Source organism: Diuraphis noxia, unplaced genomic scaffold (assembly GCF_037042655.1).
Source record: "Diuraphis noxia isolate RWA-SAM2 unplaced genomic scaffold, SU_Dnox_SAM2 contig0003, whole genome shotgun sequence".
Classification (NCBI taxonomy): Eukaryota; Metazoa; Arthropoda; class Insecta; order Hemiptera; family Aphididae; genus Diuraphis; species Diuraphis noxia.
The window spans coordinates 48,233,610-48,377,788 of NW_028301713.1; the positions used below are offsets into that span (position 1 = coordinate 48,233,610).

The 144,179-nt window shown below is 28.1% G+C and overlaps 5 protein-coding genes and 1 long non-coding RNA gene across 15 annotated transcripts; 3 read left to right on the plus strand and 3 right to left on the minus strand.

The window, feature by feature from the left end:
- Positions 1–58,879: 58,879 nt before the first annotated feature.
- Positions 58,880–65,659, minus strand: GAPcenA (GTPase activating protein and centrosome-associated). 4 transcript variants are annotated; one of them, XM_015520673.2, is made up of 19 exons: positions 65,521–65,659; positions 64,984–65,126; positions 64,723–64,915; positions 64,398–64,578; positions 64,101–64,284; positions 63,048–63,224; positions 62,780–62,974; positions 62,436–62,711; positions 62,209–62,377; positions 61,748–61,992; positions 61,475–61,663; positions 61,264–61,389; positions 61,021–61,206; positions 60,775–60,949; positions 60,607–60,713; positions 60,462–60,545; positions 60,125–60,184; positions 59,861–60,055; positions 58,880–59,796 (listed from the first exon to the last, which is right to left on the minus strand). In XM_015520673.2, exons 2-19 carry the CDS (start codon positions 65,065–65,067, stop codon positions 59,611–59,613), a joined length of 3,012 nt encoding a protein of 1,003 aa, XP_015376159.1. In that variant the 5' UTR covers positions 65,068–65,126; positions 65,521–65,659; the 3' UTR covers positions 58,880–59,610. The 4 variants fall into 4 exon arrangements, with proteins under 4 accessions (XP_015376159.1, XP_015376160.1, XP_015376161.1 ...); XM_015520674.2 differs by lacking the exon at positions 65,521–65,659 and adding an exon at positions 65,296–65,431 and having other exon boundaries at positions 64,398–64,563; XM_015520675.2 differs by lacking the exon at positions 65,521–65,659 and adding an exon at positions 65,296–65,431 and having other exon boundaries at positions 58,880–59,782.
- An 89-nt stretch (positions 65,660–65,748) lies between these two features.
- Rrp1 (Recombination repair protein 1) lies at positions 65,749–70,198 on the plus strand. Its single transcript, XM_015520677.2, has 7 exons — positions 65,749–65,888; positions 67,972–68,233; positions 68,331–68,457; positions 68,657–68,803; positions 68,868–69,011; positions 69,098–69,278; positions 69,610–70,198. The coding sequence occupies exons 2-7, from the start codon at positions 67,997–67,999 to the stop codon at positions 69,725–69,727; spliced, it is 954 nt and encodes a 317-aa protein (XP_015376163.2). The 5' UTR covers positions 65,749–65,888; positions 67,972–67,996; the 3' UTR covers positions 69,728–70,198.
- A 5,637-nt stretch (positions 70,199–75,835) lies between these two features.
- LOC107170532 (opsin, ultraviolet-sensitive-like) lies at positions 75,836–113,517 on the minus strand. 7 transcript variants are annotated; one of them, XM_089222860.1, is made up of 6 exons: positions 112,982–113,517; positions 112,731–112,923; positions 81,560–81,671; positions 78,629–79,359; positions 77,879–78,009; positions 75,836–77,801 (listed from the first exon to the last, which is right to left on the minus strand). In XM_089222860.1, the coding sequence occupies exons 4-6, from the start codon at positions 78,832–78,834 to the stop codon at positions 76,876–76,878; spliced, it is 1,263 nt and encodes a 420-aa protein (XP_089078986.1). In that variant the 5' UTR covers positions 78,835–79,359; positions 81,560–81,671; positions 112,731–112,923; positions 112,982–113,517; the 3' UTR covers positions 75,836–76,875. The 7 variants fall into 7 exon arrangements, with proteins under 7 accessions (XP_089078986.1, XP_089078990.1, XP_089078987.1 ...); XM_089222864.1 differs by lacking the exons at positions 112,731–112,923; positions 112,982–113,517 and adding exons at positions 81,862–81,963; positions 82,546–82,739 and having other exon boundaries at positions 81,603–81,671; XM_089222861.1 differs by lacking the exons at positions 112,731–112,923; positions 112,982–113,517 and adding exons at positions 81,862–81,963; positions 82,546–82,739.
- Positions 105,683–112,503, plus strand: LOC149057470 (uncharacterized). The gene is made up of 7 exons (XM_089222866.1): positions 105,683–105,780; positions 107,140–107,902; positions 108,504–108,576; positions 109,697–109,796; positions 111,662–111,781; positions 111,850–112,008; positions 112,105–112,503. Exons 2-7 carry the CDS (start codon positions 107,167–107,169, stop codon positions 112,165–112,167), a joined length of 1,251 nt encoding a protein of 416 aa, XP_089078992.1. The 5' UTR covers positions 105,683–105,780; positions 107,140–107,166; the 3' UTR covers positions 112,168–112,503.
- Positions 113,518–121,005: 7,488 nt separating the features above from the next.
- LOC107168653 (testis-expressed protein 10) lies at positions 121,006–124,757 on the minus strand. Its single transcript, XM_089222867.1, has 9 exons — positions 124,363–124,757; positions 123,939–124,301; positions 123,689–123,869; positions 122,533–122,681; positions 122,143–122,325; positions 121,804–122,083; positions 121,481–121,736; positions 121,246–121,400; positions 121,006–121,166 (listed from the first exon to the last, which is right to left on the minus strand). Exons 1-9 carry the CDS (start codon positions 124,558–124,560, stop codon positions 121,051–121,053), a joined length of 1,881 nt encoding a protein of 626 aa, XP_089078993.1. The 5' UTR covers positions 124,561–124,757; the 3' UTR covers positions 121,006–121,050.
- Positions 124,758–140,064: 15,307 nt separating this feature from the next.
- Positions 140,065–142,234, plus strand: LOC107168654 (uncharacterized). Its single transcript, XR_001506218.2, has 3 exons — positions 140,065–140,202; positions 141,617–141,762; positions 141,853–142,234. It is a non-coding gene; the product is annotated as an uncharacterized LOC107168654 (long non-coding RNA).
- Positions 142,235–144,179: the final 1,945 nt, after the last annotated feature.

The following is a 144,179-nucleotide window of genomic DNA, read 5'->3' on the forward strand; positions in this document are numbered from 1 at the left end:
ACGTTTATTTAAATTCGGTTGCCTTATATTTATTTATTATTTCTTTTCCTTCTATCTTTGCCGATATATACGCTTTGACAAGTCATGCGGTTTTTCGCATCACTCGGCGGTGGCAAATATCATCATCGCAATACGACCGTACACAACACATACACACACGTGTGTGTATATATATGTAAAGAATATATAATTCTTTAAACTGTATTTTACCGCGCTCTGCACGGTTAGTGTGATTATAAAGTGATAAGTGATAACAATAATAATAATAAGTATTAAGTAAGTTATGATAAACAAAATTAATTGTAATAAGAAAGAGGTAATATTATAATGAAATATGTAATACCTAGTTAGTAGCTTAGGAATTGACATTTTATTGAATAGCAAACATTTATTGTCGTTTCTTTATGTTTAGGTAAGTACTGTATATAATATAAATATTATGTAATAATAATAAATAAAATCTTTATGTTTAGAGCAACACACTATTGGTATGATTTGTTTGTGGTCAATTCCTGAAAAAAATAAAATAAAAGTCTTATATATAATATATATATATATATGTACTATATACAGATTTACGACGTGTATAAATAATATTGTTTATGCTGCGCCTTACCTGCAGTTACCGTAGTATTATGCTCACACTAATATATAATATATATATATATATACGTTGTGACGTTCCAACACTTTACGGGAGTTAATTTTCTGGGAAAAAGGAAAATAATTTGAAAATATTGTACGCCATACAAAAACGGCGCGGCGGCCGTAACCCTTTGGGGAATCTCCGGCGAGCGCCGCGCGTAAATACCGCACTTTTGTAATTTGCCGGTGCCCTGGTGGCGTAAAATAGCATGTATATATATGATGTGTACTGCAACGTGCGAGAGTCGTTTTCGCATATATATTATATTTACCTCACGCGGGGGGGGGGGTCGGTGCCATAAATACGCGCCGCCCGTGTCTACGGCCCGGTCCAAGACAAGGAAAACGCACCAATACATATATATATATATATATATAATTATTATTAGATATATGTACCGCGGTGGCGGTCCTCGTGGGACATGGAGACGGGGATGATGCGATAGGGGTGGCGGTCCCAATTATTGGATTAATTGCCGCCGCGGACCGGAATATGGCGGCGAGGTGCGAATAATATATACGCGTTGTATATAGGTAAGAATAAGGGACCGTTGCGGCGGTAGATGTGCAGTGGCGGAATGGCGCGGGTGGGTGATCGTAGTGGAATTGATGAGTCGACACTGCGGTGGTGCGGAGGTCGGTCTCCAGCCCCGCGGATCCGCTGTCCGGTCCCGTTAACCACAACATTTGTCTTCGGCCGGCCGAATTAAACTCCCGGGCGCTGGGCCAACTGTGGTGGCGTCGGCGGCCGCGTAGAGTATTTTTACCTTTTCGCCCGTAGATAAATCCACGGATGCCGCCGACCGTTGGTTTTTACCGGACAAATAGATGACCATCGGTGGCCCGCCCGACCACCTGTCCGTCGCATCTTCGCGTCTCTCGCGCCCGCAGATCGATCGCCGCAATTTATCGGCCGTGTACGTTGCCATACATCCATCACCATGGCCACCCATCCCATTTGCTGAGGTGTATATAGTATAATATAGGTATACTATATACATATTATACATTAACTAAACTTCTTAATAATTGATAACGATTTACCAAGTCTAGGGGACATCCGGAATAATTCGCATATCTGTTTTGCGCAATCGTAACGCAGCTGTGTACATTTAGAGATTTTTCCATCGAGAGATACTTCCATTCAAAATTTGTATAGTTCGTTTATTAACTACTATAAACATCTAACAATAAATATCTATTAATTAAAAATGAATTTACATTACTGAAAAAGGAAGTAAGAACTATATGATATATTTTATTTCTATTAACAATCCACGTCCGAATTTTTATGGTCACCGAAGAGTAGAAAATAAAACTTTTTTAATAAAAGTATACATAACTACCTCTTATATAGTATAACATAATTATATTTTGATTACGAGCGGGGGTTGGTACTTGGTGCATTTACATTGAAATACAATTTGGATGTACATAATTTCATCACCACCATAATGCTTTTAAAAAAAACTTATGTACCTAGCGATTGTATTATTAAAATTATAATTTGTTTGTATATTTCATTAATATTACCTACTGATTTTTGAAAATTAGAAGAGTAAATTGTAGAGATGTTTTTTTAATAGAAATCGCATCAGAGTTAAATCATTGACTTCTATTTACATTTCTGTGTCGTATATTAAAATAGATAAAATTATAAAATTATCATGATTAGGTGCCCTGATATACAGAATAATATAATACCTACAATGTTATTGTTTAAACGGTTTATTTGTTAAACACGCGTTGTCTCACAAATGTGTTAAGTTTTGGGCTTGTAGCCGGAAGTGGTAACAGAATGATGAACCGGTCAATCGCGTATGTAAATAATTGCTATTAAATGTTTATTGGTGAGTGTAGTAAAATTACTGGCTTCCCTTCTATTTGATTATAAAATTATGTATAATATTATGCTTGTATACAGTGACTGATGCCGACCTGGGTAATACATTATATTATTGTCGGTTGCACGAAGACAAAGTAAAATAATATATATTTTTCTCGAAATGACGAAAATTGGAGTTCGAAAACGAAATCATACATCTAATTTTCATATTTTATATAATTTCATACTGATCAACATCGATATTTTCAAAAATCATTTTTTCTATGGTCGAATTTTCAATTAGATACATAATAATAATAATAATAATAATAATAATAATATTCAACTGAACTCTGCACAATTTGTACACACGGCGCTTCGTATAGGCAATCCTAAACTAATTTTTACGTTTATCTTATCAGGTTAGATGGACTAATAAAACAGTATGACGGTCAAATTAATATAATTTATCCACATAAACGTTTGATTGAACATTTCATTTTCTTTATTAAATGCAAATAAATTATTTTATTTTAAAAGTAGGTATTAGTTTTAATTCTCATATTATCATTGTCATTAGTAATGACTCATTAAATCAGACAAATACATATTTTTATTTTTTATTTAGGTTACTTAGACACAATTTTGAATAATGTTTTGATAAATTTGACTTAAATACAAATATTATTCAATGGAAAACTTTTTATTTTATTAACTATGAATAATTTTAAGGTGAATGAAGAATCATGAGTATCATATAATGTCAAACCCTAATGATAAAGTTAAATGATAAAAAACAATATAAATATATACGTAAAAAAATGTACTTCTTAAAGTAGCATATTTTACTGTTATCATTGTTTCTTTTATCAACCTCACTGTGAGTCTGTGACCAATGATTGTGGTTAGAACAGGTAGTAACAGTAACAGAAAAATAGTGAATAAGTACAATTGTACAGAATAAATATTTAATTATAATACATTAAATTAAGAGTTAAAGAATATACCTTAAATATTGTCGTTTATTATTAACAGGTAATGTTGTACATTGTAAAATAATTATGCATGTTAATAAAATAAATAATTTACAGATCAACATAATTTAATGTCTATTCTTTAACTCTTAAATTAATGTATTTTAATTAAATATTTACATTGTACAATTGTAATTTTTACGTTTCTATTATCTACCTGCTCTAACCACAATCATTGGTTACAGTGAGGTTAATAGCAGCAACAATGATAACAGCAAAATATGCTACTTTAAAAGGTACATTTTTTTGCATATATATATATTATATTATGTATTCCAAGAAGTAAAATTATGATTAAGTATAATTAATGATTTACTATTATTTAATAAGTATCTGTTCAAACAAGAACATTTATATTTTGCTTCATAGAATTTTGTCAAAACTTATATGTATGCTTAATAGTAGATACTATTATAATTATAATATAATGTATGTTGTTTAGTTAAGTTATTTATTATAGTTTTTAAAGCTAAAAAAAATTATTTTTAAAAATTAAATTTATTCAAATTTTAATAACTTACGTGAATATTAAAAGGGAACGTTAAGAACACTTTTACTCGTTTACTTATATCTGATGTTATTATTTAAATGTACACGATTGAATTACCCTACTAACATAATTATACAAGTTTTTCAAATGTAAACGAGCAAAGAGATGAATTAAGGTCCACCTTAAACTAAATATAGTCCATAATATTATGCACCCATCAAATTATAAAAATTCTTTACTATATTTGTTTCAAAGTGCAGCTAAACTTTAATTATGAAACAAGAATTTCAATAAGATCAGTATTTATAATGTTAATTAAAATGCATATTCTATTAATATAATATTTAAAAATGCTAGGTTGACATTTTTAACGTCAAAATGCATAAAAAATTGTATTATCGTAAATAACGAATCATTTAATAGGTATCTATAATGGGTAGTTAAATTTAAAATTTATATTAAATATTCTTTCCAAAAGTATTTGAATAATAATGTAGTTTAGTTTTACAAAAAGTTTTTTTTGCTTTATTTTAAAAAAACTCATCATGAACAAGAACAGAAATAACTTGAATACTTGGAAAAATTATTGTTTTAACCATTTTGTTTAACTATTAAATACGATGTTTTAAATATATATATAATGTTTCCTATATTCGGCACCAACGTTAAACTTTGTTGTTGTTATTTAGTATTTATCTAAACTAATGTTATCCAAATCCAATTAATTAAAATATATCACAATCACAGTACTATTTTTAAATGTGAGTGTAAAATATTTATTTTCTTCAGTATCTTGCATACACATCTTACAAATAGCGTACCAAAATTCAGGAAAATTTTTTTTATAAAGAAAAGTGGGCGAATATTTCATCAGCCTCATCCACCCTTGGTTTCGCAAATTCACGATTAATCCATGTAATCTGTATCGCTCCTAAATTATATCTCTTTGATCTTTATTATGGTCTTATATTTTACAGGTTTTCATCTTATTATTATTTTAATTATCTATATTATTTGAAAGTATACTCGAACATAGGTGGTTCTACGGGTACAACCTTTGCACCTGTGCTGCACCTGGCATTTCAAAAGCCAAGTTTTTTTTTTGTTTTTATTGGTTCTTATTACAGTATTATATGACTTATAATTATAACAATTTTCGTATATAAACTATTTACATAAAATTAAATTAAAATTTCTATTAGTAAAATTGAATTCAGTTTTTTATATATTAATATACATAATATTATGTGTGTAGTTCAGAAAATGTAAGTATATATTATGTAAGCATGTGTATATATGATTATAATGTATAAGTATTAAGTAAATTGGGACCGTCTTTTTATACTCGATGTAGCAGGATGACAGAGTAGCGTAAGTTTCCACACCACCTTTGCTTGTTAAACGACATAATATATCACTTTGCCCATGTTGTTTAAAAACGTGAGGTATTAGACGAGGCGCGTTTTTTTTATTGTGATGTCCGCTGTAGGCCTAATCCACATCGTAAGCGAGAACATGTAATCATGTAAACTCCGGTTGGCTACAATAATAATGTAATTTATTTAGATTGGTACAGCGAAAACTGCACTCCTCGCGTATATATAACATGACATTACATGCGTTTTATATATCAATAAAATAGATTAAAACGTTTTGTTGGTTTTAATTTTGTCACAGCGTTCACACATTTTCAGCTTACTAGCATTGAATTTTAAATTTTTTCAACCTCTAGAAAGACGAGCTATATTGGGTGGGGAATTTGTATTTATCATATGGTATTATAAATCCAAGAGGAGTAAAAAAGGTTAAAACATTGTAGGTTTGTAATATAAACCGAGTGAAAAATATGTTTTACTCCTTGAATTTATAATATCCATTTGACGGGGCTGGTATAATAAATTATTTTAACTTATATACCACTAGGTACATAAATTAAAATAATTCATGTACGTATAATTGTTGGGTATAATGATAACAGTAGTTTTAAATAATTTAAAGGATGATATCTCCTGGATACTTATTTAAAATTCAACACTGTCCTAATATTATAAATATAACTGTATTGTTATTAATATTATTATACTTACTATATTTTATTTATTATTATTTGGAGATCACCAAAATCCTATTTCTAAGTCTCTAACGACTCACTATTACTATTATTCCTTTCCTACCTATTCTACCTGTTTTAAATTTCGCAAAATTCATTCATTAACATTTATTTTTGGTTATGGAACAAAGTATTATTTTTGTGTATGACGCCGACCGACGATAGTGGGTAATGTATTTGGTGTGTAGTTGAAATGGTGGGGGATAGCAATTTAAATGAAATAATAACTATACTACGGGATACGAATAATAGGAAAATATTTCTTTTACATCTACCAGATCGACGAAATTCTCTATAAACATTGAATTATATCATTATCAGTGCCTGTATTTCACATGTGGTCCTTTTCTAAGCATAAGTCTATCAAATAATTTTAAAGGTGTAGTACTTATATTTTAATATTATATACTAATAAAGTAATAAAGTAATGAATAAACTATAACCTAACACTTAATTGGTATCCTTATATAATACCTAACTAGTAATGCATTTAAATACATATATTTACAAAAGAAATAAAATCATCTTACTTGGTATAGGCAATAGGCATATATAGCTGCACCGACTAATCAAAATAATTTCTTACCATAATTTGGAATCAATACATTTTCTAAAATGCTTAATGGTATTGAAACTTTGAGGTGCATATCCAACTACTTTAGATCTGTGCTCTGAGATATATTATAATCATTCATTAATATTTGTATTCATTATTGATGTGTGCGTCTATGAATCTATAAAAGTACAATTGTTTTATGTTAAAAGAGCCTTTTCTGCTGTCGGTTATACAAGAAAAAAGTTATATATTACGCATATATGTAATATCACTAATATATATTAATAGGTGTGAGTAACGATTGCAGTCGAGTTTTCTTCATCGTCAAAACTAATTCTTTGTATTTTTATTCATCTCTATGATCTCAAACATTTTTGGAATTCCGATCGTGTTTCCGGAAACGTTTACGAATCATCTAAAACAATAATAATATTCGTGCTGTAATATATATGTGTAAATACTAAATACTAAATATATGCTAAAAAAATTGTAAATGTATATAATTAAATTCATCGATTTACTTATATAATGTGATGATTTTTATAGTCAAAAAAGTAAAAAAATATTGACTATAAAGTACAAATGAAACATTTTTATATTTTGATTACTAACTCTTACTAACTCCTACTAACTATTTTTATAATATTTATATAAAATCGGGGTGGGCCAACTGTGACGAGAGAACGGGGCCCACGCAGGGCGAAGGCTTCACTCACCCTATCTTGGGGACAGACCTGCTTATTATATCTAGTTTTATGCCACAGTTTTAAACAGATCTCAACTACCAATAGTGAACTTAATATTATGTCTTATTTAATAATATTATGTAAAAAAATATGGAATTTAATCAAAATACATTAATAACGCTATATCAATAGTAAGATCTTGCACTATATAATATATGTATATTGGACACGACAATTATATTAATAATGATAACAACAACAATAATAATAATATCCTATTAAAAAAAAAAAATAATAATGAACGAGGGGTTTCTAGCCCTCTACCAAACAAACCCCTCGAAGTTAAAACTGAAGGTCGTTTGAAATCGATTTTACGAGTTCACTGTGTTTTCAGAACACTTCTGTACACCCTCTTATTGCAAATGCGAGTGATAAGGACATATGGAATTCGTGTTTGACAATAACAATGACTGCATAACTAGCATACCTACTTCACGACTTAACGTTTCAGCATTTTGTCATCTGTACACAGTTTACTAACTCCATAAGACAGATACATGTATAACAATATAAACTGTACTGACACTTTTGACTAATGTTTTTCAATTCTTGACACATTGATTTAATAGAGTATATTATCTACGCATCCATTGTTTCAACGCATACCTATACCGCACGTATTTTGAGTGCGACAAATGCAATGTTTTCCGCGCTTGTCGGATAACGATAAAATACTATATCGTTACTAATATTACAATAATGTAAATGGTTTGTTAAAAAAAAAAAAATGTATAATTATTTCAACTGTCTGAATTATTATATGTAAATAATATCTACTATATGTATACGATAGATACCGCAATTGATCAAATATGGAAATTTGTCTCTTTAGTCATTGAATATAGGTATAAAGCAATTGCCAAACTATCAGTGGTTTGTAGCTCATACTATATACATATAAATTTGAATACCTATTTCATAGCTTTGAAATATAATATATTATGAGCCCAATCATGCTGAGCATAAATATTACCAAGATGTTGAAATATTATGCTAATTTAAACAAATGTAATCACGAAATAATTGCAACTGTCCATTTTCATAAAACATATCCGTTGTTGTAACAAATCTATAGGTTAATATTAAGCTTAGATAAATTAAAACGGCAATGCGCATTTAGTGCATGAATAAAATAACGTACCTAAAAAACGTGCGATGCATTATATATAGTTACATTTTGCAGTTTTACAATTTATTATATTTATCTTCACAATCCAAAAAAATATTTGGCAATTCGTAATTTTTAAGTTTATTTTATTTTATTTGACTATTTAATCCTAATAACTTATTTTTTTATTTACGGACTTAAAACCCAACATAATTTGCAAAGATTAATAGATGTGTTAATAGTTCGTTATTGTTTTTTTTACAAGATTATAAGATTAATTGAAAGAACTTCATCAATGAGATACAACTATTGATCTATTGAGGTATTCTTTTATAAGCACCTGTAGAAATACGAGCTGGGGCACGAGTATAAATTAAAACCATTACAAGGATGAGGTTAAAGTACAGAGTACTCAATAAAATTATAATATCCGTATAAATGTCATAGATAAAAACGATATTTTATATATTGTCTAGATTTTGTACACACTAAAATACTTTGATAAAATAACAAAAACTAAATTACAGCTTTTTTAAATTGATTACTTAATTTGTCCCATATATATATATATATATATACGTATTAAATATTACACAGGACAAATAGCTTTGCCAAACTATTTAAATAAAAAATAATAATGTCTACGATAAAGGGAAAAAGTTGTTGGGATATATTTTAATTCATTACATTTAAAGCTATGTGAATATGCAACAATTATCTGCATAAAGACGTAAATATTAAGAGCATACAACATAGTGATGCATTTTGTAAGATCTTTGTATTTCCACATCACACAACCTCACTTGACCTTATAATAATTTGATACGAAGTACTAAACTTCCGTATATTATGACGGGCGCTGCAACAGTCTGCACAGACACAAAACGTCAAAAGTGTCATTTCACCCCAGTATATAGAGACGACGACGCGTACAGTTGTAATTTATAATACAAACACTGAACTGCCGCCGCCGCCGCCGCCGCCGCAGGACACGACTATAATAATATAATATTACAAGCCAAACGTTCGATCAAAACGTCGCTGTCACTCGGGGCAGCAGCACACGCGCCGCCCAAAGGGTTCGCTCCTGCACGTCGTCGCGATTTCACTGTACGCCTAACAAAACGTTTACGTATACTTTGTTAGTGCAATGATATTATATGCATTTATATAATATATATATTACTATAGCACGTGCATAGTTAAATGCAGTTAGCCCCTAGGAGTTCGCGACAACGAGCAAGTCGGTTGAGACAAAGTAAAATTCACAGCCGTATTAAAACACGCGTGTGCATATGCTATATAATACCATGATAATAATATACTATTATCATTTTAATATAATGTAATAATGACGCGTAATCGACAACTCGCGCTAAGTCTTCGAAACTGTCAACATCCGGTTGAGTATTCAACATCAAGCGCGAGCGGAGTCAAAGAAACATAAACGTAGTATAGCTATAATTTAATATAAGTATTGTCTATTATTCTATTACAGGTGTTCACTTTAATATTTGCCTACGGGGCGAAAAAATAATGTATTATTATTATTTTTTTTATTTTTATTTTTATTTTATAACACGTTTGAAATTCAACAGTCACGATTGCGAATTCTTTCTCAAGTTATCCATCGAACCACCCGCCATTTGTACCAAGTTTTCATCCTCAATCTACTTGTATTTTCAATATTAATATATAACACTATACAGGATGATACGTTACATTCTCAGTTTTTTTGAGTTATTTATTGAACTTTATATAAGTTAAAAACGAAACGTGGTTTCTCAACTTGCGTTTATGATGACATTCCCGGTTTTTTTATCTACTGACATCGTATCATCTTAAATTGCAGTTTTTATATTCATACCTATAATATGACACCACGTACGTCAGTTCTTGTATGAAAGCTTCATTCAGCAAATGATTCACTATCGGACTTTTTGAAAATTTAGATTGGAACTTGCGAGTATTTTTCAAAGGACATGAACGGTCCGTTTCGTGCTTATACAATATAATATGTCCGCAAGCCGACGCAACGGTGGCGTATATAGGAATAATTTAAAGGTCAGGCTATTATATATAGCAGCTGAGAAATGATTTAACACCTAGAGACTACTATATATTCAACAGATACGACTGTAATTTCACGGGGAGGGGCTGCAGCCTACTAGGCCCCCCTTATATAAGGCCACTTCGGAGCAAGGTCAAATATGGTCAATGTTTACAATTATTAGCAACGGCGCTATGGATTCCATATAGTCAAACCGACAGCTGAAAAACATGACCCATTACATTCGCTATTTACCCATCGTACGATGGCCGTATGGGTGACCACCCGTTGGCGGTGCATGGGTCTTACACTCGTTCGTTTCTATCTGTGTACGACCATCATATTATTATACTGACGAGGGGAATTTAATATTCTATCTACGATATCTGAGGGTTCGAGCAAAAGTCCTGGTAAAAAAAATATACACAGCACTTACACACGCCGACTGATAATATCATATCTAATTCAACAAGTCATTTCAGATGTATACCCATCGTAAGCGTATACGCGTGCGTAATACGGTGTGTGCTGTGCCGGTGTGTTCGAGTAAAGTGAAAACCATATCCCCGTGGCCTGAAGTGTCGTCTTTACGTTTTATTTTTCACCGATCCTCCGGCCCGCCCGTAATTAGCGGACAGGGACCACTTTGATGTGTCTTTGGGCTGTTTAATGACGGTTTTTTAGTGCTGCCATTTGCCGGTAACGACGTTCGTTTTTCTTTTTAAATTATTTACGAGGGAGCGCCGAACAGCGACGCGTGTAAATGGGAGCATCGGCACCGGGGAAAACGATTCTTAAGCGGTCGCAGCATGCCGCGAATGGCGTCGTTATTGTCCTCCTTAAGGACCCCGGTAACGGCCGTTTTAAACACATTGTCCGAAATGCCGGTTTGTCAAGAGTGTAGCATAATACACCACCACTACCACTTCCATCGACGGTGGTAAGCCTTTACTATATAAGTCGTTTGTATGGCCGTCCAATACAATATATTGGGAGGCATAATAGGTATATTATAATATTATATGTAGGTACCGCAATCACCGCAATAATACGACGAGTAGTCGTAGTAAGTATACTAAGTATTATGGCGAAATACCGTTGTACATATATACATAAATATCTGAAAACAAACAAATGTTTATCCATCGTTAAAATATTACAGGTTCAGCGTATAATATTTTTGTGATAGTTTGAATTTCGATTAAATTCACGGTCGTAAATTACAATTCAATCATCAAATAACACTTTGAACAAAACCTATATATTATGCGTATATTATACATAAGGTGTGTTGTTATTGATTTAAGCAACCAGTCACAGCGAGCACTATTCAAATAATGGTATACATTCATCATATATGATTTTTTAGTAGACTATTATGTTCGTTATTTTCATTAAAAATATAATATACGATTTCATATTAGTCATTAATAATATTGAGATATAATATCATACACAGACAGTAGGCGCGGAGAAAAATATTTTCAGGTGATTTATCATTTTAAAGCAAAACGTCATTATAATTTTATAATTTTTGGATAACATATCAGTATACTAGATAGTCTAACCTTTGGACTGTTGAATCAATCTTCTGCTGTATAGTCTTTATCTCAATCATGACATATTTGCCCTGGACCTGACTATAATATAACCCCGGAGGTCTCACTCTGCAGCACATGTGTTGTATTTGTTTATACAATTATGGTCACATTTAGTTTTTTTAATGAACCTATTACGATATTTCGGGTCATCACTTCCTATATATTACACTGAGTTAATTTATTGTTGTTTACTGTGTAAATGAGATTACCCAATACTTATAGTGTTATTATTTAGTTGCGTTTTTTATTTCATAATTATATTAATATAATATAATTAATTCTTAACGATTTTTATACTTATATTTTATAAAAAGCGAACAGTATGTCTTAAGAACAGATAAATAGTTTTTGACGTAATGTATATTAAACGTATTTTCAATTTATAACTTACTACATATTATAAGTCATAAATACCTAAAAACGGTATATCATGACAATAAAGTGTAAGAGAAGAATATAAATCACAAAGTTGATGTTTTATGACCCATGTTTAATAAAAATATCAATTTTTCCACCAAATGTATTAATCAATTCATTTTAAATAAATATTTGAAAATGTATTATACTTTTTTACTATAAAAATACTTTTTAGATTAATTAGCATTTAAAAAAAAAATGGTTTTAAGATACGTACCCTGGCTCAATAGTCACCACTATATCTACAACCATTAAAATATAGTAAAGTTTTTTTCTCAATTTGATTTTGATCACAACTTTTACGTTGGTAAAAACAACATTTTTTCAATTTCAGTAGGACGCCAATTACAATAAATAGTAGAAAAGCTGCGGTCGGCTGATTTAGAGGTTTTCCAATAGGCACGTGTTCCTGCAGATCTTATAGTGACCGTGAATGTTTAACGATTTCCGTGTTGTGTTCACAAATCACGGATATAGTTTCGTATAGGAGAACCCTTCGAGCATGGTATATGGCCGCGTGGGACACATTTATCGGCCAAGACCATCTACCGGAAGTGTCATCTCGGAAAGTACCGATGCCCGTACTTTTTTATTTATATGCCCCGGCCGGGTTTCCAATAGTTGAGGGGTATAATAACGGAAGGAAAATATCAGTCACATCCTGATCACGTACTAGCGCCATCACCATTATCATACATATACCACCCGAACTCTTGATGCGAATTACATGATATTTTATTGACGGAATGGACCCTATACATAAGCACCACCGCGACCGCAATACCTAATCCGGACGTGAGAGCTCGGATTAAAAGACGCATTTATATCAAATAATTCAGTTCAAAATGGTTTGTCGATAATAATTTATATTATATATGTTGATTTCGTCTAAATTAATTTCACTAAACAGAACGGAAAGGATAAAAAATTATTTGTAAGCAGACATACATGTGTAAATATATAGGTTACTTCACAAAACAACTATAAGTATATAGTGCTACATATATAGGAGAACAATAAATATTAAATAAGAATACAAAAATTAATATATTTTTTTTTTTTTGCACTTATAAGTAATACTAATAAGTATTTAAGTCTTCGATATCTGAAGATACAAAATTAAAATATTAAAAGGCAGTATTAAAAACAAAAAATGTTTAATATTAACCAAAAGTTTATAAACATACTATAACACATATTTTATTTTTTTTTTTTTTTTAAATTATTCAAGCAAATATAACGAAGGAATTTCACATAAATTATATGTTCAAAAGTTCGTTTGTGAAGAAGTAATACCAATAGATTTGATGTATTGTATTACGTAGGTGTACCTACATTATTTATATTTAGTTATTTAACCACAAAGACGATTTAATTACAATCCAAGCTTACAGAGACAATTATTGATGTAATCAATGTCATATTTTAATATGTATAAATGTACCTTTAAATAAAAATAATAATTATCATGCAATGATAAAATAAAAACTTATAATAGGTACTTATATACTCTATTATTTTTACATTTATCCTAACTCTCTCGACATCTTTATTTTAATTTGGATAAAACCGTTAAAAAGTTCAAAACAATTTTATTTGGACGATTGGTCAATGTCGGTGTTAGCAATCAACAATTTTTTAACACTCCTTCGATCATTTTACTTACAGCTTATCTAGGTTTTGGCATATATATACTGTGCATATGGCATTACTGTATAAAAACGATTGAACGGAATTTATGATATTATAGTAAAACAATGCAATGAATAAGACATTATAACGGCGTATATTTATACAACTGCAGCGCGGCACCCTCTTCAACACTCTGCGTTTTGGAAGTGAGCATCGGCACCAGCAATAGTAGTAATATATATTGCAGTACTTCTGCCTATAGTGTGTATATAGATATATACATCATTTTATATATATATATATATATATATATAGGAACTGAAAACCTTTTATGTACACCGACGGGCGGGTGGTTCATTAAAAGTCCGGTCCAAGAGCCTTTTATATGAAGACAGTTAATTACGACCTCTTTGCCCCCGAGATTTTCGGTGGTTCTTTCATTTAGGGCGAGTGCCGGGTTGCTGGTGCAGTTGTCCACTTCTCATATCGAATACGTGATCGCCATACGCGCCAGGACAACGTCCGAGTGTATGCCTACCAACGTTTATATATATGTGTGTAGGTAGTAGGTAGGTTAAATATAAATAGTGCGTGTGTTGGCTATCCGCCGAGGCCACATATGCACTTTGACCGTGTGTTGTTCAGAGCCCTTCATCTGTTTTATTGGACGACGGACAGAGAGGGTAGAAATCTTGTCGCTTATACGTGACGTGGTTTTGCGACTCGGCCGACCAAACTTTGTCATTTCCGGACGTTTTATTTGTACGTTTAATGTGTGCGGACGATCGATGAGGCGGCGATCCGGCGTTGAGATGGGCGCGGTGGTTGTATTGTATATTATATAGGTATAGATACCCGGGAACTAACGCTGCCGTAGTGGTCGTGTTTGGGTGGTATTAGGTGTGTGTGTGGGTGTGTGTGTGTGCAGTCTGAGTTAACGATTTCTAGAGCTGTTCGCTGATTAGCACACCTGCTGTCGTAATAACTTCTGAATAGAAGAATGATTGGACTTTTTTTCTTTATTTTTTGCTTATTGCTCTCAAAAACTCATCTGACTTAAAAAATCAACTTTTTTTCTCCTTCACCCCCTTGTTCCAATAGCAGCGACTTACGACAAATGTTTTGCTATAGATTACCACTAATACCACCAAAATTACGGCAATCACCACGATTCTCACAAACAAAGGGTCCATTTATCTAAGATTCGCAAGACTTTTTCTTGGACAAATATCAATCAAATTTCTATACGCTTTAAAAAATGCAACTATCGTCTATTGTTAGTTTGCACCAAAATATCTTAATCATGAATCATGATTCATGATTTACTGATTAATTTAAATTGAAAAAAAAACCTATTTTATTATTTTAGAATTTTAACATTTTAAAAGAATGACATTTTTTTTACTCTCACTCTCAATGGACACTATAGAGGAGACTAGGAGAGCAGAGCTATTATTTTAATGTAATTTACACTATACAGTACCAATGGAATTAACCAACTATAGTAACTATATTATAACAAAAATAAATAATTATAATTTACGTTTTAATTACTTAGTTCGTTGGTGTAATACTGTATATACGTGGGTACGTTATTAAATTAATGAAATTAAAAACAATAATATATCACATAAAATAGCAATAATATTAAGATTTCTTACCATCTTGTTTTTAAAACCCATTATAGAATAAATTAATAACTACACAATATTATACCATAAAATAAAAAAGTGTAAAATGGCTTATATTTTAACATTTAAATCATGTATTGTAGTATAACTTACTAGTTACTAGTCATTTCAAAACATCTCTTGGATATTTAAAATTGGTACACAAATTAAATTTATTTTAGTAGTCTGAAATAATATTAAATATGTATCTCAAATATAAATAAATAATATCAATATCAATAAAACTGCGTTGGTAATTAACACTCCAAGGATGGGTTATGGTATAGTATACCTAAGTAATATATATATATATATAAATATATAAATAATATAAATATAAGCATTTATTCCTCATTATTGTAATTGATAAATAAGGCGATATTTGGTAGTTCAACATTTTTTTCAGCTAAAAAAAGTTTATCTAAAAATGTAGAGTTTAAAAATTTGAACTGATTTATTGCAATACATTACATTGCCACATATTTTTTTAATTACTATCTATCTTAGATTTTTAATTAATTGCAGTTAAATATTATAGAATAATAAAGAGTCCGATGCACTTTATATTAGTCGTATTTAAAAGGTCTGACTTAATATAGTTTGACATGATGTAAGATGAAGTCTATCTTTTTTCATGATATATTAGATTTGTTGATTTTATGACTTTAAAGAATATGTATAAATAAAAAATATTATAATATAACATTAGGTTTTTATAATTTTTTTTGTTTAACTGATTATTAAATTATCGTTTTAGTTGGTATCTGCAATTTTATTGACTACATATAAATAGCAATATTAATTATTAGTTTTTGTGAATTATATCACATGTTTGTAAAATGTTTACTACAATAAATATTATACTTCATACTAATGCTAGAAAAGTCTAGTTCAAAACATCTGGTCCAAACAAAATACCAAACTCAATAAAATCAAAGGTGACACTACCCAATGGTATAACCCCTCACTCAAAAGAAAAGAAGAAACAGTAATAAATAGACTACGGATAGGACACTAGAATCACACACGGTTTCCTCTTGGCACAACCTGCGGAAGCACTGCCAAGCACATCATATCGGAATGCATAAAGTATAATCAAGAAAGGATCAAACACGGAATATCACACAACCTCAATGCAGCCCTTGGAGCCAATCACCAACTCAACGCAGATTTAATTAACTTCCTCAAGCAAACTAATATTTATATCCAAATCTAAACATGTAAGCAAACGTAATGTAAAAAATAAAATAATTAATGGCCTTTGTTGCCGAAGTTGTAAACGATCAATAATAAAAATAAAAAAAGTCTAGTTCTAATATAGTTATTAGCCGAGAAAAAAAAACTGATACAATTTTTTTTTTTAGTACCTATTAGTTAAAATAAATGTTAATAAAATAAGTTACAAATATTATGTGCTTGTTGTATAAATTGTGCCCACATAATATTATAATAATATAAGTTATCTCGTTAACCCGCTTTTATGTAGTGATTAATCAAAATAATAATATAAAATACAGGTAGGTACTAGACAATAATATTATAATTTTGTAGTTAAAAAAATAATAAAATATTATGTTATAATTAATAATTATTTTGAAACAATCAGTCGATATAATATGCCAATAAACAAGTTTATTAAATTTTTCAAAACCAATTTGAAACTTTAAATTAAAATTATCAACATTTACGATATATTATAATTTGTGAACACCTACATTATAGTAAACATAAATAACAATACCAATTTCCTTATTTTTTTAAATACTCAAATTATAAATTTAGCTATTAGAGTGATTACTTAAGTTCAATCAATACTGATAGATAAGTATTTGTATTTATGACAACAAAGTCAAATACAACTTAAAAAGCTATAAATTGTAAGACTCTTGTTCAACTATTTACAATTATTTAATGTAATCAACAATACAATACATTATTTATACAAATTAATGTAGTATTTTTCATACTATGTAAAATAATGTATTACAGTATGTTATTAAACATTTTAAAATAATATTTGCACTATCTAAAAAGCCACATTTTATAGAGTTATTGAATGTGCGCGTGTGTTATAATTACATTAATTAAATTAGCGATGAATCATTACTCTACAGAACAAATTAAATAGTGAACAACTATTATATTTAAATGTTTTGTGATGGTACGGGATCGGAATTGAATTTACCCTTTTTACAAAATATGTAAAGAGTTGTGTGTTAAATTATAAGTCCCTTAGGCGAGTTGAACAAAAAAAAAAAAAAAAATGTTCCACTCATTAATGAACGAAGTTGCAGTTGTATTTAACAATATTTTTTGTACAATATGCACCGGTGCAGTTTCATGGAAGCAAAACAAACCGTCAGTTTTAATCGAGTTTCAATTAATTTATTATTATTGAATATGTATACGAAACAAACTATATACATGTGTGTATATTACGAACGAAATAAAAGTGCTCTCTGTAATACGTAATAAAGTCACGTTGTTCATATCTGTTTTATTTTATATTTCACGAACAACAATACCAGATAGGTATCCATATTTTATGCAGCTCGTTTCACCGCACGACGTACTGTCGCGTTCGCGTTCCACACGCGCATAATAAATTCATAAGGTCTCTTGCGCCCGCCGCCGCGATGGAATCGCAAACAAATTGCCCTTTACTATTATAACGTGCTCGAGCACACATGTACAGTGAGTATGTGTGTGTTGGCTGTCAAAACCCCCGTTGCACATCTCTGGAACATTATATTATATATACGTCGGGAAAATAAAAAAAACCGGCCGCCGAACGGTGTTCTCACACCGGCTTCAGGTCTCGTTGATTTCACGTGTACCGGTCCCCTGCAGCAACCTATCTGTCTGTATCTGTAACCGGTGGTTATAAACGCTGTTTTTCATTCAATTTTTTTCCATGCTCTCCGCGACAAGATTATCCGAGTATATATTGCGACCATGTTTGAAATACCGCTAATTTCTAACCACGACCATCGATCGTCAGTATAGGTATAGGTACACACATATATTATTATTATTATTATTTTATACTTAATATATACACACATAATATTACACGTACACTTGTATATATATATATATATATATATATATATATATATACATGTATACCTCGCTATAGCTTATATATAGCAAAATATGCTTTCGTGCGAGTATCTATATATGCTCCCGCAGTATACCTACGACATCAAAGTGTTCGCAAACACTTAACCTGTCAAATGGATTGACACATGGGCACTTATAGGGTTTTTGATGTAAGTATAGGTACTAATAGGATATACCCAACTTATATATATATATAATATATACATAAAGTACTAAAAATAATGTTGGTAGTGTTGGTACACGATATTATAATATTATAAATGCTAGCTGAATTGGCACACATATATTTCGTTAAATTTATGTCATCGCGAAAAATTGACAATATTATTTTGTACTAATAAGTATTAATCATTTTAAATTTGATTGCAAACTTTGATAAGCACTAAAAACAGTTTTTTTTATAGACATTTTTTTTATTTACAGGTTTTGTCGTTTAAATTATATATTTATTATCAAAGTGCGCAAATGCATTATGCATAAATTGACGTTGTATTTTTAATTGGTCATCATTTAGTTATCTATAGATATAGGTATATACAGTTATTTTTTTTGTGATTTGTAATTTATTCTAAGAAATTTATATATTATAGGTCAAATGGTTAAAAGACTTTATACTATTTACGCTGTACAACCTATACCTACTTCATTTATTTTCCATAAATATAATTTTAATATTTATTAGCTAAGCCAAACTATAATGATAAACAGTATATACATTCTATTAATATACTAATAAATTACAATCATTATAACTTATAAGCACTGAACATGACAATGACATTACCTTATTATAAACAGAACTATTTGAGTTATTTCATCCACATATATACTTACGGTCAAACTAAAACACAATTCGAGTGAGTTTGCAAATTAACAAAACCAAAAAGTTTTTGTATGTGAATCTAAACATCATCATCTAGCCTAACCATCATTTAACACGTAGTAAGACACTCATTATTTCAACCGCTATATGATTGTTTTTGATGATATATTTTCATATTTGATTTTTACTCAGGTACCAAAAAAAATTGTTTAAAAATGATACATTTTTATTATATTTATCATTACAATTTTTTTTAATTTTATATTTTATATAATTAAAACATGCATTTTTAATTCTGAAGCAGAACATTTTTTAAATACTTTTATATCTAAAAACAGAATTTTGGACAAGCATTATTAGATTTATGTATAAGTGTACCTATACCTATTTAAAATTTGATTTTTATGTAGATTAAAAATTAAAGTTGTCATTCAGAATAGTAAACAACTTGAAAATGGCAACAATAAAAAATTGTAAAAATATTTATTTTTTTCCTAAAAATTTTATATTGTAACGACTTAAAAATTACGTGAAAGAAATATTTTCTAAAACGTTAGTATTTTTAGAAATAATTAATTACTTACGTTAAATGGATCGACTCGTATATAGCTCATAATCACATTTCACAAGAAAAGTGTATAGAGGTACATTTGAAATGAAATATGTATATATCCTGTTTTACTCCCCGTTCGAAACTTATGTCGCAGGGAATAATATTGAGGTTTTTATAGCGGACCTACACCTACTACGTGTTACATTGGACCCCTTTACTGGAAATCGAAGAAAACAGAGTGTGGGGAGGAAAGTGTGTTCCGCGGTTTGTCGGCAAAACGACCGTTAATGCGGCTTTGACGACGGATGACTAGCCGCATTGGATCTTTTGCCCTCTTTTTCATTGTATATACAACCGTGGTTTTTCATTTCCATTTTTGCGCCAGATTCGACAAGGAATTCGAGCAAAGTAATGCGGAAACAATGACACGCCGGAATCGAGGACCACCGCCAATCTTTTACCCTCGAGTTGTTTTTCTTCACCACTCCCTACTCCCCGATCACCATAAAAGCATTCCGGAAATACTATCTTGCCAACTTGTGTTTTTAAAACGTCCTGCGTGTACTTTGAACAAACCGAGAAATCAGAAAAGACATTTTTCTACACGAGGATTCTTACATTCCTTTGATTTATCAAAGAATACAATGTGTACTTACTTCTAAATATTAAGTGGAAATTGTGTAGGTAACTAAAAACTTAAAGGAATTAATATTATGACAAGAACAATCAAAAAGTTTAATTATTTAATTACAAAACTTAAAATTAATTAAGAAATATTTGTTTAATTTATTCTTTCTTTGAATTTCCTAGTAGTTTTGAATATAAAACAACTTAGGTAATAATGTAATAACAGTGAAACTCATATGACTTTAACTGTTATAAATCTTAACTAATTATTTGTAAAGCTCTCTTCGTATGAATAGAATTTTTTACTGTTATTAAATCTATTCTATTTTAATTTTTATGTATCATGAAAATCCTTGATAATTCATATAGTTGTTAATTTATTAGACTTATTGAAATTATGATTTATGTGTGTTATATAGTAATTAGTAATTAGATTCTTGAAATGGTTTTATAACATACAACATATTTTCTTTGCTTTAAGACATCAAAATAATTTTTTGATGAAAACGAAAAAAATTTGGAAGACATAGATTTTACATAGATTACGAAATATAGATTTTAGTAAGTTCGGGCAAGTTTCATGCTTTAATGATAATTTGATAACATTTTACTTAATCTTTTAGAGGTCAAATTGTTGTGTCTTAATTTTTAATATATCTACTATATTACTATGGTATTATAATGGTTTTGAGATATTTAAATTTTAAATTTAAATATTATTTTATAATTATTTTTTAATTGCTGACTTTGATAAACCTACATAACTATATATTTCAGCATAATGCATTTATGTATTCATTATACCTACATAATTTATTATTATTTCTAAGTGATAAATGAGGATTATTTTACTTTACTATTTTATACGCACAAATAACTATTAATATATGTATATAGCCATATAGTTACCTATATGTATAGGTCATCCCTATATTGCAAGCACATGAACTCTATGCTCGCATTTGAAATTTCAAATCAATTTCTAAATTTTGCAATCAATAAACCTTTATAAGAAACTCATTTTATTTTAAGAAAAAAATTACGAACTAAGTTTTTCATGAAACCAATCTAATAATTTATATTTTATAGTACAGACCAATATGTATATATATATATATATATATATATATATATATGCCTTTTAATTTTGATTTTCACATCATTTGTGTATACGGTGGCTGTTAGATATTTTCTTGGCCTAATGCCTTAAGTATAGAAAATACCACATATTTGTTAATTGATACACAAATTATAATTAATGATAATTACATTTCTAATGTGTATAAAGGTTATGAATATTATTATTTTATATTATATAAATTACTGGCCTCACAAGCATTATGTACAGCAATTCTTCGACGGTCCTAAATGAAAATCAATGGTGATTCGATAAACACACACATTTGTTCAAAATCTGATTTTTGTTATTTTTAAATATGTATACTCAAACCATTTTTTCGAATACATAAGTTTTGTTGTTCCATTTTTGGGCACTTATTTGACATGTAATGATACGAACATATGTTTTTCAAATGAGAACATTGTTACTTTAAATTATTCAGTGGATAATTTTTGTTTTAAGTTAATGTATCGAAATCAAAATTCAAACGAGTATAGTTTCTAAGTTATTAAAACATAAATATATAGGTTATATATCTATTATATATCCTACTAAGAATTTGTAATATTAATTTGTTATATAAAATTAATTATATATTATTTTTAGTCCTTAAAAATGTTAATCAAGCAGAATAAAATACATGTAGAATTGAATCTAGTATTTATTAATAAATTTATAAGTACATAAAAATTCTGATAAAATGTCCGCTGAATAATTTATAGTGAAGGGGGGAGAGGGATTCTCATTTTATAAACAGAAATTCGTATCACCCTTATACGCTTCTTAATTGTTGCAAAATATACCGATTATCGAGTAGGATAAAGAATATGGTCTTCAAGAATATTGAAAATTCCGTAAATCACCTTCTATATAATATGCATATATTATGGATATGTAATTAGGTAAATTGATGTGTGATTTTTTAGTTTTTGGTATAAAAACGTGCCACCACAGTATAGGGTATAGTCGATGATGATCGTCGATCCAAAGCGTTGTCGTCCACGTACAACAACACAATAATAATAGTAATAGTATGATATAATGGGACAGCTGCGGTGTATATATACTCTCCACGAAATCATCATCGTTATATGGCTGCTGATGGCGAAACGACTATAGGTATAATGAATATATATACATCACTGCGTGGTGGTCGGCGTGCACATAAACCGTGTTCGACATCACACGTGTTTATTTTCCCAAAAGTCTTGTACGGGTTTTCCGTGGAGGTATATAGAGAGGAAAAAAAACCGTTATGGACGTGGAATTGAAGCACGCACTCGGCGGCGGACACGAGTTTATTTATGGGGCGGCTAAGAATTACGCGCGACAGCCGGCCATTTGGGCAACGACGAAACGACGACAACTTCTGCCCCGTAATTAGGTAGACGCATACGCACACGCACACACACACACACACACACGAACACACGCATACGCTCACACGCAGACTAGTGGCGCACAAGACCCTTCGGAAAAACGTTAACGAGTTTCGCGTCGTGTGCGTGATAAAGACGCAATCGTCAGAAGCACATATATATATATATATATATATATACACACACATCTAAGGCCAATATTGTGATGGGGGTGCAGTGCAAGGGACGCCGCCACGTACTGTTTCCCACGGGAAAACTGCTTGGCACAAAAGAATCACAACTTTCGCCTCGCCGCCGCCCCCGCCGTTCCGATGCATACTCTGACGGCTTTGGCGTTGTCGTAAGCACACAATGCCTCGCGAAAATTGAATGCCCGAAATAAAAATAATAAAATAAAATCCACACACAAGGCCACGCCGATTAAAAGTCGATAATTTATTGGTATTATAGTTCACTGCAGGGCGGGCGATAATCCGTTTAAAGGTATCTATTAGATCTTTTTTGTTCTCTTGTCGAGCACGTGTACTATTTTAACACGCGACATGGTCTAAACCTGTACCTATAGTTTTAAATGTATTATACTATTATGTACCTATCATTATTTTTCTTTTGGTTCGTAATCAGTTTCTTGATATTATTTGTCAAAATATTTATTTATTGAACGGCTACGTTTAATATAATGTAAGAAGACGCATTGTAAAAATACAAATAGTATTACCATAGACACGCTGAATAGGACCTAATAACAATATTGCCTACATCCAGTCGTCTTTCCCGACCACATGATACCATTCTCAGATTCTTGCACATGAAACTAGTAATGGATATTGGTTTTGTAATGTATTGTATATTTTGTTTCAGTGCTATAGACCACAATTATTTTATTGATTTTTTATTCATAACAATATTATCTTCAACCACTAAGGTTATAGGCTTAAAATAAACTATTAATGTTACTAAAATATATATATATATATATATATATATATATATATATATATATATATATATATATATATATATATATATACAATGTAGTATCTAAGTTTAGTTATACATGTATTAATTGTTTTTATAGAAAATAATTATCTCTAGGTTTGTTCTAGTTTCGGGCGTAAATCTGTGCTAGATAAAAAGGAAATACAACATAAAAATTATCATATTTTATTACTAAAAATACGTATTTACCTATATGATATCACACCGATTTCAATATTATATTATACAGTATGCATTTAATCATCTGTTAGTATACCCTGTTGTGGGAAGTACTTAATATATTTTATACCAAGCATTATTGAAAGTTATTGTTGAAATCAAACTTGCACAATAACTTCTCTTCATCTTGTCATGTCTAAAACTTAGAGACTGGTGACGGTCGTTGGTCTAGGAGAAAAATATACAGCATATTATATATATATATATGTATTCATAGAGCGCAATTCACTTAAGAAGCTGGTTAAATACTGAGTATAGAATGTTGGGATTAAATCCACTCATCGGGAAATTATTTGTCTATCAAATTTAAATAATATCATAACGTACCTACACTCGTTGTGATCAATCATCCAGAAGAACACAACTATTTAATTAAACACAAAGAGAGTTTATCACAAAACTGTTTGTTCTCTATTGTGGCAATATTGTAGAAAATTAATATTTAGTACATAGTGAACTACACTGAAGTGCGAAACTAACGTTTAGTTTTGACTGTTAAAATACTTCGCTGCGAAACCGTCGAAACCCCGTAGGTAAGTACTTAACATAAAACAGACATATAAACATATCGATGAATATAATATTGCCGTGATTATCTTTAGTGGTTAAAATAATTAATCCTATATCTTAAGTATGTTTTTATTTACTCAAACTATTTTTTTTATATAGGCACAGAATTGATGGATGTATATTATAGTATTATATTCTAATCAAAGACCAGCAACGTCCAACAGTTCGCTTGAAAGATCAACACCGCTAAACTTAGTTTAAAAGTAAATATTTAATAGATTTCGTATATCGTTTCAACTTATATAAGCTTACATAGACATAATTTTTGAAAGCTACGTACATTTTTTATGGTCAGTAATAATTATACAATTTATACTCAATAGTACAAGAATTATGATTTGATTTTTTTTTTATAAGTCTTTGGACAAACCCGGTAGGGAGGCCATTAGTTAAAAATTTTAATTTTTTACAACTTTTGTAGGTTTTACATTATATGTTACATGATTTACAATTACAATTATATTTTTTCTAAAAGCTTTGTAAGTTTTAAAAAAGTTAAGATTTTCTTATTTAGATCCGGGTTTGGTCCGGAAATTTCTTCAAGCGTTTCGGTCAAATTGAGATTTGTTCGCTTCTGTTGGTACAGATGACATTCTGTAATGATGTGATTCACTGTGATCTGTACCATTTTTTTATTTTAAATATAAGTTAAATTAAATTGATAAATTCTATCTTAAATATTTAAAAAAATGATCAATATGGTAAATAACAACTAAATTTAAAATAAACATTTTTGAAAACAAATATTTTATAGTGTAGTAAGTATTTGTGGGCTATCTATTTATATTTTTCATATTTTTCGTAATTTTCATATTTGATAATATTGTTTAAATATTATATCTAATTATTTTGTATTACATCATTCATGGTTGTGAGAATTCTAAAAACGAAACACATCCACGGTAGTCACAATATATCTTATAATCATAATTCATCGATAAAAAAATATGCACGAAATTCGAATAGAATAGTGACGAAACAGTTGTTTTAACAGGATTAGAGCTATATCAATAACAGTTACGACGAATCATTATTATAGTTAAAATAATAGTTAATACATTAATTGTCGAATTTTCCATTGACATCTGGAAAGTATAAATAGCTAGTGAAAAGTGTTGAGCGATTTCCACGTGTCTACACGTAATACATCGGCCAAGGTTCGCAAATGAATAAGCAATGCGGATATAACTGTGATATAATTATGCGTAGAATATAGGTAGTGTAGTATTAACTATATAAGATTAAAACAGCGTGTTGAGTAAACGAATGATCAGCAAATATTTTTTAGTTGTTACGAGATTCCATGTAAACAACGACCACATGTCGTTCTCGAGTTATTTTAATGTAAATAGTCGTTTATTGCTATCCGTGTTATAATATCAGTTGAGTTGTTATTAAAGTTATTTTTTTGAATAATTGAGACAAAATTTTAACACCATTTCATTTTATAGTGAATTATATAAATTAAGAATCTTCTTTTTTATCATTCATAATATTATAAATCAGTAGGTAATACTCTGTTTATGGGTTGTTTTTTTTTTTTTTTATTGACAACTATAAATTTAAAAAATGTATACTTTGTTAATGTAATTCTTGTATTAATTATTTAATATAAAAATAAATTTTGTTAGTTAATTAAATTAATTAAAACATTGTTAGTTCGACATTTCCATCAGTGATATTATATAGAAGTGATTATTATGTAAAACAAAATACAATTTTGGATATAATCATTTATTTTTGTATAAGTTCCACAAACTCTAAATTTAAAATCGAAAAATTTAAGGGAAAGTATTGTAACGTGGTTGGGGATGACCCGTTAAATATAAGATATTCAAAGAAGAAATTAGTTCTTTTGAATATTTTTTCATCGTAGCTCGGGAGCATGAATGGTATTAGGATCTTAATATTACAAATAAATAACGATCGATCTAAATTATTATTAGGTAGTACAAACAAATTTATTATTACTTACGATTTACGAACAAAGTCACCAAAAATGTGGGATTGTACGGAGTTCAGGTGCGCGTGATGGCAATCACGGAGAACTGTCTTTCTCTTACATATCTATATTTGCCGGAGCCTTACAGTAATAAAAAATATAAGTGGCACCTAAACCAGAGGTGCCTAATATATTATAGTCAGCGCATAATATGCCTATTTCGCATATTATGATGTTTATAAAATACACGTAGGTAATGATGTAACATATTACGTTACAGTGATACAGAATTACAGTAGGTAGGTATCTATACTTATTTAAAATATACTAAAATACGTCTTGTTGTAGATTGATAGTATTGTAAAGTACGTAGGTATTTAATATTTAAAAAAGTATCGAGTCGTCAACTACTGTACTGCACTAAACATCGTATACACACGCGATCGTCACGTGATGTAGTACTTAATGCGGGAAACCCGATCAGAACATTTTTCATCAGCGTGTATCGCATAGACTTGAGTGTTCATACGAATGCCTGTTGGCTATGTTATGCATACGCCGTATTCTACACATATAACAATAATATTATGACATCATTATGTTATTATTTATCTCAATAATAAAATTATCTACTTTTCGTTCACCGATGATCGTTATTGTATTATTATAATTTAATATATCATTGTTATATCTTATATTATGTTACTGCAACGTGTAAGGACGTGTGTATAATGGTATGTTATACTAGTATAGGTACGTATATCTATACAATAATTTGATTTATTACGCTACTCATAGAGCCGTGTTAAGGAATATTGGTGGTGGGTGAGAAGAGGGGAGCCCTAAAGTAGCCGTTTTGAGGGCGGGTTGTATTTTTTTTTTTTTTTTTGAGAAAACTATTGGAAAACATAATAATTTTATTTTCAAGATATAAATATTATAACATAGCCAATATATTATAAGCATTACATTTTTGCAGTCGTATAAGTTTTGTAAAGTTGCAGTTTCCAAATTTATACCTAAGTCCGGTGCACAAAGTGTGTACTTAACTTGTTATGGAAAAAAAAAACTTTTCCCTTATCGATTTATAGACTATAAGGACTATATAAATCGTTAAAAAAATCGACTCAATTGGGAGTGTCATTAATTGGAATTTAGCCTAAAGTATTATTACAGATCTGGCAGGACTGAACCTGGCGATAGGTAGTTAAGAACTAAGAGACAAAGGGTAACATATAGATAGTACTCTTTTACACAAAGTGCCAATATAATATAATATCATTTCCGTGTATCCTTATCTATAGATACGCACTACAACACTGTTGAACGGTCTACAATATTATTGCATTAGGTATAGATATCCTAGTAAATACTATAAACACTGCGTTGTCGAAGAGGTATATAATTAAGGGACACGCACACAAATATTTTATAATAATGCAAAGTCGATTTCGTTACACGTGTATAATGACACGAGTCTGGCGCGTGTAGGCACTCTATATACATAAAATATGTAATAATATATTATGATATTATTGTTATGTCCATACGAGATGGATATAGAACAACCTGCAGTTGTTGTAGTACTGCACGACGACTGCAGTCGTACCATGGTAACGTTTGTCCGTCCGACGTGTTTATGCGGTATACGATATAATATATAGATTTAATAATAATCCACTTTGCATGTGTACACAATGTATATATGTTTTATAAATATAATATATAGGTGTATAGTCGTATACAGATATATCTATACATACATGCATACACGACCGTAAGTATATTATATAGACCCGAAGCGATCGGTTTTGTCTCCTCGTTATAATCGGTACTGCGGATAGAGATTTAGTGACGAGGCGAAAATACGTAAATCAAACAACGGCGGCGAAACGTGATCTTCTTATCTGGGACCAGTGACACGGAGGCTTCGGAGTCGTTTTATTGCCCGTATACAATAATAATATAATATAACAATAATATATATATTATATTATATAGGTATTAGGTACACGCACCAGGAATCGTCCTGTCACCTTGGTCGTCTTTTTCGTCGTCGTCGTTGTCGCCGTCCGAGATGACGATAAATCGCGACCGTTAATCGCGCGCACATATAAAATATATGTGTTATATTTTATAAACGCGACGACAACGTTTGGCCAACGGCCTTATAATAATAATATTATTATTATTATTATTATTATTATTATTATGGTGATCATATTGTACGCCGCGTGTTTTGTTACATATTATATTATTATATACACATTATGCTTATACGAAAAAGATCACATCGTAACACCTCTCGGTTTCTACACGTGTACACTGTATAAGTATATAAACTTAATATTGTATATATATATATATATGTAAATATACAACGGTGCTCGGTAATATGAACGCTGCTCGCTCGTTCTCCGATGATGTTTTCCTCCAACAAATAGTTAACAGTTACCCATCGCGCATCGCGCATCGCGGCCGTGGACCTACGGATGGACGACGCGTAACGACGACAGACTGTCGTCGAGAGAGCTCATCGGTAAGAGGGAGTGACGCTATACATATTATATTATTACATACGGGATGATTCACCAAGCATCATGCTCGCCCTCATTTTTTTTTCATTTAATATTGATTTCATTCGAACCCTGATTTTGGGGATTTTTAAGTATAGTATTACTTTAAATACCTATATCCACTAAAACACCATGAGATTATCAATTATTTAGATTTATACATTATAATGTAAGGAATGTCCTGTAGCAATACAATCTTATTTTTTTCATATGAGAAGCAACTTTTGTAATTTGTTTACTTTAAATTAACTGCAAATGACTTTCATGAAAATGTTTAAGTAGGTAAGTAACAAAATCTAAATTCAAACGAGTGTTCTTCAGAGCTATTAATATATGTATAAATGTATAATATACTAAGAAAGTAAGAACAGTGGTCCTTCTTAAAATTAGTTTTTCAATTAACTAAATATCAAAATTAATGTAATATTGAATCTAGAATATTTATTATACGAGGATAATTTTTTCAAATAATAAAAGTTTGATTACTATTAATTTTTAACATTATCAAATCATCTTAGCCACCATATATTTCAAGATCATAAAGTAATGGGCACATTAAGTATATTATTTAGGACTTTTAAGTAAACAAAAATCAATTATTTGAACAATGAGTAGGTACTCGTTAGTCATTAGAATTTAAAAAGAAAGGATTTCAAATATATAAATTTGTTTCGCCACAGAACTTTTCTCAAACGGTTTATCGTATAAAAACCCATGCATTTGAAATTATGGTTTTTAGGTTTGGTTAACTCAAATATTCCGAAAATCAGAATTTAAATAAATCTATTATTGAAGGATAAATTAGAATTTAGAAGTAAGTACTAAGTATATATTTGGTAAATCTGTTTATAGGTGTATACGGCAATAAGCCGTGACTCGCAGAAACTTTTAAATTCATCGAATAACACCCAATGGTTTCACGATGACTGAGATTTTCCTTCTATTTTGTATATTTTATTTCGACCACATACTTCAATACCACATTCGTTTTTGGTTTTAGGAAAAATAAAGGTAGTTTATCAAAAGTTTTGTGTGTCCGCTGTAAAAACAGATATATGTGCCTATATGAACCGCAAATTGAACACGTCAATACATTAAATAGGTCATAATACAATAATTGTATTATATACTGTATTATATGTTATAGTGGCGAGTTATACTACTGGTATCAATTACAGACTATGGAAACCGTTTTTTTGGGATTTTTCAAAACTATAACTTACAACAATTATTTTGTTTTCCATATTTTTAAAAATGGCATTGTAGAGGAGGAAAATTGCAATAAAAAACTAGTGTTACTATTTTACTAAAGCCAACGTAAATATACATATTATATGATAAATAACAAATATACAAATATCTCAGAAAACTAATTAATGGTGCTGTTTCAAAAAAATATTTTAAAATTAAATTAATAATTAAGTCCATTATTTATTTAGTTTATTCCAATGTTTAAGTAGGTAGGTATATAATAGTGTTCAATATTATCATATAATACAGTAAAATCTGTCATAACGGACACCTGTGTCCTATATGTGTATAACAGACGCCTCTCTTAACGGACAAAATCCCAGCAAAAATTTTAAACCTTTCTATAACGAACACTTTTGGTGATTCCGTGGGTGTCCCTCACATAGCTGGTTTCGTTGTATATAGTTGATGGTCGGGGGATGTATGTATGTATACAAAATATTATAAACGAAATATACCTACGAACTTATATACGAAAACAAAAACTTTGAGACACACTATAAAATGTTTAATGAATAATTGATGTTATATACTATATGCAATGTGTATACATTATATAGATTATATATACATAATATTGTAAGTAGGTATATTATACGATCTCTGTATAGTTGTTGCAATCGGCGTCGACTATACATTTGACTAACGAATATTAGTTACCTGCATATTACTCCGAGATGCCTAACCTAACCCCGGGATGCCAATCTTCTTTTGTATTGCATGCACTTAAATAATATTATTATATTTAGCGCAAGCGACACGCCGGTCCACACGTGATCCAGACAAATCGATCAGATCGTTTTTGGAATTTCACGCCGAATTAAAATCCACTGACCGGCGACCGCTGGACCAACGGTTCTCAGTGTTCGACAACGCGCGATGCCGATCACCATGCCGTCACATTAGATATTTGCTATTATATAGTAATATTATATTATATCAATCGATACCGACGACGAGTATAATACACAGGCGACCGTAAAACATTTATCCGCGGCAACGTTTTACAGTTACATTCACTCAATCGTCCGGGAATAATCGGTAATCGTCCAAACGAGATAACGCACTATAATTAGATAATATATAGGAGGAATATCATTATTTGTATCGTCGGGTTGGTAGATACTGCTTAAACAGCCTAAACTTGGCAATGCATAGAAATATAGAATATTCAAATTTCGATTTAAACAAGGTGAATCACCTATCACGGTTAAACGTGTGTTTTCTTATAATAATGCATTTATTCAAATCCTGGTTATTGTAATTTTTAATTAAATGTGAGTAACGTATTTTCGAATACTTTAAATTGTCTTGCTATTTTAAGAGTGTCCAGTAAATACCTAATGGTACAGTTGAGTTTTTTCGAATTAGAATCATATAATCTTTAACAGAATTTTTTTTAATATTTTGCCTGTAAAACGAAAATTCAAAAGAATAGTTTCTGAGTTTAAAAAAAAAATTGAAAAATAAAAGCCATAATAATTTTAGATTTAAAATAAATGAAGATTATGACTTTTTGAAAACTGTACATAATGTAGGTAGTTAATATTAATATATTAACGTTTCGAAATTTCTGAGAAGTGAGTATAATAATAATAAGAAGCACTAGACTAAATGTTGCATCTATTTTATATTTTATGTAAATGCATAGCCATTATTAAGAATTATTATCCTTATGTATAAGTACATAAAGTTTAGTTACTCAGAAACTACCCTCATTCAAATTGTATACCAACATTCTCAAAAAACCCATATTATATACATAACAATTTACAGTAAAAAGGGATAGGTAGGAAGACTTCTTAATGATAAAACAAAACTAAAATAGTATATACTTAATATATATAATATATATGACATATGTACAGTGTCGGCCTGGCCATGGCTGCCAGGCCGCGAACGCATCCGGGGCCCCCGGCCATATTTGTGTCGAGGGGCCCCGATATAACTAAAAATATAATATTTCACTACTATAATAATCATTTTTTTATAATTTTTATTCAATAACATGTTTGGGGGCCCTTCTGAAGAAATGCATCCGGGGCCCTTTAAGTACCAGGCCGACACTGCATATGTATATACTTAGTAGTATATGTAATATACTTAACTTAAACCATTGTAACGAAAACGACCTATCAGACTACATTTCTTGGATAATATATATTAATATTATTATTACTACCTAATTGAATTTATATTCGAAAAACTAATCTTTAATGTACATAATACAATGTTACATGCTGTAATTAGCTTACATAAGCCAATATCGATAGTATATTATAGAACAGTGGAATATGTTCATGATTAATATAATCAAAATATTTTGAAAATTTCAATATGGGCTTGTGTTTTGTAAATAATAATATACGTAAGAAATTAAAACTTTAAACTCTTAATAATATCTTAAATCATATAATCTCAACCCAATGTAACAAAAATTCTGTAACCCAATGGCCTATGTCGCCGAGGGTATATTTCGTTTAATAATTAAAAAAAATATATCTTAAATCGTTATTTTTTGTTTAGATATTACTTTTGTCAAAAATCGAACTTGAAATTCCTAAAAAAAATGTGTTTTTAGTTTTGAAAATGTTACAAGAATAACTTATGAATGACGTTGTATATCTGTATTAAATGTTAAAGCCTTTATAGTTATTAAAAGTTATAAAGTTAAAATGTTAAAACTGGTTTTCTGTTTTTCATTTTATTTTTTGTCAAACTCATTAAAAAAAACTTTACATACGACTGTATATATCCTATATATATGTATGAAGTCGACAACACATTACACAGTCCTTCATATAGGATGAAAAAAATATAATTCAGTGGTCAATTGTTTCAGAGCAATTGCTAATTAATTATTATTACTATTATTATTTATTGATCAAATTTAACTCGGCATCTATGGCTATTAGTTAAATTTAAGTAATGGTATATACAGTTTTAATTTTAACAAATATATTTTTTTAAGTAAACAATTTAAAAGAATAGTTACATTGTATAACTATATACAGATAGTTTACATATTATTTTTATATTAAATTGTAGAGGTCTGTTGCTGTCAAAAATTCAATTATTATTATGTTATATTATATCATATAACAATAACTATAAAATATAACTTTTATGTTATGTATATTATATATTATTATTATTTTATTTTAAAATATCAGAAATTACTGCATTACTCATCAATCATACAAAATATCCTACATATCTATTAATTATTCAGTTTATCTTTTTATTGTTAAACGTGTCATGCAGGACCACGGGACCCAGCAGTAGGACACATCGCCATACCCTTTTGTAGGCCTCATAGAATTAATTGTCGTTATAAAATATAATATTAAACTTTTGTTGATCTTTGGTTACATTCCAATACTCGTTAATGTCGTCGTCCACGCAAGTCGTAATTTTAATATAATATAGCTATACGTACATCCTCCTCCATTCCATTACTATGTATACTATATATACATATATATTGTATACTTTGCCACGACGATGGAACTTAAGTCGTATCAAAATATTTGTTTACATTTTAAACTCCCTAAAAATAGGACAATGTAGATGGGTGGTCCCTCTTCTACCCAAACAACACGGCAATAATGTTGTGTGCGACTTTGTTTATTTGTGTGTGCGCGTATGGAGGGATTTGTGTCAGTCAGTGCCCGTTCTGGCGATCGTCCTCTGTCTCTAAAATCAGATTTTTTTTTACCATTCCGTCTGTTTTTTATGCTCTAAACAAAATGTCAACCATTTCAGGGTTATGTATATTAAACACGTTCGTCATGCGACTCCCCTCTTCAGCCACCATGGCACCGCTGTGTTTACGCTCCCTTCTAATCGGCTACTGAGTTATAAACAATCCGTCCATTAACGCGCTTCACCGAAATAGATCTATCCCAGAAATTCCGGACACTGAAAATTGTTGCTCGGAAACACTGAGCATTTTCGAATATAAAACACAAATCTTACAATACGTAACATAGTTATCAATTTGTAAGTATACTTTAACTCCAGATTTTTTTTTTGTAATATAATTTCACAAATGTTGTGATGAATAAATAAATATTCTATAACAAGACAATTTTATTGTAATACCGAATTGTAAAAAAAACTAAGTGAGACGTAGATTAAATGATCACAGTTTTTGACGTTTTGGTTATAAGTTATAACTTATAACTTATTTGTCATAAATTATAACTGATATACCAAACTCAATTTAAATTTGATTTAATTTAAATAGGTAATTAATAGGTACTCATTGTTGCTGATGAATATAAAAATATATAGTATATAAGTTGGACTATAAGTATTGTATAAGATTAATTTTGATATATTAGTATAGTAACTTGTAGCTTTATAATCGAAGCATTATTTAACTATTATAAAATATTTTTGTGAATTTAATATAAACTATACGAAGAAACTATCATTTCAATCAAATATGAACAGATTGTTAAACGTCCAATTTATTTTTATGTTTATATAACTATAGAGGAAGTATTTTATTCTCTTATAAATTAACACTATAATGTAATATTTTAATTAATTCCTTAATACACATTTGTGATAAATAAAATTGACAAGCAAAAAATATTTATTATATATTCCAGCTTTATTTTAGTATAATAATAGGTTGAGTAAGTAACGCGGAAGATAATAAGAATATAATAATACAAAATAATTATTGTAATATTAAATCAGGAACATTTATAAGTTATAACTATTAAAAACTTAAATAAGTTAGGTAATTAAATTTTATTGGAAAAACACGAAAATATTTAATCATTATATTAAATTTTAAATTATATTTTACCCTTTATTTCTTGATTTTTTTGGGGATTCTCCATAGGCGATATTTTGTAAAATTATAAGGGTGAGATCATGGTTATTTATGTAGGTATTGTGTTTTTAACTTATTTAATTTACTTTTGGGTTCTTCTCAAAGTATTTTAGGGGCATTTTTAAACAATTGAATTAAATATACACAATATAATGGCTTAAGAAAAATTCACAAGTAAAAATTATTTAGACTGAAGTAGGTACGTGTAAAATAATTGAATTTTTAATATTCACAAAAAATGTATAAACTTACAAAATAAGTAATAACTATATAGTTGTATTGTATAGTTTAGAAGCAAATAGCAATATTCCAATGTTGCAATATTAGTAGGTGTTGGTCTATCGACACGTGTAACATGAAATCTGTATCAAGCCTAATAATAAATATAACTCAGTTTAGAAAATCGGCAGATTTCAAATCAATTATAAGTATTAGTTACTATTATAAAGTTATCTAATATGGAACACCCTGCAGAATTGCAGTATGATAGATATACTATATTTAAAATACAGCATTTAAATTTTAAATTGTAAATTTATCATAATATTTAATTTAAATTTTAACCTTCTATTAATTTATATATTATTAAAAATATGCAACATAAATAGATATTAGTGATAACTAGAGTTAAGATGATATTGTTCTATAAACTTCAAACAAAAATCAATAAGGACTAATAATTATGTTATTATTTATCTATGCATAATTATTGATATTAAAAATAATTCCCTTAATTATTAAGCAATATCACAATACCATATGGAATATTACATATTACTCACTTACAGGATTTTCCTGACAAATAAAATAAACAATAATTCCAAATTATATTATCAAAAATTACACTCGTCACGCGATGGAATACGTAGATGCGTTGACGTAAAAAATAATTGAATGCTATTAGACGTGCTAAAAGTGGCTATTGTACCTACCCAATATAAGATTATGACTTGTAATTTCTTTTCTATATCATATCGGTCAATTTAATATTGCAAGGTAAAATTAATTCTATCTATTCCCGCGTAGGTACACCAATCAGGTAAAATAATAAATATACATTTTACAATTAATATTCCAATTACGCAAAAACACAAGAAACACATTTCATAAAACAAAATATTTATTTAACTGTAACAAAGTCTGAAAATTAATTTAAAATAAAGCAAAAAACAGAAGTATAAAATGTTGTGTATTCATAGTAAAATAAAACAAATTTATAGCTGATACAGCTTCATATTCAAGAAAAAAGAAAATGTTTATACATCAGAACTCTAGTGATTACTGACAAACTAATGGTCTACCAAATGAACTAATTGTATGCTTTTGAAGAAAAAATATATTGATATGAAAACAGTAATGTATAAATAAAACATCTTTAAGGTCATAAATTGTGTACGTACGCAATTTTTAATAGAAAAATAATTATTCACTGCACGCTTAATTTATTATATTTTATAGTATTTATTATTATATCATACAATCTATTGAGTATTAATACGTTTTCTCTTATTTTTGAAATCGCGTACCATGATATCTTACATATATAATATATACACTACCATAATGTTCGTTTTAAATGTGGCAAGTTGTTTTATGACCCCTGAACCTTAACGGCAATAAGGTGTTGGGCGATTTATACCAAAGCATTGTTTTCTCCTTATTTTGTTCTCGTTAACAGTGTGAGGAATGTCTTTTGCCGGAACACACCCTTAACAGAGTCGACGGCGGGCGACGGTAGGCACTTAATAAAAAGTACGTATACACACCAGGCCATTAAGTTTATGGCCAAAGGCGGCCACCATTAGCCCTATGCCCGTATACCGAATTAATTGCAATTTTTCTTATACACATACGACACACAGGATACAGAAATCGGCGTTAAGTTACCTATATAAACCGGTTGGACTTAATTTATACCCCACAATACGGATATTTTATTTACTACAATCACTGTAGTACTGTACAATAACTATTGTTCTCGGGGGATTATAATATTACCAATCAACAAAAGTACAGCAATATTGTGCAGGACAAAACATTATAATATGGATAAAAGTATATAATATCATGTTATTATTGTTTAGAACTAATACCAATATTCATCTGCATAAGTATAGACTGATGTTTATATTAAAATGAAAAATCAAATAAGAGAGATTTGATTTGTTTATTAATAACTTATACCTATACCTACTAAATACTAGTACCTATAAAATGAAGTTAAAATATTACTCAATTTATAATTTTTTTATTTATATGTAGTCATTTAAAAAAAATATCTATAAAAATTTGTTTTCTGCTACCTGCAAGATAATAAGACGAGTCACGTATAGGTGATACACTAATATATCACGAAATTTTGATTTGGCAAACCAAAATTAATATGAGTATATTATAGGTTTTATCAAGTCTTTCTAGGAATATATAATAACTAATTTATAAAACAAAACTTTGAAATGCTTGAACGAGGTAAGTCGGGGAGCTGTCCCGTCTGCCTCCCACGTATGTATTAATATTTGATACTGTCAATAAACGATGGCGGCGCCGCGGAAGCGATGCGAAAGCAGATCCCGCGGCGTCGTCGGTTAAAACGGAAAAAAAAAATTACTAATTTATACAAAAAAATCTATTGTAATTTATATTTTCATTTAAAATTTTCTTATTTTTCTAATTAACTATTTATTGAAAATACAAATAGAAAATAAAACAAAACAAAACAAAAATTATTAAAAATTGGTATTAAAGCAAATCTGTGAATAAACATTCTAAACAAATATTATAAGATAAATTAACTACGTACAAAGTAGTATAGCATATAATATATAGGTTATCACAGTGCAATGAGGTATAACTTCGTTTAACGTTATAAAACTTTATTTTCATAAAAACTGAAAACATTGATTTAATTAAATTTAAATTGTTACTAATTAATAATTATGCGTAATCAATCGAATATAATAGGAACCAATTAGTCTGAATTCTGAACATATATTGAAAAATAAATCATTCTTAAAATGATGTCAGAATTTTCATAAAGTTATTTTTTTCTTTAGGTAGACTTAAGTGGTTAATTGTAATCGGTTTTGAACAAGAATATGAAAAAAAAAACCCGCAAACCTTTATAATAGTCTCCCATTTATATAACAGGGTGTATTAATAACCGGGATTCTCCCTTATCAGGTTGTCGTAGTGCCGTCATCTGTTGTGCTCAAAAACGACCCGACCTAATGACAATCGATCCATCATTGCAACATCTTGAGGATTTTCTTTGAACAAAATGTAATATTTTCCATGCACGCATCTTAATCCATGTACCTACCTATTTTTTTGTGCATGTTACGTTTAAAATACACAATATTATTGTTTTCATGTGAGATCAAATAAAAAAGACTTATAAATGGAGTTAATTAGTAGATATATATTCTATGATAATATATAATACGGTGACTAAGATTTTTTAAATTTATACAAGTATTATACTATAGTTGATGATTATTAATTTTCTCAACATCTTAAACTAATCTAATTAGTTTAAATCTAATTTTATTGATGTTTGAGAAGTTAACTAGAATAATTTGCTTTTTGCATCCAAGTTTGTGTAGAATTTGGGGATTCTATAAACATAATTCGCCTTCACGGTGAATTCCGAATTTTTAATGCCGTTTTTTAATGTGACATAATAACGATATTATTATACAATTTACTATACAATGTTTAAAGGGAGACTATTAGTCATATACATACTACATTAAGACAACTTCGCTAAAATATTGGCAACATCCTGAACTAAGGTTACTTTTTTCTTGCTTTTAATAGTATATATATATAATTTACAACAAATAACATACAGTTTAACAGCTTAATATGAATTCGATGATAATTTGTAGGAAAATATGTAGGTAATCTGTAAAAACATAAAATATATTATGACATATTTTGGAATTATATATAAAAACCTTGTATGATTGATCAAAAAGTAAAATTACAAAAGAAATAAAATTTAAAAAAAAAAACTTAACCTTGCGACTGACAGCAACAATACGAATCCTAATAATTCAGTGATTTGGCTTACAATAACTAATATTATAATGTTGTAGTTTTGTATTTAATTTTAAGTTACTTATAAAAAGTTAAATATTATAAATATAAATATACGAGTACTTATTATAACTTGTTGTGTTTGTTTTAATCTGTATATTTTATTAAAACAAACTTTTCAGATGTAATTTTTTACACTTAAGATTTCACGACACGAGCGACGGACATAGGGTTAATAAAGCTGGTAGTAATTGAATCCGAAAGAAAATTGGTATACCAGTGGCTGATTGCTTGGAAGGACACGGACGATGGGAGATGAATATTACTACTCTGGGGATCGAAATGAAAGCGTGATTAAATTTAAATAATTTATACTTGTCTCAAGGAATAAAAAGGGTTCTACAGGACAGGAGGAAAAAAATCGAGTACACACACACACAAAGGTCTGTTATCGAGGAAACCTGCCCCTTTATGTCGCCAATATACCCACCCTCCCTTTCTAAATACAAATTGTTTCTATAATATCTGACCCTGTCATCTGCAATTTTGTATTTGATCCATTTTATTTAGCTTTGAACACTGCTATATATAAACTCGATAGAGTAAAAAAAGTAAATACTTGCACTAACAAATAAAAATAAGCGTCACGCCCTAAATTGTATGCCAATATTTTTTTTTTACTATCAAGTAAATCGTAAATGTCACAATTTTATCTCATTTACAAAATATAAAAATTAAATTAAACATCTCCTAAAATATATTATACTGTTAATTAAAATATAGTGTTACTGACTTATTTAAGTATAATTTAAACCAATCAATATAATATGCAACTACCACAAAACGTATAGGTAGTTTTATCTCAAACAATATAACCTATTTATGAAGTTGTGTTATTATTTATAAATTTATAATTTACTGAAACAATTTGAATATTAATTTAATTTAATGTAGACAATTTAAATACTTAAATACTAAAAATGTAACCAAAAAAAAAAAAATTTCTTTAATTATGGCCTAGTTGTCGATGTTTTTTGATCAATAAAAAAAAAAAAAAAAATGTATAGACCACATAATAATATCAGCACCTTTATGATTATATTGGCACCCATATAAAGAAAATCAGAAATAAATACCTACTTGAAATGTGAAAATATAATTCTGATTCAAATTCTCATCAATAGATCAATATTGATACATACATTCCTTATTGATTTATTAACGATTTACAATATTTTGAGGTCACAATTATTAGTATTCAAATATTCAAAACTTCATAAAAATAAGCGTAAATATTCTCCAATATTTATACAAATCAATTATTTTTTTAATTTGTAAATAATTACCAGTTAGGTGAATACGTATCTTAAATTTTGTATATTAAGGCCAAAAAATAGACACAAAGTAGTATAGGTATTTAATCGTTTTAATTTATCTTTTGTAGAATAATGTAAGACTTTAAGGCAGTAAAGATTAGACATTTATAAATTTGCTATTATAATATGCATTTATCAAAGTATAATTAGAAATTATGAGATGAAATTGTGAGATTATCTATTATATTATATGAATTTTAAAAAGGCATATAATTGTATCGTATATTTGCATGTATGAATAATCGTATTGTTATAACAAACATAATTTATATTATAGTATTATAGTATTTATATCATAGTTTATTATAATACGTATAAGTTAATAATAGATAGGTGCTATATTATTATGCATTTTATAAAAACAAGTGAATTATATAAAATATCGTACATTATTTCTTGAAACTAAAATATAGTATATAGGTACTAGGTAGATGTTAATAATAACATAAAATAATTAAACTTAAAAATAAGACAAGCGGTTTATTCATTTTTTCTTTCTGATAATTTTTAACATTATTCATCAAATACTCAACTATACTATATAGTAGTTAATAAACTAATAACTTATAGATATATTGTATATATTATATATTATGCATAATGCATAAATAATACGAAATCAATTTATTACCGTATAAGTGAATTACTCAAAATGTAAAACTCGCAAGATATAAATAAAATACTGAATTGAATCTCACAAAGAACTGTTCAATTTATGGAATTAAATATAATATGTCCTTGGACATGTTAAAGGCAAAGTCAGAGGATTCTCATATTTTAACGATCATATTATAATAAAATGAACTGTGAAAATCTAAATTGCACGAAACCGGTATATGTTTACATAATACGTGGATGTAATTTCAATGATTTATCATGATTGGTTCAACATTTATAATATTAAATATAATTAGGATGTCATACTTTCAGGTAAAAAATTATCAAAAGTACTCAAACGGTCACACCCTCTTTGAATTTGATCGAGCAATTATATGCATATTTTACATGAAACATATTATTTCCAGAAGAATATTAATTCTTCACATAATGTGGCGTTTAATCATTAAAACCTTGATGATCTTAAGTACAAATAACATAAATACGAGCATCAATCAAATATTCTGATGGAACTCATAATTCGACTTCTTTTTTTAGTAAAAACAAACTATGACTGTGATTTGACATGTTCATATTTTTGAATGTAAATAAACGTAAATAAGTTATTGGCTTCGTCGCTTCGTGTCGTATAGGTCAACGACTTTCGAAATTTTTTCAGTATAAACAAGACGTATTTATATTATAATACTGCGATCACTCGACGATAAATTGTGTTATATTTTAGATAAATATTTGCTATAGTATTTTAGATTTTAAGCAGAGTGATGAATGAATTGATTTTACAATGATGTTAAATTGTTATATAGTCAACAATTATTTATAAAATATTCAATTTTTATGGCTAAGAATTGAAAATTTTAAAACGAGATTTTGGTTGTTTTGTTATAAATAAAAAATATTATTCCTGGGTATTTGGAATCCTGGAAACTTTTAAGTAAGCTATAAGCATATAAAATATACAAACATCAATACATGATGAACATAACAGTAGTCCTAGGCGCCCGCAGAAGTTTTTCTAGGGGGGGGGGGGGGCAATGTTAGGATTTGAGGATAAATATTATAATTTTACTAGGTGTTTTAAAATAATAACCTTTTTTATTATACCTACTCGTATACAATATATTATATTTTATTATATTACAACTTATTTTATACTTTAAATTTGTTGTTTAGTATATAGTAATTTATCTTAAAACATTCAATTAAAAAAAATATTTTGAAAAAGCCAGGGGAGGCAAATGCCCCAGCTTGCCCCTCCCTGCGGGCGCCTATGAACAGTACCTATCTACATATGTATAAGTGTACGATCAGTACACTTATACACCAATGTTATAAATCCTTTATATTATACTTAAGTTTAATTCTATAAAATACAATATAACAAAAGAAGACAGCCCGACCTGCGAACTCTGTGACAAAGCGCTGACAATTAAACACATCACGCTAGAATGCCCAAAGTTCACCAACTCCAGACAAATCCTCGGGAACCCATTAACTATGCAACAAGCACTTGGCGAAGATAACTCCAAAAACATATAGGTTTTTTTCAAAAACATATAGGCTTAGAAAAATTAATTTAGAAAAATAATTGAATGTACATAATATACTCTACAAAATCCCTCTATTGTCAAACATAATGTGTCCCCATAGCTTTAAGATCATACTCTATAACTACTATTTTGTATTTTGTATTTACTGCAGGCTAATAACTTCAGGAGTTGAAGCCTTATTTAAATAAAAAAAAAAAAAAAAAAAAATACAATATATTTACCATTTTCCATATAGATAAAACTAATTTTTATTTTAAACTTGTAATCCACTTTCTATTTAATATAACTTATAAGTTATATGTGAAAACTAGTAGTAGATATCTAGAAAGTGTATGAAATAACATGTATTATCGAATTATTCTGTTCAGACTTTAAATAAATACACATTAGTTTCAGTAGATGTGAATTATGCAAAATACCGATTTATTAAAAGTGAATCGTCTAACGATTTGAAGTTCAAATTCATTCACTGGCTTGCTAGTTTACCTGGTTTTTACGCCATGAGGCTACTTCTTTTGAAGATATTCAAAATAAGATGCTATGTTCCTCTGTACAAGTGTACCACCGTTATCATCACAGAGAAGCTCCTATTGTTAAGACTGTTTGTGTGTCGTAAAGCCACATAGAACATATTTTAAAAGTATCATTAATTAACAGAATTATTGTAATATTATTATTATTTTATTTTATGTATTATATACATATATTGATCTAACTCTGACAACTAAAAATATATTGGTAAGCATTTTAAATCGAATAGATCATCTTAATTTACCTGTATTTCAGTGTTGTTATAATATAACAAAAATTATATTGACCATCAATTATTGTCTATTTAAATATCAATTTAAATTTTTATTTAAATTTACGATAAAATTTTAATCAGTTACTGGAAAATTACCTAATTAATTAGTAATTACCGGCTACTATATGGTTACAAAAAATATATAGGATTGATCCACGTTTAGGTAATTAATAATTATGATTACTGACCTACCTACAATATGGATATGACATAATATAATATATGATTATTTAATAGTTATACTAAATACGATAAATAGCCATATATATGGATATGCATAATTATTATTGTATTATAATAATACTACAATATATAGGTAACAGAGGCCAAAAATCAATAACAGTCGATCGTAAATTTCACTTATAAGCCATTAGGGTTGTCGTCGCTGCAGTGCAGTTATAACCTTAAATTAGTTTCGCCAAAGGAGGCGTCCACGGGTATATACGTACTATAAAGCGCGGGGATGAAAAAAAAAACTACAACGGCCGCGGTTGTTATTATATAATCCGCGAGCACACGCTGCTCTCCGCCGGTGCCGTCGCGGCAATATTTCAATCGGCTCGCTAGCACGCGACAGGAGCGTCTTTTTAATGCGTTCCTAAAAACGAGGTTTAATTAATGTCGCGGCGGCTGCGCCACCGAAATTAATATCGGCCCCCTACTCTCGTTGGCTTCTTCTCTCTTTTTTTTTCTTTCTGTAGCTTTCCGCGATATTTTTTTCTTCACTCGTTACACCCTCCGTCTTCGCGTTACGCACTAATATATAAAATATATGCGGACCGAGTGGCCCATAATGGGCACTGTTTAACATGATAAATCCATTTGTGTAAAGACCCCCATGCGGTAACCAGAGAAAATGAGAAAAACTCGTGATTAGCAAAATCTTAAAACGAAATCCGCGACAAGTGCCGAGACCTGACGATGGTATAATATGATGTCCGGCGGAAACGCGGTATTTATATAGGATTATGATGGTAGACATAAACAAATTGATTCGAGACTTTAATATTTTGTTGATTGTGTACATGGGATAATTAAAGGGCTTGTTCCAACAACCAGATGACTAATATTATTTTTAAATTATGCATTTTTTCATAATTCATTGTAATAACTGGGTAACGAGTATATAGGTATACCTACATCAAACAAAAATCTGTTACTATTCATTTAATAACGATACATTTTTAATTTTTAAATGTCAATTAAACGTGAGTGGTTTTTAACGGTGTAAAATATGAATAGCAATTGACTAGTGGTGTGTGGTTTTGTATAATGCTCAGTAAATGATGCTGCAGACTTACGTATAGGTAAACAGAGTAAACTGTCTGTAAGAAATCAACCATAAAACGCTATGATAAAATTATGGATCACTCGATTTTTTCCACCTAAATCGTCCCCACAACCCTATAATGCGTTGAAAAATTGTGTGAATATGAATTCGTACGTTATTAGGACTATTCGCATCAAAATATTAGTGGTTGTTACGAATTTACGATATTTTTTATGGACATTTTTGTTTAATAATCGTAGTAAAATATGTTAGTTTGAAAACACATGTAAAACTGTCAACTATGACATGTTATGACTATGTCATTGTACACCCTTGCACAACTCCAGAGAAGTCTTTAGAGCCGCAGAAACGAAAAAAAAACAAAATCGCTGTTACATATATAGGTATATAATATATCTATGTTAACGCAGACCTCGTTACTCTCGTGTGCCTAAATGTACAACCTCCACCGTCGTCGCCGTCGTCGTCATCGTTTCGTTTAACACCGCGATGGCGAGCTCGGTATGTATATATGTAGTTTGAATGCGCTTGTACAATGTATAATGCGATGAGTTTTCAGCGGCCGAGCGTGTGGGTGTTGAGGTGTCGGAATGGAGTCGGTCGTGTGGTGGTGGAGGTGGGGGGCGGTGGTCGTCATGCCGCAAGTCGCTACAACAGTAATCAACCGGACTTTCTAAATGAACCTCATGTGTCACGTCGTTTTCGTCAGCGCGGCCCCATCAATCCCTCTCGATCTCCCTTTTCATTTTCTCCGCCGCCGTCGCCACCAGAGCCGGACAACGACCAATATCCGCGATTTCCCAAACGCGTTTTTAGCACCGGGCGAATTCTACACGCCACCGAAGACCACCACCCGGGTATATACCACTCTCGGTCGGGTCCCGGGTGTTCCCGTGGGATTCAATTTAGGGAACGCTAACACAAAACTTTTAACGTTCCGCAGCCGTGTGTGTGTATTGTGTGTACACTGTACTCGCAATTACGGACATATATCTATAAAGATGTGCGCATATATATGTCTTGGACATGGTATTATATATTATATTGTTTGCTCAACGAAATCAAAATAATATTATTAATATTATATATATATATATATATATTGAATACCGAATTGTTATTATTACCATCATCGAAATTACAACTGACGAAATCACTAAAAAAAACTTCTGCAGACATTATATGGTTATTATTATGAGAGCATTCGTTTAGCGTGTGACCCACTGGCATTGATCTACTGTAATTTTATAAGATAAACTGAGATAAAAATAATATATTAATTACAAATATACAAAGAGAAGTTTTGTTGAAAACTATTATAGTATATGAATGAACGGAAATCAAAGCACAGCCATTAAAAATATTACTTCTATTCATTTAACTGTAAATTATTCAGAAAATGTTGTTGAACTATTGTAAATGGGGCTAATACACAAGCAATTCAATTATTATGTTAAACATTGATATTCAAGATCCTAGAAAAAATGCACAAAACTTAGTAAAATTTACCTAATAAGTAGATACTTGCTGAAATTAATATAACATTAAATTTATATTTCTAAATTTTGGTAAAACATTACTCGATAAAATTAAAAAATAATTGCTAATGAAGGATTCCAAAAATGATCGAAAAATATAAAAAAGTTTATGTACATATTTTATCTTTATGTAAGATTATTTGTGGTAGGTAATATTTTTTGCATCGTATACAAATTTTATCTATACTACCCATGTTAATTATATTATATTTATCTCCCGGTAAGTCATACTATATACCAAAAATGAAAAAATTACAGTAGGTTCACACCTAAGCGAATACCGACTTATAACTTTTGTATTATAATATTCTACGAAAACCTATTTTAATAAAAATAAATGACCAATATTACTTACGTATTCGTATATATTTATTACAAATATTTAGCCCTAACATACAATTTTATTCAAATTTCAAACATTTATTATTTTGAATATTTTTCTACACAAAAGTATATAGGTAATACCTGCTACAGCTTCCTACATCATTTACTACTATTTACAAGCTACACTATAATAATTTTTGTACATATATATTGTATTTTATTCGTCGTATTTTATACCCATCATACTCTATCCACGTAGCTCTCGAGAATCAAACGACGAACTTAAAATGCACCATCGGTAAAAACATGAAACATATATTTTCACACCTTTTTATATAAGAAACTGTCTTTGTTAGAAAAAAAAACCACTTTATGACACATAATATAAATAGTTTGAACGAAGAACTCAAGAATTTACATTGTACACCGTACAGAGTAAACAAGTAAACGCCTACCTGCGTAACTTGTACTCGCATACCTATGTATATGATATGAGAGCAACAATTTCACAGTTTTATTTTTAAAATATTCGAAACGGTTAACGCGCACCGTTGAATTTGAATTACAAGATTAACCGTTAATGGTCACAGACCAGACGAGTCTTAAATGAGTTTTGTACTGCAGCAGTAGGTATATTTCTGGTTCTGGTAAAGAACGCGAAGCAATGATTCCGTGACTTATTAAAATTATTAAGTTTTATTTCCAACGAGTGCCTACTAATTTGATACATTACAGTAGTGTGCAAAAGTTAATTTATTTGGTTTTCAGATAGACATATTCAAATATCGTTGTTACTTGTTTAAATAATACCTACACTAACACACTATAATATGTTTATATTGCGACATATACCGTGAAATAAATGTACCTACGCTTAAGTATAAAAAATAATTTTATGAGCGTTGCAAAGATGTTTAATTATTTGCTTATTTATTCATTATAATAATCATTCATACAGAGACTTATGTCTGAGTCAATATTTAACTATAGGTATCATAAAAACTAGCCGATTTCTTCTATTTGGTCATAGTATAGCTTTTTAACTTAAGTGATCACTATGGACCCGTTATAATCATCTAAATTTCAGTTTTAAACTTCTAAAACAATTTAATAATTTAAAAATATAGTAATATTTATTTAAGATACAAATAGTATTTTGAAATAATTAAAAGCAAAATAATAATATATTTTTATTTTTATTTGTATTCATAAATATTTAAATAAATAAAAAAATAGGTATAAAAAGCTATAGGTATTAATTATACTAATTATTTATTTCCATTCATTTAGTAACCTATATACACCTAAGTATTCTTTTCATGCTATTACACTGGTAATTAAAATGTTGAGAGACATATTTTAGTTACTTGACTCGTACAAAACTATTTTGCTTTTTGATTTATCTAAGGCTGGAGCCACAAAAAAAAAAAATATTTATTTTACATGTTACCAAGCATTATTCTATAAAATTATTTTAGTATCCAATTTGTTAAGTTAAGTTATCTCTGATTATAGTTATAACATTTATTTAAAACCATGTATATATAATATGTGTGTGTGTTGTATTCTAAGAAATTGTGAACATATTACATATATGGCAAAGCTAAAGAGTATTATTTTAATTTTAATTTTTTATACAACTATAATCTATCAAATTATTTATATTATGATACATTTAAATATTATAGAGTATACATGAATAGAATACTACTCTATCTGTCAAATACCACAACCCACCAATAATTATACCAACATATTAAGAATTTAAGATAATATAATATAAGAACCAAGTTCAAAATAGTTATGAAAAAATCAGCCATAATGATTTATCTAAATTTATAATCTTCTCTAAATTTAAAAAGAACAGTCAACATTTTTAATATTTCTAAATTTTTAAAACACATATAATATCTGTACCTACTCTATGATAGAGATTTCAGAGTAATTTTAGAACGCTGATCAGGTTTTTCGATCTAAAAGTCCTAATAAAATACTTTCTGTTTACGAATTCTATATGATATACATCTTGTTTTTATACTAAATATTTATCTTCATTTTACTGTATGGTGGTAGGTAAAAGGATATCATTTATGACGAATAGGAGTCCAAAATGATGTAGTTTTTAAATGCTTGGTATTCCTCGGGTTACACGATCATTTTGTTGACATTTACAGAATTCATAAAATTGTGTTTTTAATACTTAAGAGTTTAATACATTTTGTGATAAACACAACATATTTTAATCACTTTTTTAGCCATAATAGATTATTTTGAGAATTTAAGAAATTTAATTAATTTTACCAATAAAAAAAATATAATATTAACTATATGATATGTATTGTATAGATAAGTTTATATTATACTAATATATTATTTGAAAAATACATACAATCATTTTTGGTCATGAATATTATTATAATGTAAGATTATACATATAAGAAATCTTAAAAAATGTATTTTTCTAAATTCAGAAATTTGACTTGAAAAGTGTGTATAGTTCTCATCGTAAACTACGACATGTCTTTTATATGGGTCATAAAATGAAAAACAACCCCCCTTTTATTTTATAAATAAAGTAACACAGTATATCGCTATCGAACTACACATTATAGCTTATATTTTACTGTCATTAGGTCATATATATTGCTGGTCGTATTTAATTTATACGTTGTATTTATTACGATTTGTTTTCAAAGACAGTGAAAGACCATAATATAATTTTTGAAATTAAATTAAACACGTGTTTGTTTTGTTATTAAAAACTGTAACTGAAAAATGATAATTAAAAATTACATTTTTTATTGTAACGTGTCACAAGGGACAGGGGTCTTTTTCATATTACCAACGCGCTCGTGTATGAGCTTAGCACTCCCCAAAGAGTATTAATACAACCTAGCGAGATTTTCTTTTAAGGCATAAAAACCTATTAAGATATAAACTTTTGAACTGTGAAAATATGGCGTGAATATACTAAACTTTGTGTAACATTACTTGTGAGTTACACCGATTTTATAAGTAGGTAATAAGGTGTAAAAAAAAATTGATCATAATTAAAATTTATACGTGCATGAAATTCTTAAAGACACTAAAAGTACCAACATATTATTTTATATTTCATATTTTTTATGGGTATATGTTGGAAATAAAAAACTAATTTTCTTTGCTGAAAATTAAATAATTTATGTCAGTTATTAATTTATTACCTATATGTATATATATGTAGCTAAGTATATTTGATTTGCATTGGAGTTAATTCATGCGAATGTATCATCTATAGGTACATGATAATAGTTATAATATAAGCTTATGATATTATACTACATTTTTTATACTTAATGTATAATCAATTTTAATTTATTAAACATTTTTTGTTTAACTATATAGGTATACAGGGTGTATCAGATAGAACTGACTAAAAAAAAAAAAAATTATGCTAATTAAACGTACAACAAAAATTGTGAAAATTATATAATTAATAACTAATTTAAGAAATATACTCATTTCAGAAATAATATTGAAAATAATGTTTGAAAGAAGTTATAACGCTCCAAAGTAATTTATGCAAAAAAATCTTGATATTCTAAAAAATTATAAAAAATAAACTAATTGATTTAGATAAATATTTTTACCATCAAAATATTTTTTTTAATTAAATTTAAAAATTGGCTATTTTGAATTTTTCTAACAAAAATTTAATCAAATTTAAATTTTTTTATTTGTACTATTAAAAAAATGAATTTTTTTTAATATTATACGTGTAGCGCAAAGGTCTCTTAATAATTAACAAACAAAAAATTTAAAAAATATTAATTAGAACAAAAGTTATTCTAAAAGTCAGTTCCATCTGTTACACCCTGTATACCAAATAATACCACATATACAAAACAAATTCCATTAAAGAAAAAAAAACATCACCTTAAAAATTTGAAGTGTTTAAAGGGAAACAATCTTTAAATGAGACATTGAGTTAAATTTTAAGGTTTATATGAAATTATTTAATTATAAAAAATATTTAAAATGCTCAACTATAAAATAATAAATTAATATCAAAGAATTCACAACATTTTTTTTTAAGTGTTTAACGATTATTTTGATTCTACACCTTAGATCAGACCAATCAGTAAAACCATTGATTATAGAATAGACTATTCTATAATCAATGGTAAAACCAATTGTCCTTTAATTGTACCCGAAGTTAAATATCGCAGGTAACTCATATCATCCTTTTACATTCGAAAGAACCACTTTTTTTTGGACAAACTAAAACAATATAGCATCAGCCATTTTTGGGACTTTTGTATTCAATAATGGTGTTTATAATATATAAAGTACACTGCATGTAGTTAAGTCCTGCAGTAGACAACCAGTGGACGTAGGTTTTGCTTGCTATATGAGTTAAATAGAATAAATGTTAAATTTTATTGATGATTATTGAATCTTTATCAAAAAGTATTGTTATTTTTAAAATTTATTGGTTTTACTGCAGTGATATAATAGGTTTATCATATTTATTTTAGTGTCATTCGTCACCATTTTGAGTTCTTATAGGAAGTAAAAATGATTCAATCATCAACTTTGTAAACAATTTCTGGTTGCGAATTGGATGAAAATAGTATAAACAATTCCAAGTACATTTTATAATAATCGGTGAAAAAAAAAAAATAGGTTCTAACCACTACACGCTCTGCTGTATAGTTGTAGAAGTCGAGTTTACTACGGCATTAAGTAATTTACGGTAACGTACCTATGCGGTAAATTTAAATTCAACTATATAAATCTTTCCATACAGAAAACGATTCTGAACGTAGACGGTCAGCTTATTATCATGTAAATATATTGCTATAAATTATTATTGTAATTTATTTTACTGCTTATAGAGAGTAATATCGCCAATATTAGGTATATATAAACTATAAATAGAAAATTGTATAAAATTTATCTAAATATTTTGAAAACGTCATTGCATCAAAAATTATATAAAAATTATAAAATACACATTATTGTGGAATCAATAAGTATACCTATTATACATTCTGCACTACTCTGCAGTCCGCTCAGAAACAAAAATTGAGTTGAGTAAATCGGGAATATTTACGCAACAACAGTTTTAACAAAATGTACGTACCTAATGTTTATGCTGTAATTAAAAAATAAATAACCTTTTAAAGACTTGATATTTTTACCCAATACATGTATATTAAAATTTTTGATACGTGGTATAATTTTCAAAATATTTTAAACACGAAATTTCTCAAACAACAACAATTAAAAAGTGTCGAAAAAAACATAGGCACGAATATTTAGGCAACGTTAGTTATTTAAACGAAAAACAAAGACTGATCTCTCGAACAATTATTAATGCCTAGTATGTCTGAAATAATATTCTTAAAAATTTGTCATCAGTCAAAAAATATATTAATACATTTTCAATCCGATCAAATTATTGAAAATATTAATGTAGATAATCAATATTACTGCAAAACAGTAGGTAAGCTTATTGTAAGCACACTCAAATTGAACAAAAAAAAAACATGGAAACGTTGGCGCACTCGTTTATGGGGTGAAAATCACTGGAGCAAATATTTTTCTAGTTTTTGTCTGGTTCACCCACTCATCGTTCAATCAGTATACAAACTCTACGTCTGTACTGCCTCTATGACCCTCGACACACGTTCGGTAATACTGATATGATATTTAATATTGTCGTTGAACAATACTACAATAGATACTTTCAAGTAGATTGAATAATTATTATTTCAACAGAGTATTTTCTATTATGCAATAGTAACAAAACAATATAGGGAAAATAAATCATTTTAATAAATTAGGTATGTGGCTTGGTGAGGTGCGATCTTACGCTCAATCTGCAGAAACACACTAAGCGAACTTACTGGCCACAGTTGCTAGCTCCCGGATGGGTGAAGACCCGGGATTTCTAGCAAAATATCCTTGCCATACACAAACACGTGCTACAACCCTATCAACTCAAATACCTACAAACAAAAATCACCCCCACCGTACCCCCTCTCACCCAATGGCCTAGTTACTGCGGATTCCTCCCTAGAAAAAAAAAATACATTAGGTATTATATTATATTTAATTTGTTGTCTTTTTTTTTTAATTTATACTATTATAATCTTATATAGAAAAAGTTTAAAAGTATAATAATAACATTTTTATTTTTTAGTTTTCGCTGTGTAGATGTTGGTGCTGGGAGGAAATGAAAATTTATGATTTTCATGACTTATGATTATCGCGAAACCCACTTCATTAGAATTGTTTGATGCATCAGTGTATATGTATGTACTGCTGGATAATAATATTGTAGCGGGTATTTTTGTTTATCAGTGGCGTAGCGAGGAGGGGGGGTATCTTTTTGCAAGTAATTAATATCGTTTAACCGTTTTTGATTCGTATTTCGTTTTCTTCATAGAACGTTATTATGTTTTTGTGGAACCAGTGCCTAATGTGTATTAACGTGTTGTCACTACGACACTGCATTATGCAATCAAAACTAATGAGTTATCACTGTATCTTTTTTTTAGGCCAGGGGGGAGTTGAACCCCTAACCACCCCCACCATAGCTACGCCACTGATGTTCATATTTATAAAAATGTTGGTAGTTTTTTCATAAATATATACTATAGTATAATTATATAATATACATTATACACAATATACAAACAAAATATTATCTAAACGCTAATCTCACCATCATTATTAAGTTTGGCCCATACGATGATGGTAAAACACAATAGCTGTAATTTTAACTGCTAAAGTGCTAATATCATAGTACCTAGCTTATTAATTATATACTGTCGCTATGATAATATGATAGTTATTACTGACTTACTGCCACAAAATGATGTTGCACTTATGCAGTTATGCTATAAACATGCAATACTATTTGAAATTAGGTATAGGGACCAGCAAACTCATATGGTAGGTATAGTTTAATTCCTAGCCCAGTAATAGAAGGTATAGATGATTAATTGAAACATAATATAACTTTGCAGCGAATCAACTAAACATTTTGTATGAGCGCCCATAGTTTAAATTTTTAAAGTTTGATTTCAAACCAAAATATTTAAAATATGTTATTAATATAGCTACACCCATGTACCACTATACTCTATATATGCATACCAAACTATGTTAGTACAAGTATTTCACTCGAGTGCACTCAACCGACAACCATGTATATAATATACAGTTACATATTATAATAAGAACATCAGTAATGAAATAAGAATTTTTCGAAATTATGAATGTATGCTTTAGCGCATAGTATATAACGGCATGAACACAGATAGAAGGAAATAAGTCAACACGGTCAATTTTTGATAATAAATTGGATTATATCTCGTAGAAAAATTGTTATGTTTGATTGTTCTTATGATTAAAAAAAGATTTTTTTAAATCTATAAAATTTTAAGAACCCGCTACAAAAGTACAGAAATGAAATGTCTTTTTGTTTCCTGAAAAGTATAGTTAATTATTTTAACTTATATACATAAGAGTATACGGTAGCTATACTCTTATACCTACCTATACTCATTTACCCGTGGACCATCTATATAAAAGTCAGCCATTATTATATTGCCTAAGTACTTCATATTTTATACCTATACATGTATATAGGGGCACCTATAAAATAATTTTGAAGAGCTTTTTGTCCCTTCAACAAGATTTAGTGATCTAGGATTTGTCTGTATTAAATATAGTATTTAATAATATTTAATATTAATAATATTAAGTGAACTATTAAATTAATCATTATTTTATGCAACTCAAGAATAGTAAATATATAGACGTATACCTAGTGGGTAGTTATCATACAATGTAATTACTATAATAAATAATAATCATTTGTAATAGTATAAGACGTGCTAGTGTACTTGTACTAAGTACTGTAGGTACTAGCCATTATAGGCGTAGGTAATTAATTACAATAAAAGGGCTTCTTCTTACATGTGCTCTTATTAAAATCCATTTTTTTTCATAATTTATTATAATTGAAATGTTTAATTCATCATTAAAAATAACCGGCTACTTTGTTTTTCGGTGAAAAATTAACATATTGTGTTTGTGTAGTGCGTTTAGAAACAAACAACATTTATAGCATTAGAAGCCATCTAGATATGCATACCTACGTACATGTACGTGGCTAATAACTGTATTATAGGTACCTAATTAGGTTTAATAAATAAAACGAAATTTTGTATAGGTATAAACACTAGAAACAAATACAAATAATGAAATTTCAAAACTGTAAGTTCTCAAAACGATTGCCCAATCATTAATAATTGACCTAATGAATCTTATCGATAATTCATATAAGAAAAAAAAACTTCTATAAATACTTTAATACGAATATAATTTTTAATCGCTTAATATTATACCAGTCGCATTAATAATATTATTTTAATATATTATATAGTAGGTATCGATTAACACAGACACATATTATTAGGTATATTACATTATCTAACTTTTTTTTTATCTAAAACAACTTATCCTAAATCACCGGAAGCTTGAACAATAAGGTCACAGTGGGATCTATTTATCGACACTCTCTTATCCTAATAAGACGCTCTACATTCAGTGGCAGTGAAATTATAAACGGTAGCGAGGCCGGGAGTATACGTGGAACATTATAATAATATATTGTATTAAATGACACCGACAACACGCCTTTTAGTCTTATCCTATGCGGTGTGTGTATTTTGTACAATAAAGGACGTCGGGTTACATTTATAAAACATTATCGATTTTAAAATTGTGAAATTAAGAGCAACGCCATATGGTTGCCGAACGGTTGTACATAATATTACACGCATAACGCCATAACATACACATATATACACTACTGATCTCTCAGTAATCGGTATAACGAGCAGGAGCCAGTTGACACTGTACATAATATATATATATCATACGATTATAGTGTATACACTATACAGCGTGTATTATCCCCGGTTAGTGGCAGCATCGGCGTACACTAAAAAATACAACGATGCACCCAACCTTAAATATATAATAATAATAATATACGATATGTACATTATACTGCACAGTATTTCTCTGTAAACAACACATGTCGTGTGACGTAAACTTAAAAAAAAATGTCGCACCCACTACGATTTGGCCGTAAATGTTATTATACCTACACTAAATATCTAGTTTTATTACAATAAAAATAAAATGATTTCCATACATGCCAGTTCATCATTTAACGATCCACATTACAATATAAAACCGTATCAACAATTTTTTAGTTTTCAAATCACACTGATCCGAAATTATACATTTAAATACTCAATAATTTGTCGTGTGGATTATGGAATTTCAGATCGTCAAATAAAACAAAATACAAAAGTAATAACATTATATAAGTTCGCATTAAAGTTTTAATTAAAATGAGAGCAAATTAATAATAGATAACAATTATAAGTTATAACAAAATTAACAACCAGCCACTATAGGTAGGGCCTACACATTTTTAATACGTTTTAAATTAAGAAAAATTATATCATTATCTAGGCAAATTTGTATTTTTTGTTTTTAAATAAGGCATCCCTGACAAATATTTAGCAAATTTCCACGTGTTAAATATATCACAATATAATATATAGGCACAACACACCTAATGATGATTATTGATTATCTATATTGGACATAGACTATATATCCATTCAACATTTTTACATGCAGTAATTATCCAATAATTATCATCATAGGCGTGCACAGACTCCTGTCACAGGTATGGCTTTTATTTTGTTTTTTGGCCACCCACCCCCTTACCCCACTATAAAAAAAATAAAAATAAATTGACATCATACAAAACATGACAGGTATTACACCAGTCACGACAATTCCTATGATAAATGTTAAAGAAATCTTTCTAATTTTCCAAAAAAATGAGTTATTGACTTATTTTACTTAAGTAAACTACCTGGTGGCTACCTAAAATTTTCACCTCAAGTGTGGCTATAAACCTATATAAATATAAGCCGCACTAGTGTTCACGCCTAAGAATTTATCGCAACAATGTATGCGATTTACCAATTATCAATATCAACCATTCGACCTGAGGACTAATAAAAGGCAAAAGTACCTATGGGACTAAGGAACTCTATAATGAGTTAGATGATATTAGTTTTTCAAAATTTTGATATCATAAACGAAGATTATTATTTAGCATTATACCGTTCACCATGGGATGGGTAAAATTTTACTAAAATAAATAAAGACTTATATACTGAAACGCCTGAAGCAATCTCAGATGATGATATGCAATTTTTATTAAAATATCATTAATAAAATTTCTACTATACATATAACGATACATATTTTGAACAATTAAGTAGGTAGGTACCTAATAGGAAAAATTGATTTGAAATTTTAATTTTCAATAAGCACGCTGATATAATATTGAAATGATTATCTAAACAATAGTAGGTATGTCGTATGCGTCGTGTGGAAACAGTTTTAGAAACTCCTAGAGACATGTACACAATAGAATATAACCATTAAGCATAGGAATAAGTTAGTATAATATTATATCGAATAATTTACGACGCGGATAATATTATAATCAGTAGACCGTATATTATAATAGTCACAGCTACTCACAGAGTCAGTAGCGTCTGGGAATATAAGATCGAAAAAGGGTGGTGGAGGCGTCGGCGACGGCTCATCGTCGTACCTAATTAATTTTCTTCGGAAAAAGAGCCACGGTGTAGCGAGGCCATCTCTGCAGAAAACCGTGTAGAAAACTGGCCCCAGGAGGCCGATGAAAAAACCTCCCACGCCACGACCCGGCTAAAAAATTAAGAACCGTATAAAATACATACATACCTATATATGTATACATATAATATTATTTACGCCATGTTGGGCAAGCAGCGACGACGACGGTTTTATGATTAACAAGAGACACGAAGCGGCGGAAAATCCTCCTCGGCGTGTGATACCGTGCTCGGTGTATCGTAATGAAAACACGGTGCATACATTTGTAGTAGGCGAATATGTATACATATATATTAACACTCTCGGATCGTAACACTTTTTTTCCTCCGCTCAACCCCTTGCGAGCAATTCCCGATTTTTACAGCGTATTTTCTTTTCTCTTCACCCGAATTGGTTCCTATTTGAACCACCCGTCAACCCATTATATCACCCCTGCGCCAAACTTCTACACAGGGCGATCCGTTATTCTGGTTAAATAGCAACACCATTCCAAGACAAAATGATAATATTTTTAAAACAATTTATTAAATAAATAAGTATCGCTAGGTACGTTTTCAAGTATTTTTTTACATCGTGTTGCAGTAATTCTTTGAACGTGTTAGTTGAGAATAACTTTATTCATTATTGAATAATAATTTATAGGTTTATTAAATAACGCCAAATGCTGTTAAATGTTCTCATAATATCACATTATTATTTTTTACTAGTTGTATACGTTTCTGTGCTTAGTTATCTGACAACGACTTCATCAGCACCTAATCTAGTAAAAAAACAAAGTTCTATAATAATATGTTATATTGTCATACCTACATAACAATATAAGATAACACTTAATATATTTCGCTGCATTTGTAATAAGTAGGTAATAACTAATTACTAATTAGTAATCTTATGATTCTTTAAATCTGAAAACGTAACATTTTTGCTGTTTTTTTTTTCGGGAAAAAAATTTAAACATTATTTTTATCAATGAAAAACAGTTTACTAAATCTATATAAATATGAAAAAAAAACATACAAAACAACTAATATTTTAAGAAATTTGATGTTGGAACATAAAAATTGTTCTTCAATTAGAAAATGATCACCACAAGAGAATAATACTTATCTTAAGATAACTGATAACAAAATACTAACAAGAAGTCGGGTGGAATGGTTACAATAATACATAAATAAAAATAAATATTAGAAATTAATCAATTATCTAGTATGCTATAACAAAATGTATAGTTAAATTAAACATTTTTATAACATTGACTTATTTTAGTATAAAAGCTCATTTCTAATTATTGATTATTTAATGTAAAATTAATTTTAGTATACTACAGTACATACTTAACTGTATAATAATAATAATTATTAAGTATTTGTTCAAGTAAGAGATATTGATTATGTAGTTATTAATTACAGATCAAAAGACTGAGTATTAGGTGCAGAATCTCTTCTGCCAACAATCATACGTAGCTGATCATTTGTCTTGTTGGTGGTTACCTCTTTGATTGATGTCAGTGTTTTCTGCAACCATGGAGGTAATGTGTTTTTGGATGCTTGCAGTTCCGAAAACTTTACACCCAACCTATGTCCCAAATCCTGTTAACATGGCAGCTTATCATATGTGATTTTTATTTATACATTGGAAGAGACTATTGCATACCTGATTTCTACACTCTGATTCTACTAAGGCTAATTTGGTTTGAGCAAGTTCAATTTCAAGCTCGGTAATTCGTTTTGAAAGTTTATTTTCTTCCATTACAGAATTTGAGGTGTCGCCACTTTGAGATAACAAATCATTACTTAATAATGGGGTTTCGATAAATGATCTGCACCTAGTACATTCACCTAAAGTATTCTATAACATAATATTATTAGCTTTGGATTAGAGAAATAATTTGATAAGAAATGGTTGGCATTTACTTACTTTAAGTAATTGTATAACAGCCCTCATAGAAGCTTGTTCAGCATCTAACCTTTGACATATCTAGAAATTTTTTTAAATATGTTCATCATTTATATATAAAAAAAAAAAATAGAGGCCAAGAGAACAATTTATATACTTAAACTGACAGAAATTACAATAATAATGTGATATTGCAATGCATTTATTTTTGCCAGACCAACATCAAAATAGCGCCTAGATATTTAAGTAAAAAAATTAAGGTATAGAAAATAACATAGTTTTTGTCAATTATATTAGTGGATCTACTAATCTTATCTAACCTTTAATTTGTTTATATTACTAGTTTATGGCTACATACTTGTTTGTATTCTTTAATAATTGTTTGATCTCTGTTAATTTCTGTATCAGCTTTTGAAATTTCTTTTTTTAATATATTTTTCACCTTAAACCAATAATATTATAATCAACTTTGATGTATAACAATATTATTCAACAATATTTACCCTAGTAAGTTCTTCTTCAAGGCGATTTTTTTCTTCTTCAGTTTGTTTCAATGTCATTTTTACTTGATCTAATTCAGTAGTAAAATTTTCAGCACTCTCTTGAGCTTCTAAATACCAATTAGCTTTTATAACAGTTAATAAATTTTAATTGTAAGTAACATTTTTTACCTTTTAGAGCCAAAAACTGTTGTTCATATTTTTTTATTTTTTTCAATTTTACAACGCATGCATTTTTTATTAAATGCCTGGCAACTTCTTCATTACGCACTTTTTTTGGCATTGTCACTCTAAAATATTTGAGAATATTTTCAAAATCTAATTGTAGTAAGTCTTTTTTGCAAAACTGTAAATTATTAATATTTTTATCATATATTTGTGAGAATATATTTAAGTATTCTACTGTTCATCACATACCTGTAATAAGGCAATGGCAACTTGGAATAATGTATCCAGTCCTTGAAGAAGTACTACATCCATTATGCGAAATACAAAAAACAATGGGAATCTTGCTGTAAAAAGTGTAAGAAACCATTGAGAAGCATACATATGTGCTTCAATTCCATTAGCATTGAAGTGGTTATGAAGCTGAGGAATTTGTTCCTAGAAAGAAAAAAAATGTGTGAGATGAAAAATAAACTAAACTAATAAACAACTAACTTCCATGAGCTTATTCAGTTGATAAAGTTTTAAGTAAACTGTTTCAAAACCATCTTTGTAAAATTCTCGTAGGCCATAATCATACATTAATTTTAATAGGACACAGAATGCTTGTTCTTCAGGCATCTAAGTTAAATTAATAATTAAATATTAACCAATAAAAATAACTAACATTTGTAATATATAATAAAAATATATGAACATCTCTTACATGTAATAGTAAAGTAGCAGCTAAGAATGTTAGGCCTTGACAATACCCAACTTCAGTATCATATACAGCATATGCTTTGGTTAGATGAAATAAATTATCTTGACCAATACCGCCAGCTTCTTTAAAGAAATTATGAGCTGGAAATGTTCTATGGATATCACGTTGAATGGTTCCTCCACATTCACAGTCCTATATTATATATAGTGGCAACAACAACAGTAATGTTTAACAAGTTAATAACTATGTGGTTTGAAACTGTATTTATATTATTACCTTAGTAATAAGGACTCTGTATGTATCCATAAGTTTTGGGTCTAAATCAGCTTTGGCTAAACGTAACCATACTTCTCCACGTAGAGCTTCAGGTATACCTTCTTTAACAAGTACAGCTAATTGTCGTGCAGGAGGAGATTTACATGTAGCCCATTTTAATAAAACATCTTTCCATGATTCTAATTCCACTTCATTACATTCTTTGGAAACATCTCCAGTACCACTTACCAAAGGCTCATCATTATCTTTTGAATAGATAAAAAATATAATATATATATATATATATATACATTAATATAAATAGATTAAAATATGTTTTTATTAATTATAAATGAATAGTTAAAAATAAAATTATACAAAAAATCAGTAAATAATAATATTTAAGATTAATACAATTTTTAGTTTTTATAAATTAATTACCTAATTGAATAAAATACTAAAACAAACTATTGTAAAATTACCAGACAAATCTTCATCTTTAGGAGAAGACAGTTCAATTGGGTTTATACTCTGAGTTTTAATGAAATTAGTCAAATTATTTAATGTCATATTAAAACGACTTTTATCCATTTCTCCATAAGATTCAATGTTTAAAAGTTTATAATCAATATCAGAATTTCCAGAATTAATCTAAAAATTAAGATTATAGTTTAAAACTAACCATCTCAATAAATTTAAATTTACATACTTGTTGCAAATTCAAGTAAAACTGATGAGTAACTTGTCTTCGTCCAAACACCCAAAATCTTTCATTAGCAGCGTATACTTTGATAGGAGTTTCTATGGATAATCGAACAGGTTCTTTAATCTTTCGCATAACTAAATCTACTGCTACAGTAATATAGGAACATTGAGTTTCACTGTTTAAGGGTTCAAACACTTTATCTGAAGGATCCCAGTGACCAGTAATCAAATATATAGTATTACATCCGTCAGTATCTGATAGATCAGTTCCCATGGATACCTAATGTTTGGTCAATTATAATTTATAAACAATAATATTCTAGATAAACATGAAATATAACAACTTACCATATCTAAAAGCTGCATATCACTTTGCTTTACATTACGACCAGGGCATACAAGAACTCCAAAACATCGTTCCAAATGTAATATTCTTTGCTGAGTTCCAGAAACTACTTGATTAATAGTTAAACACACTTGTTTTTCAACATTTGCCCGAAGTTTAAGAAAATTTTTATCTCTTGGCACTGATATAAATCCTCCCTATGTATTTATATTTATATCAGCTATTACTCACAAAATTTATCTTTTTCATCAATTATCGTAAGCATTTTACCTTTCCATCATCTTCTTTAATCTCCAAACTCACTTCAAAAATGAAAACCTCGGTTGATCCGTTTTTACTTTGCATATCTAAAGATATATTGGAACTTAACTCTGGTGATGTAGAACTTGAAGTTAATTTTGATTCTTTTTGAAAGGCCTTCACAAAACAATTGGATACACGGTTCACCTGTCACATATAAATATATAAGCTTTATGATAACAAAACAAATTGTTTGAACAACTGTTATACCAGATAAATGAATATTGTATTTATGGCACCTAAACTTCATATAAAATAAAAATATATTGAATGTTATTGTGTAATACGAGTTGTTTTAAAATGAAAAAAATTTGGTTTATAACTATAAAATGTATTAATATGTTGTTCTATAATTTTGAAAGTGGAAGTATTTATCAATTATTATTTTAATCAATTAAAAATAAATATACATTAAAGACTTAGAAACAAGCATTGTCAAATATATACCATCCAAGCCTTCCAGTTTATTTCTTTCAATAAATAAAATCTACACCATGGTATGTTTGAAACCTCTCACTACACAGTGCCGTATTTAGGCATTGGCAAGGTGGGCGGTGGCCAAGGGAGCAGTTTAAAATGATCGAATTAGGGGCGCAATTTTTATACCATTTAAATATTAAAAATTCATTATAAATTTATAACATTGGTTGGTTGCCAAGGGCGCACATAAAGCTAGTTACAGCACTGTCACTACACAAAGATTTGAAAATCAAAAGTCTATAAATTAGCTAAAAACTATTACAAAAAATTACTCATCAAATCAGCTAACCAGACAAGCTTATAAGTATCTAACTAAGTCAGTGAATTAATCCCAAATAACACACCCAAATTGACTAAAAACACACTGGTGTCAAGCTCTCTTGAATCCCAACTTGTATTAAGAAATTAAAAAACTTCTCTGATACAAATTTAGAGAGCTCACACACCGGTGAGTCTCTCTCCAAACTTCATATCATGTTGTAATATATCAGTTTAGTTAAACATATTTACTTTTGTTTTAAATAAAAATAAATAAAGGCTTACAGCTTCTTGAATTGAGCAACGAAAAACGTGACATTGAAATAGTGCATTTTCTTTAGTGTCACCATGTGCCCAACTGAATGCAAAACATGATGCTTCTTTTGTTCCAATAACACCATTAGCATAAAACATTATTCTTTCGATCTCATATCGGGCAATTATTGTATTGCTTGTTCCATCAAATAAACTACACAACAAAATATTTCTATTACTTTAAATAAATATAAAAGTATATGAATTATAAATAAATTTGTATTTTTTTTCAGATTATTAATAATTTTATTTTTAAAAACTACGTACATAACAGCTCCATCTGATGAAATTGGGATGGACACTGATATTTTCATATCTTGATCAGCCACATGTTCTGCATTTAATATAGCCATAATTCTTAATATTTCAGTTTTTTCTTTAGGACATGTAATACTAGCTGAGCCCAGATACGAAATACCATCAAACATTGTACCTTTTTCAATTTGACCTAAATTATTATTTACATAATACAGGCCTTATTTATAAGCTGAGATCAAAAAGTAGTTTTCAAATAAAATAAATAAATCTAGATTCAAAAATCTCTTATACAATATAAAACATAAATTCCTTATATGATTTCAAATGTATTTACCTAAATCATCAGATACAGACTCTGATATTTTTGTCAATGGTGTTGGTATATCACTTTTAATTTCTTTGTCAGTCATGATTGTTTTTATAGATTGATGTTCATTCTCTTCATCCAATAACTCACCAAGACATTTTTGCATGTGTTCCAAATTACCGTCACCACCAATGTTTAACTCAGGTTTACCGTCACATTTCTAAAAAAAAAACATATACTTACTTGTATTACTGCATCAATTTTCAATAGATAAATCATGAATTTTACATTTAATGTATTTGATGGAATAATTTCATAATCATCACTGGTGCTAACTGACTCACTAGAATCGACACTTGCTCGATCAGCCATCAGTTAACTATCCTATTCATTATTAACTTCAAAATGAGAGCAATCTTTTCAAATAGAATCTACAACATTAAAAGTAGTAAACGTAATGTAAGGAAAAGCTAGTTAGTCATATACAAATATGTATTGTTAAGACGTCAATGGGTACTATAAAATAAACAATACCAAGGAAAGATTAATAAAATTATTGAAATTTAATTACAAAAGATACACATTTTGATTAACATTTACCTATAAGTAGTATAAATATATTTAATTATGTTTCCATTATCAACTATTTATAAATTACAAAAACTATAAGCAAAGTCAATTGAATTTTTCCACAGTACACATTGTAAGCTGATGACGAAGAGAAATAAATAATAAGCGATAACAGTAATATGTCGAGCCAGGTAAGGATAGTTGTATAATATTTATTGTCAGTGATAACGACGGATACTTATCAAAATGAGGTACCTCTAACCCCGTGGCCTGGACTGCCCCTCCGGTCCACCAACGGATATCGACCTGTCAACTGCAACCAGAGTTGAGATTCTGCAACGGATTTTGAATTCATAACATTATCATATTATACTAGAAATTCACGACTTCACGAGGTAATTCAAAACGCGAAGACAAACAAAATCAAATATTGCCACCTGTCAATTAATAAGTTAGGCGTTGGAGTGTTTTTCATTATACTTTGTTGATTATAAATAATTGTAATCAATTATTTTTGAACAACTCTCGAGTAGCCAGAGGCGCCAGACTCGAGTAATCATAAACATTGGTACTTCGGTGGGCCAAACTACACTGAAAACCATAATTTGTTTCTGATCATTTTTGTAAGCATAATTTTCATTATTTATAAAATAGCAACAATATTTAATACGCTATAAATAGTTTATTTATTGTGTATAAATGTATTTTCTGTTAGAAATTAAAATTTCGTGGTTTCATACTTTGGGCCCACTCAATTATAATATGTATGTAATATTATGTAGGGTTTATGTTTTATTTTTATTTTATTTTTTATTTAACTTAAATGGATATTATATTTGAATAACGTAAATTTTAGCTTCGAGAAAATATTAACCAAACCTTTAACAATATTCTTCTCTATGATTTTACTTTAAAACAAGGGTGATTTTGTGTGAACTACTAATGTATTTTATGTCTATATATGCGTATCAATCAGAGAAAAATTAAAAAGTGTGATGACATCCTCATATTATGCACTTAGGAAAGCTTATTTTTAATTGGTCAACAGTTTTACAGTATTATTTATCTACAGGCGGCAATTGATACTTGTCACTGATAAGTTTTGATTTTTGAGTAGTCCTCTAAATTATTTTTATTTATTTACCAACGCTTTTAAACTGTGTATCAAGTAAACGATTAATTATAATATTTCCATTAAATAAATCATAATTCAATAAGAATATTAGATATTTAACCTAATGATAATTATATAATATTTAATGTGCTCATTGTACCTAAGTCATAAAATTCAATTAAAACAATTGATTATTGATTACAATAACATTACCTACCTATAAATTAAAGTAAACTATTAGTGAATAGTGATTCTATTTTAGAATCAATTTGTTGAAAATATTTTAAGTGATATTACTTTTATGCTATTTTTAAGATAATTTAAAATAAACTTAATAGACACGCGCGTGATATATTAACTATAATATTGTCTATATTTTTAATAAATTAAATATGCAATTTAGCTTATTATATAATGATTATAATATTGTACATTAAATGAATGCTGATTGTACATTTTTTTGTTAAACAAAAATTGGTTTCAGTTTTTGTTTGTACAATTTTTATTATTTCAATATTATTATTGTTCTTTTACTTGATACTCATCATCAAACATATTATTGACGGTTACTGTTGCCTTGATTAATAAACATTTATTTTATCATGACTTGCTAATTATTAATTTTTTTTGTAATTTAATTTAATGATCTTTTAAAATTTAGAATTAACTATTTCTGAGAGGTATACTTATATCAATAAGTTCAGCGTTACCTACTATAAATGGCCAAACTTAAGATATTATCTATTACTACTGTGTATCTATTTTTTTGGACTATTTTATAATATGCAATATAATAAAACCCAATAAGGTCCTAAAAATGAAATCTGTACTAAAGTAGGTACCAAATTTCACTTAACATTTCCATGTTGATGTCTCATAAATAATACTGATGATACTGCAACAATAGTTTTTTTTCTTAAATTACAAAATATGTGGTATTTAGGATTAGGAACAATATTTTAAATTATTATTATCACCTTATGATGTTTAAAATATATTTATAGAGTAATACAATACTTCTTAGTTCTCATAAATATTTTCTAAAAAATATGAGTACAAAAATAAAAAAATAATTATTTTGAATTAAGTAATATAATAAAAAAAAGATGTAGATGTGTAGTTACTAGTTAAAGGTTGAAGTGAAAGGTATGATATTTGTACCTTGAAATGATTTTTAACCATCTAGTAACATTTATAAAAAATAATAAACAATTTAAGTTCATAGTATATAAGACACATCAATGATACTTATAAATTTCAATCTCATATAAAAAGAGTAAAGAATAGTACTGACTTAAAATTTAAGCTTATATTATCATTTATTTATTTATTGTTATATTACCTTTTTATTACTATCTAATACCTTTGTATATTATTAAATAGTAAATACCTTTATATTCTCCCAATGGCCGAGGGTTATCTTTAATAAAAAAAAAAAAAAGAGTAAGTTAAAATTGATTTAACAATTGCTTATAAAATACATCAGGTAAATTTGTAATACATTTTATTGGATGTGTATGCATGCTTCAAAAGATTAATTCAACATCATTATCAATGTTATAAAAATAGTAAAATATTGCTTGTATTTTCAGATTCAAAATTATTATATTTAATACCATGAGTGCTAAAACAAAACAAAAAAAAATGGCGGACTATGTCACAACAACTACAGATAACTCAAAGAAAAGAGCACGAAACAATGATGGAGATGATTCAGAGTCTAAAAAACCCAAGTCAGGACAAGTTGATTTGAACAAAATAAATTTTGTTTGTGAGAAAAAAAGTGCTAAAGGTCTTACTTGGAATCTAAAAATTATTTCATGGAATGTTGCTGGTCTTAGAGCATGGCTTAAGGTAATAAAATATAACTAAAATCAAGATTTTTTTTTTTTATTATTATATTCACACAATTTAGGTATATTTGTATTGATATTCATGTATTATATTTCAGAAAGACGTTATAGAATATCTTAAAAAAGAAGATCCCGATATTATTTGTTTACAAGAAATTAAATGTACCGAAAAACAAATGCCAGATGAAGCAAAATTACCGGGATATAAAATTTATATTAATTCAGGTTTGAATTTAAAATATGTGCTGTAAAGTATTTGATAGCTTAGGTTTATATATATAATATATAAAGCACCTTTATTGTATCTACTAAAAAAAATTAATTTTAAATAATTAATACCTTGATAATTTTTTTATCAACTTAAGTTTTAAGATAATCTACAATAAAATCAAACTACTAAAGTATATAATTATCTTATGTGTAGGTGACAAAGCTGGTTACTCGGGAGTTGCTTTGTATTCTAAAAAAGAACCTATTAGTGTGAGAATGGGAAAAGAAATAAAACAATTAGACGATAATGAAGGTCGTGTGATAGAAGCAGAATATGAAAAATTTTTCCTGGTTTCTACTTGTAATACTTCAAACTTACAAACTTATCAATTATTTTAGTAGTTACTAATTTTTTAATGTCTTAGATATTCCAAATGCTGGTGCAGGATTAAAAACATTGCCAAAAAGAATGAAATGGGATGAGGAATTTCGTCAATATTTAAAAGAGTTGGATACCAAAAAACCAGTTGTTTTGACTGGTGATTTAAATGTTGCTCATGAAGAAATTGGTACCTATTATTTTATTAATTGTTGTTTCAATATTTATTTGAACTACTAACTAAGTACTTGATATCATTGAAAAATATAATTTTAGATATTGCAAACCCGAAGACTAATACAAAAAGTGCAGGTTTTACAAAAGAAGAAAGAGACAATATGACATTGCTTCTCGAACAAGGATTTATCGATACATTTAGAACATTAAACCCTGAAAAAACTGGAGCCTATACTTTTTGGACTTATTTCCATAACGCAAGAGCTAAAAATGTTGGATGGTAAGTAATAAAATTGATAAGATTTTTATAAATATGGTCGTTTTAAAAAAAAATTAAACTGTGTTATGATTGGTTTTGACAATTAAGTAGTTAAATATGGCAGTTAACTGGTAACTAAATAAAGTACTTATACTTTTTGATATATAAAAACTTCAAAAATGTATGTTCTATTTCTTTTTTATTATTTTGTATAATAAATTGATATTGAATACCAGTTGGAGATACTGTTTGACTATTTTATTAAAATTAATTTAGCTGTAATAACCTATACTGACCATATTATATGTATTTAAAAAATTTACAAAATGTAATAATTTTTGTTTTTTTTTAGGAGACTGGATTATTTTATATCATCAAAAAGATTCATGGATAATGTATGTGATAGTATTATAAGAAATGAAGTACTAGGTAGTGATCATTGTCCAATTGTGTTTTACATTAATATTTGATTATAATTTTTTTTTTTAAATTATAAGACTTATCAAATATACACTGTGCAAATTACTTCTGTAAACATACTACTTTATTTAAAATCAATCATTGTATGAGTATGTAACTAAAGTAAAACTAATTTAATAAATTAAGAATCTGAATCTCATTGCTGTAGACAAAATTTTAACCTAAAATTACTTTACTTATGTTCATTATTACCTTCTAAAAGTTGTCTCTAAATACACAGTACAACACTTGCTTTAAAAAACATAAGGTGATTCTACTTGTAAATATTCCGGGTACCAATTTTGACAACAGTTCTATGATAGTACTATGAGATCACGGTAAGTAATGGCAGTATGGCACCATACACTCGGAAGCCTGATTTTATTTTTTCTTATTGTATTTAAAACACAAGGTAGACAAAATATTTTTTTTGTAAAATTATGTAATATTGTGAAATTAGAACTTATAAGTGTTTTACCTGACTCATTATTGTTTTATTATTTTTACTTCTATGTGTTTGTTGAATAAGAACTATTTATCAAATACCTACTATTTACTAACATTTATATTTATCATTCAGTCAATCAGGGCACATTTGATTATTAAATATATATTATATATCTTAGAGTCCAGTAAATTAGGTACTTCATAGTATAGTGTTTGATTACATCAATTAATAAACAATTTATTTATTTTTTGCATGTTTCTGGAGTAATTAATTTTTTTTTTATAATAAATGATTTATACAATTAAAAACTAACAGATAATGAGTAGGTACATAATATATTATTGTAAAATTAAAATTAAAAATATTATAATTTTTCTATTTATCAGGCATATAATTATTTTTAAGATGATGTCAGTGGTTATATCTTATATCATTGATCATAAATACTACTAAGTAATAATCATTTATTATAGAATAAAAAAGTTATGGGATTGAAAAATGGCAGAGCTAATTTTTAGATCATATTTCGTATTTTCTATGAATAATAGAAAAAAATCTTATTCAATATGTGAACACAATAATTGTATATATTATTTAACGTTTGAGGCTCAAATTAATGTTCGCTTGAACTTTTTTCTTCTCCATTAAAAATTGACTCAAAACTCTCAAACAGGTTAGGTTAGGACTAGGTTAGGTTAGGCTAATTCTTCTATAAGCTAAAACTATAATATTAGTTAAATCACACAGTATTGAAATCAATAAACGGAAATAATATATCCTTATAGATGGACATAGGCGTGCACATTAAAAAGGGCTGAACCAATAAATTATCAATGATTCTTTTACTATTTTGCTAATGACTACTAGAATAATAAAATATTTTATTGTAACTCTTATTAAGTAGTTAATAATTTAATTCCATATGCAGATGATCTTGTAAAGTAGTATAGATATCAGATATCTATGCGTTTATTTAATAAAAAGCTAAAGGCCACATGATGAGCCCGACCCATCGGGCTGCTTTTAGAATCAGACAAGGCCCCTGCCACAGAGAAAAATTCCCACCCGCCCTAAATGTCGCCACTGTTGAGAGATATTTGGTCCAGTGTATTTACATCAAACTATAGGTAGGTATCATACTATTGATAAAGTAATTCATTATAGAGGTCAAAAGTAAACATTTTCCAACAGTTTTCAAAAAAATCGAGAAAAAACAAAAACGAGAATTTTTACGTAACACCAGTTTTGACTTTTTTTGAGTTATTTATAGACCACTGAAATTTTCAATTTTTTTTTTTGAAGTGTCGGTAAAAAAAATGTTGGATGACCAAAAAAACTTGACAAATTAATACAAGGTTCCTTATGAGTTGTTCTTATTGTAGCTAAAAAAAATTAAAAATCGTTTGTCATAATTTTTTATAAGAGTTTATAGGTATTTCAAATTTTTACGAAATCTGTCGAAAACGCGAATATTTGCAAGTTATTTTGAAGTTAAAAAATCACAAAATTTTTTTTAAATTTGATTAAAAATACAACACTAAGTTTTCCTTCAAGTAGCTATAGAGAAAACTCAAAGCATCATTATAGCCTATAGGAACAATTTTAAGTGCGTTTGAATTTTAAATTTTTACGAAATAGTATAACGATAACGATTTTAAATATTTGTTATTATTTAAAAAGTATGAGTTGTAGATACTTGAACATTTTACCAGTTATTAAGATTGGCATTTTCTTTATATAATTTAATTTTCAAAATATTTTGACTTTTTTTGAGATATTTATAGACAAGTGAAATTTTCAATTTTTCTGAAAATTTTTTTTTGAAATGTCGATAAAATTTTTTTGGCACTATCAAAATACTTGAAAATTTAATACAAAGTTTCTCATAGGTTATCCTTATGGTGATTAAAAAATTATAAGAATACATTGGCACAATTTTTTTTTATTAGCATTTGAAGTTCAAATGTTGACAAAAATTCGTCAAAACCATGCATTTTTTTTTGTGTCTGTCATCACGTTTTGGGGCAGTAAAAGTGCTTCGATTTTTTACTTCAGTACCTTATTCGATCAGAAAGTGAATATAGTTGGTACTTTGGGGGTCAAAAGTTTCTAAATAATCGAGAAAAACAAACTAAAAATTAAGGGGAAAACGGGAAATTTTACGCACACTCATTTTTCGACAAAATCGACTTTGATTTTTGATGTAACTTTAAAACAAATAACCAATGATACATGAAATATTCACCAAATGTTAATATAAGTTAATTCTATCCACCATGCAATTTTCAAAAAATTTCGACTTAAGTTAAACTATTTATAGGCATGTGTAATTTTCGATCATTATTAGTTTTTTTTAAAATTAATATCGATAACAATTTATTTTTTGGGTAGAAAATCTTGAAAATTTAATACAAGGCTTTTAACATATTATTAGAATAGCAGTTGAAAAATAAGAGAAATTAATAGTCACAATTTTTTTTTATAAGCATTCAAATTTTGAATTTTGACAAAATACGTAAAAATCAAAAAATTCGCAAATTGTTTTAAGCTAGAAATTCATAAAAAGTGTTCTTTTTAAATCTAAGATTTGAAAATTTAATACAAGATTCGTTACGAATTTGTCAATCTTTATCACAAAAAAATGTCCACCGGAAATTCAAATTAAATTTTTATTAGCATTTGAATTTCAAATATTGACAAAAATTCGTCAAAACCATGAATATTTGTAAATTATTTAGTACCTAGTTCAAAATTCAATTGAAAAATAAAATATTTGTTTCAAAATAGAATATATGACAATATTTAAATATAATATATCCTAGACTGACAAATCATCTCCGTTCAGAATCGTTTTTCGTACACAATGAAAATGATACCTATCATTGCATTCAAATCTAACCTACCCTAGTCAGAGGTCCACCCCACCACCTAATGTACAGCAGAGGTCACTTACCCGCTTTTTTTTTAAATTCGTTTTTTAGGTAAGTACGAGTGAACTAGAACTATTTAAAATTATAATTTTTTTAAATCTCATTGGAACCTATATTTAATATAGGTACTTATTATAATATTTAATAATAATATTATAATGTTTTATCCATTCAATTTGATTGTGCAGCGGCTGCACTGCAGCAGCGTCTGCAGCCAATAGCCAATAAGCATAGGATTGATGAAACTCTATTTAAATTTTAATTTAAAGTGCTTAAAGAAAAACAATTCAAAATGAAGAATAAAATAAAATTGATCGTCCTATATTTTATTATTTATAATTTATAAATAATTTATTATTTTGTTCAGCCAAGTCTTACCTATATTTTGAAATCTACCAGATATTATTTTTTTAATTGTATTCTCTACTGAATTGTAAAAAATAAATCCCTTGAAATAAGAATAATAATATTATAAATTACATGTCTATGGATACAGCACTGCGCAGCTGCAGTACTTTCATTATTGATATAAAATTAAACTCTGTTAGCGCTGTTGCTCATTAGTCATTGAATATTATACAATTACTTGGCGTTGAACTAAAATATTATCCAAAGATTCAAAAGTGAAATTCACTAATTCAGTAGGTTTTATTCAGTAGGTATGCGAGGCTACGATTTTACCCCTTCCACAAATAACCACGCGAACAACCGAGGGCCACTGCCCAGTGCCCACTACACTCTGTTGAGTTTATGTCATTATTATGTCATTGCTCAATAATTTTTATGTATTTTTTAACCACCACTTAAATGTTACAATTACTGTGGTTTCTGGGCCCGTGCTAGAATGACGTAATATTTATCTGACAACATTACTTATTTCATTTACACGTTGATCACCATTTTGTAATTTATTATTTTGATTTATTGATGTTATATGTTATACATTTGAGAAATGTAAGTACACATAATATTTTTTTTTCAAACCACTGTGATCAATAATAATATTATATTATTAATATAAATACATATATGTATATGCAGTTTTGTTAATGTTTTAAATTTTATCAATACTGCGAGGGACACGGATTATCAAAATTTAAATGTTTAAAACTTTGCTTATTGTCTCGTTTTGAATATTAGAATATTAAATGATAGATTAAATAAAATGTGAATTATGTACTTGTTGTCCTTATTGTGTTATCAAGTTTGTTCGAGTAGAAATTCAGTTCGATAAAAATTCAAAATGTAATAAACACTTCAACAAATATTTATATCACGGTAACACGGTTTATCTAGTTTTTATTGATTGATAGATATTTTGTGTTTTAAGTACCAATTGCAGTTCTCTTCTAAATACATTTAGAACTTCAAAATTCACCTAATGATAAAAAATATGTAGAATATCAGGCTGTATCACTTCTGTTCTCGTGACCAATCTATTTGTCTAAAATTTTGTTTTCCGTACCTATAGCTATAGAATATAAAACTTTAATAATTTAATCATGAATGTTTTATACGAGTTCCGAAAAATAATTGAAACAAGTGGAACAATTATATTATAATGGTAGGTAAACTCAAATTTGTTTTAAAATCATCAGTAACCTGCAGTAAGTATATAATTTAATAGAATAAGGTACATTTTGAAAAAAAAAACTAGTTAACTTATGTTATCAAATTTTAATGCTACCTATCCTAATAAAAGGGTCTACAAAAATGTTGGTGATATTATACTATTTATATTACACAATATAAGAAGGTTGCAATATAAAAAAGATCGAGAACTGGTGTTTTAAGAAACGGTGAGATCTACATGTGGAACAGGGTTGGATGATGATTAAAAATAGTGAAACTCATTAATTATTAGTAACCGCGAAATCCAGAGCATATCTATAGCAGTTACAAAAATTTTAAAGGTGAAATACATATGTGATGATATTATAATGTGAAATAGTTCACTAGGAAGTAGGAATATTTAAGTATATAATATATGAATGATAAATAATTATAGGTAATAAAAGTAATGTGTGAGGTAATCACATACCATAAGCTGTGCCGATAGTCATAATAAAAATTGGAATAAACAAAAAGATAAAAATATTTTGCTGGTGAGCGGACACAGAAAAATTATAAAGATTGCGTGCAAAGATATTTAAAATATTATATGATAGTTATTAGTTAAATAATAATTAACATTTCCTAAAAATGGCATAACTTAGCTTTCAATGTATACACTATACAATAAACATGTGTTACAAAATTATTATATAATATATACCTAATGTAATATCTATTAAAAATTAAAATACACCTATATGCAAGGCTGGGCATTAACGAGTTAAAAAGTTAAAGTTAAGTTATTTAACGAGTTACTTTTATTTTCAAAAGTAACATCCAGCTTAACGAGTTTCTTTTTTTTTTTAAACAACTTCTAACTTAACGAGTTAATTTATTAATTTGTCCTAATATAAATTTCATATATTTAAAATTATATTTTGATTTTTATAACTTATTGGTATTATCATTGATTATAAATACTAGTATTTATAATCAATGGTATTATATATATATATATATATATATATATATGTATATTATATATATAAAAATAATGTGGGAATAACCAAATACTTTACGATATGAATGGGAGTGTTTTGCATTATTTCTATATTTGAAATTTCAATATACTATCTAAATTTGGGAAACGATTTACGAGTAATAATAATAGTATTAGATAATAATATTTTATTTTATTCTGCTTATTCGCAGAAAATATGTGTATTATATATATATATATATATATATATTATAAAACAAAAATGTTATAGGACCATAATAGGGGTAATCATTATTTTGAGAAAAGAAAAACATATTATTTAATTTTCTTGTATACAGAGACAATATATACTCTCACTAATTTAATAGTTGTTATATTTAATTTCACATAAATTACAAGTACATGGATAACTTGGCCTGCAGAGCAAATAATTAAATTCAAACCCAATGGTATAATGTATTTAGGTACTATAAATAAATGAACAAACTAGCCACACAGTAGGTCGATTATTATTAATATTACTTTATATTTATAAATTGGTAATGAATAAATAAAATAAAATTTTTAAGTTAAGCCATCATTTTGGAAAACGTGTAGGTAAAAAAAATACATTGAAATAATTTATTTGTTTTATTAGATTTTATAATTGATTGAAGTATGTAAGTAGTACTTATCAAGTACCTACTGTAATTAATACAATTACATATGTTCATTGAAAATAGTTAGACTTCCATAATATTGTGTTATTTGTTAAGCTTTGATAAAAATGTATGATAATTTATTGTACATGAAAAAAGAAAATTAACTTATTTTTAACTAAGCTAAGTTACTTTTTTTTCAAATTAACTTTTAACGAGTTAAATAAATAAGAAAACTAACTTTTAACTTAACTTACATTTTTCTGTATTAACTTAACTTAACGAGTTAAAATAATTAGTTAACTTGCCCAGCCTTGCCTATATGATATTTAATTTTTTAAAGATAATTAAAATATTAAAATAGATAATATCACAACTCAACTCTTCCGCTAGTAAATGTAAATAATTATATGAGTGTATTTTTATAGGAAACTTTAATTTTTTTGCTTTGGAATTCGCACTTTTTATTCTCGCTATTTTGAATTAGACCAGCTTGAAAAATTTCCAGTATTTAGTTCCTCAATGATTTATTTATGCATCATGACCTCGTGCCTCTTTGGCAGTTTTTATTGTATATTTGTATGTTGTATTAGCTGGGAAGCATGTACTTGACACTCTCTTGGCTGGCACTTGCAGGGAACTTGGTTTCCGGCTGTTTGGTTGATTCAGTCTTGCGACCGGAAGTGGATCCCTGGCATTGCACGCTGTTGATATCGGATTCGATCGTTTTATTTGCTTCCTTATTGTATTCGGTTTTCAGACGGTTCTCGAAGCCAACATTAGAATCTTTGTTCAAATGTGACCCGACCCATCCCTTCTTTATACCATAGTTCCTGACCAGCTTTCTGGTCTTGCTCTTCGTCAGAAGCTTCATCAGTTCCTTTTTGAATCTCGGGTGCGTGATAGCATAAAACCACGGGTCCGTGCAGCTAGAAACTTTACAAAACAACGCCGGGATCATTGAGCTCAACGGTGAGATGTAATCCTTCAGGTCGAATACGCCTAGGAGTGCAACCACGGCGTATGGCGTCCACGATACAAACCACAGCGCCAGAGCTCCGATCACCATGTACCCCAGTCGTATATCTGTTTTCCTCTTCTCCTCTTGTTGACCAACCCTGCTGGTGACTATTTCACTGGTCATCCACACCGTCATCAGTATATTCACGTAACAATACAATATTATTGTGAACGGTATGCACCACGCAGCCGTAAAGAATACTAGGATAAACCTCTTGTCTCGGTCGTCGTCTGACAGGTAGTCGAAGCTGCAGCTAGTCAGATAACCTTCCGACACGTACTGGCTGTACCCCAAATCTAGTACCGGAACGATGGAGAACGAAAATCCATAAATCCATATCAGACCTATCCACATCTTGGCCCTTTGCTTAGTGGTTTTCACGGCTGCTTTCAAAGGGCACACTATAACGTAATACCGATCCAGGGATATGGCTGCCAACGTCATAATGGACACGGTTCCAGTCAAGCCACCAAGAAATCCACATAACTGACATCCTATAAGTTGACGTAAAATATTATTAAAGTACCGCCAAATTGTTGTAAATGTCATATAATAATGTAAAATTTCATACCCAATTTCCCTAGCGCAGGGCCAAGGTAATAACTGTTGTAAATGAATACCGAGGCTTTTGCTAACATGATAAAATCGCTAACAGCTAAGTTTATTATTAATATGTTCGCAGGCGTTTGTAAAGATTTGCATCTGAAAAATTGTTGACACATAAATTCACAATTATTTATACTTGCTTATAAAATTGTTATCACATGTGATAGGTAGTTGTTAAGTCATAATTGGATACATTTTTATTTTTATTTTAAGTGTGAGTAATAGTGCTACATGTATTTTAGTATGATATATACACAATATTGATGAAATAATCAATACTTCTTATTACCTAATTAATCATAAATTGTAATGTATAAATACTACAAAAGTTATAACTATCTAGTCAAACGCCAAAGTATAATTTTTTGAATTATTAAATTATTAGGTAGGTTAGATACCTATAGTTACATCTGTTCTTTTTTAAATTAATGATATCATTTGATTATTGTGTTTTTGTCTGTAATGTATTGGAATAATTGGAATAAATTTCAAAAGTTTAATTACTATGGAAAACGAGCACAAAACAGTATTATCTATATAAAAGTTCACAAGTTTTTTGTGGTAAAAATAAAATGTAGTCCTTACAACTTGAGTAGAATGAAAATTAAAGTATACGTAGGTCATAGATGTGGCATCTGATTGATAATAGGTATTCATACAATCCTACCTCACTTGATAATATGATATTACTGTGATATAAAAAATATATACTTACTTAAAGTACATGAAAATCACCAGAGAGTTTCCGGTGCATCCAAATACCATGATGATGGTGTATAGAAGTCCGAGAACGTAGTGCGAAGTTGGATTGGGAGGCATGAATTTTAACCAATGGCTATTGATTAGTTTAATATAATCATCTGTGTAGAACCCATGATCTTTCCACAAGTTAACGGGATATTTGGTCTTAAAGTCTATCATGACTATGAACTGTGATTATACAATATAAGGATTTGAGCAACGTTGCTTGTTCTCCTTGTTAGCTAAGCCGTCATCGCGTTATGTAGTACCTACTTCAATGTATTTTTCTATAAAAGTTCTAAATTTTTGTGATGTCTTATTTGTAAATTTGTAATACCTAGTGAACTTTTGAACGGCAGCAATACAATAAGGCAAAACTTCAGCCGTATCAAACACGACATGAGTAAAATCTTCTAGACATACAAAATATTTATGGACTAATAAAATTAAGCATGTTTGATTTTTTTTTTAAGTTTTTGGAAGGTTTAGCTATGTTGAAAACCTTGAGGCTAGATAATTGACTTAGTGTAGATGAAAAAATTTCAAAATTCATTTCGAGCTTGTTAATTTTGAAAAAAAACTCAATAGAATGTTGTCGTGGAGAGTGTTGACCATATTAGGTTAAAGTTTGTCACTTTATAATTCACATCTATACATGTATATTGTATAGTGTATAGTGAATACAGTAGGTATACCGTATTGGTTCTGAAAAAAAAATCATATTGCTTAATGTTTAATTTTATTATATTATATACGTTACATATTTGTATTGTGTATACAGGATGATTCTTTTAAATGGGTACACTAATTATCTCGAAAAGTATTTACTTTTTTCAAAATATTTATTACATGGCTTCAAGTTGTTAAAAAACCAACGTTTTTATTATAAAATTTTATTTTTAAATATTTTTTATCCTTATCATTTTTTAATTTTTTAACTTTTTTGAAAGACAACATAGAGTTTTAATTTCATATTCCAAAGTAGAATATTTTTCTAAGTATTTTGATTCATAAAAATCGAATTTAGGGCTAGTAGTTTTTGAGTTATAAGTATTTAAAGTTTTGATTGGCAGAGTGTACTAGTAAGGGATTACACCGCAAAATGTTTGTCCACTACTTCGCTTGTCTAAACTTGAAATACATATAACTCATAAACTACTCGTCCTAAATTCGATTATTATGAATCAAAATACTTAGAAAAATATTATGCTTTGGAATATGAAATTAAAACTCTATGTTGTCTTTCAAAAAAGTTAAAAAGTTAAAAAATGATGAGGATAAAAAATATAATTTTTTAATAAAAACGTTGGTTTTTTTACATGTTGAAACTATGTAAAAAAATATTTTGAAGAAAATAAATACTTTTCGAGATAATTAGTGTACCCACTTAAAAGAATCACCCTGTATAGAAATTTATATAAAATATCAGTAAGCATATTATATATTTTTAATGATCGATCAAATGATATGGTGGTAAACTACTGACTTTAAACCGTTTAATGATAACAAAGAAAATTATATTATTTAAATGCAACAACAGTGGAAAATCATGCATTGTATATTTAATTAATCATTAACACACAATGAATAGGATATCCATTTTAGGATGTTTTGACAACAATATGAGTGGGCCTATTCTGATAAAACTTCAATACCAATTCATCATATTATGCTAAATACTATCAAATATCTATCAATTTCCTATTGGCTATTCCTCTATACAAAATCGATAGATTTTATTTCAATTATGCAATAACGAATCTAAACTCCTATTACAATTTATTAGTGAATCGTTCAATCGATTGAAACAATAATAAACAATTACACAATTTGATGTAAAATATCACATGTTCAGTAGCATGACTGAGTTTGTATATTATGTGCGTGTGGAAGGCGAAAGCATGAAATAAACGCACAGATTACCCCACCTCTCTTGAAGTTGCACACACTAATGATAATTTGTAATAAATAAACTCACACACACCCACACTTGCTGCATGGGATATAGGCTTCTATAATGAACACCTCAAATATGGTCGATATAGCATTATACCACCATCTTCTTCAAAACTAAATTCATCTTTAATAATCGCATGATCATAATATTTATTTTGATAGCTGATACCTTTACAAACACGAGTTTCCAAACTTTCTAGACTGTGCACAGCGAATATATTAAAAAATAGTGGAACTACTTAAACTTTATTGATTTTTCGCCGTATACAAAAATAAAATGCTGTAACACCTAAATATATTTATCACCCCGTTGAGATAAAAAATGTAAAAGACACGTGAGTTAAGATTGAACTAAGCTAAAGCCTAAAACTCCATATCAAGAGTTAAAAATATTTAATGAAAGTAGTTAAGCTTTATACTTACTCTTGCGTTTTTCTGGAACGATACACATGTACGTACTTTCTATTCACAAATCTAACTAGGTTCTAAAGCCGTTGATTTTTTCCTAATACCACCAAGCCTCTAGTAATTCTAATATTAGTTGGTACTGTTTAATCTTTTACACTCCTTGAACTACCTTGCCTTATGTGCCCTTCAAGCACGCATGTCTTGTGGCCAATCCGCCATAACAGGCAAAGTTACAAACCACGAGACCTTGGTGGATTGAGCATAATGGAGTTTTACGTTATACTTAAGTGAAAAGTGAAAGGAATTACTCAAATTAGGGAAAATTTATGATTATAATAGATAGATGCTGGTGGTTGAACAAAAAAAAAATTTTAATGTGGGTAATTAAAAGGGAACGGACTTTAATGTCATAAAAAATAAGAAAAATGTCTAAAAAATGCCTTGAAAACACAACGTTGAACTTAAAACTTATAAAAAACACATTAAGTTAATTCAACAGTATAATACAAAATTAAAATTTATATAAATAGCTTATCTTTACCTAATTGTATGTAATATGTTGTAACTTGTATGTGTGTACATACGTGTGTCATTTCATGTCATTTCATATACGTGTCAACCATAATTTCGTCTGGAGTCAGGGTTAATTTGATCTGTAAAAACATAATAAATATTTATTTAAATTTTTTTAGAATAAATTTACTAAATTTTTATCGAATTTTATCCATTCCTATATAAAATGACTTTAAAAAAAAACATAAAAATGCACTAAAAATGTCTAAAAATGAAATTATGTCTTAAAAATACCAAAAAATGTAAAATAAAAATTACATTATTTAATACCTTGATGTATGAAATGAATTTTGTGCTTTTATTACTTATGCTTCTCGAATTTGAATTATTCTCTAGAATTTGGCAATTTGTACAACTCCAAAAATCCAAACACTTATTTAAAAAAAACTATCGTTATAACACTATAAAAATAAAAAAGGTGGACAGCTGTATCATAAGCGATACCTAAACGTTGGTATGTAAACACTATTTTACTATTATATGTCAAGATTATGATGATCTTAATAATAATAACTTAAGATATACATGATATCTGCTACAAATGTACCGCTGATTAAATAATAAAGGTGGAAATTAAGACTGTTATTACTTATTAGGTTGGTACCGAATAAGCATCTGATAGGCAGTTAATAATACACAATTAATATAAAAATAATAAATCATTGTATAAGACAAGGGTATGAAGTAAAAAGGTATTTAGTGGTTAAAAATGATCATCACACACGATGTTAGGCCTGTAGCTTGTGTAACGAAATTGCTGTGTGGGGAGTGACAGTTTCGCATTAAAAATACGAATCGTACGATACCTATATATACCTATACACTAGTTCTGTAGCAACAATTTCTGTTCACCTCACGTATAAAATATTTCTTCTTTAAAACGAATTTGGAACATACTGGTCATTTGAATTATGTTTTTATATTAATATTATAATGTTTATAATTTTATGTTACCTCACGAAATGACCCGCCAGCGCCACCGCACGCCACGGGAATAGAAAACGGCGTCGTACTACTCCATCTTCGGGAGCAGTAAAACTCAGCAGGGAAAATGTTAAGTGGCGCCTGGAAGAGTGACACTCGTGAACAGCGTAAACGAGATAAAAAAAATAACGGAAACACTTTCCAGAATGCACCCGTTTCTGCAGTGAAACCACAAAATAGAAAACAGAAAGAGAGGGAGTGAGAGAGAGAGTTACTGTAGCTATAGTTGGGCGGAAGGAAAAACATATCATATGGAATACATTAAGAATTACAGTGGAAAGGGAAATTATAGATTGCGACAGGGGCCAGAGAGCAAGTACATACTATTTTAATGTATAATATATGTATGAAATAATAATAGTAATAATAATCTCAAAGCTAATTATTACGGTAGCGGCAATGGTGGTTTCGATATTTTAATGAAACTCGAACCATATAATAATATTGTAATGTGTTGATGATAATATAGTACATGATATACGGCATTGCTATTCGGTGCGGGCATAATACATAATCAGCCGACGTTGTTCATAGCAGGCCAACAAGGCGACGATATTATACGCACCTATACCTCTATGACCATATAGGTATATGTAATAAGTACCTACATTTAAAAGATTTTATGTATTTAAAATATGTTTTAAAAAAATAGCTGTAAATTAAAAAATATTTTAAATGCTTCATTTGTTATTTTATATATTCATAAATACTATAAATACTAAAATAATTTAAAATATCATTTTATGGTAAATTCTACAGATATGAATGTCTTCAGTTCTCCACTGGATAGTAAAATATTTTTACTTATTCATCACATAAAATTATGTATAATGTATATAATACCTATGAATACAACTAAATTCGCACACAATAGAAAAATAATTTCAGTCCTGAAGAGCTCCCTTATAGACAACTAATCTATAGGTAAGTATTTAAAAAATATTTGTACGTTTATATATTTATATTTGTATTTGAATACTTATTAGAAATATTTAAATTATATTTAATTACTATTTAAATAAATTTAAAATAAATTTTTAGCAAGTTAACGAAAACCCCAACTCATCTGCCGTTCAAATATAACGAGGTTAACTTAATGCACAATTTCTATGGAATATTATAATATTATATGCATACCTATTGTCGGCTATTTACATAATCATATTTATTATAAATTTACTATTTTATGTTGAATTTGTCTTTTAGAAAAATCGATTTAAGCAAAAAAAATCGTATTGTAAATTTTTCTTTTAATATTATGATAGTTTATAATAATCAAAAAACTTACAACTGAAATGTTAATTATATTGTATCACTTGTCATGTTTGATGATTAAACACCTATAATATACCTAATACTGTGAAATAATTTAAAAGTTGAAATCACAATTAATGCATTTTTTAATACTTATACCTACGTGTTCACACAATATTTCGTAATCGTGTGTTTCTACAAGTTTATTGACAAATTATTTAAATACTCTTTAAGATTAGAAGGTAGCTTATATTTCAATGAAAAGCTGTAACACATATGAAGGTAGGTACTTATATCTACACGCTGTATATTGCAGTTATAACTATTACTGTAGCATAGTACCATAATAAGCAGGTTGTAATGTACTTTTCGTTATTTATAATAATATAGGAGTCATGTAGTTATCTTAATTGGAATTAATCCAAGAAAATTGGTAAATTTGAAATTTGTTCTACTCTACTTTTAAAAATCTTGAGGAATATATACTTATATATCTAATTCAACTCTCCTATATTTTATATTTTAGTTTTACAAGAAAGAATAAAAAATATATTAAATATATTAATAATAATTTATAATAATTAAATATATTTCACGTGTCTATATATTTTCTTTGTACATTGTATTATAGAAAATATTTTTGAAATTTAAAATAGTGTTTCGTGAAATTTAAGTACATAAATCGTTCAAATGATCGATATATTTGTGCCAGAAATGTAGATTAACACTCACTTAAACTATATAGAGCAGTTTTAAAGACCTTTCTGCGAAAATTCAACCTGAAAATTGAGAAACATTTAGAATTTGTGTGGAAATGACAAACAACAAGTGCGATGTATTATGTCTGCCTGAGATTATAGTACAAAAAAAAAATATTATATATTTTAAATTAATTTTTTTATCGGTACTTTGTACAGTGGAAACAAGAATAGTGCAGTTAGGTTTGATATTTAAATATATTGTTCTTGTACATTATAATGTAGAAAATATTTTTGAAATTTAAAAAACTGTTTCGTGAAATTTAAGTACTTAAATCGTTCATATTAACGAAATATTTGTGCCAGAAATGTAGATTAACACTCACTCAAACTATATACAGCAGATTTGAAGTCCTTTATGCTAAAATTCTACCTGAAAATTGAGAAACATTTAAAATTTGTGTGGAAATGACCATCAACAAGTGTCTATGTATGTCTGCCTGAGATTATAGTACAAAAATAAATAATACTATTTTTAATTAATTTTTTTATCGATACTTTGTGCACTGGAAACAAGAATAGTTGAGATAGGTTTGATATTTAAATATATTGTTCTTGTACATTATAATGTAGAAAATATTTTTGAAATTTAAAAAACTGTTTCGTGAAATTTAAGTACTTAAATCGTTCAAATGATCAATATATTTGTGCCAGAAATGTAGATTAACACTCACTTAAACTATATAGAGCAGTTTTGAAGAACATTCAGCTAAAATTCTACCTGAAAATTCAGAAACATTTAAAATTTATGTGGAAATGACAATCAACAAATGCGATGTATTATGTCTGCCTGAGATTATAGTACAAAAAAAAATATTATATATTTTAAATTAATTATTTATTGGTATGCTGTACATTGATTAACACTCACTTAAACTATATAGAGCAGATTTGAAGACCTTTATGCTAAAATTCTACCTGAAAATTGAGACACATTTAAAAAATGTGTGGAAATAACCATCAACAAGTGCAATGTATTTTGTCTGCCTGAGATTATAGTACAAAAATAAGTATTACTATTTTTAAATTAATTATTTATTGGTATGTTGTACATTGAAAACATGTAAGGTTCAGCGAGCTTTCACGCGTCTATATATATTCTTTGTACATTGTAATGTAGGAAATATTTTTTAAATTTAAAATACTGACTCTCAAAATTTAAGTACTTAAATCGTTCATAATAACGAAATATTTGGGCCAGAAATGTAGGTTTACACTCACTTAAATTATATACAGCAGTTTTGAAGACCTTTCTGCTAAAGTTCTACCAGAAAATTGAGAAACATTTAAAATTTGTGTGAAAATGACCATCAACAAGTGTCGATGTATGTCTGCCTGAGATTATAGTACAAAAAAAAATATTACTATTTTTAATTAATTTTTTTATCGGTACTTTTTACACTTAAACATGAATAGTTTAACTAGGTTTGATATTTACATATATTGTTCTTTGTACATTGTAATGTAGAAAATATTTTTGATATTTAAAATACTGTTTCCCGAAATTTAAGTACTTAAATCGTTCAAATTAGCGAATTATATGTGCCTGAAATGTAGATTAAAACTCACTTAAACTATATAGATCAGATTTGAAGACCTTTATGCTAAAATTCTACCTGAAAATTGAGAAACATTTAAAATTTGTGTGGAAATGACAATCAACAAGTGCGATGTATTATGTTTGCCTGAGGTTAGAAAACAGAAAAAAATATTATATATTTTAAATTAATTATTTATTGGTAAATTGTACATTGAAAACATGTAAGGTTCAGCGAGATTTTACGTGTCTATATATTTTCTTTGTACATTGTAATGTACAAAATATTTTTGATATTTAAAATACTGTTTCCCGAAATTTAAGTACTTAAATCGTTCAAATTAGTGAATTATATGTGCCTGAAATGTAGATTAACACTCACTTAAACTATATAGAGCAGTTTTGAAGACCTTTGTGCTAAATTTCTACCTGAAAGTTGAGAAACATTTAAAATTTGTGTGGAAATGACCATCAACAAGTGTCTATGTATGTCTGCCTGAGATTATAGTACAAAAAACAATATTACTGTTTTTAATTAATTTATATCGGTACTTTTTACACTTAAACATGAATAGTTGAGATAGGTTTGATATTTACATATATTGTTCTTTGTACATTACAATGTAGAAAATATTTTTGAAATTTAAAAAACTGTTTCGTGAAATTTAAGTACTTAAATCATTCCAATGAGTGATATATTTGTGACACAAATGTAGATTAACACTCACTCAAACTGTATAGAGCAGATTTGAAGACCTTTAAGTTAAAATTCTTTTTGAAAATTGAGAAACATTTAAAAAATGTGTGGAAATGACAATCAACAAGTGCGATGTATTATGTTTGCCTGAAATTATAGTACAAAAAAAATATTATAAATTTTAAACTAATTATTTATTGGTAAAATGTACATTGAAAACATGTAAGGTTCAGCGAGATTTTACGTGTCTATATATTTTCTTTGTACATTATAATGTAGAACATATTTTTGAAATTTAAAAAAATTGTTTCGTCAAATTTAAGTACATAAATCGTTTATATTAGCGAAATATTTGTGCCAGAAGTGTAAATTAACACTCACTTAAACTATATAGAGCAGATTTGAAGACCATTGTGCTAAAATTCTACCTGAAAATTGAGAAACATTTAAAATTTGTGTTGAAATGACCATCAACAAGTGTCGATGTATGTCTGCCTGAGATTATAGTACAAAAAAAAAATATTACTATTTTTAATTAATTTTTTTATCGGTACTTTTTACACTTAAAAATGAATAGTTTAACTAGGTTTGATATTTACATATATTGTTCTTTGTACATTGTAATGTAGAAAATATTTTTGATATTTAAAATACTGTTTCCCGAAATTTAAGTACTTAAATCGTTCAAATTAGCGAATTATATGTGCCTGAAATGTAGATTAAAACTCACTTAAACTATATAGATCAGATTTGAAGTCCTTTATGCTAAAATTCTACCTGAAAATTGAGAAACATTTAAAATTTGTGTGGAAATGACAATCAACAAGTGCGATGTATTATGTTTGCCTGAGGTTAGAAAACAGAAAAAAATATTATATATTTTAAATTAATTATTTATTGTTAAATTGTACATTGAAAACATGTAAGGTTCATCGAGATTTTACGTGTCTATATATTTTCTTTGTACATTATAATGTAGAACATATTTTTGAAATTTAAAAGACTGTTTCGTCAAATTTAAGTACATAAATCGTTCATATTAGCGAAATATTTGTGCCAGAAGTGTAAATTAACACTCACTTAAACTATATTGAGCAGATTTGAAGACATTTGTGCTTAAATTCTCTCTGAAAGTTGAGAAACATTTAAAATTTGTGTGGAAATGACCATCAACAAGTGTCTATGTATTTCTGCCTGAGATTATAGTACAAAAAACAATATTACTATTTTTAATTAATTTTTTTATCGGTACTTTTTACACTTAAACATGAATAGTTTAGATAGGTTTGATATTTACATATATTGTTCTTTGTACATTACAATGTAGAAAATATTTTTGAAATTTAAAAAACTGTTTCGTGAAATTTAAGTACTTAAATCGTTCCAATGAGTGATATATTTGTGACACAAATGTAGATTAACACTCACTCAAACTGTATAGAAGAGATTTGAAGACCTTTAAGTTAAAATTCTTTTTGAAAATTTAGAAACATTTAAAAAATGTGTGGAAATGACAATCAACAAGTGCGATGTATTATGTTTGCCTGAGATTATAGTACAAAAAAAATATTATTAATTTTAAACTAATTATTTATTGGTAAATTGTACATTGAAAACATGTAAGGTTCATCAAGATTTTACGTGTCTATATATTTTCTTTGTACATTATAATGTAGAACATATTTTTGAAATTTAAAAAAGTGTTTCGTCAAATTTAAGTACATAAATCGTTCATATTAGCGAAATATTTGTGCCAGAAGTGTAGGTTTACACTCACTTAAATTATATACAGCAGTTTTGAAGATCTTTCTGCTAAAATTCTACCTGAAACTTGCGAAACATATAAAATTTGTGTGGAAATGACCATCAACAAGTGTTGATGTATATCTGCCTGAGATTATAGTGCAAAAAAAATTATTATATATTTTAAATTAATTATTAATTGGTATGTTGTACATTGAAAACATGTAAGGTTCAGCGAGATTTTACGTGTCTATATATTTTCTTTGTACATTATAATGTAGAACATATTTTTGAAATTTAAAAAACTGTTTCGTCAAATTTAAGTACATAAATCGTTCATATTAACGAAATATTTGGGCCAGAAATGTAGGTTTACACTCACTTAAATTATATACAGCAGTTTTGAAGACCTTTCTGCTAAAGTTCTACCAGAAAATTGAGAAACATTTAAAATTTGTGTGAAAATGACAATCAACAAGTGCGATGTATTATGTTTGCCTGAGGTTAGAAAACAGAAAAAAATATTATATATTTTAAATTAATTATTAATTGGTATGTTGTACATTGAAAACATGTAAGGTTCAGCGAGATTTTACGTGTCTATATATTTTCTTTGTACATTATAATGTAGAACATATTTTTGAAATTTAAAAAACTGTTTCGTCAAATTTAAGTACATAAATCGTTCATATTAACGAAATATTTGGGCCAGAAATGTAGGTTTACACTCACTTAAATTATATACAGCAGTTTTGAAGACCTTTCTGCTAAAGTTCTACCAGAAAATTGAGAAACATTTAAAATTTGTGTGAAAATGACCATCAACAAGTGTCGATGTATGTCTGCCTGAGATTATAGTACAAAAAAAAATATTACTATTTTTAATTAATTTTTTTATCGGTACTTTTTACACTTAAACATGAATAGTTTAACTAGGTTTGATATTTACATATATTGTTCTTTGTACATTGTAATGTAGAAAATATTTTTGATATTTAAAATACTGTTTCCCGAAATTTAAGTACTTAAATCGTTCAAATTAGCGAATTATATGTGCCTGAAATGTAGATTAAAACTCACTTAAACTATATAGATCAGATTTGAAGACCTTTATGCTCAAATTCTACCTGAAAATTGAGAAACATTTAAAATTTGTGTGGAAATGACAATCAACAAGTGCGATGTATTATGTTTGCCTGAGGTTAGAAAACAGAAAAAAATATTATATATTTTAAATTAATTATTTATTGGTAAATTGTACATTGAAAACATGTAAGGTTCAGCGAGATTTTACGTGTCTATATATTTTCTTTGTACATTGTAATGTACAAAATATTTTTTATATTTAAAATACTGTTTCCCGAAATTTAAGTACTTAAATCGTTCAAATTAGCGAATTATATGTGCCTGAAATGTAGAATAACACTCACTTAAACTATATAGATCAGATTTGAAAACTTTTATGCTAATATTCTACCTGAAAATTGAGACACACTTAAAAAATGTGTGGAAATGAACATCAGCAATTGTCAATGTATTATGTCTGCCTGAGATTATAGTACAAAAAAAATATTATTAATTTTAAACTAATTATTTATTGGTAAATTGTACATTGAAAACATGTAAGGTTCATCAAGATTTTACGTGTCTATATATTTTCTTTGTACATTATAATGTAGAACATATTTTTGAAATTTAAAAAAGTGTTTCGTCAAATTTAAGTACATAAATCGTTCATATTAGCGAAATATTTGTGCCAGAAGTGTAGGTTTACACTCACTTAAATTATATACAGCAGTTTTGAAGATCTTTCTGCTAAAATTCTACCTGAAACTTGCGAAACATATAAAATTTGTGTGGAAATGACCATCAACAAGTGTTGATGTATATCTGCCTGAGATTATAGTGCAAAAAAAATTATTATATATTTTAAATTAATTATTAATTGGTATGTTGTACATTGAAAACAAGTAAGGTTCAGCGAGATTTTACGTGTCTATATATTTTCTTTGTACATTATAATGTAGAACATATTTTTGAAATTTAAAAAACTGTTTCGTCAAATTTAAGTACATAAATCGTTTATATTAGCGAAATATTTGTGCCAGAAGTGTAAATTAACACTCACTTAAACTATATAGAGCAGATTTGAAGACCATTGTGCTAAAATTCTACCTGAAAATTGAGAAACATTTAAAATTTGTGTTGAAATGACCATCAACAAGTGTCGATGTATGTCTGCCTGAGATTATAGTACAAAAAAAAAATATTACTATTTTTAATTAATTTTTTTATCGGTACTTTTTACACTTAAAAATGAATAGTTTAACTAGGTTTGATATTTACATATATTGTTCTTTGTACATTGTAATGTAGAAAATATTTTTGATATTTAAAATACTGTTTCCCGAAATTTAAGTACTTAAATCGTTCAAATTAGCGAATTATATGTGCCTGAAATGTAGATTAAAACTCACTTAAACTATATAGATCAGATTTGAAGTCCTTTATGCTAAAATTCTACCTGAAAATTGAGAAACATTTAAAATTTGTGTGGAAATGACAATCAACAAGTGCGATGTATTATGTTTGCCTGAGGTTAGAAAACAGAAAAAAATATTATATATTTTAAATTAATTATTTATTGTTAAATTGTACATTGAAAACATGTAAGGTTCATCGAGATTTTACGTGTCTATATATTTTCTTTGTACATTATAATGTAGAACATATTTTTGAAATTTAAAAGACTGTTTCGTCAAATTTAAGTACATAAATCGTTCATATTAGCGAAATATTTGTGCCAGAAGTGTAAATTAACACTCACTTAAACTATATTGAGCAGATTTGAAGACATTTGTGCTTAAATTCTCTCTGAAAGTTGAGAAACATTTAAAATTTGTGTGGAAATGACCATCAACAAGTGTCTATGTATTTCTGCCTGAGATTATAGTACAAAAAACAATATTACTATTTTTAATTAATTTTTTTATCGGTACTTTTTACACTTAAACATGAATAGTTTAGATAGGTTTGATATTTACATATATTGTTCTTTGTACATTACAATGTAGAAAATATTTTTGAAATTTAAAAAACTGTTTCGTGAAATTTAAGTACTTAAATCGTTCCAATGAGTGATATATTTGTGACACAAATGTAGATTAACACTCACTCAAACTGTATAGAAGAGATTTGAAGACCTTTAAGTTAAAATTCTTTTTGAAAATTTAGAAACATTTAAAAAATGTGTGGAAATGACAATCAACAAGTGCGATGTATTATGTTTGCCTGAGATTATAGTACAAAAAAAATATTATTAATTTTAAACTAATTATTTATTGGTAAATTGTACATTGAAAACATGTAAGGTTCATCAAGATTTTACGTGTCTATATATTTTCTTTGTACATTATAATGTAGAACATATTTTTGAAATTTAAAAAAGTGTTTCGTCAAATTTAAGTACATAAATCGTTCATATTAGCGAAATATTTGTGCCAGAAGTGTAGGTTTACACTCACTTAAATTATATACAGCAGTTTTGAAGATCTTTCTGCTAAAATTCTACCTGAAACTTGCGAAACATATAAAATTTGTGTGGAAATGACCATCAACAAGTGTTGATGTATATCTGCCTGAGAATATAGTGCAAAAAAAATTATTATATATTTTAAATTAATTATTAATTGGTATGTTGTACATTGAAAACATGTAAGGTTCAGCGAGATTTTACGTGTCTATATATTTTCTTTGTACATTATAATGTAGAACATATTTTTGAAATTTAAAAAACTGTTTCGTCAAATTTAAGTACATAAATCGTTCATATTAACGAAATATTTGGGCCAGAAATGTAGGTTTACACTCACTTAAATTATATACAGCAGTTTTGAAGACCTTTCTGCTAAAGTTCTACCAGAAAATTGAGAAACATTTAAAATTTGTGTGAAAATGACAATCAACAAGTGCGATGTATTATGTTTGCCTGAGGTTAGAAAACAGAAAAAAATATTATATATTTTAAATTAATTATTAATTGGTATGTTGTACATTGAAAACATGTAAGGTTCAGCGAGATTTTACGTGTCTATATATTTTCTTTGTACATTATAATGTAGAACATATTTTTGAAATTTAAAAAACTGTTTCGTCAAATTTAAGTACATAAATCGTTCATATTAACGAAATATTTGGGCCAGAAATGTAGGTTTACACTCACTTAAATTATATACAGCAGTTTTGAAGACCTTTCTGCTAAAGTTCTACCAGAAAATTGAGAAACATTTAAAATTTGTGTGAAAATGACCATCAACAAGTGTCGATGTATGTCTGCCTGAGATTATAGTACAAAAAAAAATATTACTATTTTTAATTAATTTTTTTATCGGTACTTTTTACACTTAAACATGAATAGTTTAACTAGGTTTGATATTTACATATATTGTTCTTTGTACATTGTAATGTAGAAAATATTTTTGATATTTAAAATACTGTTTCCCGAAATTTAAGTACTTAAATCGTTCAAATTAGCGAATTATATGTGCCTGAAATGTAGATTAAAACTCACTTAAACTATATAGATCAGATTTGAAGACCTTTATGCTCAAATTCTACCTGAAAATTGAGAAACATTTAAAATTTGTGTGGAAATGACAATCAACAAGTGCGATGTATTATGTTTGCCTGAGGTTAGAAAACAGAAAAAAATATTATATATTTTAAATTAATTATTTATTGGTAAATTGTACATTGAAAACATGTAAGGTTCAGCGAGATTTTACGTGTCTATATATTTTCTTTGTACATTGTAATGTACAAAATATTTTTTATATTTAAAATACTGTTTCCCGAAATTTAAGTACTTAAATCGTTCAAATTAGCGAATTATATGTGCCTGAAATGTAGAATAACACTCACTTAAACTATATAGATCAGATTTGAAAACTTTTATGCTAATATTCTACCTGAAAATTGAGACACACTTAAAAAATGTGTGGAAATGAACATCAGCAATTGTCAATGTATTATGTCTGCCTGAGATTATAGTACAAAAAAAATATTATTAATTTTAAACTAATTATTTATTGGTAAATTGTACATTGAAAACATGTAAGGTTCATCAAGATTTTACGTGTCTATATATTTTCTTTGTACATTATAATGTAGAACATATTTTTGAAATTTAAAAAAGTGTTTCGTCAAATTTAAGTACATAAATCGTTCATATTAGCGAAATATTTGTGCCAGAAGTGTAGGTTTACACTCACTTAAATTATATACAGCAGTTTTGAAGATCTTTCTGCTAAAATTCTACCTGAAACTTGCGAAACATATAAAATTTGTGTGGAAATGACCATCAACAAGTGTTGATGTATATCTGCCTGAGATTATAGTGCAAAAAAAATTATTATATATTTTAAATTAATTATTAATTGGTATGTTGTACATTGAAAACATGTAAGGTTCAGCGAGATTTTACGTGTCTATATATTTTCTTTGTACATTATAATGTAGAACATATTTTTGAAATTTAAAAAACTGTTTCGTCAAATTTAAGTACATAAATCGTTCATATTAACGAAATATTTGGGCCAGAAATGTAGGTTTACACTCACTTAAATTATATACAGCAGTTTTGAAGACCTTTCTGCTAAAGTTCTACCAGAAAATTGAGAAACATTTAAAATTTGTGTGAAAATGACAATCAACAAGTGCGATGTATTATGTTTGCCTGAGGTTAGAAAACAGAAAAAAATATTATATATTTTAAATTAATTATTAATTGGTATGTTGTACATTGAAAACATGTAAGGTTCAGCGAGATTTTACGTGTCTATATATTTTCTTTGTACATTATAATGTAGAACATATTTTTGAAATTTAAAAAACTGTTTCGTCAAATTTAAGTACATAAATCGTTCATATTAACGAAATATTTGGGCCAGAAATGTAGGTTTACACTCACTTAAATTATATACAGCAGTTTTGAAGACCTTTCTGCTAAAGTTCTACCAGAAAATTGAGAAACATTTAAAATTTGTGTGAAAATGACCATCAACAAGTGTCGATGTATGTCTGCCTGAGATTATAGTACAAAAAAAAATATTACTATTTTTAATTAATTTTTTTATCGGTACTTTTTACACTTAAACATGAATAGTTTAACTAGGTTTGATATTTACATATATTGTTCTTTGTACATTGTAATGTAGAAAATATTTTTGATATTTAAAATACTGTTTCCCGAAATTTAAGTACTTAAATCGTTCAAATTAGCGAATTATATGTGCCTGAAATGTAGATTAAAACTCACTTAAACTATATAGATCAGATTTGAAGACCTTTATGCTCAAATTCTACCTGAAAATTGAGAAACATTTAAAATTTGTGTGGAAATGACAATCAACAAGTGCGATGTATTATGTTTGCCTGAGGTTAAAAAACAGAAAAAAATATTATATATTTTAAATTAATTATTTATTGGTAAATTGTACATTGAAAACATGTAAGGTTCAGCGAGATTTTACGTGTCTATATATTTTCTTTGTACATTGTAATGTACAAAATATTTTTTATATTTAAAATACTGTTTCCCGAAATTTAAGTACTTAAATCGTTCAAATTAGCGAATTATATGTGCCTGAAATGTAGAATAACACTCACTTAAACTATATAGATCAGATTTGAAAACTTTTATGCTAATATTCTACCTGAAAATTGAGACACACTTAAAAAATGTGTGGAAATGAACATCAGCAATTGTCAATGTATTATGTCTGCCTGAGATTATAGTACAGAAAAAAATATTACTATTTTTAATTAATTTTTTTATCGGTACTTTTTACACTTAAACATGAATAGTTTAACTAGGTTTGATATTTACATATATTGTTCTTTGCACATTATAATGTAGAAAATATTTTTGAAATTTAAAAAAATTTTCCGATAAATTTAAGTACATAAATCGTTCATATTAGCGAAATATTTGCGCCAGAAAATTAGATTAACACCCACTTAAACTATCTAAAGCAGTTTTGAAGTTCGTTCTGATAAAATTCTACCTGAAACTTGCGAAACATATAAAATTTGTGTGGAAATGAACATCAACAAGTGTCGATGTATGTCTGCCTGAGATAATAGTACAAAAAAAAATATTACTATTTTTAATTAATTTTTTTATCGGTACTTTTTACACTTAAACATGAATAGTTTAACTAGGTTTGATATTTACATATATTGTTCTTTGTACATTGTAATGTAGAAAATATTTTTGATATTTAAAATACTGTTTCCCGATATTTAAGTACTTAAATCGTTCCAATGAGTGATATATTTGTGACACAAATGTAGATTAACACTCAATCAAACTGTATAGAAGAGATTTGAAGACCTTTAAGTTAAAATTCTTTTTGAAAATTGAGAAACATTTAAAAAATGTGTGGAAATGACAATCAACAAGTGCGATGTATTATGTTTGCCTGAGATTATAGTACAAAAAAAATATTATAAATTTTAAACTAATTATTTAATGGTAAATTGTACATTGAAAACATGTAAGGTTCATCGAGATTTTACGTGTCTATATATTTTCTTTGTACATTATAATGTAGAACATATTTTTGAAATTTAAAAAAGTGTTTCGTCAAATTTAAGTACATAAATCGTTCATATTAGCGAAATATTTGTGCCAGAAGTGTACATTAACACTCACTTAAACTATATAGAGCAGTTTTGAAGACCTTTGTGCTAAATTTCTACCTGAAAGTTGAGAAACATTTAAAATTTGTGTGGAAATGACCATCAACAAGTGTCTATGTAAGTCTGCCTGAGATTATAGTACAAAAATAAATAATACTATTTTTAATTAATTTTTTTATCGATACTTTGTGCACTTAAACATGAATAGTTGAGCTAGGTTTGATATTTAAATATATTGTTCTTGTACATTATAATGTAGAAAATATTTTTGAAACTTAAATAATTTTTTCGTGAAATTTAAGTACATAAATCGTTCATACTACCGAAGTATTTGTTCCAGAAATGTAGATACACACCCACTTAAACTATCTAAAGCAGTTTTGAAGTTCGTTCTGATAAAATTCTACCTGAAACTTGCGAAACATATAAAATTTGTGTGGAAATGACCATCAACAAGTGTCGATGTATATCTGCCTGAGATTATAGTGCAAAAAAAATTATTATATATATTAAATTAATTATTTATTGGTATGTTGTACATTGAAAACATGTAAGGTTCAGCGAGCTTTCACGCGTCTATATATATTCTTTGTACATTACAATGTACAAAATATTTTTTATATTTAAAATACTGTTTCCCGAAATTTAAGTACTTAAATCGTTCAAATTAGCGAATTATATGTGCCTGAAATGTAGATTAACACTCACTTAAACTATATAGAGCAGTTTTGAAGACCTTACAGCTAAAATTCTACCTGAAAATTGAGAAACATTTAAAATTTGTGTGGAAATGACAATCAACAAGTGCGATGTATTATGTTTGCCTGGGTTAGAAAATAGAAAAAAATATTATATATTTTAAATTAATTATTTATTGGTAAATTGTACATTGAAAACATGTAAGGTTCAGCGAGATTTTACGTGTCTATATATTTTCTTTGTACATTGTAATGTACAAAATATTTTTGATATTTAAAATACTGTTTCCCGAAATTTAAGTACTTAAATCGTTCAAATTAGTGAATTATATGTGCCTGAAATGTAGATTAACACTCACTTAAACTATATAGAGCAGTTTTGAAGACCTTTGTGCTAAATTTCTACCTGAAAGTTGAGAAACATTTAAAATTTGTGTGGAAATGACCATCAACAAGTGTCTATGTATGTCTGCCTGAGATTATAGTACAAAAAAAAATAATACTATTTTTAATTAATTTTTTTATCGATACTTTGTGCACTTAAACATGAATAGTTGAGCTAGGTTTGATATTTAAATATATTGTTCTTGTACATTATAATGTAGAAAATATTTTTGAAACTTAAATAATTTTTTCGTGAAATTTAAGTACATAAATCGTTCCAATGAGTGATATATTTGTGACACAAATGTAGATTAACACTCACTAAAACTATATAGATCAGATTTGAAGTCCTTTATGCTAAAATTCTACCTGAAAATTGAGAAACATTTAAAATTTGTGTGGAAATGACAATCAACAAGTGCGATGTATTATGTTTGCCTGAGGTTAGAAAACAGATAAAAATATTATATATTTTAAATTAATTATTTATTGTTAAATTGTACATTGAAAACATGTAAGGTTCATCGAGATTTTACGTGTCTATATATTTTCTTTGTACATTATAATGTAGAACATATTTTTGAAATTTAAAAAACTGTTTCGTCAAATTTAAGTACATAAATCGTTCATATTAGCGAAATATTTGTGCCAGAAGTGTAAATTAACACTCACTTAAACTATATTGAGCAGATTTGAAGACATTTGTGCTTAAATTCTCTCTGAAAGTTGAGAAACATTTAAAATTTGTGTGGAAATGACCATCAACAAGTGTCTATGTATGTCTGCCTGAGATTATAGTACAAAAAACAATATTACTATTTTTAATTAATTTTTTTATCGGTACTTTTTACACTTAAACATGAATAGTTGAGATAGGTTTGATATTTACATATATTGTTCTTTGTACATTACAATGTAGAAAATATTTTTGAAATTTAAAAAACTGCTTCGTGAAGTTTAAGTACTTTAATCGTTCCAATGAGTGATATATTTGTGACACAAATGTAGATTAACACTCAATCAAACTGTATAGAAGAGATTTGAAGACCTTTAAGTTAAAATTCTTTTTGAAAATTGAGAAACATTTAAAAAATGTGTGGAAATGACAATCAACAAGTGCGATGTATTATGTTTGCCTGAGATTATATTACAAAAAAAATATTATAAATTTTAAACTAATTATTTAATGGTAAATTGTACATTGAAAACATGTAAGGTTCATCGAGATTTTACGTGTCTATATATTTTCTTTGTACATTATAATGTAGAACATATTTTTGAAATTTAAAAAAGTGTTTCGTCAAATTTAAGTACATAAATCGTTCATATTAGCGAAATATTTGTGCCAGAAGTGTACATTAACACTCACTTAAACTATATAGAGCAGATTTGAAGACCTTTGTGCTAAAATTCTACCTGAAAATTGAGAAACATTTAAAATTTGTGGGGAAATGACCATCAACAAGTGTCTATGTATGTCTGCCTGAGATTATAGTACAAAAAACAATATTACTATTTTTAATTAATTTTTTTATCGGTACTTTTTACACTTAAACATGAATAGTTGAGATAGGTTTGATATTTAAATATATTGTTCTTGTACATTATAATGTAGAAAATATTTTTGAAACTTAAATAATTTTTTCGCGAAATTTAAGTACATAAATCGTTCATACTACCGAAATATTTGTTCCAGAAATGTAGATAAACATCCACATAAACTATCTATAGCAGTTTTGAAGTTCGTTCTGATAAAATTCTACCTGAAACTTGCGAAACATATAAAATTTGTGTGGAAATGACCATCAACAAGTGTCGATGTATATCTGCCTGAGATTATAGTGCAAAAAAAATTATTATATATTTTAAATTAATTATTTATTGGTATGTTGTACATTGAAAACATGTAAGGTTCAGTGAGATTTTACGTGTCTATATATTTTCTTTGTACATTATAATGTAGAACATATTTTTGAAATTTAAAAAACTGTTTCGTCAAATTTAAGTACATAAATCGTTCATATTAACGAAATATTTGGGCCAGAAATGTAGGTTAACACTCACTTAAATTATATACAGCAGTTTTGAAGACCTTTCTGCTAAAGTTCTACCAGAAAATTGAGAAACATTTAAAATTTGTGTGAAAATGACCATCAACAAGTGTCGATGTATGTCTGCCTGAGATTATAGTACAAAAAAAAATATTACTATTTTTAATTAATTTTTTTATCGGTACTTTTTACACTTAAACATGAATAGTTTAACTAGGTTTGATATTTACATATATTGTTCTTTGTACATTGTAATGTAGAAAATATTTTTGATATTTAAAATACTGTTTCCCGAAATTTAAGTACTTAAATCGTTCAAATTAGCGAATTATATGTGCCTGAAATGTAGATTAAAACTCACTTAAACTATATAGATCAGATTTGAAGACCTTTATGCTAAAATTCTACCTGAAAATTGAGAAACATTTAAAATTTGTGTGGAAATGACAATCAACAAGTGCGATGTATTATGTTTGCCTGAGGTTAGAAAACAGAAAAAAATATTATATATTTTAAATTAATTATTTAATGGTAAATTGTACATTGAAAACATGTAAGGTTCAGCGAGATTTTACGTGTCTATATATTTTCTTTTTACATTGTAATGTACAAAATATTTTTGACATTTAAAATACTGTTTCCCGAAATTTAAGTACTTAAATCGTTCAAATTAGTGAATTATATGTGCCTGAAATGTAGATTAACACTCACTTAAACTATATAGAGCAGTTTTGAAGACCTTTGTGCTAAATTTCTACCTGAAAGTTGAGAAACATTTAAAATTTGTGTGGAAATGACCATCAACAAGTGTCTATGTATGTCTGCCTGAGATTATAGTACAAAAATAAATAATACTATTTTTAATTAATTTTTTTATCGATACTTTGTGCACTTAAACATGAATAGTTGAGCTAGGTTTGATATTTAAATATATTGTTCTTGTACATTATAATGTAGAAAATATTTTTGAAACTTAAATAATTTTTTCGTGAAATTTAAGTACATAAATCGTTCATACTACCGAAGTATTTTTATTTGTTCCAGAAATGTAGATAAACACCCACTTAAACTATCTAAAGCAGTTTTGAAGTTCGTTCTGATAAAATTCTACCTGAAACTTGCGAAACATATAAAATTTGTGTGGAAATGACCATCAACAAGTGTCGATGTATATCTGCCTGAGATTATAGTGCAAAAAAAATTATTATATATATTAAATTAATTATTTATTGGTATGTTGTACATTGAAAACATGTAAGTTTCAGCGAGCTTTCACGCGTCTATATATATTCTTTGTACATTACAATGTACAAAATATTTTTTATATTTAAAATACTGTTTCCCGAAATTTAAGTACTCAAATCGTTCAAATTAGCGAATTATATGTGCCTGAAATGTAGATTAACACTCACTTAAACTATATAGAGCAGTTTTGAAGACCTTTCTGCTAAAATTCTACCAGAAAATTGAGAAACATTTAAAATTTGTGTGAATATGACCATCAACAAGTGTCGATGTATGTCTGCCTGAGATTATAGTACAAAAAAAAATATTACTATTTTTAATTAATTTTTTTATCGGTACTTTTTACACTTAAACATGAATAGTTTAACTAGGTTTGATATTTACATATATTGTTCTTTGTACATTGTAATGTAGAAAATATTTTTGATATTTAAAATACTGTTTCCCGAAATTTAAGTACTTAAATCGTTCAAATTAGCGAATTATATGCGCCAGAAAATTAGATTAACACCCACTTAAACTATCTAAAGCAGTTTTGAAGTTCGTTCTGATAAAATTCTACCTGAAACTTGCGAAACATATAAAATTTGTGTGGAAATGAACATCAACAAGTGTCGATGTATGTCTGCCTGAGATAATAGTACAAAAAAAAATATTACTATTTTTAATTAATTTTTTTATCGGTACTTTTTACACTTAAACATGAATAGTTGAGATAGGTTTGTTATTTACATATATTGTTCTTTCTACATTACAATGTAGAAAATATTTTTGAAATTTAAAAAACTGTTTCGTGAAGTTTAAGTACTTAAATCGTTCCAATGAGTGATATATTTGTGACACAAATGTAGATTAACACTCACTCAAACTGTATAGAAGAGATTTGAAGACCTTTATGCTAAAATTCTACCTGAAAATTGAGAAACATTTAAAAACTGTGTGGAAATGACCATCAACAAGTGTCGATGTATGTCTGCCTGAGATTATAGTGCAAAAAAAATTATTATATATTTTAAATTAATTATTTATTGGTATGTTGTACATTGAAAACATGTAAGGTTCAGCGAGCTTTCACGTGTCTATATATATTCTTTGTACATTGTAATGTAGAAAATATTTTTTAAATTTAAAATACTGATTCCCAAAATTTAAGTACTTAAATCGTTCAAATGAGCGATATATATGTGCCAGAAATGTAGATAAACACTCACTTAAACTATATAAAGCAGTTTTGAAGACCTTTCTGCTAAAATTCTACCTGAAAATTGAGAAACATTTAAAATTTGTGTGGAAATGACAATCAACAAGTGCGATGTATTATGTTTGCCTGGGTTAGAAAATAGAAAAAAATATTATATATTTTAAATTAATTATTTATTGGTAAATTGTACATTGAAAACATGTAAGGTTCAACGAGAATATACGTGTCTATATATTTTCTTTGTACATTGTAATGTACAAAATATTTTTGATATTTAAAATACTGTTTCCCGAAATTAAAGTACTTTAATCGTTCAATTTAGCGAATTATATGTGCCTGAAATGTAGAATAACACTCACTTAAACTATATAGATCAGATTTGAAAACTTTTATGCTAATATTCTTCCTGAAAATTGAGACACACTTAAAAAATGTGTGGAAATGAACATCAGCAATATTCGATGTATTATGTCTGCCTGAGATTATAGTACAGAAAAAAATATTACTATTTTTAATTAATTTTTTTATCGGTACTTTTTACACTTAAACATGAATAGTTTAACTAGGTTTGATATTTACATATATTGTTCTTTGTACATTATAATGTAGAAAATATTTTTGAAATTTAAAAAACTTTTCCGATAAATTTAAGTACATAAATCGTTCATATTAGCGAAATATTTGTGCCAGAAATTTAGATTAACACCCACTTAAACTATCTAAAGCAGTTTTGAAGTTTGTTCTGATAAAATTCTACCTGAAACTTGCGAAACATATAAAATTTGTGTGGAAATGAACATCAACAAGTGTCGATGTATGTCTGCCTGAGATAATAGTACAAAAAAAAATATTACTATTTTTAATTAATTTTTTTATCGGTACTTTTTACACTTAAACATGAATAGTTTAACTAGGTTTGATATTTACATATATTGTTCTTTGTACATTGTAATGTAGAAAATATTTTTGATATTTAAAATACTGTTTCCCGATATTTAAGTACTTAAATCGTTTAAATTAGTGAATTATATGTGCCTGAAATGTAGATTAACACTCACTTAAACTATATAGAGCAGTTTTGAAGACCTTTCAGCTAAAATTCTACCTGAAAATTGAGAAACATTTAAAATTTGTGTGGAAATGACAATCAACAAGTGCGATGAATTATGTTTGCCTGGGTTAGAAAACAGAAAAAAATATTATATATTTTAAATTAATTATTTATTGGTAAATTGTACATTGAAAACATGTAAGGTTCATCGAGATTTTACGTGTCTATATATTTTCTTTGTACATTATAATGTAGAACATATTTTTGAAATTTAAAAAACTGTTACGTCAAATTTAAGTACATAAATCGTTCATATTAGCGAAATATTTGTGCCAGAAATGTAGATTAACACCCACTTAAACTATCTAAAGTAGTTTTGAAGTTCGTTCTGATATAATTCTACCTGAAACTTGCGAAACATATAAAATTTGTGTGGAAATGACCATCAACAAGTGTCGATGTATGTCTGCCTGAGAATATAGTGCAAAAAAAAATTATTATATTTTAAATTAATTATTTATTGGTATGTTGTACACTAAAAACATGTAAGGTTCAGCGAGCCTTCGCGTGTCTATATAATATATTCTTTGTACATTGTAATGTAGAAAATATTTTTTAAATTTAAAAAACTGTTTCGTCAAATTTAAGTACATAAATCGTTCATATTAGCGAAATATTTGTGCCAGAAGTGTAAATTAACACTCACTTAAACTATATAGAGCAGATTTGAAGACCTTTGTGCTAAAATTCTACCTGAAAATTGAGATTCATTTAAAATTTGTGTGGAAATGACCATCAACAAGTGTCGATGTATATCTGCCTGAGATTATAGTACAAAAAACAATATTACTATTTTTAATTAATTTTTTTATCGGTACTTTTTACACTGGAAACAAGAATAGTGCAGTTAGGTTTGATATTTAAATATATTATTCCTGTACATTATAATGTAGAACATATTTTTAAAATTTAAAAAATTAATTTAAGTACATAAATCGTTCATATTATAGCGAAATATTTGTGCCAGAAATGTAGATTAACACCCACTTAAATTATCTAAAGCAGTTTTGAAGTTCGTACTGACAAAATTTTACCTGAAACTTGAGAAACATATAAAATTTGTGTGGAAATGAATATCAACAAGTGTCGATGTATGTCTGCCTGAGATTATAGTACAAAAATAAATAATACTATTTTTAATTAATTTTTTTATCGATACTTTGTGCACTTAAACATGAATAGTTGAGCTAGGTTTGATATTTAAATATTTTGTTCTTGTACATTATAATGTAGAAAATATTTTTGAAACTTAAATAATTTTTTCGTGAAATTTAAGTACATAAATCGTTCATACTACCGAAATATTTGTTCCAGAAATGTAGATTAACACTCACTTAAACTATCTAGAGCAGTTTTGAAGACCGTTCTGATAAAATTTTACCTGAAAATTGAGAAACATATAAAAATTTTGTGGAAATGACCATCAACAAGTGTCGATGTATGTCTGCCTGAGATTATAGTGCAAAAAAAATTATTATATATTTTAAATTAATTATTTATTGGTATGTTGTACATTGAAAACATGTAAGGTTCAGCGAGCTTTCACGCGTCTATATATATTCTTTGTACATTACAATGTACAAAATATTTTTTATATTTAAAATACTGTTTACCGAAATTTAAGTACTTAAATCGTTCAAATTAGCGAATCATATGTGCCATAAATGTAGATTAACACTCACTTAAACTATGTAGAGCAGTTTAGAAGACAGTTCTGATAAAATTCTAACTGAAAATTGAGAAACATTTAAAATTTGTGTGGAAGTGACCATCTCAAGACTAGACTATAATATTGCCACCTCTCTTTTTACTGTTGATAATTTTTTTGATTACTACTTTACATATATTTTAGTCCTTTATACTTAAACAATATAATCAATAACCATTTTATATTATTATTAAATAAAACTACATCACTATAATTTAATTTAATTATAGTTATATTTAGTTGATAGCGAGTTACACAAATATGTATAAATCACGTGCTTGTCAACACAACTCGTAGTGTACAACTAGCTAGAATATAAATGTACCTAAATACTTACTAATAAACTATTTCATATTATTATTACTTGGGTTTTCGGCGTTTTTGTTAGTCGGATTTTCGTTTATCTCTCTAATTATGTTTTAATATTTTTAAGGAACAAAGCTTTGTCGCGTACGTATACACTTATCATCGATCGTTCACCCCAAATTTTATATTTTCAACATCATTCTTCATCTAAGTTGGCGTTTGACTTCAATAATCGGGGAGTCTACAAATATAAATAGTTAAAAAATATGAACTGTGCTTACAACATTTTTTGTCATGTAAACTTTATTCAGGTGCGATTTTTACTCCACATAAAAAAAAATATAAAGTAATAATCATTCCTAACCCTAATTATGACTTTATTGTACCTCAATGTAGACCTTGAAGGAATTATCAATATTCACTAAAAAGTACCTAAATAATTTTGCATTATTTATACGATAATTATTACGTTTTTTTATTCTTTCTAACTATTCCTTAAATATAGGTAAATTGTTTTTTGGACTGTTTATGTAAGACTTCATATACTATAAAAAGTTATTAACATTTTAAGTTTTTTACTATTAATTTAAGAAATTATTCAATATCATGAATTTAAAATGTACAAAAAGTTTAGGTGATAATTAGGGAAATCAATAATTACATAAATTTAAATATGTGCTATAAACTTAATGTTATGTGAAATATTTTAATTTTAGTAGTTACCACACAAGACACCGAATAAGACATTTCCAAGTAATAGGAACATATACTCAATGCATGTTTTATCGTCAAACATAATTTTATAAGAAAGGTGGGTACGTATAATGTTTATTTTACATTAAATTATTACAATGATATAGAGGATTATAAAATATTTATTGGCACATTGTATTCAATTATATAGGCATGTACCTACTATAGATGCCTAACTATCGTTTATCAAGAAGAGGATGATATGAAGAGTAAATTGTTTGAAAAATAATTGAAATGACTTTTAGTTTGTACAAAATTCCTAATCATAAAACTGTAGTTTATAAAAAACCCATCTGTCTAACAACTAACTTAAAAAAGTTATTACAAAGCAGCTTACAATCTATTCGACTTATTTCACCAAATTTTACCTTAAATTAGATATATTCTGAAAGTAGATTGTATTTTCATCATATAATATTATAAATTATTACATATTAAATAAATCTGATACTTTTGTTTGTAACATGTTTTTCCACAAAATCCGTGTGTATTTTTGTTTCTACTTTTTCAAAATTTTTTTTTCAAACTTAAATTACCTTTAAATTTAAAGTAAAAAAAATGAGCTCAAGGTATTATTACATTTTTACGTCTACACAATTTTTAAAACCAAAAAGAGGGGGGACAAACAAAATAGAATAATATACAAGATGGATAAAATAATAAATTATTCAATATTATACGTATGCGATAAATGTATATACTACAGAATTTTTTTTTAATATTATTCATTTTAATCTAACTATTTATTTTATAAAAGATAAAAATATTATTATAGGTAACTATATCTATTTTGTTATTCCCTAGGTATTATTATTATCGTAGTATATAATACCTATATATTATAGTTTATTGCTAATATAGTAATATATGATAATAATTTGAAAAGATAAATACATTTAATTAATAACGTAATTAGTCTACAAAAATATATTTAATAATAATATAACTAAATTTATAAATATTATATTAAGTGTGATAATATTTATAAAATATAAGATATTTGAACTGTCTAAGAATCATTTATACATGTAAGTATTACTGGTATTAGTGTATTACCTATACGCATTACGCATACGTACCTATATGTTCTAGCTGTTATACAAAAACAATTAATTAGGTACTCCTCAAAATTTTTTTTTGCATTGTAGGTATTTTGTTAATCAAAGTATCAATAACATTAGTTTATTAGTAATCACTAATACTATATAGTTTTAGTAAATTTATGTTGTGAAGTTGGATGTGAGACATAATTGGAAAACGGTTCACTTAGGCATGAATAACAATTACATACCACTACCACCTACTCAATTTTCTTTAAATTCATACTCAATCATTTTTGTACTTTTTAGTTATGTTGAATTATTATAGTGTTCATATTATGACGTAAATATATTAGATATATTGTTTTTATTTTTAGATTGTGTGAGCTAAAAAATATTACAAAATGAAATGGTTTCAAGATCACGAAGTAGCAATTAACTTAGCTTTATTCAAGCGATATCAATTTTATCATATATTCAACCCAAACGGCTCAAAACTATTCAATTATGACACCTACAAGTTCACAAATGTCATGTTCATTGTAGCCATTACAAGTTATAACATATTTTCTGCAATGTGCTTTTTCACAGATGCCATTGATACCATCGACAGTGTTGATTTATTGCTAATGGTATTTGTATACTCAGTTATTGTAATTTCTTTATTGAAAATTGGCGTTCTTCTTTACAACGCAAATCAAATTTGGGAATTGTTCGACCTGGCACGCTTTGATTTTTTAACAAGTATACGGTGTCGCAAACATGTCGGAATTCTTGACAAATACCGCGATAGATCAATAACAATAACTAACTTATACCAAAATTACAGCACCACGGTATTCGTCTTATGGATGACTGTTCCGTTGGTATTAAACACATTTGTACTTGTTGAAGGCCCGAATCAACGTTATCATAATATTTTCAACCTGCATTATCCAGTATCTGCGAGCATTTACAATCACTATTATTACCTATTTTATTTAATGGAAATATCAATGGGAATATTCATTTTAAATTATTCGATGATCATTGATAATTTCCTAATATCGATATGCTGGGTTGTAATTGCACAGTATGAAGTAATAACTACAGCGTTCGAAAGTATTGGAAACAACGGCGAACATGAAAACTTTCTAAACGGTAAAGTAGTAATTTTTTTAAATTTAATATTGTGATTTAAACATTTACTACGCTATAACAGTATTAGTATTAGTATAACAACGGTTTTTTTTCAACAGATTTAGATATACATATATTATTTATTTATTTAAATATTTTTAATTTTGTTCTAAATACAAAATAGACAAACTAAGTTGAAATCTGTCAAAAATATATTGGTATTTCTAGTTTTAAAAAGGTATAAAGCAATGTATTGTGCATAACTACATATCAAATATCAAAACGATTCTCAAAATTTTGTGTTTTGGTAGAAACCTACTCTTTTTCACTACCCGAAAACGACATTCCAAGACATTATTTGCTACATTTTAATTTTAATGAAAATTGTATTATTCGAATTGTTGCACGTAATTGCATTATTGGTAATGTTTTTCCACTTAATAGGTGCACACTTGCATTATATGCACGCGTGTATAACATAAATACTATAATAATAGGTACCATGTTTATTGTTTTGGTATGGAATATATTAGGTATATACATATATTGTCATATTGCCTACCTATTGGTAACTTATTAATTCTAAAAAAAATAAATTTTTTTATACTTTTTTGATTTTTAGAAAAAGAAAACAATAGTTTTGAAGCATATGAAGATCTTAAATCGATTATAGTGGATCAGATCAACATTTACATGTTAGTGTTATTAATATTCTATTAGCTCTTTTGTTATTACCTACTCAATATATTTTAAATTTCGACACGAAAAAAAAACGATTGCATTATAATTTATATGTAGATTGACTATGTATTTTAAATTATTTTAGAATAATTTCACAAAATACAAATTTTTTGGAGAAATACATAGATAATATTTTTGTCACACATTCCATTTATCGGTGTACTTATCCGGTGCAGGAGGTCGGGTATTTGATACCTATTGAAAACCCATTCTAAAATCTCGGTTTTTTTTTAAAGTTAAGAATCATTATACCCATGACTTAAATAAGTGCAATTTATTTATCTTGATTAAAGAGTAGGTACATTAATCCTTTTCTAGTTCATTATTTGACTGTCAATTGAACAAGTTCAGCAAAAAAATCATTGACTTGTTTCTAAATATGTAATTTTTGACAATAACATTAATTAAAGATTTCTTCTTAATAATAGTATACCTAATATCTAGATCATGAATTTGTATGGAATTACAGAAATAATTTCAAGTTAATGACAACATTTTATTTTGTATATTTGATAGCTATTATATATTTTTGCATATTTCGGAAAAATGTAATGTATAAATATACATTTTACGCATATTATTTAAAAAAATAATATAGGTGTAAGATAATATTTTGTCGAGAAAAAAAATTCAAATAATATATTTTATCAATTGGATAGATACAACACAGTTTTTATGCGATAAGCCGATAATTTTTAATTAATAAAAGTATAATAATACTTTGTTTATAATAACATTAACCTTGTTGAGTAGTACATTATTGTTTTTAGTATTTAATATTTTTTTAATGCTGGTTAGTGGTTAAATTTTAAATAATATAAATTTAACATACGTATTTTATGTATAGCTTCTATAACCTACCTTTAAAAATGTCTAGTAATTATTTAAGTTTATCAATAGTTTCCAAGTAGGTATTTTAATAGGAGTGCTTGAATATTATTTTGATTGAATTTAAAAATCAACCTTTAGATAGATATTTGAAATTAAGTATAAAAAATAATTAGAAGTATAGGTATAAATACTTTTAAAAACAATGTTAAATAATAACTTAATTTTAATTTTAATTTTTTTCAGAAAATTGAAATCATTCTATCGTGTGGTGTGGATAATAGTTATATTTTTGATTGTAATAGATTCAGTTTTATTAATAATATTGGCATATTCATTTATCATGGTAATGTTTAATATACTAAAATAATTTTTGATTTATGCTTCTAACTATAATGATTTAAGCATAGAGGTACATTAGAAGATAACACCGAATCAATATATATTGTTGTCTATGTCTTATGAACTTACAACATAGTAAATTTGTAAATTGTTATTACTAATTATGATATATTTAAGTAGGGCAGACTAAACCACTGTGTTATTGTGCAATACGCGATAACTGTACAGTAGGCTGATGACCATTTTATGTCCCCAAAGCTAGTACAAAATAATCCGCCTGGTATAATATTATTATTCTCGTTGATTTTTTTAGGACATTTATTTTACATGCCTTGGTAGATCGAAGTGTGTATCAACATATGATCCCTCTCCACCCAACTAATCTTTAAATACTTATAAGTAGGACGAGCGGATTTTAATACAAAATACATTATTTTAGGGGAAGTCCCCGGAAATGATTTTTATATACCTACAAACAAAATACGGTTTATACATCATAAAACTGAAAAAAACCTATTGTTAATTTTTCAAATATTTTATTATCAATTTTTTCATGTTTAGTGTATATATACATTACAGTGGAGTAGCCAGGGGGGTTTGGTGTTATAACCCTCCCCCTCAGCCGTATTTATATCAAAAATATAATGTTTATAATATAGGAATACAATCATTTGGTCGAGGTAAAATGTATTCTTTTATGCCGTATTCACACACTATACACTTTACATTTTATTCAAAAAAAAAAAAAATCCCCCCCTAAAAAAAATCCTGGCTACGCCACTGATACATTATATAGATTGTATTTTTATAAATTTAACTAAATTGGTAATTCAAAAAATTGTGAGCTGACCATTAATTATATTAAATGATAATCCAGTATATATGCTTTCGTTTAACTATTTCAATAGTATACTATATTAGTTTTGATATTAAAGTGAATGGACCTATTATCAAATTTTTAGGTATCTAAAAAGTAAGGACATTTCTCGTTGATTTTTATATATTTTATTTTTAAGTGAGTTATCAATATGTAAAATATTAATAATTGAAAATGCTCATAATTCACTTAAAAATTGAAACATCGTAAAATCCAACGAGAGAACACAGATAATGTTCTTATCTTAAAGTTTGATTATAGATCAAAATGAGCAGCACACTATTGAAACTAATGAACAATTTGCTGTACAGGTGAAAGATAAAGATAATATGCGAATACGTCGAGTAGGACATCCTCCATGTCAAACAATAGGGAATACGCAAAGCATTGAAGGAAGAAGAAATAAGCTTGAACTCTGATGATTCCCACATCTTAAACTCTTTAAAAGTTACAACTAATAAAAAAAAATATTAATGATAATTAATTAAGTGTGATTAAAGTCCTTTAAATTATTGACACAGTTTCTTATTTAATATATAATTTATAGATATCCCTCCGGCTCTGTAGTTCTGTATATTTTCATTTGCAAATTGAATATTGTTTTGAAGGAACTTATAAAGTTATAAACATTTTGAGGAGCTTAGAATAGTTTCTACCCTATTTGCATCATTTGAAAAACCTTTACACGTTTGTGTATCTCTTAAATTCTATTTTCTAAATCAATAGAACAACGTATGGGTACATACGAATTATGTTTGATATTATTTCGTGCAAATGATGAGTGGTAAATTGGAAATATAGGTGCAAGGATGAAGGAACATTAGTCATTTCACGTTCATTACGACCAAAAAAACATAGATATTTTTGTTTTTAATTCGCACTGTTACTGACTATACCTGAAAATATACATGACATTTCTACATGTCCTCTATATCAATAGGTATAATACAATGACGATTAATGAATAGGTACTTATTTTATTCTGTTGATAGTTTTGTTTGTCGTCTGAATCATTTTCTATTTTCAACATACTGAAGATCTCAACAGCATTTTTTGTTTTTATAATTCAATTATATTTATACTGTTATTTATTTGACGTTCTAAATGATAAAGTAATATATTTTAAAATTACCTATCTACATTGGTATTTTTCTTATATTAGTTCTTTGTTTAAATACAGAAAGAATCCGTCAACTTCGGAATATATTCTTGTGATTGGACGAAGATGGATTTAAGATTTAAAAAGTTATTATTAGTAGCCATGAAGCTAAATAATTCTCACCAATTACAAATAAAAGCTACACCAAATAAAGTGGTTAACTTACAACTATTTTCTAGCGTAACTGTTTTATACAATTATATATACATAAATATCAAAATATTAGTAGACGCATTATTAAATAACTTCTTGATACTAATATCAATTTAATTTCAGGTGATGACCACAACCTTCAACATTGTCACGGTCATGCTCAAAACAATGAAAGGAAAAAAATAATTTTAATAGGTTAATACTCATTTAATATGTACCCAATCTATAACCGTTTGTGCGCATTTAGACACACAATTATATATCATCACAGTGTAATAGCATATGCAGTAAGACATCACCTGTGAGAAGAAGAATTTACATATCTTCTTCTTGAAATAAATATTTAATATAGGTTTTTACGCCTCACTGCCGCGTTGTTATTATCAAATTCAATGATTTTGGATTGGCTTGGCAAGTTTAAATCATAAAATAACAATAACAACTATATAACCGTTCTGTTTATAAGTGAGACGAGTGTCAATTTACTTTGTTACATGAATAAATTATAATATATAGTACATATACAGGTTTTACTTTTTATTTCATACAGTTCTAAATGTTCTATAAGTGTAGTATAGGCTCATTAAATATCACTTTATTAGTTTTATCTATGCAATTTTAATAAACATCAAGATATACCTATACTATACTGAAAACTTGCTATACCTTCTTGTTTTTAAAAATATTCCGATTTGATTCTGAATTCAAATTGAACGACTGGTTTGTGGGTTCTAAAGTGACCTACTTACGTCGAAGAATACTTGAAAGTTGAAAGTAATGATATGTGTGCATATCATTACAGCCCGGTGACTTTTGTAGTACGCCAAGACAATCGCTTGCAGATAATAAATCTGTATGTCGTAACAATGCGCCATCGATGAAGTGATGGTGTAAATCTTGAAACAAATTGAGCAATAATTTGCCGTAATATAACGTCGCAGGCTGTTAACAATATAATAACGATTCAGCGTTGTAACGACATAAAAGATATAATACATACGTTACAAAGGTAACGGCAGATGAATCGTTATTCGATACCTATGCCGTATGCGGACAGCGACGGTACAGTAACGTGAAACCAGGAACAGAAAAGCCAAACAGGCTAGTGTTTTTAATCCCCGAGATGATCAGTATGACAGTGATGACACACAACACGAACATGTCAAAATAAAAACGATTTGTCATCCAGGTGTCCGATGACGGGTGTCCTCAACGTTGCACACACAAAAATCAACGATAAAGACGACGAACGATAACATAGTACCCGGTGAAATGTTATTTAACAATCGCGCAAACTGTGGTAGTGAGCACTGAGCAATAATAGCTGTACAAAAATAAAATGTCACTGAGAAAATGTCTCATCTGGCCAGCGTAACAGTAATAATCAAAAATCAAAAATAATAACAATCACCGTGTATGTTACGGCCTACTGGTAAACAGTAACGACGGTCAGTATATCTCCGAGTATACTGTAATGACAATAACTGTCTGCGGCTTATTTCGGCTGAAGATATTGACGCCTGACGGAGACGGACTATTATGCATCATATAAATAATATATTATATATAATGACGGCGACGGTGGCACCACCCACACATACATATATATATATAACAGATAACAATAAAGGTTCTACGCAGCACAGGTAGCGGTAGCGGTGGTATAGTAGCGGTGGCAGTAACGGTAACGGTGGCGGTGGCGGTAGCGATATAATTGGGACCTTGTACCGCTCCAGTGTGAACGAGACAGCAGTATCGTTATCGTTACCGCCAGCGCCACCGCCGCCGCCACCGCTACTACTACCGCTGCAGTGTGTGGGGACAAAAGCCGGATTCACAGCTACGTCGTATCTCACGTCGTGTCGATCAAACCACATTTTGATTGAACGTTTAACTATTGGTATGGTGGTATAACCAAGTCGAAACCGAGGATACCAAGGATTTAATTCGGCCTCTACTTTTAAACCGATATGGTTATCAGCTGTAACCATAGTTACCATGCCCTCACGCGGCACGACACACGACGTAGCTGTGAATCCGGCTTAAGTGGTACGGGCACAATTACACGCCGATCGACGTCCGCACCTGTGCGATGAGTATAATATTATTATGACAAATTATATCTAATTTTCCATAAGTATTATATTATGTATATATCACGCGTTTTCATTGACGGACAAGTGTGCACTAAATTCGCACTGAAACGGTGATGGCTAGACCAGACGACAAGACCTGCAGATGTACCAGACACTATTCGTGATGACGTGAGCAACTGGCGTCTACAAGCGGCACTCGCTGGGTTACAAAAGTCATGGTATCGATGTACTATATAATAGGGATACTGACGCGGAACGACGAATTAAGGGCACGATATACCAAAAATATATACAAAAATAATAATTATGTTGAAATTAATCCAATTGCAGATGATACGAAAGAATTCAAAGAACAAAGAGTAAAAAATAGGTACATTATTCATTCACTATAAATTACACCAGTGAGACTGCGAGATCAATAATAATATTTGCAATTATTATATGCTACCGCTGTATAATATTCCATTTATCAACTATCACGTAGTATTGTAGTAATATATAATATACAGAGTAATCCATTTCAGTGATGGGCACGCTAATTATCTCAAAAAGTATTCACCTTTTTTGAATTTTATTTTTTTAACTTCTAGGCTTATATTTTTCTAAAACCGTATAATATTTTAATTATTCTCACGATTATATTTATTGGCGAAACTACTATCAACTTTTGATTTTCAAATAGTAACATATAATTAAAATATGAATTAATAAAATATTTTTTTTTTTTTTTTATGAATTTACGTCTTTACATTTTTATTCTTCGTTGATTGGTTTGTGAGATACAGCTTTTCAAAGTATTGGTGGTTTTTACTATTTTTCCAATAATTGTTAAAGACCAGGAACTAGTGATAAATTCGATATCGTTGAATCCATAAGGCACGACGCTCACCAAAGTAACGTGGCAATTGACGTGACAACTGACAAGTGACCTGAAAAAAGGCATGCGATGCGCGATGAAACTCAAATAACAAATTCACATCCTCTCACTGAACTAATATGTCATAACATGTGTCATTACCTTATTACCACTTTGGATATCAAAAAGTATTGCTTGAACTACTTTTCATCAGGCCATGCCACGCGAAACAAAAATTTATGCGATGTTAAAAATTTAATTTTTTTTTTAACCATTTTTATAAGATAGTTAAAATAGTCGCTATTTATTATTTAGCTATTTGTTATCACACGATACATACAAGTAGTTTCAGTTAATTATGTTTTTTATAACCTATTTATAATGATTTCGATTATTTACTATTTGTTTTAATTAATCAATAATTCACAACATTTTTAAATAATTAGGTATATCAACATTGTTTGACTCATATCCATGTAGCAAAAATAATAATTATTAAGTAATACTAATAAATAGTATATTATATTATATTAGGTATATTATACCAACTATACTTCAAAAATTATAATTATTATTATTATATTGTCATGTATATTAGGTATTAGAATTCCTGTACAGTGTAATAAAAAAACATAAATTATAAAAATAATGAAAGACGATCCAGAAATCAATATAAAATTAATAAACCTTATTGAAGAAAATAGTTGTCTGTTCGATTATCATCAAAAAGATTACTCAAATAGAAATGCACAGGATTTAGCTTGGTCATTTATATAGCAAAAACACTTTCAGAGAATGGTAAGGAAATTGTGTTTTACATTTAATACAGCCATGATAGTTATGAATTATTTATTCTGTATTAGTAGTATACTTATTTTGCCAATGAAGTGCTACATATGGTTGTATAAAGTATGAAGAACATAATATTTATCTTAACTCAATCGCAGTATTCGTTGGTCTAGTCCTGTTCAGTTGATAATTGTTTTGATGAAATTCATTTCAAAAATGTTGCCGTCTTCGTCATCATCATTTAACATTTCTCAGGGTATTGTAAATACTCCGTCGTGTATGCGAATAAAATTGTGCAGTAAGACACAAAGAATTTTAATTATCGTGTCTATTTTTTCTGGTTTTCGACTTATTGGTGAACTCAAAATCGTGTTAATTTTCTTCTGCGATTTCTCAATTTTAAGTACCCTAAACGTGTAAATATTTTTCCAAAACCTTATATGGATTTTCATCATTAAAATAAAATAAATACTTATGACTTTATGAGTTACAATTAATATAAACAACGCGTTCGTAATTTGATATTTATCTCTGCCTCGATTGCTTTTTGGAGTATACCTATATAGTATAAAGCCAATCATATGTATATTTTAATTTAATCCCTATGGTTAGTATTACTAACTAAGTAGTTTAACTACTTGTATAAGTGTATAATTAATGTAGTTATATAATTTATTAAGTCGGGGGTGCCAAAATCTTAAGAAATATGGCCCTGTACATAAGGCTACGAGGGTAATCGCACAGCCGACCTTCATATAAAATATGCCAGTTTATCGGATCATCATTTATCATGTAGTAGCAGTGCTGAAGACGTTTGTGTGAGTAATAAACTTACATGTATTATACAACTGTTGACGTCATGTTGTGACGATTTACGTAGGTAACGAAAAGCGTCGTTATGTGCCGTCAGATATTCCTAGAGGCTAGAGCGGCTTACTCACGCAAAATAAACAACATTTATGCATCTCGGATTTATTATGGGTTGGGTGTATGATACCGAATCGACATTCGACAACAGAAAAACGTGATGCGCATTGCGGCGCGTGTAAATGTGTATTTTCATAATATTAATTTTTTTTTTTTTAAATTTAAATATACACAATCTGTAAATGTTGTTTTTCAATAAGTGCATATGATGGAGGTGACATGGCTTGAGTGGCTGGAGATAAGAAGCCGCCCATAGGAGGCACTTAAGGTTAGGATTTTAGGCTTGGATTTTAATTTGCTAGTAAGAGAGGGCGGGATTACAAAATTAAGGTGAGGTAGGGGTATATACAATTTATAATAATATTAATAACACGGAAAAGTTTTGTCATCAACACGTTTCGATATCACTCGTCCAAGCTGCGCAGAAGCTTCAATGAGCGGCCCTGTTAACCCCTCTGCCATTACGCGTAATTTCGCCGATGGTCTTGCCGTCGGGCACGGTTGTCTGACGTCTAATTCTGTTTTTTCCAATGGTTAAACCGAACGTTGCAATGTCGCAATGTCTGTAACGTCTTTGTTCACCGTCCGCGCGTGCCGCCGTGAAAACCTCGTGCGACCACAAGATTCGCGTTTGTCGCTGCTGTCGTCGACTGGCATTCACGACTAATAAGTTATCGAGTTTTTGTTGTCCGTCTTTGCGGTTGAGCAGAACGCAGCGTCGCTTTCATTCGCCACCCAAAGTGTTGCAACAATATGTAGTTGCTGAGATTTTAACGCACACCTGTGATGCGGCTTTTACAGCTATAGTCTGACACAGCGGCTTAAGCTAGCGTATTGCGTATGACAATGACACCGAACTTATCTTTACACTTCTTCGTGGGTCTACGTTTCCGATTCTCCGGGAATTTTGAGTGAGACGAGGCACACGACAGGGCCACAGGGGAAGTATTCTCGAATTCGGAACAGTCTTGCATCAACCCGTTTCGCTAGGACTCTTCCAAAGTGTGCGGAAGCTCCAATGGCTGTTCCCTGTTCGCTGTCCTCTGACGTCCCACGCCTGCAGCATAGTTCACCGTAATAGTCTTAACCGTCAACCGTACGGCCGCGCGTCGTCCCTGCAGTTTCCTAACGTAAATCACTGTTCTGGCTGATTTACATGCACACGGAGAAAAACAAAATAGCTTGCAGTATTAGTATTATGTCCCATCTGGTGCTGGCGATTTTTATTCTGACCATGCTGTTTTGAACGCACAAATGCGGCAAAATGCAAGTTATATTCTTTTCTCCCTCATTCGTGCAAATCAACTAAGATATCTGTAGCTTATTAATATGTTTCGAATGTTTCGATTATAATATTATAAGTCGTCCAAACAAAAAATCTCGTTTATATAGTTATTACTTATTATCAATAATTATAAATATGACTAATATGAGTTTTTTAACCAATTACTAGTGACCTACAAAATAAATCAAAAACTCAAAATCGACAAAATCGTCACTTGACATATATTGTTATCAATTATTAAATCACTACCAGTATATTTGGATGAATCCAAAATTTCCTTTTTTTTATTCTAGACTTAAAATTATACAAGCTGTAGCCCTGTAGCTGCGATCGCAACATCGTTTTTAAACCACAATTTGGTAAAGAATAAATGTTTACAAATCACTCCACAACTGTTCTGAACGCATATATGTTTTTAATTTTTTTCGGTAACTTGGTTGGATAAATGTTATCGAATTTCGTCGACAACAATGTTTCATGTTTTGTTTCTTAGTGTGAACCGGCCTTCAATTATTCCGAATGTTTTTCTCGATAATTACCTAATTATAGGTATAAAAGAATAATGAACATTTTACAAATAGTAAAATATATATTATGTGTTATTATTTAACGTCTTAACTTAAATTTAAGTATTTTAATTCGAAGAATCATCGTACCTACAAATCGCTATGCACCCGTGCTCGTTACATATATAATAATGATTTTCATAACCGTCGCAGCTGCAGTCAGGCTGTCCTGTTGTCTTGTTTTTGTAAATTGTATAGTTATATTTGTTTTTGACTACCTATCGGGTGCGATTACGAGATGGCAATGAAAAAAAAGCATTAAAAATACTAAAATGTTTTTTTGCTAGGTATACTCGAAAATTAGAATCTTTATATTTTCCGTTTAATTATTTAATATTATATATATATATTGACTATTTTTTTTTTATTGAACTTAAAAACATCAACATCAAAAGTTATTAGTTTTTGTTTAATACATAATGAGTTATTTCTAGAACTAATATTATACAATCAATATGGTGATTATTTTGTGCGATATCCACTGACATTAATATTATGGTTATCGTTAGGAGGTTTAAATTGTATCGTATATGTATAGGGATGTTTCGATGCCTGGTCCTAATGCTTTATTCATGTTGGTTGGAATGTTGAATCTTCTGAGTTCGTCGGAATATTGGTAGCACTCTGTTATTATATGTTTTACTGTTAGTCTAACCCCACAGACTGCATTGAGGGCACTCCTCTTTGGCCATAAGGAATTTGTGAGTCAGCCTAGTGTGGCCTATTCGGTGACGATTGATTATAATTTTTTCTCTCCTGCTGAGATTCGGGTCTTGCCAGTTTAAAATTGTGTTTTTTATTTCCCGAATTTGGTCAGTTGTATCGACCAGTGCATTTGCATTTTATTTTAAATTTGTTTTCAATATGAGTTTAGATGTTATCATAAGTTACAATATCCATAAGTTGTGTATAATTGTTTGGTACGCCACTTTGTTCCCTTTTATATTTGTGTGACCCAGTATCCAAATGAAAGTGATATTTATTTCCCTAAGTTTTAATTCGTCGGTTTATTCTTGTATGATTTTAGCAATATCTGATGAGGTTTGTTGTATTTTCTAAACTTTGTAGTGTGCTCAACGAGTCAGTGAGTATCAGGTTGTTTATTAATTTTCTATCCTGATTTTGTATGTATTCTGTTGTGTTGAGGATGGCTAATGCATCGGCGGAAAATATGGAATATTCATTTAGCAATCTGTATTTTAATTGTTTTATCAGTGTATACAATTGCAATGCTAACTCCTTATTTTGTTTTCGAAACATCTATGAAGAACATATTCCAATTTTGGTAGTTGTAATATTTACTATTGTAAATCTAATAAAACTAAGTTAGTCAGTACTTTTTTATACAACAGTACATATATACATAATATACAATCTCTAGTCTATACGATTAAATGCACCAAAAGTGTATAAGATATCTATAATTTTCAAATTTCAACAAATTAAAGAAAACTAACTGAATATAAAAGTAGACTGTCCTTAGGTAAACAAAAAATACCTAACCAATTAATACTTATGTCATGTGATAGACAATAGTGAATTTAGTATAACCAAAAATAATTATAAATCAAAATCCAACAATTCATCATTAAAATTTTTACCAAATATAAAATATTTTTAATTCATGTTATACTTTTGATTTTTAATATTAATTATGACTGTGAGTTAATGACTTATTTTTAATTTGTACACTATTTTTATTTAAAAAATATTGCATTGAAATTATAAAATTAATTATTCATTAAATCTTGGATATAATAGATACAAATTCAAGCACTAAACGTGGTATTTAATTAATTTATGTAACATATATGAGAAAAAAAATCAAAATTAAGGTGTTGCATAAAGACGTTGATCTAGATAGAAATATATTATTAGCAAAACTAGTACTATGAGAAAAAATAAAGAAAAATGTAGGATACCAAGAATGATATAGAGGGATGTTAAGTTGCATGTTTGTTAATAATAATTAAGGAGATTTGATAGGGTCATTAATGATGAATAACTTAATGGTATAACTCAGAGGTATTCAAACTTTTTCAGCACGTGGCTCATTTGGATGGTCACAATAATATTTTTACGGCTCCCAAATTATTATGAAATGGCACACAGATACAATGTTGGAAATATGCTATATGGGTGATACTAACAGTGAATAGATTATAGAAATAAGACTTCAAATGGTTGAATCGTAAAGTGTGTCATTTTCATTTCCATAATGATTGCAAATAATATTTATAATAATTATACAAGATCTAGGTATGATGTTGGTTTTTGGTGCTTTGATGTGGCTCCCTTTGCAAACTCTCGCGACACCCCTAGGAGCCGGGAAATAACTTATTGTTGAAGTAAATTCAACATTTAAATAATATTGAATTATTGTCATTGAATAATCAATTTTTATAATAGTTCCATAATTTTATAATTTGACTCAAATTGTAAACTAGAAAACATAAATAACAAATATTAGATAGCTTAGATTTATCAACATTAGTTAGACGAGTGTAGTTAACAGGAAATTGATTTTAATAACAAAATTGTAAATACACATTAATTAACAATTCCAATTTCTTTTTCCCAATCATATTGTGAATACATCATATCTTTTAATAAAGTCTGACCATTAATTTTTTCAGCTTTGTTGTCTGCTACAATCTCAACATTGTCTAAAAATACAAACAGTATAAAATTAAAATATATACAAGTAAAATTTAAAATAGAAATACACTACATTTAATCACTAACCCAATAATGCTGGCTTTAACAAGCGTAATGATTTGGTGAACTCTGGTAAATTATATCTAGCCACATTTGATAAAGCTTTTACTAAATGATATGGTATTTTACGTTGGCACAAAAATTCCGGTAATAAAGTCAGCCAGCTACTAAATTCTTCGACTCTAAATTAATGATAAAGTTAAACAATGTATTTAATAAATTAATATAGTTAAAAAATTAGAAATAAAACATAGTAACTTACTCTTCAGCTATTTTTAAATGTGTTTTCGATGTGATTGAACACAAGTAATTAAACACTAACTTTGTTTTCTCTTGACGATGACGACTATCAGTTGTTACCATTTCATTGTGAATAATAACTAATTTTTCTATGACAGAATTCAAATCAAAGGAGTCTTTTGGTTTAATCAAATCAGTGTTGTCAGATACAGTTTCTATACAATGCATTAGTGCAACAAAAGATTGATGATCAATTGACTTGAATGAATTCAATGAATCTGAAAAAATAAAGGTAAATAATAAAGTTCATAAATTTCAAAAATTTAATTATAACTTAATGTTTACTGTTAATATATAAAGATATGATTTTGACTGGTACAGGTAATATTTTATATTTGCTGAGTAAGAAATATATAAGACACAGGTCTATATTTTGTTTGGAACACTTTGTGTCAGATTGTATCATACTGTCTCCAAATAAATCCAAGACTACATCTGTGTCAGTTTTGTGTTTTTTGACTTTGTCTGGAGTACGGCCCCCACTGTTGAGTGTAATATAGGGAAAACCATTTGTTATAAAAGTTTGACAAATCTTAGGCCCATAATTAATGCTGAACCAATTCATCTGAAATTGTAATATTACATATAATATACATATAATTTTTTATATGATATGATATATACCATTTCTGATGGATTATCAGAATTTTGAAAAATTGTCCATAACAAAAGGATAATATCCAATATACATTTTAATATTGATGCCGTTTGTAATGAAATTTCTGAACTGTTTTTATTTTCTCGTTTGCTGGGAGCCACTTCAATGAAAGTATCAATTAAAAGAGGCATCAATGATGCTGTATAATTCTAAAATTAAAATTTATATATATATATATAAATACAACTTTTAAAAAGTAAAAAAAAATTCTATTGTCTGCTAAATTTATTGAATAAGAATAACTTAATAATTAAGATTTAGTTATTGCTAATTAATATGTATGTTAATTTAATGTAATTTTTAAAACTTTTTTTATTTATTTTGAATACATAATAACACAATTTATTTTTTCTAACTTGTATTTCTGTAGTTGAAGAATTCTTTTCAACCTTTTGAAAAATATTAAGGTCCAAAGGACCAGTTTTCAAACTAATGGAATTGTACAATGGAACATGTAAACGACATGAATCTTTCCAATTTACTGTTCTATTCAGATCTGAAGAATCTAAAAAAATGTATTAATTAGCATTACATTTATTAAACTTAATTTATAAATCAGTTCAATAGTAAAATATTTTCAATTTTGATCATAAATATGTGTTTTTAGATATTGTCTTCTACAATAATATGACAATATATTATTTATGAATATGTCTACAATCTTAATTTAATATTTTACTATCAAACAAATATTTATCAAATAAATATAGCTTTTGGTCTTATTGTTTTTTTGATATTTTCATTTTCAAGCAAGATATGGGTATGTGAAATACAGAAATATCATAGAAGAAAAAAGCTCACATTTCGCTTGAAAATTCAACTATTAAATTAAATCACAGATAATATTCTAATCCAAAAGTTTTATAATAAGTAAATTCATTCTAATACCAAAACTAACAGCACAGTATTAAAACTAGTGAACAAATTTTTAGTATGTCATTCGTGTGTTACATAGAAACAACAAAAACTACCTTACAAGAGCATAACATAGAAAATGTACGCTTGGCAGTTTATGTTTAGCTATTATATAGCTTAAAAATGTCAGTAAATTGATATATGATTAAACTTGATAGAAAAAACATTATCTGGGTTTTCTATGATACTTTAATTTTTTTAATTACATTTATGTATTATATACAATTTTTGAACATATAATATAGTGTGATTATAAATTCTCATTTATCACTCAAAAACTGAATTATTGTAAAAAAAAACCTACATACCAACACAGATGTTTTTACCATCGAGTTTCATAATAGGATGATTCCCTCTTATTTTAAATTAATAAAGCTTAACATGTTCTGTTGAGTGTAAATTACATATTTTAAGCATATATAAGATGTAGAAAACAAGTATAGAATCCTCTTAAGGTAAAATTATATTTAATATAATTAATACATCAAATAAGGCAAAAATTACATGACACCTTCACAAATTTATATACCGTGACAAAGTGGTAGGGGATAGCTGTTTAGATGTATCTATTAAAAATGTTAAGATATGCATAGTTACTTTCTGATCCTAATGAAGTGTTTTTGACAATTGCACTCAACAAGGAACGTAGACTATTTAATACTTTTAATCTCCAAACACTCGTAGTTGTATGTTCGTTGATTTGTACAGTGAGCTTCCGAGAAGTTGTATCACTTAGTTTTGAAGATATTAAATCTAAAAAACCCGGCAACACTACAGTCTAAATTAAATAAGCGAAACAATTGATTTAGTTGGTTTGTATGATTAAAACAATAAATGCATATAATACCTGACAATGAATCGCTGTAAGTTTAGGATTTTTAGCTATGAGAACGTCCAGCACGTTAAGAGATGTCTCTCTTACAGCTGAGTTTATGTGACTCATTGCACAAGCTAAATATCTAATGACGATTTCAAAAGAAGGAGCAATCTGCTTTTCTTCTACAGCTGTTAATATTGACGATAATAACTTAACAGCTAATTGGCGAATGTCCGCCTCACTATCTAGAGTCAAACGTGAAGCGGCTTCTAAAAACGATGACAAGTGAACTGCCATAGTTTGAGGAGGATAAGAAGCTACTAAGTCTATAAGACCTTCGAGTCCAGACTGCCTTTGCCACATGTTATGATGATTTAATCTCGACAGCAATTCCTTCAAAAATGCAGAACGTAAGTGTGATGAAAATTTATGTTACATTAATTTAATTACTTACTTTGATGTTTAAGTTTCCTTTCGAAAGTATCTCGTGTTCACCACGTTCTTTGAGTTGGCCATGCAGCACGATCTTACGTACTTTGAAATTTGTATCCGTTACATTTTGTCCTTTGGGCAGCAGTGTCTTATGCGATACTTTCAAATGTACTTTGGCTTTTTCCTTTTTCACAAACTTTCTTTTTCCAGACTTCACCATAATGAGTTTTTGTTGTGATTTACAATGATATAAAACAAATTAAAACGTAAAATCACGTCGTATACCTAATGTAGTAAGTAAACTAAATCAAAGTATCAAACATGGACAGTTGACGTGTTGATGGCGAACTTTATGCGTCTATAATGCTGTAACGCTGTGTGCTCTAGCTCTAAGTTTATGACTAAGCAGCGGCAAGTGATAACTGATCGGTAATGAGTGATAACAGACCGCGTTGAAACTTGAAGCCACGAGGCTATGCAGTGCGAGCCGCGTACAAAATACGAATAAAAGTGCATAACTTTAGGACACCAGCTACTTGCAGTGCGGCCAATAGTAATCTCGAGAGCCGACAACGTCACATCGATCGACGGAAACGACGTGTGATCCGGCAACGTTGCAGCCAACCGTACGAGAGAGTGAGGAAGTGAATGAGTGAAACAGACTACAGACCTTTAGAGACTATAATACTTATAAAGTTATAACATATATTATTGAAGTTATTCACTATTATTAATTATTATTATATATAACTGGGAAATGCGCAGTGCACACCATGACACATGACATGTCATGGCTATATATTATAGCTACCTATTAGGCCTTATTGGGCCATTTGAGCATATGCTCATATACACCGTATATAAAAAGGTAAATTGCAATCAATTTACCTATGTAAAGTTAAGGGGAATTTACAATCAATTTTATTTCTGTCAATAATATTATTCAACAATATAATATATTGATGAACACAAAATATAAAATTAATATTATAAATATTTATAATATTAAATATTATTATATTATAATACAATTATATTTTATATTTATAATATTATTATAAAAATGGTTTTGATATTTTCAATATACCTATTGAATACACATTATTACTATATTACTATATCCTATACATGAACTGTAGGTACTCGGTCATTAATGTTACATTGATATACATTTAAATTGATCCAGTGACCCTATACATTAAAGTTACTCCTTAGTATCAGTCAATAAGCTGTTCACGGAGCAGGTCACCCCTGACGTAGACGAACTGCAAACGTGGAGCTGATAACGAGATGTGTGAAGGCACAGGGTGAGGGTGTGCCATGTGCAGCGAATGCATGCGTGGGTAATTTGCGGACCACCCAATGTCGATGGGATATTGAATGTCGATTATTATAGAGATGTAATCCCGCCGACGCGCCGCCAAGTTCAATCTTTGTTGCGAAAAAAAATATATACCTATACCTACTTAAATATGGTTGACCCTCGATTTGTATTTATCAATATAATATTACGCGCGTTATATAGATACAGTTGTATAACCACTGACCTATATTGTAAGATATAGGTCAATGGTCATCAATACCCATCAAATAGTATATATAATAGGTAAGTGTATTATATATACGACAGATACTCATCCTGCATCGACCTATATATACTCGTAGAATTGAATTGTTAGGCAATGTATGTAGGTATACGATATACTGTATACATGGGTCATGGGCGTATACAAATATACCGCATCATGAGATAAAATGGGGATAGAATCCCCAATCACCCCTCAACCAGTGTGCCTCAAAATTCATCAAATGTGCAGTGTATTTTTTGTCTCATCAGGAAATGTGATAGGTTAAATAATAAATATAACAATAATTATACAGTTTACATTAAATGATAGGCATGATATAATATATAAAATATGTATATAGGTACATATAGCTAGATTGCCTCACTTATACCTACATTGTTCTCTGTAGTCTATAAACAATATAAGACTAAACGTGACATCAATAAGTGAAAAATGTTGGATGGTAAACCATTGCCTTATACCTATATACATAACATTATTCAAATTTTAAATGATAGAATATAGGTACGTTTATTATTAATTATAATTATTTTGGTATTGGGTAATGACTATGACACACATTCAAGTTTAAATGTCAAATAATACATATAAGATGTATATAACCTTCATAATATTTGGTTTGTATGTATAACTATAGGTATAGTATAGGTATAGGTATATGTTTTGAAACAAAAATAGGTATAAATATAAGAACTATATTTTATGTAGTTTTTAATGTATATATATATTTATATCTATATAATATGTATAAAGTGTGGAATATTTTTGGCGTATAATATAATATGTTGTAAATAATAACTATAATAATGTAGTAAAATGTATTCCAAAATTTAATATATACATATATATATTTTCCTTTCTTTTTCTTGTATACATTTTAACTAAAGTATAGGCTAAAAACCTGTGTTGTTGAAGCCTTAATAAACTTTGAAAAAAAAAAATGTAATATGTATTTTATAATTTTAGATATAGGTACTTATATATTATGTAACTTATATTTACAGATTAGTACCTATACGGTTCATATTTTTAACGCTCGTTTTAATAATATATAATATTATATATATTACCATACCTATATAAATATATAATAAAGTGAATTTTTACTTAATTTATACATAGACATAGGTTATACCTATAGGTAGGTATTATATGATATATATAAAAGCGATCATTAATAATTTTGTGTCTATACATATAATACCTACATAAAATACATTAATAGGTACAAAAATTAGGTACCTTCCAGAACTGCAGATCAGTATTTTGCATCGATCATCGATGCATATATAAATTATAATACCGCTGACCGCTGATGCTGTCACTCATTTTGAACATATTATATGTGATACATAATGTAGTATAGCAGTTAGTATGATGACGGTATATTTGTATATAATTATACTCTAGAAATGTATCTATATAGATATCTATATATACCTATATATATAGCATTATAGCAGCGTAACTTTAAAATTGAGTTCAGCTCGTGCATTTTAATCTCGCATCACTATATATATCTATATAGTGTCTGTTGAAGGTATAGGTACTGTATAGGAACTATTACCAGATGTGAACATTTTGAAATAATACTTAAATATGTACTTATGTATAGTGGCTATAGGTTTATTGATGATTTGCAGTATCTATAATATTATATATATATATGTTATAGTCTTATATTAGATCATTGTAAAGTCGCCGAAATCAAGCGTTGAAATAATAAATATAAAATAATAAGATATTTTAGATTTTTTTATGTTTGTTGTATTTCATAATTATAGGTAGCCAGGTAGGTAAACTGTATATAGTACCTGTTTTGCGCATATATAATTAATAATATATACCTGCAAATTCATAATATATAATAATAATTATTATTATAATTATTCTACATATACAGGATCAGTCATTATTGTATAGTATATTATTAAGCATAATGCTATTTTTCTAATAAAATGATTTTCGTGTGGTGGTTGGGGGAAATGAATAAATAAAAATACATGACAAACGACTTGATCATCGAGAACTGGGCGTCACGATGGGCGTGATCCAAGACTGCCCGCGCTTTGTGCGACGTCGTAAACAGGCGCGCCGCCTTTGGTATGTCAGCCAATGCCGTAGCGGCATATAATCCGTCAGATATAAACTCGCGTGTACAAGGTGCGTACTCTACCGGATTTATATGGCAATATGGCATTACGCACAAAGTAAGGAGGAAATGAAAATTTCCTGTGCCGCAATTTGAGGATATGAATGGATGTCCATTGTCCACCTCTATACCTTTATTTTATTCATTTATAAGTGTATTTATCTATAATATAGTTATCTGGTATACCATCTGTATACTGCCCTGCTAAGCAAAAGTGCCGAACTCGAAAAAAATTAAAAAATGAGTTATAGTTACGGCATCTGATAGCAGGTTTATCAGTTTTACACTATAAATGTAAATAAAATATCCCTAAAATTACTTTAAACAGCCAATAAAATCAATAATCTAGATTTAAAAACGCCGTAGGTAAGAAAAAAAATTAGAAGTATTATATATTAAGTATAAGAACGCCGCATCTTACACTTATACTAAGCATAAAAGCCGTAAATATGTTTATAGATACGGCGTTTTCGCATAACATTTCCATGTTCTGTACCTGTGTTACACTGTTACGGCGTTATTATCTAACATTCCGACTTTTTCTTCTAAAATAACGGCAATATATTATTATATATTAATATAGTTTCCAAATTGCTATCTATTCAATATTATTTGGAAATAAAATTGATTGATTTGTTATAAAACTATAATGCATTATCCATTTCATAATTATTTTATTTTTAAATTTAACGATCAAATTTATAATTTGTAATAATAAAACTCATGTTTATAATTATGGCACTTGATATAATTTGTTGCCATATTTAAATAATTTATTTATATAAATTTATATACGGCTTTTACTTTAGTAAATACATTTTTAGACGATTTATTATTATTAAACAATAATGCCGCAAAATTTGCTTACGGCGTTTATCCTTAATACATAAAAGTATTAACAGAATAACAGCTTATATTATTGCTAAGTAATAACATAAAAGTAACTTTTATTCGTATTATATAATAAGCGAAAAATAGGTACCTAATTTTAAATTATTATTTCATTGCATTCCTTGTCAAAAAAACTATAAAGGTTGATATATTTTATACTAAATCAAATAGACTAACATTTAAAAATGTAATAACAAAATGAAAAATACAAAACTGCAGCATTTTTCTCAAAACTAATAATTTGGTTTTTACGGCACTTATGCTTTATAACAGGGCTGTGTTTCTAGCTGTGTATAAACTATATAAATATTAATGTTTATATAATATTATATGTATATTTCGCGTTATCCTTAAAAATTCCGCGCTTATAAATTTATTATTCAAATATTATATGATCTAAACTTTGTTCAATTCGTTATTTAATATTCATTATTTGGTGTAGATAATGGTGTTTAAAAAATAAAACAGAAAAATGTAAAATATTTAATTTTAATTTTAACTCGTTACATGAAAACAATTCAAACGAAATTAGTACCTAAAATACGTTACAAATAGAGTATAACGTTGTTATTACAGCCTTATTTAAAATAAAATGCATTATTTTCCAAAAATTCATTATAGATGTAACTTTAAATATACCTAATAACACTGGATATATTATGTAGATATATAGGTAGGTACTTCTTAAAATGTGGCTCCGCTCATAAAAATGGCAAAACTTATATAAATAAGTAGTATAAATAAGTTATGACTAATAAAATATAATAATATAAAAATATATCTACACTATGAAATTGATCACTCACCCCATGACTATTATATATTCTCTAATTATGCAAAATTTTGGCCTTAATTCGTTATGTATATAGGATAGCTGACTGCAGTCTGCAGGAGGCATAATTAAGATATTTTAACTTTTTTGAGACGTCTTATTTATATTGTTGGTATTGACTATTGTTGAACTTCCTAAACTATATATTAACACTCAAATTATAACTTTTAAGTTCGTATACTTTTATAATGCTCACAACCTAAGCCACAACCAAGCGTATATTTGTTTTCTTTATAACATCACCTGCAATTATATTCAAAAAATCAATCATTATATATAGATATTGAACAATGATGAGTTTAACGAATTAGCTTCAGTATCCATCAAATCTATATAAGTTTAATTAATTTATAATATAATATATATATATATGTAATATAATATGTGTTATGTATTATATTTTGTATATAGATAAGTACGTATTTACTATATCTTGTATTACTGATTTGGATGTATCCCATGTGTCGTGCGTTGTAATAAAAATAAAAATACTAAATTTAGGTATAATAACTAGGTACCTTAAAATATTTTCATGTAGTCAATACTTTACATGAATATTAGGTAGTTTGTGTGGGCCGGTTACGGACAATTATATACAATATGCCGTGACGGCCATCACCAATGTTTCGTAGCGCTATTCACTCTCACACCGATCGACCTGTGTAAATTATGTGTAGGTATGTCGGTATGTGTGTATATAGTGACTCAAAAGTTCGCTTTTGACGGGATCTCGCCGAGTAGCAAAACTTAAGAATGCTATAGTGTGTCGCGAGTGTGTAAAGTGTGTAGGTGTGTATTTAAAGCTATAGCTAATACACAATATATATAATATATAAAGAAATCACAGAAATATACAATTGGCTTTACAAATAGATATAATAGGTAAATGGCACTTCTGGCCCAACAAGTAAGTGGTATGATAAAGTATAATATAATAAGTTGTCGGTTCAGCACAACCAGTATAATAATTTCTTCTTCTTCTTTTTCTTCCTCAGCTTTTACTGTCTTTTACTATAATAATTTTTATGTGCAGGTAATACGTAAAAAATTACATTTACAATTATAAATAACGATTGAGATTACTGCACAACCCTTACGGCTGAACAAAATAAAACAAAATAACAAAAGGATAATATATATAAATAATATAAGGCCCTTCTGGCCCAAGAGAATAAAATATAATATTATATTATGCATCTATTTAAGCTGTATCTAGTATACAAATACGTTAAATAATTTAAATTAATATTATATAAGGAAAATATAGCTCTTTGGCTCAATTGTATAGAACAATGTAATCAAATAAATATAATAATAAATATATAATAGTTTATAATTCTAAGTTTTGTTGGAGCACTGTTGACCAGCCACTACAGTTGGACACCCTGGTATTTTAAAACTATTAATCAAATTTAAGCTAATAAGTTTTTTATTTTATCTTAATTGTTTTAAATCTTTAAAAAGATGTAAAACGTCAAAAAGTAACTATCTATAGTTATTAAATTTAAATTCATTATAGGTATACAATGTAGAATATAACTTTTATTAGTCTGCAAATGTAAATACTATAATAGGTAATAAGTATAAATTACACAAAAATATAACACATTTACAATATATAAACGGATATACTATTATAATTATTATAGTAAGTATATATGTATATAGATATAAAGGTTTCTTTCTTTTAAAATTAAATGGTTAATACTGAATTTACACTATATAGCATAAATCAGAGGTTCCCAAACTTTTCATACTCCCTTAATAAGATTTACGACCTTTTTTTCATCGTAAAATATCGTTGTTTATTTTTAGACCAGATAACATAGTCGGAAGCGAGGCACAGCCGCGGCTCCCCTGACAACACACCGCGGCGCACAGTTTGGGAACCTCTGGCGTAAATAATTATATTATAATATAGGTACACTATGCATCGTATAAACTATGATATTTATTTGAACGTGGACCTTATGTGTATGCCAACATGCAGGGAGCACCATTAATTAGGTATCGCATTGTGAGACGCATGAAAAATTGCGTCAAGCCATAAAAATCCGACGACCTGTAAGGATACAGGAATGCTAACGAAGCAGCTAGGGAGTGCGTCTTTGCATGATGTGTAGTTCAGTGTATAACGCTCGACCTCACATGACATGCAAAAGAAAATGGTTTTTGGATAAGTTTGGTTGGCACATTTTATTTTTTTTTTAAGTTTCAGACATTGATATCTGAGGTAATTATCATGTTTTCTATTGTAGGGGTTACTAGCTATTGCAGGTACGATCGCGATGAGGTCAGTTATAGCATGGTTTATGGATTGGAAAATTGGGTTATGTCGGTTTATCGTCGGTTTCAATGTGATAGGTAAAATATGATATGGCAATCGGTGACTACAAAAACTGTATAATAATAATTGATGTTATGTACTTAGTGGCATTTAAATTTTTTAGTATAGGTATTATTTACGTTTATAATAGCCATTAAACGGACATGATGGTTGACAATAATATAATATAATTAGATAATAATATTATTTATTATATTATCTTACGAGAAATCCACAAATCTAATGTATAATTACTTATTTAATTTAGTGATGGTATACGCATGCTTTAAATCCATATGTTTTTTCTATTTTTTTTTATGAACATGTCGGGCCGTCGATTCAAATTGAAATCGTATCTTCGTTGACTGCAAACTTTTCGAACAGGAAATTTTGTATAAATCTAATACAACGCAAGTCGACTCTATATACACACACCAGTAGATATATGATAAATATCATGTACGCCTTGGGATTTTGAACTGAAAAACCCCATTCAATATAAATTTTAAATCATTGTAAATTGATCCATTGCAATATACCGAATCTGTGATGAAGACAATAAATTATGTAATATATAAATGCGCCTTTATAATTGGCAAGTAGTAAGCAGGTATATACTTTACCCGTATATTATTGTTATTTAACCTAATTCGAGTAATTCGTAATATAAAATTGCCTATTATTATAATTATTATGTATATTCACATTACGATAAATCGATTTTTTTCAGATCATCTACTTCGATTAGACATTTGACAAAAAATCGAGTTTTATTTAAAATGCATCGTCTGCAGGTGGAAATTATTCCACATGATTAAAAAATACCTATTCGATTGTCAAGAATTAAATATTGGCGTCGGTTTTAAATTATAATAAAATATACGCTCGGAGAGCATAATGAAAATAGTATTTTGGTTCATCATACTGTGGTTGCGGCCGATTGTAAACTCTCCCGATTTTAATGGCATGTAAACTCTCCCGATGGTAAACTCTCCCGGGTTTAGTCCAATACTACCTGGCGGGAACATGTAAACTCTCCCGGGTCTAGTTCAGTACTACTAAGCTAGCTGGGGAGCATGGGGTATTTGTTGTATTCATTTTACACAGTTAAAATTGGTTGAGCCATTATAGTCGATATCGTTTTAAATATTTAAATTAAAAATACTCCAACGGTAATTAAACATTTAAATGACAAATACAGGTTAACACAAGATAAATACAGATTAAATACGGTAATATAATTCATAATAAAAATTATAATCACAATCTCTGCAGTGTAGCCAATTCATATAGAGTAGGTAGCAATAACATTAAAAATAACTCGGGAGAGTTTGCACATTTCTTTCGGGTAAACATAATATTGACCCGGGAGAGTTTACAGGTTTTAAAAATCGGGAGACTTTACCATACAATCGGGAGAGTATTAATATACCAAAGCCCGTGGTTGCAGCTGCCAGCCACACGATTTACTTATTAGTTATTATACCTTCCCGCCGACCATTAAAATCACGCAAACATTGTACTCCTTAATAATATAACGAGTCAGTTAAATTATATTGTGAATAATACAAAAATTGTTATTATATTGTTCTCAACATGGCATGACAAATATATTACGCATATAAAATTACTCATTTCATTCATCGTTGCAGCAATCCGTAATGATTTCCGGCACTATATAAGTTTGTCGAGAACAAGGATGTATTAGAATATACGTAGAACTTGAAATGAAACGCAGGCCTATAGATTGTTTCGTTCGACCAATTCCAAATACGAGAACTTGAGTGCAAAGTTTCCAAATCATCGAAATGTATATTATGCACCATCAATATCATTTAGCTGACAACTATTTAACGATTTTCCCAAGCCAAACGAACGGTATAATAATATAATGTGTAGCCTATATTATTATATTGCATATTACGTACTATTTATCAGTGTTGAGTAAGTTACTTTTAAAAAGTAATGAAGTTACTTTACTCGTTACTCAAATAAAATTGTAATGAAATTACTTTACTTCTCAAATAGAAAAATAACTCATTATTTTCTCGTTACAAAAAAAAAAAAAATTAATTGTAACGCGTTACATGCAAAGTAAGTCCGTTACAGTAACGCGTTACTTTCGTTACGTTACTACCCAACACTGCTATTTATTTATACATAGGTACTTTAATTCACATTATTATATATTATATTGTACCTATAACCTATGGCCAATGCTACAAAATATATTTTGGACTACACCAAATTTTTTCATTTTTTTCACAGCCTGAGCAATAATTGATTACTTGAATATCTTAACCGTTTCTTCCATAACATCTACTTACGATATAATACTTATAATTACATCCGCCCTCAAGAAACCACACACATATTTTTACATCGTTACCAGTAGAGCGTAACAAACGACGTAAGCAATATTCAGCCCTCTTTTATCATATTGTATCAAGTATATCACTATATATAATAACATAATATCAAACTTTTTCTATTCTCCCCTCCGCAGGTTTTATCTCAACGTTCACAAACGCCAGTTTTCGTGTGCGGGACCCTTTTCCCCCTACAAACGCACTCGTGTTATTAAATGCTTTTTACGTCGCCCCGCTTTGATTTTTCTGGTTTATGAAAATCGTATACACAAGCTGCACAAAAAAAAATCAATACCTTTTCTGCAGTGTCGAGCTGAAATATAAAAGGATGTCCGGAATAAAATAATTTCCGGGTTAATTCTACCCTCGTCGAGACATTTTTTATTTTTTTATGATTTATAATACTTTATAATTTATACACGTTTAGATACCCATACAACCTACTACACTGTCTAGTCCCTGCATATTTAAAACGTGCATTTCATCTTTCATCCTTGATGATTCGGTTTATTTGTAAATATGTTTCAAGTGCCTATAGTTGGTTACATTTGTTGATGTACATAGGATATAGTTTTCTGATAGCTATAAATTATAGCTAGCATTCAAAGGCACGATGAGATGAACAGCATTATATTGCTTGTGTCATCATATAGACTCATATTATAGGTATAGCTAAATAGGTGAGTCTATAGTAGTATTCAAATTTAGCCTCCCATTGGCTACTGAAAAAAAAATTACTCCCATCGAAAAAGAACGTCTTGCGCTAACTTCTCATCATAAATCATAAACTTATAGAAGTTATAATTTATCACTAATTTACTTTATTATTTATAGAATGAGTTTATAACAATATTATAATTTTTTTACTCATAATGAACTCCTTTATATTGTTCCACTCGTGATAAGTTCTTCTCAGTTAAATTCTAACATTATACTAATCCGTAGAATATAGATATAGCATTGACTAGTATTTACAGAGCGTTAAATAGTAAATATAATAAAAAAAGTAGGTAGGTAGGTAGGGTTATTTTAATCCTATTAAATTGGATTATCAAAGCTCGTTAATAAAAGTCTTCCTTGCAGGGGATTTTAATTTACCTAAATATTATTAAGTGTTTTATATAGAAGCCTGGAAGCCAAAACAGTGCAGCTTCTGTAAGTTTTATTATTTTTTGGTTTCAACGTCAAACCTACATTTTTCTGCAAGTCACATAATTAAATACACATTTTTTGAAGTACATTTAAATATTTCATTATCTATACTATATAATATTATATATATATATATATATATTATATTATCTATATTCTATACCTATTATAATAATGATGTTACATTATTTTAATTATTATATGTTAAGTACCTACGTACTTTTTCAGTTAAGTAATTTAACGGAATACTCTTGGACGTTAGCTGTTGGGTACTAATTTTATCATACTCATGATTCTAAAATTTGGTTCATATAACTGTATAGGTTATTATATGAGTGATTTTCATAAAATGTTCGTTACAGATTTCGTAACAATTTCCAGAAATTTTTGTTCACACTTTATTATTGGTAACAACTATTTTTTTTATATTTATTAATATAATTAGTATTAATTTAATATAATATATAAATATATTTATTATTATTGATAATAATCTAATTATTAATCAAAGCCTATAATATGTTTTGCTCTACATTTTTCCGTCCGTTATGTTGCATAACTCAAGGCACACAATCATACAACAAATCAGATTGTAATAGATTCCCTCAAATAGTCAAATCAAATAATTAAATGAACAATAATAATATGCAGAAATCTTAAATGGCTCAAATTAAAAATGTAAGATAATATTGTTTGCACTTGATTTAAATCTTATATATGTTTTAATATCCACGCTTTTTAGCTTCTTTGTATTAGACTACTCAGTAATAATATTAATTATTTTACAACAGATACGCCTATATAAATTTTATTTATAAAAATATAAATTAATTTATTAGGAAGTATCTATAACTAGAAATATACTGATGCGTTTATAAAATACTATATACTGTTCATACTATACGTAGGTAATATGTAGGACGTAGGTACATGTATATTATATAGCATACTTACATGTTATTATTCTGAAATTCTGAGTATATTAATACGATTAAAATGTTGTTGATGGTTTCTGCAGCCTTCTGGATGTGTATAAGGACTGGCTGCAGCAGGTGCACATTTAATAGGGTTTAAACCTTTAAACCTCCATCGAAAATGTACGATAATTATAATAATTCAAATATAGGTGTAGTTATGTTAAATCTTATACGCGGATCTTATATTGAAAAATGCGTACCCATCTACTTTTTATAGTAAAAAAAAACTTAATTATACTTATACATACCTAATGTGTTTTATCTCTACCAACAACATGCAACGGTGGTACAATAATGTATTTTATTTTGAAATATTATGTAGATATATAAGTAGGTATAACTAGAAAAGTCTAAAATTTAAAATAATAAGATAACAAATATACGAGTACGAGAGACTATTATATAAAAATGTACTGCAATAGCCAATAGGTAGGTAAAAATATTTAGAAATTTTTTCTAATAGAATATTTAAAAACAGGATTCTACAAATAGAAACGTACACACAATACGCTGTTAATTTGATCCAATTTAAAAGCTTATACGAATAGTTTAAAGCCCTATTTGGTTCGATCACATTATCATAAGCTAGTCGCATATATATTATATTGATATAGGACATAGGGCACAGGTACAGGTACGATAAACATAATATTATTTTTTATAATATTGTTCTATTATATAGATGCTTACGACCATTATATATTAAATATAGTTTAAAACAACAAGTAGCTACTTTCTGAATTTTATTCAATACTATAGCTGAACACGTGCACTTCGTAGCTGGTTAAAAATCCTACCTCTTATAATATGTCTTGAATTGTGTATTGAATTCGTTTCCTGTGATTATGCTATTGCTATTTGCTAGCAATATATTTTTATACATACGTATAGATATAAATACCTAACGTTTAAAATATACTAAGTAATAATCTTACTACAATATTCAATTTAGTTTATCATTATGTAATTTTATTCGTTTTATCGTGAAAAGTTTGACAATTCAAATATTCAATTGAATTATATTTGAGCGTATCACTTTTTAACTTATAGCGTATATTCTGGCCATAGGTCTAATAGGTATATCTTTGTACAACATTTCGTCACAATCGATCCACCAGTTGGGATTGGAATGCATAAATGATATACACAGACATCCATTTTCATAGATATAGCTAGGTAACTAGATAGATAGATATAGTTTGAGCCATAAAAGAGGTAATATTAGGATTTTTAACGGGTTACGTTATGGCACGGGTTCAACTATAGTGTAGGTATATGTATAATATGTATAGGTGTTTGTCACACATTCCTAAACGGCTGGACCGATTGCGACGAAATTTGGTACAGAGATATATTAGACCTATGATGGGCAGAAGACAGATTAAGTTAAAAAGTATAACAGGCCTTTTTGCTCTTTTGCTTGATTCTTTCTGAAGCTTGTAGTGCCATATAAGACAAAAGACTATAACTTGGAAGCCCCATATCTCGACAAAACTACAGCATGCTTACCTGCAGCGTCTTTCAATTTTATACATTATAATAAATAAATAACCCACAGTCTACAGAAAATGTTCTATGATAATCTTCAAACAAATTCTACGCCCTTTACATACTCGTTTACGCCTGCCTGGTCTGGAGTATATGCGCATTTTCCCTCTTAAAAAAAGTACAAATATTCCAAAATAAAGTACTCCGAATAATAGAAGATGCTCCTTGATTCATAAGGAACTCTAACCTGCATAAAGACTTCCAAATTAAAGCGATTCAAAAAACATCATAACTTTAGCCAAAAATGTCCACAGCTCATGATGGGCGGCTTTCATTTGGGCGAATAACCCAAAATAACATATCGTTTGGGCGAATTTATATACATCATTTGGGCGAAATGTACACACACCCCTAATTTATCTAATACATCGTTTGGGCGAGCCGAGTTATTAAAAAAAAAAAAATTGTTATATAATATTATTCCTAAAAAATAATTTATAAAATTATGACTAATTGTCACAATATTATATTTAGTCATCATATTGATTATAATTTATAGACTATATAATATACGTTTTCCTTCCCATTTTTAGAGACTTAGGACTCTCAGTTAATTCTAATTGGTATATGGTTAAAAATGTGTTATGTTGTAATTGTCATATATAATTTATTATTTTATAATTTGTTATTAGTATGGTACCTCATATCCATTATATTATATTCTCGTATAAATTGTCATATTGTCATAATATTTTATTAAAAATAGTACCTAACTAGTTTTTTTAATTTTAACTCATATTTAATATGATTGTATTTATTATATGTTAAATATAACATGTTACTTCCCTATTATTATTCAATAATTTATAAATTCATCTAAACGATCGGTTAATTTCTCGCCCAAATGATACAGCTCTACTCAGGTAAATTTTGGGTTATTCGCCCAAATGAATGACGCCCCAGCTCATTAGCTCAACCGGTTCAACGTATCTACTACAATTTACACGCACAACTACCTCAACTCCGACTAAAACGGGGTCGTCCTCACGACCTTTTCTTGGTTAGCCATTCATCTACTCAGTAAAAACCTCCAACTTCCATTATGTTAACACCTATCTACTATTATTTTAATATTATTTGTTTTATTATTATTATTATTATATTTGTACTATACATACCTATTTTTATATATATGTAATTACTACTATTATTCTCTTACTGTATAAACACCATTAATTATGACTATAATTATTTAAATTTTTTTATCATGTTAAAATAGTTATAATATGTAACATCCGCATAGACGTAGATAGCTTAGGCTAGGAACCTCTTATAATAAAGTTTCAAAAAAAAAAACCTGAATTAATAGAAAATATGAATATGTTATAGAGTAGTATAAACTATAAATCAGAAGAGGATTGAAGGATTTAACCTATCTAACTTAATGTAAGTATACTTATATCTTACTAAAATCAGTACCTAGCAACTATTATCATATATTATTATGTATAGTAGTGTCATTAGCATTATATTATATTCATGACGAGTAGCTATACCATATCATATAATATAATTGTTAATAATATCTATATATAATACAATACACATAGACATATTATGTTATTATGTTATAAGTATCATTACTGGGTATGGACATAGACAGAGTGTTAACGGACTCCAACTAACAAACGCGCACGCACTATAAAGTTCAGCGACTTCTATCGAAATAATATACAATTTTTTTTTCATGCTAATGGGCCTCTTTGTAAATCACATAGTCGATTTAAAAAAAAAAAAAAACATCAACTCGTGTTTACACCGTGTCATTGAGTATAGTATATATAGGTATACCATCATAATGTATATACGTGTATATAATATTATGCATTAATTATTCATAAATGCGCGGAACGACACACACACTAACACTTCGCCGTGTAGTTGCATGCAGCACTTGAACCTCACAAAAGCATTCATGCATTATACATGTGACATCGGTTCGTCTAGATGTTGATAACATTATTATACTGCAGAGGTCATTATTATCAACACAATTCGAACACTTTGTTGAATCTCCGTCTGACGTGTATGTATATATAATTATAATATATAATATTATGTAGGTACTTCTGAAGCACTGTAGTCTGTAAAGTTTGCATAATAATATTATATGTACATAATAGCATGTGAATATGTGATACTAAATAAGTAGTAGGGAAATTAGACCTATATACAGAGGTGTTCCTATTAATTTTTTCGAGAGTATACGAAATTATCAAATATAAACATTTAATACAATAAAAATATTTTTCTTATGGTTTATATGAGTAAAGCCGGTAAAGAGCGTGTCAATCTCAATAATATGGAAAAAATTGTATAACAGATTTTATATAATATATATCATCTTTATATAACGTATATTTCTCCAATCTTTACAAATATTAAAAAGATTTAAAGATTAAGAAATACATTGGTAAGAACCATTTCAGGCTATACCTATATATGCGGCTAAACTTACGATTTGTTTGTGATAAATATCTATAAAAGTTATACGATTATTCCCATCGATTATAAATAATTTGTATTATACCTATATTATAATATGATTATTATATATTATGCAATAAATTTTAACTCCAATCTCAAGAGGACAAAATAATTTATGCTACAAAAGCTGTATAATGAAGATTATAATGTTATATACCAATATATCAATATAATAATATATAGGTACTAGTTAGTTGTTCAATAAGTTACTATCAAATAATTATAAAACAATAACAATCTATAAGTAATATAATATATAATTATATATATAGGTGTACATAAAAGGAATTAATTTGTTTTAGAATGTTCACTTTTTGAGATTGACATAAAAGTTATCTTAATGAAAAATTTTTATGTGAAGTACTTATTTTAAAACTAAAATTCACCTTGTTAATTTTTCATAATATATTAAAATATAATAATAATATTAATAACAATATATTATATAATATGATGAGATATCGTGGCTAAAATACGTAAATATAGTTTTCATTACAGCTGTATTATAATATGACTTGTTATTTTTAATTTTCGTTTCAATAATAATGCTACTATTGATGTGAATAATATACAATTCAAATTTTTTTCTATAAATATGACTATACAAAATTAATATGATCGTGTAAATTGTAATTTCGATATATTTGCTGCTACAGAACATTAACTGTATAATATACACAAATATACTATACGATGCCCGATGCCGTTCAAAAATAAAATCAATCGTGTTCTGAACCGCCTGCAGTAAGAGAATAATATTTAAAAATATGTTTTAAATAGTTATAATTGACACGTTTAATATTTTTTTGAACATTAAAAGTATACATATTTCAGGTGCGCGATATACTCGTAGGTAATAATAATATTATGCAATCATATTAGACTACATTGACACATGGTATCCTATATTGACTGTAAATAGGCAATAAAATTATAAGTGCGATTTTTTTCAGTTCAAAATCGGACAATAATTCCGAAGAAATATATTATTACGGTCACGATATAAAAGAGTTGAACCAGCTAAAAAATATGTACAAAAAATGCAGAATATGTAGAAGTTGCTTGAAGTGGCCGTTTACGAAAATCGTAAAATGTCAAAGTAAACCCATTTAAATCAGATACATTTGTTTTTAACGGCACTATTTATTCCTAGCTATATTATAATAATATTTTCTGTTGACGTATACAGATTGTTTTTTGACCTGTCACGAGACTTGTATAAAATCGATAATGTGTCCGTTAGGAGAAAAATCTGACGATCGACCCATGAACATATTCGAATCTGAAGTATGTCTACTGTTGCCATATTTATCTAATTGTTGATTTTGGATTATAAAAACTAGGAGATATACAGAGAATAAGATTTTGATTTCCCCAAAAAGGTTTATACTGGACAACCTTGGAGGATGGAGGACCATCATTGCGGTTCATACAATAATATAATATTATTATAATAGTCCTCAAGATCTATAGCAGCCGTCCGGAACACTTTTCCCAACCTTTTCACCGCCGTTAATCACTATTGCTGTGATTTTGCTTTTATTAGTTATATACGGTATACCTATTTCAAATGCAAGATTAAATTAATTTTAATTTAAAATTGTTAAATTTGTTTTTTCCAAATTATGGTAAAATATATAAAATTCCATAATATAGTATTAAAATAAAATGTATTAATTTAAGATTTATGAATATAAAATATCTAAAAAATATTTAAAATCTAATTATTTTAAAGAATGCAAAATAAAATTAAAAATATATTACAGGGACTTCTATACACCTTTTTATAAAACAGATAAATACTAAAATAAACATCTACTATAGATACTATGTATAGAAGAAAAAGAAAATTGCATTGCAAATTCTAGCCGACTGTAAAATATGTACATTTATACAGTATAAAATATATTTAATTTCGAACACCATAATATATAATATAATAATAGTCCATGAATTGATGAATTACATTCCTTCTATGTACAACGTAAATGATAAACATTTTTGATTTTACAATAATTAATATATTTATTTATTTATTTCAATTATTGGTAAATCGAACCCGATATACAAACCAGTAGTTTATGCCAATAACCTTAGTTGTTGCGGCTTAAATAAAAAAAAACAAACCAGTAGTATATCATTATGAAAATCAACACAGTATTATGAAAATAGAAATATATATATAAAAAAGAAAAAAATGATAACGTAAAAATAAATAATATAGTGGTAGAATATTCAATATACCACTAAAAGTATACGAATAGGTACCTGAAAATTTAAAAATAATTGTGATTGTCCTTTAGCTAAAACCCGTATAGGTATATTATAAAAAATGGAGCACAATAACTAAATTTTTCATAATTTAAACAAATTTTTAATATTGAACGCATTATATAAGTATAATATTATTATGTACAAGATATTTATTAAAAGCAAAAAAAATGATTTTATATTTTTATGTGCATGCATTCCGATCCCACTTAATATATTATATTTTATTCATATATTCTACACATGGGTACATACACCTGCCTTTAAACATATATACATATATATTACTATTTCAGGATAAATGTATGGTATATAGAATAAAGATGTCAGTTAGTGATAGACGATAGTAATGCTAATAAGTATGATAATATTTATGATCATTGACATTTATTAGGAGACACGATAGTTGTATAATAATTCGTTTAAAATTATTTTACAACATTTATATTTCCGGTTATAGCTTCTATAATACTATGTGGACTAAACATATTTTTTACATAATATATATATTATATAACATATTAGTATTTCAACATATTCAATAGGTAAACGATTAAATGAATTGAAATAATGATCATCATCGAAGAAACTCATTATAAAATATAAATAAATTCATATTTTTGACGTAGAACTTAAAAGCCTGAAAGCTTAAAGTATCATCGTGGCTTCTTTCCTAAAATTAACAAATATGAATATTTAAAAGAGGGTTTTTTTTGTTCTTTTGTGGTGGCCTATATATATTCATTCTCCTTAGAATATGCATATTATATGATTATATTATATAACATTATAGTAATCGGTTTATTTGTGCATAATATGACGATACTAACTATTAGTATAATATTTAGATTTATAAAGGATTTTATACCCACGAATAAAACCACGTGTTAGGTATAGTTAAATAGGTTTAAATAGTCCTGCATGTATTCGGTAAAACTTTCATAAATTCATAACATAATATCCACTGTAATAGTCTGTTGGATATTATTATAATTTGTAATAAGCATAAATCTTAGACCTTGTATACTCTATTGTTTATTATGTCTATGGTAATAAATATAATTTCTTATTTTTGAGTTTTGAATTATAATGTGTGGTATGTACTATGTAGTAGGTACCTAACTCATAAAATAATACGTTTTATTGATAATATATAATGATATAATATTATACTTATACACTGTATAACATAAGCCTTATACAAAATCAGATAGTAACAGTAAGCATTGACGCAACCAGGAGAGG

Bases quoted from the DNA above. Each gene is read 5' to 3' on its own strand.
- GAPcenA (XM_015520673.2), bottom strand. From the start codon at position 65,067: ATGGCTGATCGAGCAAGTGTCGATTCTAGTGAGTCAGTTAGCACCAGT. The intron at 64,285-64,397 runs GTACGTAGTTTT...TTTGTTGTGTAG, and splicing joins TCATCAGATGGAGCTGTTAT to TTTATTTGATGGAACAAGCA. The intron at 61,664-61,747 runs GTAATAATATAA...TATATAATATAG, and splicing joins ACAGAGTCCTTATTACTAAG to GACTGTGAATGTGGAGGAAC.
- Rrp1 (XM_015520677.2), top strand. From the start codon at position 67,997: ATGAGTGCTAAAACAAAACAAAAAAAAATGGCGGACTATGTCACAACA. The intron at 68,234-68,330 runs GTAATAAAATAT...ATTATATTTCAG, and splicing joins GTCTTAGAGCATGGCTTAAG to AAAGACGTTATAGAATATCT. The intron at 69,012-69,097 runs GTACCTATTATT...ATATAATTTTAG, and splicing joins TGTTGCTCATGAAGAAATTG to ATATTGCAAACCCGAAGACT.
- LOC107170532 (XM_089222860.1), bottom strand. From the start codon at position 78,834: ATGATAGACTTTAAGACCAAATATCCCGTTAACTTGTGGAAAGATCAT. The intron at 78,010-78,628 runs GTAAGTATATAT...ACAATTTTTCAG, and splicing joins GTGATTTTCATGTACTTTAA to ATGCAAATCTTTACAAACGC. The intron at 77,802-77,878 runs GTATGAAATTTT...GTCAACTTATAG, and splicing joins CCCTGCGCTAGGGAAATTGG to GATGTCAGTTATGTGGATTT.
- LOC149057470 (XM_089222866.1), top strand. From the start codon at position 107,167: ATGAAATGGTTTCAAGATCACGAAGTAGCAATTAACTTAGCTTTATTC. The intron at 107,903-108,503 runs GTAAAGTAGTAA...TTTGATTTTTAG, and splicing joins ACATGAAAACTTTCTAAACG to AAAAAGAAAACAATAGTTTT. The intron at 112,009-112,104 runs GTAACTGTTTTA...ATTTAATTTCAG, and splicing joins ACTTACAACTATTTTCTAGC to GTGATGACCACAACCTTCAA.
- LOC107168653 (XM_089222867.1), bottom strand. From the start codon at position 124,560: ATGGTGAAGTCTGGAAAAAGAAAGTTTGTGAAAAAGGAAAAAGCCAAA. The intron at 124,302-124,362 runs GTAAGTAATTAA...GCATTTTTGAAG, and splicing joins AAGGAAACTTAAACATCAAA to GAATTGCTGTCGAGATTAAA. The intron at 122,682-123,688 runs GTAACTATGCAT...ACATTTTTTTAG, and splicing joins CACTTCATTAGGATCAGAAA to ATTCTTCAGATCTGAATAGA.